The sequence below is a fragment of the Schistocerca serialis genome, chromosome 2 (genome assembly GCF_023864345.2).
Source record: "Schistocerca serialis cubense isolate TAMUIC-IGC-003099 chromosome 2, iqSchSeri2.2, whole genome shotgun sequence".
In the NCBI taxonomy this organism is placed as follows: Eukaryota; Metazoa; Arthropoda; class Insecta; order Orthoptera; family Acrididae; genus Schistocerca; species Schistocerca serialis.
The window spans coordinates 1053174655-1053318833 of NC_064639.1; the positions used below are offsets into that span (position 1 = coordinate 1053174655).

The window sequence follows — 144179 nt, forward strand, 5'->3', positions numbered from 1 at the left end:
AGTTCTAATGGAATGTTGTCCACTCCCGGGGCCTTGTTTCGACTTAGGTCTTTCAATCATCTATACAATAATACATCAGAGTTCTCCTCTTCCTACTAGCTTTCAAAGCTCGCACTCGCCAAGGCTTTACGAACTGCTAGAGCAGTTGCAAGTACAGGTATGTCAGCAAAGTTTATTTAACGGCTCGCACTAAAATGAATTCTTTTAAAACGAGAAAATTCGAGTAGGTTCCTAAGTACAGGAAAGAATCTGTTCGCAACGAATTAGTATACGCCAACAATACAGGAGAAACAGTTTATAATGTTTAAATTGCTTGTAATACTCGACAAGAGTGCGAACTCGAGAAGATTCTTCGCACATCTGCCATCTAACAAGGAGAGGACTTAGAAATGTTCACATGTAACTCCTGGTTTACGAGGCACAGCGCTGAGTAACGCAATGACGGTGTCTTCGTTCCACCACTGCGACTTTCCTCTAGACGGAGAGGGGCGCTGCATACATCTGTACTCCATCGGATGAACTAAATCACTCATTCTGTTCCAGTTAGAGTCTCTGCTATGAGTTGACGATTCTATCGTTCGCGGATCTTTTCCCGAGTGAAATGGAGAGAAAAGTGTCACTCTAGTCTGCAAATCAAAGGCACATGAATTTCTTAAGACTCGACATTGTCGACTGCGGGCTCTGAAACAACTCATAAAATCTCCCTTAGGCTGGAGTATTAACTTTACACCACTCCAAAACCGCATATCTCTACAAAGTTCTATACCGTACAACATATTAAAAGTTGTCTGCTGATGGCTTAAAGCCAAGGGTTGTTAATCTAAACAGGTTTCTGCAATGTTTAGTGAAAATCATTACTCTCAGCATCAATTCTTCAAATTGAAAGATGTTTCTAAATGGCCACGGAACTGCTTGCTTGCTATAATACACATTACCGCTGAACTAAAGCTCTCTAAAGCCATCGAAAAAAGAACCACAATATCTCCAAAAAGAATACGTTTAGTTTTAACGGAACTTTGCGTAACACGCTTTCTAAGCATCCTTTATGCATTGATAACATTATATTCACTGCAAATGCTTTCTATAGCGCCTCTAAAATGACAGCATAACAGGTTGTCATGTCAATGCTAAGTCATTGGTGTGGAAAACGGACAGGACGGTTATCTGTGTATTTGAAACTGTTGGCGGCCGGCAGAAAGCCTTGCTTGCTTTCCCAAGGACTGGAGTTAGCTGCAAAGAAGAAAATTTTAGCACCAGACAATGATTAGAACGTGTAAATCAGATTCTCGACCACTTTGGGTGTGACAGGAAAACATGCACGAAAAGATAAGCACACGCTAGGAAAATGAGGTTGATATCACACAAATTAAAAGAGTGATGACTTAAAAAGAGAGAGGGAAGGAGAGAGAGAAGGACAAATCCACGAGTTCCGAGCAAGATACTTGCTAGAAGGCTAATTTCCACAATGTAACCATCTAGTCAAAGCACGCTTTTATCTGGATGAATACAGATAAAGATTTTTTTAACGCGTAGTCCTTTCCTTTTTGGGCCGTTTTTAAAGGAGTTATACATAAAATTAGTTACTAAGGGCCATGAAATACTCCATCATGCCTTTTTTTGCATATTCTGAAGTCTGAAAGAGTGGATCATGTAATGATCGACAGAATGTTCACTAGGTATGATGCAGCATCAGCAAGTGCACAGAATTTACTAGGTAGTGAAAACGGTGTAGTTGGCCTGCAATGGCACCTGAAATAGACTCCATTGAGAACATATTCATGGAGATGAAGAAGCTCATGAGTTAGGAATGGATATGTGTGTGTGTGTGTGTGTGTGTGTGTGTGTGTGTGTGTGTGTTTTTCTGACACCTGGCGTCTTCGTCAACTGACAACCGTGAATGGGGATTATTAGCGAATAATGGGATCCGCTTCATCAAAGTAGGGCATTAATGCCACACAATTTGAGCACTGCAGCTCAAAGTGGCCGTGCTTAACCAAAATACTACCAATTCCAAGTAGGCATTTTGTCATCTAATAGTACAAACACAAGCAAAATGTACAGCACTAGATTCACTAGCATCTAGTATTAAGATTAAGAAATATGTTAAGTCAAAGTTTGTAGCGAACGAAAAAGTAAACTTCTTCTGGATTCGAAGGTACTACCTCACGATCTCCATCTCATATGGCGTTCTATCCACTCTCTACCTGGGCTAACATGCACTCATGAGTGCTTGTGTGTTGCTGAAATACAGGATGTGCTCATCTCGTACTCATGAAAAATTGTCACATTTCCTCTCACCTTTTGCCGGCCGGAGTGGCCGTGCGGTTCTAGGCGCTACAGTCTGGAGCCCAGCGACCGCTACGGGCGCAGGTTCGAATCCTGCCTCGGGCATGGATGTGTGTGATGTCCTTAGGTTAGTTAGGTTTAATTAGTTCTAAGTTCTAGGCGACTGATGACCTCAGAAGTTAAGTCGCATAGTGCTCAGAGCCATTTGAACCATTTGATTTGAGCCTCTCACCTTTTGCTTTTAACAACATACAGAGGGATGAATAACAGTTTTCTCTAATGTGTAGGGAGGATATGAAGAGTGTAAAACTGTATCTACGAACGTACTCTGGAATCCACAATACGGTGCATGGCGAAGGGTACCTGTACCAATGATAACCATTTCCTTTCCTGATCCATCCATGAATAATGCGAGAGGAAACCTAATTGTCTATTCGCCTTCGTACAAACCCGAATTTCTCTTACCTTGTTCTCGTGGTTCTTACGCGAGGTCTGCTTTGGTGACAGTAGAATCTTTCTTTGGTCAGTCTCAATTCTCGTTTCTATAACCTTTTTCAACTGTGTTTCGCGAAAAGACTGTCGTCTACTCACCATGAATTAACAATTAAGTTCACGAAGCATATCCGTAATATTCACGCGTCTTATGGGAAAAGTTTGATTTGTCGTAATGGTGAAGGTGCCAAACGAGGTTGTTTCGACATCACAGTGCTTTTTTACTAGGAACGGTCCTCTTCGAAGTGATGTGTGCTTGTCTTGCTCCGACCTATGAACCCATGCCGGTTATCAACAGTTTAACACGGACTCCACAACATGGTGCAACGGGACATTTTTCACGTTAACAAAACAGAGACGAAAGAAATGATAATATCAGATAAAAATCCTGCGACTGGCCGTGGAATAAACGCCAGACCTTCGGATCCGCAGTCTGACATTTATCCACCGAGCCACCGAGCGACCTAATTTCAAATTAGGGAACAGTTAGGGCACTTTAGAATAAATCAGAAGATAATGATGAACCCAGTTGAAAACTCAGTTGAAGAATGCAATGAAGGTCAAGAGTTTTTAAGCAATAAAACCCGGTACGTTGTCCTGGAGAGCGATTGTTCATCAGAGACAAGGGTATCGTAAGGAGTGCCCCAGACAAGTGTGATGAGGCGGCTCTTGTTCTGTATGCACACAAACGATCTGGTGGGTAGCGAGCGGCAATTTGAGACTGTTTGCTGATGACAGTGTAGTGTACAGGCAAGTGTCACCGTTGAGCGAATGTAGTATACTGGATGACTAAGAATTTCCATTTGGTGCAACGTACAAAAGTGTAATCTAATGCAGATGAATTTTATTAGAGCACAATACTAGCGATATGCTGCTTGACAGTCACGTCAATTATATAACTGGGCGTAACGAAGCAAAGAGATATGAAACGGAACGAGCACTTGTGGTTGGTTGTTGGGAAGGTGAATGGTCGACTTAGGAATATTGGGAGAAAACTGTGAAAGCGCAGCTGATCCACAAAGGAGACCTCTATAGAACGCTGGTGCGACCCATCCTTGGTTACTGGTCGAGTGTTTTCGATGCTCTTCAGTTCGAGACCCTCCTGGAAGTATATTCGAAATTCACCACCCGACTATACAGAAACTTGAGATATTCGGCTAACGCGACTTCTGAGGAACTACGATCACAACCAAACACAGAAATATAACAGACCGGGCCAGACCAATAATACTCTCTCCTAGGGAAACTGACAAAAACCCAAAATTGCAGACAACATTACATCGGCGAGCTGCCGTATTTCAGTTAAGCTGAGTGGGTCCGTCAGCCACACAGACTGATACAGGGAAAATGGCAACACGTAAAACACCAACTACACAAATTTCAGCACTGAGCGACTGATTTCATTGTCAAAGTAACGTCTCTGATGGTGACCATTGCATGTCACAGGATTGAGACCGTTGCAGTTGGTCCAGGAGACATCGTCGGTGCCCAACACTAACGGCAACTTCCTCATTGCTAACGATCCTAGTACCCTGGCATCAACTGTCGCTGTTGGCAGCATAATTCAATTGCAGCCTTACTATCCTCCTATAGTGTCGCAGAGGTTTCCTTCCGACTACTGGCAGTGTCACGTTTTTCCGTCTCCTCTATACCAGTACCCTTCAAAAGCTTGCGTCTTCTACGTCCCCGATGCGGCCATATTCATGGACACTCATACCGAGACGTATGGTCAACGTCGCTGATCCACACCCTGTGGATCCAAACTAGCAAACTAACCCTTTCACAGAGGTGACAGAACTTTTTGTGATGGTCACCACGCCAGCGCGGACCAGGAAGGTTTCCACTTCTTTCTTTACCCGTATAGGTTTACTCTAACGCCTGTAGATTGTGGCCAAATGGAGGTCCATGAGGAACCCACCGGTTCTCCTGCCTACTCAGCGTTCTCCGTGAGTAGTCCACTGTTTTCATAGCTCTTTCAGTAGATGAAGTGCAATGGCATCGAATTTTTACCGCACTCATCAGTTTACCCTTAAACTGTTGGTTGTAAATCGGGGTCAAACTCTGACCTGTGAGGAACAACCTACACTACTGGCCATTAAAATTGCTGCACCACGAAGATGACGTGCTACAGACGCGAAATTTAACCGACAGGAAGAAGATGCTGTGATATAGAAATGTTTAGCGTTTCAGAACATTCACACAAGGTTGGCGCCGTTGGCGACACCTACAACGTGCTGACAAGAGTTTCCAACCGATTTCTCATACACAAACAGCAGTTGACCGGCGTTGCCTGGTGAAACGTTATTGTGATGCCTCGTGTAAGGAGGAGAAACGCGTACCATCACGTTTCCGACTTTGATAAAGGTCGGATTGTAGCCTATCGCGATTGTGCTTTATTGTATCGCGACATTGCTGCTCGCTTTGGTCGAGATCCAATAACTATTAGCAGAATATGGAATCGGTGGGTTCAGGAGGGTAATACGGAACGCCGTGCTGGATCCCAACGGCCTCGTATCACTAGCAGTCGAGATGACAGGCATCTTATCCGCATGGCTGTAACGGATCGTGCAGCCACGTTTCGATCCCTGAGTCAACACATGGGGACGTTTGCAAGACAACAACCATCTGCACGAACAGTTAGACGCCGTTTGCAGCAGCATGGACTATCAGCTCGGAGACCATGGCTGCGGTTACCCTTGACGCTGCATCACAAACAGGAACGCCTGCTATGATGTAATCAACGACGAACCTAGGTGCACGAATAGCAAAACGTCATTTTTTTCGGATGAATCCAGGTTCTGTTTACAGCACCATGATGGTCGCGACCATGTTTGGCGACATCGCGGTGAACGTACATTGGAAGCGTGTATTCGTCATCGCCATACTGGTGTATCACCCGGCGTGATGGTACAGCGTACCATTGGTTACACGTCTCGGTCACCTCTTGTTCGTATTGACGGCACTTTGAACAGTGGACGTTACATTTCAGATGTGTTACGACCCGTGGGGCTACCCTTCATTCGAACCCTGTGGAACCCTACATTTCAGCAGGATAATGCACGACCACATGTTGCAGGTCCTGTATGGGCCTTTTCGGATACAGAAAATGTTCGATTGCCGCCCTGGACAACACATTCTCCAATTGAAAACGTCTGGTCAATGGTGGCTGAGCAACTGGCTCGTCACAATACGCCAGTCACTACTCTTGATGAACTGTGGTATCGTGTGGAAGCTTCATGGGCAGCTGTACCTTACACGCCATCCAAGCTCTGTTTGACTAAATGCCCAGGCGTATCAAGGCCGTTTTTACGGCCAGAGGTGGTTGTTCTGGGTACTGATTGCTGAGGTCCTATGCACCCAAATTGCGTGAAAATGTAATCACATGTCAGTTCTAGTATAATATATTTGTCCAATGAATACCCGTTTATCATCTGCATTTCTTCTTGGTGTAGCAGGTTTAATGGCCAGTAGTGTATTTCGTCCACCTGATCAGCATACTGAGCTTTTTCCGTGTGTCATCTCGATTGAGCAAGTGAATTTTCATCGAAATATGGAACGTTTGGAAATACATTAAAATATTCTTTGTAATTTTTCATAATTGTGAATATTATGGTGTTTGTGGTAAATCAGGACCAAGAACAGACCCTTGAGGATCCCCCTATATCGCGCGCCTGGTCAGTATTCTGAGCATTCTCCGCGAGTGGTGGATACGGTTCAGCTCTGCAGACGCACTTCCTTTGTCGGCGGGCACACCGTCCAGCGATGCCAACGTCCGCAGGCGGGGGCGCCTCGGTCTCCAGGGCGACAGCGGGCGGCGGACGTGCACACGTCCCGCGCCTCGGCGCGTCCAGTGGCTAGCCGGCTGCTGGCTATCAAGACGCGCGTCCAAAGGGCGCCTCTCCGTATCTGGGCTCGTGGTTCAAAGTGTGCGCCGCGCGCTCCTCTTACAAGGCGAGCGGCGCTCAGCGGACGCAACAGTCACACACCCGCCGTTGGACTCCCATCTCCTGCCAACAGGTAAGCCGGCTGCGAGCTTGTCCCTAGGCGGCGCATACATTCTTGTTGCCAAGAAACACATCATTCGTTTGATACTTAGCGCTAAAATAACGGTCCCTCTCCCACATTGGTTGTAAATCGGGCCCAAGCACAGATCCCTGAGGAAATCCCATTTCGCTCAGCTGTGCGTCAACTGCGAGAAGTATTTTATTTTTTACAGTCGCTAGTTAAGAACTGCACTTGCACATGTTAATCTGCTTATATTTGTGCTCCCTTTCTGTACTGTTTACTGCAAAGATGCATATCCGTTTTTCGGTGACTGTCGCGTTTCTCAAGTACTGAGTCCAGTTGTTATGCTTCAACCTTTTAACGGTGGCAGCATCTATAAGGTCGCCCTCAACCCGTTAGTGTGCGACATGGGGAGATCGTAAGCCTAGGATATTCGTAGTACCGCTAGGAACGCGAGGATTTTATTATTTATTTTATTGACGAAATACTGACAGTGAAGGGTACAGCGATGTAGTGCTTGAATTCGCAGAATTTATGTCAGTCATTGTCCACAAGGAAACGCCGTCGTACGCCCCATCGTATTGGCCACGTGCAGTTGCTTGGGTTTCGGATTTACCATTATATATGTTCCCATAGATCAAGAGCAATATATACATAGTGTGGTCAGAAAATGTCTGAAACGCTTGTAGGGATGTTGCAGGGCAGGTTGTACTGAGATATGAATGTTACAAAAAAAAAAAAAAAAAAAAAAAAAAAAAATCCGATACGTTGCTTCGTTTCCGAGTTATTTAGCATTGAAGTTAGCCAATCAGATCGTCGTCGCGCGCGTAAATTCAAGTTTCTGCTAACCAAACAAAGCGCTCGTTGGGCAACTCCGCCCCTGGCAGGCCGCTTGAGTGTGAGCGCGCGACGACCCGATTGACTAAATTCTATGCTAAATAACTCGGAAACGAAGCAACGTATCGAATTTCTTTTTTAACATTCACGTCTCAGTACAACCTGCCCTGTAACATCCCTACAAGCATTTCACACATTTTCTGACCACCCTATATATATATGGACGCTGTCATTCTTGGCTAATAAGTGTATGTTTTTATAAAATTGTATTAACACAGATAGAGCTGCAGATGATCGTATTTGATCGAGACTAGTAATAAAATAAAAACAAATGCGCGTCCATAAAGGGTGATACAAATAAAATTATTTATGTGGCATGCTTAGAGACAAGAAGCTCCCGTCTAATCAAGTATCTTTCATAAATTGTCTTACCAGCAGATTTGGGCGTACATGTTTTATAAAATCAACTATGAAGTGCTGATCGGTCTAAAACAAAACCGTAAAGTGAGCAGTAATTAATACTGCGAAAAGAAATCAGCGCTTGCTTGCATTCTTCATTTCTCAGCAGATACGCATGCACAACGGTCAGTAACATTTACGAAACGTGACTGTCAGTTTTGTCCAGCTTCGATGCAAAAGGACTGAGTAGATCTAGTAATCACTGATATTTTTCAGAGCAGGAATTGGGAGACAAGGTGACTCTGAACTACTATGAGTCTTTGTAGTAAATGCAATTGTAGACTGCACTCATTATTACATTTTGTGCGTGTAATGCTGCCTGTAGTTGACAAGAGAAAATACAATGTCTTCAAAAGAAGATGGCAATTTCGACTTATGCTGTATTTATTTTATCGGTTAACGATTAGCTTCTAACTTTTAGGCTGGTTTCAGGTGGTTCTCTACATTAGAAAAATGTGCCACATGCATTAAAATCACAGCTGCTTTCAATTTAGATGTTCTATTCCTTTTGGTTCACATTTATGCTGTCTTGTTGCTTTCTGACATTTTGAATAAGGCATAAAATCACTTGAAAATAGCCCAAAAGGCATAAAATAGTCGTGAACCAATGAAATAAGTACAGCAGACTTGAAAAATATCACTTTATCTTAATAAATTTCTTGATGTGATACCCACTACACCCACTATGAAGAAAATCCTTTGTCTTTGGCGTCAAACGGAAAGATCTTTGCGTCTAAAGTGAGAACCATTATGATGACAGCAACAGATCGTGTACGTAGATGTTCAAATCAGCACCCAACATCGAATTTCATTATCTTGAACAATGTTCCCATATATCAAGAGCAAAGGAGATACATGTCAGAATCAATCGTGCCTAGTTTGTTCTCTGAATACGTGCCGAGTTGTAGCATTCACAGCTGTGAAGACGTTCGCTTTCTGTCAAGATAAGCATTTCGATAAGCGGAACTCTGCAAGTGCTTGTCGCAGCTTGCTGATACGGTGCTTTGTGAGAAGGGATACCTGTTCATTGTCAGCGATCCGCAAAGCGACTGGCTAAGGCGACAGGCTCCGGTTTAGTAAGTACATCTCGCTGAACGTGCAGTGATGAACTGTGGTATCGTGTTGAAGCTGCATGGGCAGCTGTACCTGTGCACGCCATCCAAGCTCTGTTTGACTCGATGCCCAGGCGTATCAAGGCCGTTATTACGGCCAGAGGTGGTTGTTCTGGGTACTGATTTCTCTGGATCTATGCACCCAAATTGCGTGAAAATGTAATCACATGTCAGTTTTAGTATAATATATTTGTCCAATGAATATCCGTTTATCATCTGCATTTCTTCTTGGTGGGAGCAATTTTAATGACCAGTAGTATATTTCAATATCTGCAGCAGATTTTTTCATGACTTCTTTTCGTGTGTTATTTTCCTCGTGATTATTGGCATCGCTACTCGTGATTGTCTCTACGAACTCCCACTTTTTCAAAAGATTTTATCCCAACTTAAATCTCCCCCAGTTTTTCTGTTCGTAAGGTCAATAAAACGTACATGAACGTCCCTCTATGCCACGTTTTGGGTCATGCACTTTCTTGCCGAAAACTTTTTTTTATAGCCATTATTAACCTTTTTGATTAAAAAATATCAAATTTACTAACAGTAGTTTCTCCTTTATGCATCGCCCGAGTTTCACATTTTCTCTTTTCTTGCCATGACCTGTCATGTTTAGCAGTAATGATGTGTTTCTCTAGAACCTTAAATCACAGGACCATTTCAATTATATAACTATAAAACTGAAAATTTTCTCATCATTTTTCGATTTTTTTTTCAAGGCGACAACTCAGTTTTATCAATGGATGGTTGACTTATTTCTGTAGAACATAATGAATTATTTCACTCTATAGAACACGGATGACATGTTGGTACTTACTAACCGATAATGCCGGGGTCGTTATTAAAAGAATTTGAACTCAGCGTGACACCAATGGTGGGCAATTGGCTGCAGACCAGTTGCTGGGACGAGCAAGGTATTTGCCTGGAATGATGAAGGCGAAACGCTTTTCGAATACTAGGGCATTGCACAAGAAATATAAGAAAGCGAAAAACTCTGGCTTCAAAAAGACTATTATAACTGCAGTTCCAAAGAAGGCAGGTGCTGACACATGTGAATATTACCGAATTCTCAGTTTACGAAGTCATGCCTGCGAAATAATGACACGAATTTTTTTGCAACAGAAAAGCTTGTAGATGCCGACCTCCGGGGAAGATCAGAATGGATTCTGGAGGAATGTAGGAGTACACAAGGGAATACTAACCCTACGACGTAGCTTAAAAGATAAGTTAGAGACAAAAAACAACGTTTGTAACAAATGTATATTTAAAGAAAGATTCTGACAATGTTGACTGGAACACACAGTAATGTTCTGAAGGTAGCAAGGACAAGATACAGGGATCGACAGGTTATTTGCCCTTTGTACAGAAAACAAACTGGAGTTGAAGGGCATGGATAACGATGGTTGAGAAGGAAATGAACAGGGTATCAGCCTTTACCTAATGTTACAAGTCTTAATATTGAGGAAGCACGAAAGCAAACCAAAGAAAAAATTGGAAAAGGAATTTAAGTTCAAAGAGAAGAAATAAAAACTTTGAAGTTCCAAGATGACACTGTGATTCAGTCAGGGACACCAAAGGAAGTGAAACAGCAGTTGAATGGGAAAGATAGTTTCTAGAGAAGAGTTTAGAAGATGAACAAGAGTAATGAAATGTAGTCAAATTCAGTCAGGGTCTGTTGAGGGAATAAGATTAGAAAATGAGACACCAAAAGTAGTGGATGAGTTACGCTATTCGGACAGCGAAATAACTGGTGCTATTCGAAGTAGAGAAGATATAGAATGCAGACTTGATATAGCGTTTCCGGAAAAGGGGGGTTTGTTAACATCGCATTTAAGAGTTGGAAAGTCTATTCCGGCGGAATCTGTCTGGAGCGTAGCGTTGTACGGAAGTTAAACGTGCACGATAAGCAGTTCAGACAAAAATAGCTTTTGGAATGAGTTGCTACTGAAGAACACTGAAGATTAGATGGGTAGATAGAGAATCTAATGAGGAGGTACTGAATCGAACTGGGGAAAAAAGAGGTATATGGCTTAACTTGATTAAAAGGCGGAATCGGCTGACAGGACACATTTTGAGGCGTGAAAGAGTGGTCAGTCTGCAATTTGGTAATGTAAAGAAGAATGTGTGTTTGAGCGGGGCAACAAAAATCGTAGAGGGAAACCAAGGGATGACGTGGCTTACAAAACAAGGTCAAAAGGATCTAGGCTGCAATAGTTAATCGGAGACGAAGAGGCTTACACAGGATAGAGTAGCGTGGAGAGCTGCGTCATAACCTCAGCAACACACAGGTAAATGTTAATCAAACCGTAGTCGAGATATTTGTCTTGTGTCAAACAAACTATAGAAAATACTGTCTAATACCTCCTACGGTAGAACGTAAAAACGCTATATTTCACTGAGTCACTGATGGAGGGTACTACACATTACGCTTCAAATCGCTGTGCTGATAAAAGACATGACACTGAACTATTAAAGACTGTGTTTTCACTTGCTGATTGGTCAATCTTTTATTTAGAGAATCCTTTTGTTAACATAATTTGAATGCATATAGAATCGCAGTTCTTGAAATCAGATGAATTTCAGTGAGGTTGTATTATGGTTCTGTGTACATGTTTATCAGGATTTCCTTGACATACTTCACTTACCCCAGATATCGTCTATATGTAAAACAGTATTGAAATTAAAGAGCACTATAACAGGAGAATGAAAGTTCATTCATGTGGTACTATTACTTCTGTATGTTCAGTTTTTATTTTACATTAATGTGTTTTATTAATACTCCTGGCGTGTATACATAAAGAAGTAGTACAAATTTGTTTTTTACGTTACTTCGTGTTATCTAATTCCCTTTTGGGTTGCTGTTATACATGAGCTTTTGAATGTTTCAGGCACTGTGTCTCCTGACATAAAACGTATATTCCAGAAAACCGATAATACTCCAGCAAACCGATAATCGTGTTAAAACTTCTCGTTCACACAGACTACGCGAAAATGTGCATTGTTGGGACATAAAGTTTCCGGGGTAACGCAATACAGTGACCTACTAAACTCGCGTTTCTAATACAGCACAGCACGCCATGGGCACTTGCAGCCAAGAAGTAAGTTTCACGAAATGCTATCGAGCTACAATCCATATCGTTACGTCCGAGAATTTGACGAGGTAATCACTTATTCGTGTAAATTTTTAATATATTATCTATCGAACTAGATCTGATGCCTTTCGCTTAAACAACAGGGTTTTGTCTCGTGCAATCCACACGATGTTTCCATAGGAACATAATTTAACTCCAGCATATACCGAATGACTTGAAAGTAACAGAAAGATACAAATTTGAAAAATCTATTCATTATTGTGAAGTTCCTTTGTCATAGGAGCATTCGCAGACAGTCAGAAGGTTTTACTGTGATAGTTGCGATTACATGTTATGTGTGACGGCCATCACTGACGAGAACACACTTCAGACGACGGTAGACACACTGTATAGCATTGTATTGGTCCTTATATGTGTTGAATTTTGCAAAGCTGCGTATTGAGGATAATTTTAAGTGAATGTGACACAGATTTGTATTAAATATTAGTCTTCCTACATTGTCTACGGGCATGAATTTCCCTTTTGTTTAGCACATCGTGGTCGATGCCAGACACAACTTCAATGAATGTTTTACGTCTCCAGCATTTTTGCCCGTGGTCAGAGAGCCTGTTCTATCTGCAATCTTATGTCCACTAACTTTCAGTGACGAACAATACACGGATTACATTGTAGATGGCTCTTGCTTGTTTTGTTTCTAGGTCCTTTTTCTGTCATAATTTGTTTCGATTTCATTTTACACTAAATTTGATTACAGGTTTTCTTGCAGCAGGAAAAAGTATTTGCTCTATTAGTTAGTTTGAAATGAAGCGGCAACTCCAAGTCAGGCCACTGGAAAAATCTGGAAAGAAAACACGAAAAAACATCCGTACCACGGTAATTTCCAAAAATGATTTCCTATCGAAGTTGGAGGGCTCCAAACGATACATACCGAAGTTGCGATGGTTAAATCGATTACGGTAGTCTCGTGGCGCGCGTTATGATAATTTCTTGTGATCGTCATTTGTATCAGTTTTGCGTTATTTTTTCAGTTTGAGTACATTACGTTCCCGCCATAATTGTTTATGACAGTTTCTCTTCATAGCGAGTGTAATGTGTGCTGCTTCTCAGTTTCTTCTGCGGATTGCCTCACAAGGAAAACTCTGATTCCATGCATATACAGTGTAGACAAATGTTTGACTTTTTGCCAGACATACAGACTTCTGCCGGACGACGACAGGAGGGACTGTGTTGACTGTGGTGCTGCGAAATCTGTGAAACTGCGTAAGAGAAGTGCGGACACTGAGATTCCGTTGCAGTTTCATTGCGGACTTTGTGGAAGCGAACCAGCATCAGGAAAAATACGTTGTTCGAGTCCTCTAAATTGTCGATTCAGACAAGCGTAATTCTTGTGTCGTGCTCGATTCGAAATTGTACTCTGCAAGCCACAGCATCAGAAACTGAGCTACCGGCGAATACCGTCTGTGATTACTTCGGGTTTTGCCGAGAAGTGTGCTACGTCATAGTGACAAATGACAGTGTGCCAACTGGTGGACCGAATAAAATAGTGGAAGTAGACGAGTCTCACATTGCTAGGCGAAAGAATCAGAGAGGACGGACGACCTTCTAAAAGTGAAGTAGATCATATTTGGGTTTTTAGTGGGATGGAAAGGGAGTCGCGCAAATGTCTCATTGTCAGGGTATTGTCGCGAGACAAGGTCACTTTAATGGGTCTTATAAAGTATTTCATACTGCCTGGAAGAAAAGTCATCACAGACGGGTTTCAGTCATACCAGAGTCTCAAAGCTGAAAACTTCGAGCACGAATTTGTGAACCACTCTGTCAAGTTAGTCTCTTCAGATGACGCCAGTGTCCATACCCAGAACATAGAACGCCTGTGGAAGTCTGTCAAGTCAACCATAAAAAGAGAAGAACGGCCATGACAGAGGGACGAACTGTATTTGTTCCAGTACCTATACTTTCACAACTTGCGTTTGCAGGAGAAAGTCGACTCATGTGACACTCTGCCGATATCCCTACGCGATATTGGCAGAGTTTACCCTGGGTATGGGAAAAAAGGATTTGTCCCTGTAGCTTATACATCACGCGGACTGTCACAACACGATAACACCGACGACGACTAAGGTAAGTAGTTCCGTTTCCGTTTGCGAGTGCTTCTCTAACGCTTTTCTTTAGTCGTTCTGTAGTGACACCTTTAAACATACTCGTAACACGCGCCACGAGACTTCCATACTCGAGTTACTATCGCAACTTCGATATGTATCGTTTGGAGCCCTCCAACTTCGATAGGCAATCATTCTTGGAAATTACCCGTACCACAATAATACTCCGTCTGTGAAAGAGTCGATTGCCATGAAAGCTTCTAGATATTGCTTTTATTCGTTTATTTATTTATTTATTTATTTTTCTTGGCATGTTGTCTCAGAAAGCAACCTAAACGCATCTTTTGAGACTATCATTTTTTTTACTTTAATTGGATTGTTTGTTGAATATAAGCGACAGTGGTCCAAAACGGATGGCAAAGAAACGTAATTGTGTGAAGTGTAGCAGCGCAACGTTGGAACTACTCGCAGAGACAAGTCACCGAACTGTTAACGCAGAGGGACTAGTTTTAGCTATGCGAGCTTTGCATTGATTGTATCACATTGTGAGAGAAACTGAATTATTCTAGACTACCACTCTCGTAACACAAGTAGATTCTTACTCTTTGTACCAAAGAGATCTGAAATTTACGCCCTCGGTGACCAGCTGGCTGGATACAGCGGCAGTCCGTATCACTTATCTCTTATCGTATTTGATGGTGAGAAAGAATGCCATTCTGCAATACACTTCTCGAAGCTGCATATCAGATCTAAGTGGCCGACAGATGTTATCTGATAAGTTCAAGGACGCGTCAGATATAATTTCTGACGCAGCGCCTCAACAACTGCTATCTCCCTCTGAACAAATAAACTTCACCGTGGGATTTTGCAGACGTGACCCGAGGAGGAATTTCACGGCCCTGTTGACAATGTTCCACAACAACGTCATTAAATAGAGGTTTTTGCTCTCACACCTTATCAACGTATCCGCTTCGAATCCCACCAACGAAAAAAATTATTTGAATTTCGATGGTAAGGGAAAGTGAATTAGTGGCGTAATGTCCCTAACCAACTGGGTAAACTCCAGCGGTCTGAGTTCAGTCCCCATCTTCGACAGTGTGTTAGTGGGTCAAGAAGGCACTTTTGACGATATCAGTCCATCGGAAGCAGAACTAATTACATGGATTTCATCCTCTAGCGTCTTCTATTTATGTGATTAGTATCAGATGCTTAGCTGTATACTCTCCCCACAGTCACAGTCATAGACCGCGAACAGTTACACTTCGCAGGAAATGGAGTCCGTGTAAACGATTTGAGAAAACTTTTCCAACAAATTGGCTGAATTTCCCATCAGTGTCTCCCAGCCAACAACCCCCCATAGCTTCATCAACTGAGCAGCGTGATGCAGTTTTTAAAACAACAGCTCCAGCCCGCATTCGTATGGTACAATATTCAGTCTCCCGTATTGCCATTGTGACATCGGCATTTCCCTAAATCACTTGAGATGAATTCCATGATGGTTCCTTAAAATCTCACAGGTGCTTGCTTTTTCTATTCTCGTTCATGTGAGCTAACGCTCTGTCTTAATGTTGAGCAGATAATTAACTGATTTCGTTTCTCTTTCTCATCCGGTAGACTCTAAAAATAAAAAAAGTATCATGCATTTTAGATTAGCACTGTTCATTACCGTGTATAAAAGTACGTCAATAACTATAGGACAGTAAACAGTCGCTTCGCCGCAGATTGCACGAATACGACCAATGGCAACTGTGAGTATTCTCATGTAGATAATTTAAGTTTATTCACTGTGAAATAAATTTCCTCTCCGATTTTCACTATTAATTTCTCACAAAAGGTTTCCAGTAACGCATTTCGGATTTGGAACTTAGGAGTTTAGCTTGGTATGTGTAAAGAGCAATGGTGTTCATTCATGCTGTGAGCTCAATGTGTGAAAATTTTCCTCTTGTAACTCTGAATTAAGGTTAGAAGGGAACAGCACACTGAGGACGTCTCACTGTCTTCGTGCATCGGATCTTCAAAATCGTAGACCAGGATGAGCAAAGATATTCTGTCTTGCCAGATTTTAGAAAGCTATAGACATCAGTTCGTACTGTCTTCTTAGTCCGAAGATGCAGTTGTTTGGAGAATCGTTCCAGCCACTTGAATAATAAACACTAAGAAGAACGAACAAAAAGTATCAATTTTAGGTTTCCGATTATTGTAAGGATTGTCGAATAATATGCTGTATTGGCAAAGGTTAGTGTACATGAATCAGTGTCTCGCGACCTATTCAAGATTTTTACTTCTAATATTTGGAATTTTCAAGTCACATTGAAGAAAGCGGTCGGTTTAGAGACTTGCTAAAAGAGTTCAGTGTTTGGTAGAGTGATACAAGAGTATTATGGAACTGTTTTATAGAATTGCTGAAGAAACTTACAAAGACATCATGGAGATAATACGAAGAAGACAAATGTTGTTATAACGAAATGATACTAAGTAAGTTTTGGATACCAGTATTCAACGTTAACTGTTAAATGATTGTGTAACCTCACTCCTGTCTTTCTCGTAAGGGTTAAAAAAGAAGACAAACAACCAGTCTGTGGCACGCGGTTAAAGTAAAAAGTAGGGTGATTCCTCAAAGGAGAGAGAGAGAGAGAGAGTTGAGAATCTTTGATCGAACTCATAGAACTTTCTTCGGAATTTTCTTCCCAGATAGATGAAATACTTTCACTTCCTTCATTTTTAGGGGAAATGAGTATAAAATAATGCAGCTCAGTTTACATTTTGTTTCAGCTGCGTTACATGTTATAGGCAATGTATGCAATTGCTGTATGGAGAAATATTATTCGATAAATGTATCTAGTAATTTCCAGTTTGATCATGAGATGGTATCAGCCTGGAGGAAACATATTCACTCTAAGAAGACTTTAGTCGCAGCGGCTGACGCGAGTAGCTGTTTTGACAGAAGTCAGAAGACAGTGTGTGACTTCAGACCGATGTTCACTTACTTCTGGTTGCTACCAAAGTTAGCTTTCAATACGGTGAGCTGGTACAATGACTTCATTGCAGCCATATGGTTTGTGTGTTAATATCGCTTCGTGATCGCAATCCAGGTCCAAATATTTGAAACTATTGATATAAACTGCTCAGCGAGACTCAAGGACGAGGTACATAAAGGAACTTAAAGCATTAATAATTCGGTGGAAATGAATGAAAATGCGGGAGCATGTTGCCAGAGTCTCCCAGTAGTGTACAGAAAGGTGGACTTCACATGGCGCGAGGCAATGCCACGAGAAATATGGGTCCTCACCGAACTCGTCATATCATAGAAGTCGTCTTACATACATACATTAATACTTGTTCCATAGATCATGAATACGACATTTCGTAATGACGTGGAACGTGTCACTGTAACATAACTTTTCTTTTACACAAAATAATTTTTTTACAGTTACTACTTATTAATTATCTAAAAATTCACCCATTGAATAGAAGGAGTTGTCATTCAGAAATTCTTTAATTTTTTTAAAAATATTGGTTGGCTATCTGTCAGACTTTTAAAGCTATTTGGAAAATGACCAAAGATTTTTGTGGCAGCATAATTCACCCCTTTCTGTGCCAAAGTCAGATTTAACCCGGAATAGTAAAGATAACCCTTTCTTATAGTGTTGTAGCTATTCACTTCGCTGTTATTTTTGAACTGGGATGGGTTATTAACAACAAATTTCATAAGGGAATATATGTATTGCGAAAGCACTGTGAATATCCCAAGTTCCTTAAATAAATGTCTGCAAGGTGATCTTGGGTGCGCTCCAGCTATTATTCTCATTACACGCTTTTGTGCAATGAATACTTTTTCTCTTAATGATGTATTACCTCAAAAGATGATGCCATATGAAAGCACTGAATGAAAACAGGCGTAGTAGACTAATTTACTGATATTTTTATCACCAAAATTTGCAATAGCCCTAATAGCATAAGTAGCTGAACCCAACCGTTTCAGCCGATCATCGATGTGTTTTTCCAATCCAATTTCTCATCATTGCACACCCCCAGAAATTTTGAATATTCCGCCTTAGCAACAAACTTCTGTTCATAGTCTATATTTATCAATGGTGTTATTCCATTTATTGTACAGAATTGTATACACCGTGTTTTCTCAATATTTAGTAACGTCCATTTGCAGACAAACACTTAATAATTTTCTGAAAGACATAATTTACAATTTCCTCAGCGGATTCTTGTTTGTTGTGTGGCCGAGAGGTTCTAGGCGCTTCAGTCTGGAGCCGCACGACCGCTACGGTCGCAGGTTCGAATCCTGCCTCGGGCATGGATGTGTGTGATGTCCTTAGGTTATTTAGGTTTAAGTAGTTCTAAGTTCTAGGGGACTGATGACCTCAGATGCTAAGTCCCACAGTGTTCAGAGCCCTTTGAATCATTCTTGTTTGTTGGGTATGATTACTATACTTGTATCATCAGGAAAAAGAACTAGCTTTGCATCTTCATGAGTATAGAGTGGCAAGTCATTAATATATATTAAGAACAGTAAGGAACACAAGACTGAACCCTGTGGGACACCATTCTTGATACCTCCCCAGTTAGAGGATTCTGCTGATTTTTACAGACTATCTGTGCTGTTAATTTCAACATTCTGCATTCTTCCAATTAATATGCCACATATCACGAACGCTCGGCCTCGTGCATTGCCCAGAGGAAATCAAGATGTCAGTGAAAAGGTACCCACTAAAGGTTTTAACCTTATTGTGTGTTATCGAGAGTCTCCATGTATTTAAAAGCGCAGTCAAGAGTTATTAAATTCGTTCTGAAATAGCAAGTCCCCCCCCCCTCCCCCACCTCGTCGGAGACGCCTGCTGGCACTCGGAAGACCTGTAGTGTCTCGTGCTATGACGCATACCATAGGGCCAATGTGTCTCATGTGCCCTGGTGTGAGGTCAGTGCGACTATAGTGTCAAACGGGGCTGTTGAAGGATCAGGAAAAGACAGTGTGTCAATCAGTAAGCAGTTAGAGTGCATTGTGGTGGCATTTTTCACCACAACATGGCCTGGCAGCAACATTTGGAGGAAGAATCATTGTGAAACTGGAGGAAGGGCGAAGTGCGATGAGTGTAGCCCAGAGTTTGGTATTGCGTGCGTCATACTCTGTTCATTTGCCGATGGATTTCCTTTGGTTTAACTTTCTTTGCATTTAGAAAACGAATCACAGATCTGATTTCACACGCGGCGACATTTTCAATTACGGCTGACATTATAAAGAAGCACTACAAAGTCCACGTCGTCAGCAGTGATCTGAAAATGGCGTACATATCTTCTCCTTGAGTCAGAGTAACTGCCGCCCATGTTAGGAATTGCGATCTTAGCGCTGCCGCGGATAGAGATAGAAACGGAACTTACTTTGTGGACGACCCTCGTATTACAATATATTGCGATCAAAACCATTGAAATTTGTGAAAAATAATACACAACGCTATGTGTCCCTCACTTGTCGATGGGAGGTTTTACAAATTAAGGTGACTGTACCTCTCTGTTGGAGCCAACTTCAGTTCTTTCAACAAATTCATGTGTGAAAACGTTTGTTTCTTCGTCAATTTTTTAAAACGAGATTGTACAGAACTATTCAGATTTTTTAGAGAGCTCTAGAACTATAACTAATCTTCAGGAACGTTGAAAAAAGGCACACTGCCGATAAAAAATCACAACACATGGAAGGGGTTGTGCGAAGTAAAGGAAAGGTGGTAAGCGTGTTACTACATCTGAAACATGATGTCTTTTCAAGTTTCGCGCCAGTCGCGTAAGAGAGGCGTCAGTAGCGCCACTATGAAAGTGCAAATCAGGTTTGCTTTAAATACAAGCTCTAACGGTTGTGAGCGTTGGTTCCCCTTGAGACTGGACGTGGTAAATAAATGTCAAGTGGCGAGGGCCTCCCGTCGTATAGATCGGTCGCCTGGTGCAAGTCTTTTAGTTGACGCCACTTCGGTGACTTGTATATCGATGAGGGTGATATGATGATGCAGACAACACGACACCCAGTCCCCGAGCGGAGAAAATCTCCCACCCAGCCGAGTACCGATGCGCTGACCACTTTTTTAAAAATCTCATTTTGTTCGTTGCATTTGTTCGGGGCGGACGTCCGACCGAACACACTGAGCTACCATGCCGGCTTTCTCTGTGTCGTTCCAATTTTAGTATATGTACTGCCGAAGGAAGTACCACCAGTCAGCTATGGAGACGCACACTGGGCGTGGTGAGTTGATGTTAGTCAAGAATGCCTTAACGGGGGCCAAGGGCGCCATTGTCAACACCTCATTGGACGAGGTCGTGTATTGCGGCTATGAGAAGCTGGATGTTGGCAGGAATGTAGCCACTGTAGATGATTGGTGGCAGCGGTGATAACGGGAATGTACTTTTGCAAGAAGACCGGCCTCCAGGCAGCCATACGGCACTACCGAGAGGGAAGACGATCGCATTCGGTGTGTAGCAGATGCAGCAGTAGTTTGTGCAGCAGTTGGACCACAGTGACACAACTAACTGTTATGAATGGGTTACATCAAGGAGACGCTCTGCACAGTGCATTCCATTGACACCATACCACCGCCATTAGGGACTAAAGTGGTGTCTAGCGAGAGCTCATCAAAGGGCAGGGAGGAGGTGTGCCGGCCGGAGTGGCCGAGCGGTTCTAGGCGCTACAGTCTGGAACCGCGCGACCGCTACGGTCGCAGGTTCGAATCCTGTCTCGGGCATGGCTATGTGTGATGTCCTTAGGTTAGGTAGGTTTATGTAGTTCTAAGTTCTAGGGGACTGATGACCTCAGAAGTTAAGTGTTGTGTTTTCTAATGGAAGATGGTTCTGCCACGGTGCCAGCGGTGGCCGTGTGTTGGTTAGAAGGAAGCCAGTTGAGGCACTGCAACGAATCTTCCTGTGTTCAAATGGCTCTAAGCACTATGGGACTTATAAAAAAAAATGGCTCTGAGCACTATGGGACTTAACATCTGTGGTCATCAGTCCCCTAGACTTAAAACTACTTAAACCTAACTAACCTAAGGACATCACACACATCCATGCCCGAGGCAGGATTCGAACCTGAGACCGTAGCGGTCGCGCGGTTCCAGACTGATGCGCCTAGAACCGCACGGCCACACTGGCCGGCGGGACTTATCATCTGAGGTCATCAGTCCCCTAGACTTAAAACTACTTAAACCTAACTAACCTAAGGACATCACACACATCCATGCTCGGGGCAGGATTTGAACCACATCTGAGGTCATCAATCCCCTAGACTTAGAACTACTTAAACTTAACTAACCTAAGGATATCACACGCATCCAGAATTCTGACCTGTCACCATAGCAGCAGCGCGGTTCCGGACTGAAGCGCCTAGAACTGCTCAGCCACAGCGGCCGGCTCTTTCTGTGTGCTGAACACACTGGACCCAAACCTGGAGTTATGGTATGGGGTGCGATTTCGTATGACAACAGGGGTACCTTCGTGGATATGACACGCACCTGGACTGTAAATCTGTACATCAATCTGGTGATTCGATCTGTTGTACTGACATTCATGAGCAGCATTCCAGGGGATGTCTTCCAACAGGATAACGCTTGCCCTCATACCACTGTTGTAATCCAATATGCCCTACAGAGCGTCGGCATGTTACCTTGGCCTGCTCGATCACTAGATCTGTACAAATGGTTCAAATGACTCTGAGCACTATGGGACTTAACATCTGAGGTCATCAGTCCCCTAGAACTTAGAACTACTTAAACCTAACTAACCTAAGGACATCACACATCCATGCCCGAGGCAGGATTCGAACCTGCGACCGTAGCGGTCGCGCGGTTCGAGACTGAAACTTGATCTGTCTCCAATCGCCAGATATGGGACATCATCGTACGACAACTCCAGCGACATCGGCAACCAGTATTAGCAGCCCCAGGCATTGACCGACCAAGTGCAACGGGCATGAAACTCCATCCCAAAAACTGACTTTTGGCACCTGTACAACACAATGAACGCACGTTTGTTTGCTTACATTCAACATTCTGTCGGCTACGCCGGGTTTTCATGCACCAGCACTAGACATTTGCAATGGCTTATCTCTCGCATACATTAACCTGTGATCTTGCAATGCTAATCACTGCGTTACCTGGACAAACGTATTCTCGAAATTTTATTACACTGCATTAACTAGTTTTGGATGCTGCGAGTTTTTTCCGTCAAGTGTATATGTCTCGAGAGTCGGGTCAGAACTTCACATGCTGACCGATGTTTGCAGGCTGTCCGCCAGCGAGCAGATTGAGCAGTCGACATGGCGACGCCGAGGGAGCGCATTGGGATCCAGCTGGCGCCGCTGACCCAGCAGCAGCAGCAGCTGGCGCGCGAGGAGCTGCGGGAGACGCCGGAGAACGTAGCAGAGGCCGTGGTGGCGCTGAGGGAGCTGCTCAGGGGTACGTACTGAGGACCTGTCGTCCGCCACCGCAACTCTTGTATGTGCACTCTGCAGCGTCCATGACCGCTCCCCACAGAACACGTCGTCTGTGAAACGGAAAGTCGTTTTGCTTTTGGGAAGTGTACGCTTGTTGGAGTCCCACAGGGCTCTGTTTTAGGTCCATTACATCTCCTGTTTTAGGTCCATTACATCTACATCTACATTTATACTCCGCAAGCCACCCAACGGTGTGTGGCGGAGGGCACTTTACGTGCCACTGTCATTACCTCTCTTTCCTGTTCCAGTCGCGTATGGTTCGCGGCAAGAACGACTGCCGGAAAGCCTCCGTGCGCGCTCGAATCTCTCTAATTTTACATTCGTGATCTCCTCGGGAGGTATAAGTAGGGGGAAGCAATATATTCGATACCTCATCCAGAAACGCACCCTCTCGAAACGTGAACAGCAAGCTACACCGCGATGCAGAGCGCCTCTCTTGCAGAGTCTGACACTTGCGTTTGCTAAACATCTCCGTAACGCTATCACGCTTACCAAATAACCCTGTGACGAAACGCGCCGCTCTTCTTTGGATCTTCTCTATCTCCTCCGTCAACCCGACCTGGTACGGATCCCACACTGATGAGCAATACCCAAGTATCGGTCGAACGAGTGTTTTGTAAGCCACCTCCTTTGTTAATGGACTACATTTTCTAAGGACTATCCCAATGAATCTCAACCTGGTACCCACCTTACCAACAATTAATTTTATATGATGATTCCACTTCAAATCGTTCCGCACGCATACTCCCAGATATTTTACAGAAGTAACTGCTACCATTGTTTGTTCCGCTATCATATAATCATACAATAAAGGATCCTTCTCTCTATGTATTCGCAATACATTACATTTGTCTATGTTAAGGGGCAGTTGCCGCTCCCTGCACCAAGTGCCTATCCGCTGCAGATCTTCCTGCATTTCGCTGCAGTTTTCTAATGCTACAACTTCTCTGTATACTACAGCATCATCCGCGAAAAGCCTCATGGAACTTCCGACACTATCTACTAGGTCATTTATATATATTGTGAAAAGCAATGGTCCCATAACACTCCCCTGTGACACGCCAGAGGTTACTTTAACGTCTGTAGACGTCTCTCCATTGAGAACAACATGCTGTGTCCTGTTTGCTAAAAACTCTGCAATCCAGGCACACAGCTGGTTTGATATTCCGTAGGCTCTTACTTTGTTTATCAGGCGACAGTGCGGAACTGTATCGAACGCCTTCCGGAAGTCAAGGAAAATGGCATCTACCTGGGAGCCTGTATCTAATATTTTCTGGGTCTCATGAACAGATAAAGCGAGTTGGGTCTCACACGATCGCTGTTTCCGGAATCCATGTTGATTTCTACAGAGTAGATTCTGGGTTTCAAGAAATGACATGATACGCGAGCAAAAAACATGTTCTAAAATTCTACAACAGATCGATGTCAGAGGTATAGGTCTATAGTTTTGTGCATCTGCTCGACGACCCTTCTTGAAGACTGGGACTACCTGTGCTCTTTTCCAATCATTTGGATCCTTCCGTTTCTCTGGAGACTTGCGGTACACGGCTGTTAGAAGGGGGGGGGGGGGGGGGCAAGTTCTTTCGCTTACTCTGTGTATAATCGAACTGGTATCCCGTCAGGTCCAGTGGACTTTACTCTCTTGAGTGATTTCGGTTGCTTTTTTATTCCTTGGACACTTATTTCGATGTCAGTCATTTTTTCGTTTGTGCGAGGATTTAGAGAAGGAACAGCTTTGGAAAAAGGTGTTTAGTATTTCAGCTTTACGCGTGTCATCCTCTGTTTCAACGCCATCATCATCCCAGAGTGTCTGGATATGCTGTTTCGAGCCACTTACTGATTTAACGCAAGACCAGAACTTCCTAGGATTTTCTGTCAAGTCGGTACGTAGAATTTTACTTTCGAATTCACTGAACGCTTCACGCATAGCCCTCCTTGCGCTAACTTTGACATCGTTTACCTTCTGTTTGTCTGAGAGGTTTTGGCTGCGTTTAAACTTGCAGTGAAGATCTCTTTGTTTTCGCAGTAGTTTCCTAACAATGTTGTTGAACCACGGTGGGTTTTTCCCGTCCCTCACAGTTTTACTCAGCACTTTGTCATCAAAAGTCTCCGGCCACCCCCAAAAACATACGTTTTTCATGTTAGGTGTATTGTGCTGCTACCTACTGCCAGATACTCCACGTCAGCAACCTCAGTAGTTATTAGACATCGTGAGAGAGCAGAATGGGGTGCTGCGTGGAACTCACGGACGTCGAACGTGGTCAGGTGATTAGATGTCACTTGTGTCATACGTCTGTACGCGAGATTTCAACATCCTAAACATCTTTAGGTCCAGTGGAAACGTGAAGGGACACGTACAACACAAAAGCGTACAGGCCGACATCGTCTGTTGATTGACAGAGAGCGACGACAGTTGAAGTGGGTCGTAATGTGTAATGGGCAGACATCTATGCAGACCATCACACAGGAATTCCAAACTGCATCAGGATCCCCTGCAATACTATCATAGTTAGGCGGGAGGCGAGAAAACTTGGATACATGTTCGAATGGCTGCTCATAAGCCACACATCACGCCGGTCAGCGCCACACGACGCCTCGCTTGATGTAAGGAGCGCAAACATTGGACGATTCAACAGTGGAAAAACGTTGTGTGGAGTGACGAATCACGGTACACAATGTGGCGATCCGATGGCAGGTTGTGGGTATGATGAATGCCCGGTGAACGTCATCTGCCAGCTTGTGTAGTGCCAACAGTAAAATTCGGAGGCGGTGTGTTATGGTGTGGTCGTGTTTTTTTATGGGGGAGGGGGGGAGGGCTTGCATCCCTTGTTGTTTTGCCTGGCACTATCACAGCACAGGCCTACATTGATGTTTTAAGCATCTTCTTGCTTCCCGCTGTAGAAGAGCAATTCGGGAAGGGCGATTGCAACATGATCGAGTACCTGTTCATAACGCACGCCCTGTGGCGGAGTGGTTTCACGACAATAACATCCCTGTAATGGACTGGCCTACACAGAGTCCTGACCTGAATCCTATAGAACACCTTTGGGATCTTTTGGAACGCCGACTTCGTGCCCGGCCTCACCGACCGACATCGAAACCTCTCCTCAGTGCAGCACTCCGTGAAGAATGGGCTGCCATTCCCCAAGCAACGTTCCAGTACCTGACTAAACGTATGCCTGCGAGAGTGGAAGCTGTCATGAAGGCTAAGGATGGGCCAACGCTATATTGAATTCTAGCGTTACCGAAGGAGGGCGCCACGAACTTGTAAGTCTTTTTTAGGTAGGTTTCTGGATACTTTTGTTCACATAGTGTATATTTCTCTTCCCTTTAGTTCAGGAAGGATGGAAAATTTGGTTTGAAGACGAAGTCATTAGAGATGAAGCATAAGCTCGGATTGGAGAAAAATGGAGCAGGAAAATCGTCAGGGAATAGTTTTGAAGTAATGTGGACTGCTAGCTGTCGCCACTACAGCTGTTTTATGTATATTCTGTTGCGTTTATATCTACCTGTCACAGAACACGTTGGCAATGGAGCGGAAAGTCGTCTCACTTCTTGGTACTATATGCTTGTTAGAGATCCACAGGGCTCAGTTTCAGATCCATTATTTGCCTTTCTTTCTCATCATTTCAACGCAGGAAGGAAGGAAGGAAGTAACTAAACGATTAATGTCTCATTGAAGATGAATTTGTTAGACGGAGTATAATGTCGAAATGCCGAATGACGGCAAAGGAAAACTGGAAGTGCCCTTTAAAAGAAACCATCATGTTATTTGTGCAATGTGATTTGGGTCAATTTAAATCTGGAGGCACAGATGGGAATTGGAAACAGTCCTCCTCCCGAATATGTCTTCAGGGTCTTAACAATGTGCCATCTTGCTCGGTTCATCAGCTTAGTTTTCTTCAAAATACAAACGTTGTTTGAAAAGTTTATGCCGGCCGGTATAGCCGAGCGTTTCTGGGCGCTTCAGCCTGGAACCACGCGACTGCTACGGTCGCAGGTTCGAATCCTGCCTCGGGCATGGGTGTGTGTGATGTCCTTAGGTTAGTTAGGTTTAAATAGTGCTAAGTTCTAGGGGACTGATGGCCTCAGATGTTGTGTCCCATAGTGCTCAGAGCTATTTGAACCATAGTGAAAAGTTTTTCACTGTGAGGCTTTATGTAAACAATTTACAAGTTATTTCTACCTCCGTAACTGATGTTTTTCAACACTGAAAATCGGAGACGGCTAAGCGCACCACAGCATTTTGGATATTTAGGACCACGATAAAATTGTAACGCCATCTGTAGCTCTAGATGTGGATCCTTATCATATGTCTTAAAGAATGCGCATCATTATCAGAGTTGAAGATGAAGTATGTCTTTATGGAAGTCCAGCATCCAACGTCCCTGGTTAGAAGGAGATTCGCTGTGAATGTGTTAGCTATAAAGTTCATGCTGACTTTTGGGGTACTGCTTCCTACGTGAAAGGATGGAAAGCTCCCAGTGACAGCGACACAGGGAACAATCCGACGACCAGTATTCGATGACACATCTTGACCTAGTCCTCAAGTTAGTCTGGAAATGGTTTTTATGGAGCATGACTTGAGAAGTGAATACTAAAATGCATTTTATTCAGGAAGATGACTGGGCCAGAGGTTACACGATGAACAGACAGGTCGCTTCTCTTTCCCTTTTCTATTAAGGTTAACGTGCGTTTTGGCGAAGGGGAGGACATACAACCAGCAGATAAATCAGAGTTATTAACTGAGGGATGATAAAACGCCCACTGCATGCGGACATTGTAAATGCCGATCGAGTACCAAGGGGATGGTAAACGTTAACAGCAGATATTTATGCACGCTAACAAATTCTGGTTTAACTCTAAATCAGTCACCTCCATCTTTCATATTCATTTGTTGATTTCACTTCAAAATTTATATTAAAATGTGCTTTTGTTAACGATTTAGAACTATAAAAATGTAAGTTGAATGTCGATCTATTGTGTCTTGTTGGATGATAATTTAAGTATCACCTACATTTCGGCATCGCTCAATGTAACAACATGTTGTCATCCCCGATGAAAATGATTCCTACTTCTCATGTCAAAAAGTAGCCTTTGAATTCTGAAGAGAATGTAACATCAAATTACTATATCAAAACTAATTAGATCAGAAAAGTTCAGGAATGTTTAAGCATGAAATCATCGACAACATTTCTACCGTGCTTCTGAGTTCTATATCTTATCTCAGGAAAACGTATTCCCTCTCACTTTTGAAGCTGACGACATGTTATCATGGAAAATAATACACTGACGTATCGAGACTTTGTTTCAAGGCCTATTATTTCTTTGTTTCGAATTTAAAGTCACGCTGTAGAGGTCATAACTAATCTGTGTGTCATTGCCTAATCGATAGCTACAAAGTTCACTGACACCTCATGTTGGCAGCCCTGCAGCCAAGCGACTAGCGCGAGGTTTGGTGTTCTCGTAAAGATAAGTTATTTTAGATTATAAAACACATAGATTAGTACTGATTACGTGGTAAATAAGTGTATTAGTGTGCCGTTTAAGTGTACCATTAAAGGTTTCATTTCTCATTACGTAATATAGCAGAAAACGCGAAAAGACCGTACAGTCGTATTTTCTGTTTACGTTCTGCTGCAGCAAATCTATAGAATTTCGTTTAGTTGTTCCTTGCTCTCTCCAGCAATTTAACTTAGCGTACCTCTTCATTATTTAACTAGCATTTCCGGAAAGTAGCGTAAAGTTTAACTTGTTGTTTCAGAAACTTTGCACTTTTGTTTTTGTTTACACACAGTTGCGTATAGGCCAAATTTGTGTAACCATATTTTCGTGTTTATCTGTAATTTAACTGACTTATTCTTAATAAATTATTACGTTTATCATGAGTGAAAAGTGCTTGACTTGCCGTAGAATTGTTAGGTCGGGGCTTTGGTGTGATGGGTGCTGTAGTTTTTTCCATGTGGGTGACTGTAGTGGCGTGGGAATAGGGGAAGTAAATGAGACTCATCAGTGGTTTTGTAGGATTTGTAGTAGAGATAGGAAGATACTGGAACAGGAGGGGAAAATTGCTGCCCTTCAGGCTGAGTTAGACAAGGCCAGGGGAGATCTTGACAGGTTAAGGAGGGAGAAGGGTAAAGAGAGGTGGGAAGTGGCAACAGGCAACAGGAGGAACAGGCCTAGAACTTTGTCTGACAGCTTTATGGTGAATGTGGAAAATAGATTTGACCTGTTGCTTCAGTTAGAAGCTGGTGAGCCTCAAGCAGTTACAGGTGTAGACAGGGCACAACAAACTTTCAGCAGCAAATTGAAAAGCAAGAATGTAGGGAAATCAGTAAAGAGAAAGAAAGTGTTGTTGTTAGGTAGTTCCCATGGAAGAGGTGTTGGCCAACTCTTGCAGGATGAACTAGGATCAGAATACCAGGTTACCAATTTTTTTAAACCTAGTGCTGGTCTGGAGCAGGTGACAGAGGATTTAGGATCACTTTGCAAAGATTTCACTAAGGAAGACACCGTGGTTATAGTGGGTGGGGCAGGTAACAGTATTGACAGAGATCCTGGGTACAGCATAGAGTGTGACCTGGCGAAGATTGCATCAGCATCGAGGCATACCAGTGTTGAGTTTGTATCTGTTCTTGGGCGCCATGACCGACCTCATTTGAACTCTTCTGTCAAGAGAGTTAATTTGGAGCTGGAACGGCTGCTCATGTCGGGTGCGGGGTCACACATTGGTGTGGTTCATGTTGATTCTGTCGGTAGGTGGGATTATACTAGGCATGGCCTTCACCTCAACAGGAAGGGGAAGGGTAAATTGGCTGGGGAAATAGCAGGAAAGTTAAAGGGGGGAGGCACTGTCATGAGTGGTAAAATACCAGTGGTTATAGGATTCAGAAAAGACCCTTTTTTAGGGTAGGGAGGACAGAAAGAAAACAAATTTTAAGAGAGGTTAGAACTGAGACAAACCTTCAGTTTGAGAAAGAAATCAAAAAACATAATTCCAGCTTATTACATCAACACAAACAGCCATTGGTTAAGAATTTTCAACTGTCAGCAGATATTTTAACTCCATCCAATTTTAAGTCAGTCAATGTGAAATGTCAGCTATCTTTATTGCATCAAAATATTCGAGGACTGAGAAATAAAATTAATGAATTAACTATCTGCATAGATGAATTAGAGTCTTCAAACCCAGCTGACATAATCTGCCTCTCTGAACATCATGTGACCACTGGTATAGAACTTTTAAGTGTTACAGGGTTTAGGTTAGCATCTCACTATTGTAGATCAGAAATGGAGAAAGGAGGAGTTGCCACATTCATCAGGAACTGTCATAAATTTAAGAACATAGACATTCATAAATTTTGCCTAGAACAGCATATGGAAGCATGTGCAACAGAATTAGATTTTCACAAAAAATCTTTCATAATATTAAGTGTATATCGAGCACCTGCAGGTAACTTTAATCTGTTTGTAAACCACCTTGAAGCTGTACTGGCCCATTTAACAACCAAAAACAAAGAAATAGTGGTTGCTGGTGATTTCAATGTAGATTTCCTTAAAGACTCTCCCAATAAGAACCTATTTGAGTTAGTAACACTATCATTCAACTTAATTCCCACAGTAAAGTTCCCCACTAGGATAACCACTTGCTCACAAACAGCCATTGATAATATCTTTATAGAAAAGTCAAATGAACAAAATTATATTACAAAACCAATAGTCAATGGCCTCTCAGACCATGACATGCAGTTCCTTCTGTTAAATGTTAATACTGAACAGGATATAAAATCTGTTAAATCTGAGCTCAAGAGGGTAATCAGTAAGCCAAAAATTGATTATTTTAGGACACTCCTCAGAGACATTCACTGGACTGATGTTTACAGTGCTCATGGCATGAATGAAAAATATAACATTTTTGCTAATAAAGTACTTACCTTATTTGAACACTGCTTTCCCCCAAAACTTACCAAGGTTAGAGCAAAGTCTACAAAGAAGCCATGGATTACTCGAGGAATAGGGGTATCTTGTAAAACAAAAAGAAAACTGTATCTGTCAATCCGAAACATTTCCAATGTTGATGCTATAGCACATTATAAGAAATACTGCAAAATATTAAAGACTGTAATACGGATGTCAAAGCAAATATATTACAAGGAAAAGATAGTCATATCAGATAACAAAATAAAGACAATATGGGATATAGTGAAGGAGGAGACCGGTAGAACCAGACATGAAGAGGAACAAATAGCATTAAGAGTAAATGATGCATTGGTGACAGATGTGTATAGTGTTGCAGAACTTTTTAACAAACATTTTATAACTGTTACTGAAAAGATGGGGTTGTCAGGTTCGGTAGATGCTGCTATGGATTACCTTAGACCAGACATTTCAAGTAACTTCCATAATATGAATTTGACCCTCACTACCCCAACAGAAATAATGTCCATCATAAAATCTTTAAAATCAAAAACATCTAGTGGGTATGATGAAATATCAACAAAGTTAATTAAAGAATGTGATTCTGAGCTAAGTAACATATTAAGCTATCTGTGTAACCAGTCGTTTATCAGTGGAATATTTCCCGAATGGCTGAAATATGCTGAAGTTAAGCCACTGTTTAAGAAGGGAGATAAAGAAATAGCATCAAATTTCCGTCCAATTTCACTGTTGCCAGCATTCTCAAAAATTTTCGAAAAAGTAATGTACAGTCGTCTTTATAACCATCTTATCTCAAATAACATACTGTCAAAGTCACAGTTTGGATTTCTAAAAGGTTCTGATATTGAGAAGGCTATCTACACTTACAGTGAAAATGTACTTAATTCATTAGACAAAAAATTGCAGGCAACTGGTATATTTTGTGATCTGTCAAAGGCATTTGACTGTGTAAATCACAATATCCTTTTAAGTAAACTAGAATATTATAGTGTAACAGGAAATGCTGCAAAATGGTTCAAATCTTATATCTCTGGCAGGAAACAAAGGGTGTTATTAGGAAAGAGACATGTATCAAGCTATCAGGCATCATCCAACTGGGAACTAATTACATGTGGGGTCCCACAAGGTTCCATTTTGGGGCCCTTACTTTTTCTTGTGTATATCAATGACCTTTCATCAGTAACATTACCAGATGCCAAGTTTGTTTTGTTTGCTGATGATACAAACATTGCAATAAATAGCAAATCAAGTGTAGTCTTAGAAAGATCAGCCAATAAAATATTTGTAGACATTAATCACTGGTTCCTAGCCAATTCTTTGTCACTAAACTTTGAAAAAACACACTACATGCAGTTCAGAACTTGTAAGGGGTGTCCCAAGAGTATATGTCTAACATATGATGACAAGAAGATAGAAGAAGTGGACAGTGTTAAATTCTTGGGATTACAGCTTGATAATAAATTCAACTGGGAGGAGCACACCACAGAACTGCTGAAGCGTCTTAACAAATCTCTGTTTGCAATGCGAATTTTGTCAGACATAGGGGATATAAAAATGAAAAAGCTGGCATACTATGCTTACTTTCATTCCATAATGTCATATGGGATTATTTTCTGGGGTAATTCATCAAGCCAAGCTAAAGTTTTCCGGGCACAAAAACGTGCAGTAAGAATTATATGTGGTGTGAACTCAAGAACATCCTGCAGAAGCCTGTTTAGGGAACTAGGGATACTAACTACAGCTTCCCAATATATTTATTCCTTAATGAAATTTGTCATTAAAAATATATCACTTTTTCAAACCAACAGCTCAATTCATGGAATCAATACTAGAAATAAGAATAATCTTCACAAGGATTTAAAGTCACTTAGTCTTGTACAAAAAGGTGTGCATTATTCAGGAACACACATTTTCAATAACTTGCCAGCAGCCATAAAAAGCTTAACAACCAATGAAATTCAGTTTAAGAGAAGCCTAAAGGATTTATTGGTGGCCAACTCCTTCTACTCCATTGATGAATTTCTGAGGAAAACCAACTGATTTGTATATAAGTACAACATAACTTCTGCACAATTTCAGTGCAGTAATGTGTTCACTGAAAATTTGTGTGTGTGTGTGTGTGTGTGCGTGTAAGTATAATCTAACTTCTGCACCATTTCAGTGCAGTAATGTGTTCATTGTAAATAAGTATTACAGTAGTTGTATTACACGTTTCTTACCTTATAAATAAATATAAAACTTTTTTATTTTAAATTCAGTGCAATAGTATTTGTAAAATGACTCTTAGTGTTCATTAAAAAATGACGATCATTCCACTTGGGACCTGTGGAATGGTACATTAGCTTATTTGTTTTAGTTTAAATATTTGTCATGTATTGTTGTTTTTCTGACATGTTCCACATCCTGGAGGACCTCCTCACTACGGATCAATTGGAATGAAAGTAAATCTAATCTAATCTAAACCGAAAAACGCAAGTCAATCAGATGAAGGAGCTTTTTGTAGAATATCGAAGGACTTTGGAAAAATTTCAGAATTCCTACAGATGCCTTCAGAAAACCATATAAAACGTACCTTTGGGCGAAAGTACCTCCCAAAACGCGGGAAAATTCATTCGGCCTTCTGCAAGAAGGGTGTCTCTCTCTCTCTCTCTCTCTCTCTCTCTGTGTGTGTGTGTGTGTGTGTGTGTGTGTGTGTGTGTGGGTCTGTCTGTGTGTGTTTGTGTATGTATGTGTAACACAATTTCAAGCGACTGGCAAAGTAAAAACAAGAGCTTTTTAGCTACTCTTGACAGTATACTTCTTCCCATCTAATTTTTTTCCTTTTTTCTGTTCTCTACTTAACCGTTTGTGCCTACACGTGTAACATAAGGTATATCAGATACGCCGCTGTTAAATTAAAAATCGATTTCCTTTGCGTAAGAAATAACTTCAGTAGCCACCAGGAAAGGTATCACAAGGCACAGAAAGCTCGAATGGATACTGGTGGGTGTCATTTGAAGTACCATCTTCCCGACTGTGATCCACGGAACTCAGCTCAAGGCCATCTCGAGGGGTCCCCCCGAGAGGCTAACACAAGGAGATATAGTTATCGTCCGTTAACTTCAGTGACCCGTGTGGTCCACTTATCGCTTCGAGCGACAGGCTCTCCGTTTATTTAACGCAATCTTTTGTACCACAAACGTGACGAAAATAATCGAATGAGTTGCCGGACCGAAACTACGATTCCTGTCCATTCACAAGAGATTCAAATCTCTTTTTCAGATCACACAGACTATAGCCGTCCTTTTAACGTCATATATTGTGTAGCTACCAGTTTCCGCGCTTTAGCGCACCATCTTCAAGCCTTAGTTGATGCTGAAGGAGTTATCGCGATCCGTATATACGATGCATCAGTGGCCAACAACTGGTTTATGCGGACTACCTGTAGCTGTGATGTTGACAGTTGATGGTTGGAGAGATGATATCACAGCTACAGGTAGTATGCAAAAAACAGTTGTTGGTCACTAATGCATCGTATGTATGGATCATGATAGCTCCTTCAGTATCACGTAAGGCCTGAAGATGGAGCATTGAAGCACCGAAACTGGTAGCTACACAATAAATTACATCATAAGGACGGCTGTTGGTGTTTCATTTCCTTACAACAGTTGTCCATGGTACCAGTTGTATTGTTTTTATTGTTGTTGTTATTATTGTTGTCGTGGTCTTCATTCCGTTGTCTGGTTTAACGCAGATATCCATGCTGGTCTATCGTGTGCAAGCCTCTTCAATTCTGCGTAACTATTGCAACATTCATCCATTTCAATCTACTCTCTGTTCTGAAGCTCCATTGCCAAATTGACGATTCAGCGATGCCTCAGGATATTTCCTATATACAGATCTCTTCTTTTAGTAAAATTGTGCCGTGAACTTCTTTTTGCCTCAACCACACTTAACACCTCCTCATTGTCCGCTCCTGGTAGCTGAGTGGTCTGCGCGACGGAATGTCGTACCTAACGGCCGGGGTTCGATTCCCGGCTGGGTCGGAGATCTTTTCCGCTCACGGACTGGGTGTTTTGTTGTCCTTATCATCGCCATTTCATCCCCATCGATACGCAAGTCGCCGAAGTGGCGTCAACTCGAAAGACCTGCACCAGGCGAACGGTATACCCGACGAGAGGCCTGAGGCACACGGCATTTCCATTTTACCTCCTTATTTGCTGTTCTATCTATCTATTCCTCAGCGTTTGTCTATAACACCGTATTTCAAAAGCTTAAACTGTTCACCGTCCACATTCCAACACAACGTTTTAATTTTCTCCATGAACCTAAATTCCCTTTCCGAATATCTCGTTGGTTTCCTTGACAGTATGCTCAAAGTACAGATTGTATAATTTCGGTGATAGGCTACAATCCTGTCTCACACCTTTCGCAACCACTGTTTCCCTTTCATGTCCTCTGACTCATAACTGCAGTATGTTTTCGGTACAAGTTGTAGGTGACTTTTCGCTTCCGGTTTTAAACACTGCAGGTGTTTCGAAGCTTTTCTGTAAACCTTCAAATGCTATAAACGTTGCTTCCTCTTTCTTAACATATGTTGTAAGATAAGTCGTATGATCAGTATTGCCTCCTACTAGGACATATACTCAGCATAAAGGCTATGGGTGGACGTGAGTTGATATTGAACTTTCTCAGCATAAATGGAAAAGTCTCGATTGCTATTGTAATTTTAATTGTTATGTCGAACACATTCTCCTAAATAGCTCAATCAGTCTTTTATGAAGCTCTTAATTGTTAATGGTAGCACTGTCACATACGAACGTTTTCTGCCTGTATATTTTCGCAGAGAGTCTCCTCCATCGTGATGCAAAACGGCACTGGGATTTAAGGCTCTAGTCAATCTGATTTGCCACTGATATGCACTGAATACCTGTTCCCAAGATGCAAGTCCCCCACTACGATCCATATGTACGTAAATGCATTGTGTGCAAGGAACCGGAAGGAAAGGGTTGGACCTAACATGTGGATTGTAGTTGTGTGCCGTGATAAATATTAAAGCACTCAGTCTTCAGGCCACGAGTAGCCTACCGGGACCATCCGACCGCCGTGTCATCCTCAGAAGAGGGTGCGGATACGAGGGGCGTGGGGTCAGCACACCGCTCTCCCAGTCGTTATGATGGTATTCTTGACCGAGGCCGCTACTGTTCGGTCGAGTAGCCCCTCAATTGGCATCATGAGGCTGAGTGCACCCCGAAAAATGGCAACAGCGCATGCTGGCTGGATGGTCACCCATCCAAGTGCCGGCCACGCCCAACAGGGCTTAACTTCGGTAATCTCACGGGAACCGGTGTATCCACTGCGGCAAGGCCGCTGCCCGTGATAAATATTAATAATTATTAATTATTGATGGGGTCTATCAGCTATCGTAATGATACAAGGGTTACAAATCACGTATATTAATTGGTTGCAAATTCAATGATTGTTCAGAACAAATAAGGCTCAAATACTCGTCACGGGAGAGTGAGTGTACGTACACACAAAAACCATGATAATTATGGCCGACCGCGGTGGTCGAGCGGTTCTAGGCGCTTCAGTCCGGAACCGCGCGAACACTACGGTCACAGGTTCGAATCCTGCTTCGGGCATGGATGTGTGTGATGTCCTTAGGTTAGTTAGGTTTAAGTAGTTCTAAGTTCTAGGGGACTGATGACCTCAGATGTTAAGTCCCATAGTGCTCAGAGCCATTTGAACCACGACAATTATGCATCTTCGGTAATGGGAAGAACCGCAAAAGTTCTCATAGAACAAACCCAACGGACAAGACATTGTGTTAGCTGACCACTAATAGCGAAATTAAATTGGTTGTGATGATTGCACTGGAAGATTAATGAGTAAAAGTTAAAGAAAACGTCAAAGAGAAAAATCATGGTCGAGGCAGTGACAGATTAATTAATCTGAAACAACGCACCTGACATCATATACGAATTTCGTACGGTGTTTCACTGCGAAACTTACATCAGTTGCGGTAGGCGAGGCATGGCAAGGTGGCAGGCGCTGATGGAATCTGGCGTGGTGAAGCCCATCTCCTCGCAACTCAGCTGCTCCTCTCCAAGTTGAGACTTCGAATTTTCATCAGCGCCAGGTACGGAGTGTCTCTCTCCAGCTCCTAACACCGTAGTGTGCCTCCCTCTACCAATAACGGAGAAGAAGTCCATCGACACTTTTTTTTCCTACTCCTTTGTGGTGTGAGCCCGCCAAAACTGCCATTTTTGGCGATCGTGTACTTTATTTCTTCAGCCCGAAAACTTCTAACAGTTTTATACCGGAAGCTTCGGCGTCGCTTTTCGGAAAATTGCGAGCGCTGATCAGTCACAGCTCCTCATTTCAATAACTTGCGAGTGCCACCCTATCGTACATTGTCGCTCCCAAAGATTGTGTAAGCGCCAACCTATTAACAGCCGCCCTAGCAAAACTTTCCGTAACTTGGGCTTACTCAGTGTTTCTGCTCTAGACACCGGTGGCACGAAACAAAAGATCGGCAAGTGGAGGTGTCCCGTGGCTACTCCACAACAGTGGGATGTTATCTCACAGGACATGCCGTCCGCGTGGGTGGCCTGTTTCCTTCAGAGAAAACTCCATGTTCATATTCGCCACTGCGGTGAGGGCTGGGGCACTTCACCGAACACAGCATTCAAACGATTTCCTCTGCCAGCAAAAACGGCAAGGGCCATGATTTTACTTCCTGCTAACTACCAGAAGAATCGATTTTAGAATTAAAAGACATTAAAGGAAATCCTATGCAATCATCACGCATTCCCACGGATAATACAGCACCTTTACATATACATCGGAAATTATCGACCAATTAAACCTATCAAATCGATGAATTAAGTATGCTGGCCACAGCGTAATGCGTTTCAGTCTTAATCATATTTGGTTTCTCATCTGACTGAGTTATTAATGCCACATTTTAATGATATGACACGAGTTAATCTGTAGGGTACTTCTACAAGATTTATTTGTGTACACCGATGTGCAACAACCAAGAACATATTAATAAACATCAAAGTGAAACGTACTTAATAACGAAAATGAACATATTAATATCCTATATTACTAACTTACTGGTTTTTATTATAAAATTCCTACGTGGAATAGAATGAGTAATAAAACAAAAATAATTTTGATTTAGTTTTAATATTTATCTTTGTAAGTGATGATCGGTTATTTGTTAAATTACCAAGTACATTCGTTGGCTTATCTTTTTATGACCACAGCAAACTTTCGTTAAATAATAATTGTGAGGTGTCGATTGAGCAGTTTAGGATACCCCTAAGATGCTACTGATCCAATCCGCGGTCACCTACAGAGATGGCAAGCTCCGCATAAAATGATGCAAGTATAAAAGAAACCAAGTCGTGCAGTGCATAACGCCTTATTAAGTGAAAATTACTAGGGGTGGCCCAACCGAGCACGAAAGTATGGTACTACACCTCACATGGACATGTTAGTGAAGGCATACAACATCAAACTATGAAAGGAAACTAGTGGTCACTATAAAAAGGAGGTTTATTGCCACAAGATATCGAAATCATTATTTACCCACTGAATCAAGAATACAAACATTTAATAAGTGGACAAGGGACTGTAAACATTATTGATATCATTGGTGTGGGTGGATGGATACATGAAAGTATTATTTGAAACTTTGCCATAAATATGGCTAATGACTGCAAAACAAAAAAGGTTAGTGATTCAATGAAAAGTTCCCAGAAAAGCATGAAAGACCACCAGTACTTCCGCCAAGGCAAGTGATGAGTGTAACTGGCTGGCTGTGAAAATTAGGTCTTCGAAATGAAACCTTGAAGCAAATTAACCAACTTCACACTCCCCTTGCCTCGGTGGTTGCCACGACAATGCGTGCTTGCCACCCTTAAACTGTGCGAATGTAGACGACGGTTGCAATGGTAGCCAAAACTCTATGTTCAGCTCGGCGTCAGTAATTTGTTGTTCTATGTTAGTGACATCTCTCTCTGCAAGTATCGTCTATGGTTGCGTCAGTGGCGTCCTAAGAGGAAGTGTGATCTGCTGTGGCGTAAGGTGAAGTGTGTTCTCCTTGATCTCTCTGAAGCAAGAGTTCTGTGGCCGCATAAGTTGATGTTTCTTCTGACTTTACTCTATCAAGCTTAGCTGGTTCTGCTAGCATCTAAATCTCACCAGCCAACTGCAGCAGCCCTTGCGAGTTCTGACCAACGGTAGTTTAATCAACAAGTTTAACAGTCTCCTGCTCTTGTAGATTTTATCTTGGTTAACCAACAACGTATGGCCCAGGGAATGAGATAGAAAATATCCTCCACTGCATGATGGATTTTCAGTCATGCCCAACCAAATGCCCTGCATCTCTGCACATGTGGAAACTTGCCAATTTTACCGAAATAAGTACTACTAGCCAATCAATATTAAATACAACAAAAATTCCAGCACGCCGTGCCAACACTCCCATGCTACAAAGTCTTGTATTTTCAAATAGCCTTCAGAATCTTATCGTAGCTAAAAAGAGTTCCTTTCTGCTTCTCGCACAATGCTGTTTTTATGGCACACTGCCCGTCTCCTGGACATTACTGCTGGGCGGACGTGGCTGACTATCTTCCACTGCTCTTTACAAACGAGAAGAACAGCTACCACACCAAACAACTTTAAGACTCTTCTGTTCCCCTAAGTTGACTTCCCTTTTGCGAGTCTGCTAAAATCCCACAAAGTTGCCAAAATAACAAAACTCCTTCACCATATCAAGAAGAAAGGAGAAATAGAAATTAGCAATGCACGCATTGGCAGCAATATATAGTGCATGCAGTTTTCATGCAGTGTTAATGATTTGACGTGTTTAACTATAGAACATGCATATTACATAATAAAATTGGTTATGGGACAGTTTGGGATTAAACTGCCAAAAAACGTAATGATTGTCATATTTTCCTTTAGTCGTATATTTGCGAATGTTACTCTTTATTTGAAACAGTAAGGAATTACTGATGATTATTGCAGTAGACAAAGCATATATTGTGATGTGGTACAAACACTTACAATCTTGAGGAGGTGCTTATTTTACAGCTGTGGGGCTACTTCATACATTACATTCACTGTATATTCATTTAAACTATTACAGCACTTTTAGCTACATCTACATCCATGCTCTGCCAATCAATTTGAAGTGCGTGCCAGAGGGTACTTTCCTGTGTACCCAACTATTAGGATTTCTTCCACTCACATATGGAGCATGGGAAGAACTGCTCTTTAAATGTCTGCATGCATACCGTAATTGGCATAATCCCATTTCCGCACTCTCTATGGGAGAGATACATAGGGGACTGCAGATTATTCCTAGATTCTTCTCTTAATATTCTTGAAACCTTGTGAGTAGATATTCATGAGATAGACAGTAGTAAGATAGTATTAAGTGAGGAATCTAGGAATATACAGCAACTCCCTACATATCACTCCCTTAGGGACTGTGAAAACCAGCTTAGACTGATTACGGAACTTAAAAAGGCGCTTAAGCAGTTATTGTACCGTGCTCCGTACACGATTTGACAGGCTTCTGGCGCTGCAGTCTGGAACCGCGAGACCGCTACGGTCGCAGGTTCGAATCCTGTCTCGGGCATGGATGTGTGTGACGTCCTTAGGTTAGTTAGGTTTAACTAGTTCTAAGTTCTAGGGGACTAATGACCTCAGCAGTTGAGTCCCATAGTGCTCAGAGCCATTTGAACAATTTTTTTGAGTGGGAGGAAAGGATAATACATGGTACGGTGGGCAGTACCCGGTGCCACGCACTTCACAGGGGTTTGCAGAGTGTAGAAGTAGGTGTAGATAGCAGGCATCCATCTTCAAGCTTCTGCCAGTTCAGGTTGTTCATCATTACCATGATGCTCTCCTATTAGTGTAATAATTCGTGCTGCCCTTCTTCGTAAAATCTGAAAAAAAAAACCACGTTGATGCATGTGTCATGGAACGTAATTCCTGTATAAGAAATGGTACAGTATCCAAAACTAAACTGCCAAGTAACGCACACTGCTTCAGAAAAGTTTGTCTGGAGTAAGCCGTCTCCTGAAAAGTGTTGGTGCAATACTGCGGTAAGGCTTTGAGGTTAAAGACTAGTAACAATGAACTGAGCAAAAATGGCTGCAGATATTAATAATATCAAGTAAATAACCGAGGAAAAGTGGCTGCATATATTAACAATGGTATGCATGTGTGTTGTTTGCAGCTGACCCGACGCTGCACTACAGAGATGACGACGACTTCCTCATCCGCTTCCTGCGGCCAACCAAGTACTACCCTAAGAGCGCCCACGAGCTGGTAAGTATTCCTGCTGCCTCAGCACCTGCTTGCATGCGGCAATAAAAACGACAAAATTGTGACGACAGTCAGTGTCCAGTGCAACACGCACTCTCCGCGTTCATTCCCTCCACTGTGTTACCACAGATAGCTTATAACTGTTCCCATTTGCACTGGGAATGCAGGACCTGCTTCTACTCTCCCACGTTGAAGCAGAACACTGAGATTCTGTAATGCTCACCCACTTGATGTCTACTGTAGGTGTCCTGTGCAGACATAGCACTCAGGTTATGCATCCGTTGTTCTTGACGTGAGGCTGTGAAATTTACTATTAAGTTGGCTAAGTCTCAGTACACTACTAAATAAGTACCCAAAGTTAACTGGGATGCCTGTGGCCTTTTGTTTATTTATAATACACAGAGCAGCTAAAACCATAAACTACTAACTAGACATTCCACAAACATATGCCTACAAAGTCACAAGTAATACTGTTCACGTATGTAACATTTAATGATACTGCAACATTAAATACATTGTAGGAATTACAGTCGCAGATCAGTTTACACATTCCGTACTCTGTTTTTCTCTGTGTTGCTCGCAGAGTTGCGATTTCTTAAGGTCATAATGTACGGCGTGCGCCTCATATCTTAAATGTGCGGCCCCTAGACCGGACTGTACTGTACAGCCCCTACTTACCGACTCAGCTGATCAGCGTAAATCACTTTGCTCTGTGCCCAATTCTGGCGGGAGCCGATGACGCATGAAATGCTTCGCCTGCGTATCTTTATTCTAATGTTATTATTGAAATGAAATCTGAAGTGAATAGGTGATAGCTTACTGTTGAGAGGATAGATAGTATGACTCTCCATTAAATGTGCGTCACATTTAAAAAAATTAGTAAATGAAAATTAGCGATTTGGCACGCTGGCCCACGCGATAAGCCCTACATCTCCTGTTACGGCAGTTAGTCAAATTATCCGACTCCTAAAATGCAACAATTTCTCATGGAATCGGTACACAATGTACCACCTCATGCCTACACCTCACTCCACTTCGTACGTCACACTTCAGCTAATGCAACCTCAACTAATTTATGAAATGAAGTTTAGGGCTGAGTATTACGGCAACTAAAGCCATTAATGTTACATGTGGCATTGTGTACCTCGCCGATATAATTAAAGTGCAGCTACTGACGGATATCCACTGTGATCTGTAATTGTCGTATGACAGAGAAACTTGGTAGATATGCTAATGCGTTAATGCCGAAACGATTTACGCTGAAAAAAATATTTTCAGTTTTGGCCACCAGGTGCAAATCTGGCGCTGTGCACTGTCTGAATGACAGTATGAGATCCACGCTTTCATTTGACAAGTCATAACGCGAGTGAACAGTATGGCTATCGAGAAAAGAGACCCTGCGCTGTTAGTGAAAGAGTTTTATGTGAACGGCAGCAGCTACAGCGCTGCATTGAGAGTGTATCGGCTTCTGAAAGGTCTGGTTGTTTAAAAAAGATGGTAATGAACTTCGAAAATATGGATGAGCTTGCTGTGGCACCCGGAAGAGGAAGCCATCCTATCCCGGTGAAAGTTGACGAGGTTGCTGTTTCTGTAACTGGCCGTGCAGCACGTGACCCTCGTAATGCTAGCCCCGGTGCAGTGTCACGAGAATTGTCCATCTCATGGTCAACAGTAATGAAAGTTTTGCGGACTGTTTTACACTCGTACCCGTACAAGATCCAGAAGGTGCAGCAATTGAAACCTCACGATCCACAGTTTCATTCTGAACTTGCTCTTCAGTTTTATGGCACGGATCGAAGTCGATGACATGTGGCCGACCAATATTCTATGAAGTGATGAGACACATTTTACGCTACAGAGTGCAGTGATTACAAAGAATTGCCGGATTTTGGGGTACTGTTAAACGGTGTGTTGTACACGAAGGGCAGTTGCACTCACTGTATGTAACTGTGTGGTGTGGATGCAGTTTTTTTTTTTTTTTTTAGGTTGTACCGTAACGTCTCAACGTCTCCACGTTTTCGAGACCACCTTGTCCAGCACGTGATTCCTGCTTTGAGAGAGCACAGCTGTGTGGAACCGGTATTTCCGCCCCTGTCCTTCCCCAATCTGAGCTTGTGCCCTGTCTGTAACGACCTTCCATTTTTTTTCCTTTAAAAAGTCGTTGACAGAACCATGTTGCAACTACCCTATCACTCGAATGTTCCAAAGTCTGGGCGTCTGTAATTTAAATACAATAATGTTCCTGCAGTCAACACGAGGAAAACAACTGGGAAAATAAAGAATAACATGACATACAAGTTCTAGTTGACTTCCAATTTACAGTTTGTACTCTTTCTCGGTATCATTGAATTTACAATTATACAGCAATACATTAAAATTAATATGTCTATCGGACAATAGATAGTTTGGGCTTCATGTTCCATGGATCATTTTGCACTATAAATAGTAATGATGTGGAAAGAGTCATTTTACATAGACACTGCATATAATGAATAGGAAAATAGGAATGCGGGTAAGCTACTACAAACAGCATAGTGAACGCATTATTGTGGCCAAGATAGATACGAAGCCCACGCCTACTACAGTAGTACAAGTTTATATGCCAACTAGCTCTGCAGATGACGAAGAAATTGAAGAAATGTATGATGAAATAAAAGAAATTATTCAGATTGTGAAGGGAGACGAAAATTTAATAGTCATGGGTGACTGGAATTCGAGTGTAGGAAAAGGGAGAGAAGGAAACATAGTAGGTGAATATGGATTGGGGGACAGAAATGAAAGAGGAAGCCGCCTGGTCGAATTTTGCACAGAGCACAACATAATCATAACTAACACTTGGTTTAAGAATCATGAAAGAAGGTTGTATACATGGAAGAACCCTGGAGATACTAAAAGGTATCAGATAGATTATATAATGGTAAGACAGAGATTTAGGAACCAGATTTTAAATTGTAAGACATATCCAGGGGCAGATGTGGACTCTGACCACAATATATTGGTTATGACCTGTAAATTAAAACTGAAGAAACTGCAAAAAGGTGGGAATTTAAGGAGATGGGACCTCGATAAACTAAAAGAACCAGAGGTTGTACAGAGATTCAGGGAGAGCATAAGGGAGCAATTGACAGGAATGGGGGAAATAAATACAGTAGAAGAAGAATGGGCAGCTTTGAAGGATGAAGTACTGAAGGCAGCAGAGGATCAAGTAGGTAAAAAGACGAGGGCTAGTAGAAATCCTTGGGTAACAGAAGAAATATTGAATTTAATTGATGAAAGGAGAAAATATAAAAATGCAGTAAGCGAAACAGGCAAAAAGGAATACAAACGTCTCAAAAATGAGATCGACAGGAAGTGCAAAATGGCTAAGCAGGGATGGCTAGAGGACAAATGTAAGGATGTAGAGGCCTATCTCACTAGGGGTAAGATAGATACCGCCTACAGGAAAATTAAAGAGACCTTTGGAGATAAGAGAACGACTTGTATGAATATCAAGAGCTCAGATGGAAACCCAGTTCTAAGCAAAGAAGGGAAAGCAGAAAGGTGGAAGGAGTATATAGAGGGTCTATACAAGGGCGATGTACTTGAGGACAATATTATGGAAATGGAAGAGGATGTAGATGAAGATGAAATGGGAGATATGATACTGCGTGAAGAGTTTGACAGAGCACTGAAAGACCTGAGTCGAAACAAGGCCCCCGGAGTAGACAATATTCCATTGGAACTACTGACGGCCGTGGGAGAGCCAGTCCTGACAAAACTCTACCATCTGGTGAGCAAGATGTATGAAACAGGCGAAATACCCTCAGACTTCAAGAAGAATATAATAATTCCAATCCCAAAGAAAGCAGGTGTCGACAGATGTGAAAATTACCGAACTATCAGTTTAATAAGTCACAGCTGCAAAATACTAACACGAATTCTTTACAGACGAATGGAAAAACTAGTAGAAGCCAACCTCGGGGAAGATCAGTTTGGATTCCGTAGAAATACTGGAACACGTGAGGCAAAACTGACCTTACGACTTATCTTAGAAGAAAGATTAAGGAAAGGCAAACCTACGTTTCTAGCATTTGTAGACTTAGAGAAAGCTTTTGACAATGTTGACTGGAATACTCTCTTTCAAATTCTAAAGGTGGCAGGGGTAAAATACAGGGAGCGAAAGGCTATTTACAATTTGTACAGAAACCAGATGGCAGTTATAAGAGTCGAGGGACATGAAAGGGAAGCAGTGGTTGGGAAGGGATTAAGACAGGGTTGTAGCCTCTCTCCGATGTTGTTCAATCTGTATATTGAGCAAGCAGTAAAGGAAACAAAAGAAAAATTCGGAGTAGGTATTAAAATCCATGGAGAAGAAATAAAAACTTTGAGGTTCGCCGATGACATTGTAATTCTGTCAGAGACAGCAAAGGACTTGGAAGAGCAGTTGAATGGAATGGACAGTGTCTTGAAAGGAGGATATAAGATGAACATCAACAAAAGCAAAACAAGGATAATGGAATGTAGTCTAATTAAGTCAGGTGATGCTGAGGGAATTAGATTAGGAAATGAGGCACTTAAAGTAGTAAAGGAGTTTTGCTATTTGGGGAGCAAAATAACTGATGATGGTCGAAGTAGAGAGGATATAAAATGTAGGCTGGCAATGGCAAGGAAAGCGTTTCTGAAGAAGAGAAATTTGTTAACATCCAGTATAGATTTAAGTGACAGGAAGTCATTTCTGAAAGTATTCGTATGGAGTGTAGCCATGTATGGAAGTGAAACATGGACGATAAATAGTTTGGACAAGAAGAGAATAGAAGCTTTCGAAATGTGGTGCTACAGAAGAATGCTGAAGATTAGATGGGTAGATCACATAACTAATGAGGAAGTATTGATTAGGATTGGGGAGAAGAGAAGTTTGTGGCACAACTTGACTAGAAGAAGGGATCGGTTGGTAGGACATGTTCTGAGGCATCAAGGGATCACCAATTTAGTATTGGAGGGCAGCGTGGAGGGTAAAAATCGTAGAGGGAGACCAAGAGATGAATACACTAAGCAGATTCAGAAGGATGTAGGTTGCAGTAGGTATTGGGAGATGAAAAAGCTTGCACAGGATAGAGTAGCATGGAGAGATGCATCAAACCAGTCTCAGGACTGAAGACCACAACAACAACAACTGCATATTAATTTGTACATACGGTTACATGCTGAACATTAGTAAGGCTTTTATTAAATAAAAAGCACATATAAAGTTGTGTTGTTGTTGTTTTTTGGGGAAGGAGACCAGACAGCGAGGTCATCGGTCTCATCGGATTAGGGAAGGACGGGTAAGGAAGTCAGCCGTGCCCTTTGAAAGGAACCATCCCGGCATTTGCCTGGAGCGATTTAGGGAAATCACGGAAAACCTAAATCGCGATGGCCGGATGCGGGATTGAACCGTCGTCCTCCCGAATGCGAGTCCAGTGTCTATAAAGTTGTGATTTAGTAGTTTCTACCCACCACCTGTAACACATTACAGCAATAGACATTCTTCTACGGAATAGAGGAGCTGTCAAGGAGAAACTTTCTAAGTTTGTTTTCAAATTTACTTTGCTTTGTTATATGAAGAGAAAGAGAGTGATTATAGATACAAATTTTCACTGAACTTGTTGCATAATATCGTTTTTAAAATTACAACTTTAGTGCGGTTTTCTCCTACTAGGGAATTTAATAAATTTTGTTGCCATCATGCGCATCAGGTCACTTGTAATTATGGACTGCATAGTGGATAGGTATGACAAAATCATTAATTGGACTATCATTTGTAACTGAAAGTAACGACTAATCATTTAAATTTTAAGACAGGTATTTATTCCGTGGGTGCAAGGATGGGATCATTTCGACATTAATAATGTGGGGATATGGAAGCCGTAATCAACAAATGACTGTGCCCACCACATACAATTGACTGGAATCGTTGTGCTTAGTACTTTTTTAGTTACACGCAGAAGATACTGTTAATCGATGTAGCAGGTTCTTACGAAGCTCTGCAACTACTTTAGGTATTCGATTGGCAAATGGAATGCGTTATTATTGTTCAATGATCTGAGTTGTAAATAGCTCAGGTTGCTAATAACTTAAGTTACAGTAATCTCAGTCATTTGATGTGTGCGTCACACACTTTCCGGCGGAGTTAGGTGAAAATTTTCTACTTCTGCGTAATTACAGTGTCAATACAGCAAATACGAGCAATATTATACCGAAGTATTTTCTTTTAAATAATTCCTTTGAGAAAGAAAGGCACTTTCAATGTCTATGTAGCACGGCTGCTTGAAGAGCATATCGTAAGAGCAATAATTTTGTTTCTCTGGTAACATATAGCATTCACAATACCTCACCACAACATTTAGAGTTTAATACATTGACATCTCTTGATATCGTTTGCTCAGGCACTACATTAAGGCATTTCAAAACACACTAGGATTATTTCGATAAAGAGTGGTTTCTGAGCGTTTGCAATAGGTTCGTTACTACGAATAAAAATCGTTCAGTTAAATCAAGTAGGACACAAAGATAATACGAGTATAAAATAGGTAACAGGACAGCTTGCTGTGGTCTTATTGTACTAATAAAACAAAAAAAGTCCACATATGTCTTTAAGAGAGGAAGAAATTTGTTTGACTGTCGAAATGCAGTGCCGTAATTATGAAATAAGTTCTCGTAGCTGAACGTACATTAAATTTACACACTGAGAGCGACCACATTACGATCCTCACAACCGTTAGTGGGTAGTCTTTATCGTAATGATTTCTTCTCGAATCACTACCTACTTAAAACGAAAATTAGCACCTTTGCTGCACACATGTACTATACTCTTCTGATGAGTACTGCTCGTGAAAGATGAAAGATACATACACTCTCAAGGTTGGTTAACAGCAAAGTGTTCCAATAATATCAAAGATTGCTCTAGTCTTATTAAAAGCAACATCTCTTTGCTGTTTCACTTTTTCAAACTGCATATTTTCTACTCGATCATGGTAGTTGCCATTAAACATAAATTTTTACGTAATAGCTGTTCTTGTTAAGTTATTTATATGTCGTTTTCTACTAATACGACAAAGTATTGATACCGTTAATCAAAGTGTAGAAGCTTTGAAAAAAAATACGAAACTTTCCACTAATGAATATATGTCGTGCAGTAGTTGTAATACTTTGATTACTCTTAAGAGGCAATGCTTGTGTCAAGAACTTCGCGCAATGCGCTTATATTATTTGAACCCGAACTCTACCGACAAAATTTTCAGAGAAAGTTCAGAGATATCTTCTGCGTATTTTGGATAAGGGGCCAGGGGTCTCCGATTACAGAGTAATCGCTTTTATTTCGGTCTCTTACCCCGTTTATCTTTATATCTACATTACTCTGAAAATATCTCCACAGCAGTGCAAGTGTCAGGGGTATGCGCTGTGTATCGTACACTCATGGTCATAAATTAAGGATAACTGCAGAATGTGGTGCCACACAACATGACACTACACAAAACTACCGCTAATAGCATAGGCACATAGGGAAAACACACGACACAGATCTGTAAGTCCACGGTATTGGTGATAAGTTGAGAAAACCGTCCCGAAACTCACGTGCTACAAAACGCCACTGTTTCCTGCGAATGTACCCCGACATCAATATGTGATATGATCACCATGCACACGTACACAGGCCGCACAACGGGTTGGCATACTCTGGATCAGGTGGTCGAGCAGCAGCTGGGTATAGTCTCCCATTCTTGCACCAGTGCCTGTCGGAGTTCCTGAAGTGTCCTAGGGGTTTGAAGACGTGCAGCGATACGTCGACCGAGAGCATCCCAGACGTGCTCGATGGGGTTTAGGTCTGGAGAACAAGCTGGCCACTCCATTCGCCTGATATCTTCTGTTCTGGCAGCTCGGTGGGGCCGTGCGTTATCATCCATAAGGAGTAAGATGGGACCCACTGCACCCCAGAAAAGGCGGACATACTGGTCTTAAATGATGTCCCGATACACCTGACCTGTTACAGTTCCTCTGTCAAAGACGTGCAGGGGTGTACGTGCAGCAATCGTAATCCCACCCCACACCATCAAACCACGACCTCCATACAGGTCCCTTTCAAGGACATTAAGGGGTTGGTATCTGGTTCCTGGTTCACGCCAGATGAAAATCCGGTGAGAATCACTGTTCAGACTATACCTGGACTCGTCCGTGAACATAACCTGGGACCACTGTTCCAGTGATCATGTACTGTGTTCTTGACACCAGGCTTTACGCACCAGGGGTCAGTGGTATGCACCTTGCAGGTCTCCGAGCGAATAAACGATGCCTGTTCAGTCGTCTGTAGACTTTGTGTCTGGAGACAACTGTTCCAGTGACTGCGGTAAGGTCCCGAGCAAGACTACCTGCAGTGCTCCGAGGCCGTCTGCGGGCACTGATGGTGAGATATCGTTCTTCTTGTGGTGTTGTACACTGTGGGCGCCCCGTACCGTAGCACCTGGACACGTTTCCTGCGTGCTGGAATCGTTGCCATAATCTTGAGATCACACTTTGTGGCACACGGACGGTTCGTGCTATGACCGTCATCAATATTTATTCTTTGAGCCATTTTCAACAAACAGTCACCATTAGCTCGTCTGAAAACCTCTGCACACTTACTCACTGCACCGTACTCTGACATACACCAACACACCACTGCTATGTGGGCTGGTGCCAGCGCCACCGTGCGACGACCGCAGGTCAAATGCACTGCATGGTCGTACACCGAGGTGATTTAAACCCGCAAACCGCCCACCAGAGCGTTGTTTCACCATGTATCAGCATTATTTTTAATTTATGAGCATGAGTGTATTTGCGGCACTTGCTGTTGACTACAGCAATAACCAACTTTGATTCTGTCAGGAACTACAGTAATGTTCACGTTTATTCTTTGCCCTCAAGTATTGCTCGGTTCAGTCTCGGCTTTATTTTTCTGGCAATGTTAGTTACACATTATCAGTGATGCACTGTGGTGTGGATAGGTTTGTTGGTGACGAGTTGGCCGATATGCACCTAGTGTATTCATTCACGACTGCAATTGGAAAACGGCACAACGACGCTATGTGGATCGTTTCCGTAGCGATAGCAACAACATCAAAATACTTTTGCACTTGAGGGCTGTTGCTTTACTCGAGTATGTTCGAAAAAATGGCTCTGAGCACTATGGGATTTGACTTCTGAGGTCATCAGTCCCCTAGAACTTAGAACTACTGAAACCTAACTAACCTAAGGACATCACACCCATCCATGCCCGAGGCAGGATTCGAACCTGCGGCCGTAGCGATCGCGCGGTTCCAGACTGAAGCGCCTAGAACAGCCTTTTTTTTTTTTTTTTTTACCTCACTTTGTTCTCTTTCGTTCGTTGTATCTGCTCGGGGCGGACGTCATAAGACATCCGTTTAAGTTCGTTGTTGATCGATTAACTCAGTTTTTTTTATTACAGAGGGCAGCAAACCCTCTGACAGAACACGCTGAGCTACCGTGCTGGCTCGGCCACACTGGCCGGCTCGAGTATGTTCACAGGGGATAATTCTCTCGATGGTTTCGGCAGAGTTCGAGCACGTAGTGTTGGGCCTCTTTAATCTGAATATGTAGAAAAATTTACCTATTCTGGTTTAGTTGTCTTATTGTTTTCCCTTTTGCATTTTTCGTTTCCTATTGCCGGCAGCAGGACCGTCAGCACTTTGGAGACCAACGAACTGATCTTGTTGTCACCGCTCCAGACGCGGACTGCGTCGGAAACCTTGTTTCATTACCCTGTTTTTTGTGTTTTACGCTCTCGTGACGGCTTATTACCGCGTTTTTCATTGTTGTTACTTCTACATCAACACTGCCGGAAAAAAATTAGTACACCCTTGTGGAGGTTTCCAAATCACTCATGTCTTACTGTTGTAACAGTGCATATGGGGTACATGAAACAATTACTGTTACAGATCAGTAGCACAAGCGGTTCTGAGAAACCATGTATCGATCCATGCTGCAACACCCATATTAGTAACTGGTGTACCCTCCACGGGCGGCAATGCAAGCGCTGATTGTGGCATCCAGATGGCGAGCACTGTCCTGGGATACGTGTTGCCACGCCTGCTTGACTTGTTTACGTAGTTCTGTAAGCGTTGTTGGCTGACGAGTTGCACGAGTCACTTCCCGCCCCATCGCATCCCACACGTTGGTTGGTTGGTTGTTTGGGGAAGGAGACCAGACAGCGTGGTCATCGGTCTCATCGGATTAGGGAAGGATGGGGAAGGAAGTCGGCCGTGCCCTTTCAGAGGAACCATCCCGGCATTTTCCTGGAGCGATTTAGGGAAAGCACGGAAAACCTAAATCGGGATGGCCGGACGCGGGATTGAACCGTCGTCCTCCCGAATGCGAGTCCAGTGTCTAACCACTGCGCCACCTCGCTCGGTATATCCCACACGTTCTCGACTGGAGACATGTCTGGAGATCGTGCTGGTCAAGGAAGCTGCTGCACGTCTGCAGAGCACGTTTTGGAGTTTCGCGGACAGTGCGTAGACGAACATTATTCTGTTGGAAACACACATCCCCTTCTTGTTGCAATAACGGCAAAAGAACGGGTCCAACAATATTCTGAGCGTACCAAGCGCTGGTTAACGTCCCCTCCAGATGCACCAAAGATGTACGAGGATTGTAGGCTATCGCACGCCAGACCATAAGGCCTGGGGTGGAGCAAGTGTGACCTCGCAAACGACGGTCAATTGCGTGCGGGCAGAATCTGCTTTAAGACACAGAGAAATTAACGACCTTAGCTGCCAGTGGGATTGAATTAAAGCAATGGGAAAAATTGGAAATTTGTGCAGGACCGAAAATCGAACCTGAGTCCCCTGCTTACAAGGCAAACAGTGCTCACTGCAACTAGCACGCCTCCCGTCAGAACCAAATTCTCAACTTATCCACACACTATTGCTGATGTGCCTGTTGCCATAATACTCACTACTCGTAGCACTTCACTGATTCCCGTAAGATTTCGAGCTTATTGTGCGTCTGTAATCGTTTCGGACGTGTCCGAAAGAACAGACACCACATATAGATTTCTTGATACAATAATTTACCAACAGCCGTATATATTGTAGGAATGTATTTCATGAACTTCTTATATGCAACCAGTTTCGGCATTACATTGATGACATCTTCAGGCCCCTGTACAATGAGTAGAACAAATGTACTATTATAAAAAATATAGAACATACGTTAACAATTGACAGGTATCAATGTTAACTATGTAAGTGGCTCAAAAGAACATATTGTATATCATTAAAATTGTATGTAATACTAGGGCAAATGTGCTTCTGCTTATGTCATGTTGTCGTTAATAGTTTTCACTGTTTTACTCGAATATAGCATAATAGATGAACATATGTATACGCTATTATTCATAAATCCGTACCACGCAGTTGTAGGTCATGCATCACAACAATCAAATGAACTGTATACAGTCATATGCCCAGTGTGAGAAATTTTTTTATAATAATTTAATATAAATGAATAATAAAATAAATTAAAATACCATAAAATGTGACATAACCATGTCATAATACATAAGTTGCGTATGTGTAGCCTAGGTCGTGTTATGTGTGGTACGATAAATAGCTGCCGCATAAAAATGTTTGTCTTAAAACCCAATTGCATTCACGAATTAAACCAGTGCAATCGTACTATAAAAATCATCAAGCCTGGTCACCCTATGTAAGACCACCTCGCATTATGCTGAGTGGATTAATGCAACAACGACAGTAGCTGTCTCATATAGTCAAAGTGAAAAAGAAGATTCTCGATCTCTATATATCAAAGAACGTCTACCCCTTACATATAAGTCCTAAACAATTATGTAGGATTATAACAAGTGGAATCGAACGAATAAAAAGGAACACAAGAAAAAGAAAAATATAGGAGGCCGCCTCTAAGTCCGAACATAAACCTCAAAATGAAAGGTATACCATCCCCATGACTAAGGGTACCACCTATAACCATGTCAAACCATTCTCAAGGTTGCATTGAGGCCAGGTGTAGTAACGTATAATATGACTATCAGGATCTTACTTAATCATCCAATGTCATCATATTCTGTCTAATGACCTTAGTGAGTTGGGGACTGTCTGCATGGGTCTAAATGTCACGGTACCTAAAGCCTTGTCAGAATATTTGACTAGCTAAAATCAAACAATAACGAATTTATACCCATCAGCTAAGTATCAAGGAAATTCAGTGTTACACCAAGTATAAAATTGCTTAGTAGCGTATAAATACGTGCATATATATCAGTGAAAACTATTTACAACAACATGACATAGGCAGAAGCACGTTTGCCCTAGTATTACATATAATTTTAATGATATACAATATGTCCTTGTGAGCCACTTACATAGTTAACATAGATAGCTGTCAATTGTTAACGTATGTTCTACATTTTTATAATAGTACATTTGTTCTGCTCATTGTACAGGGGCCTGAAGATGGCATCAATGTAATGCTGAAACTGATTGCATATAAGAAGTTCATAAAATAAATTTCTACAACATATACGGCTGTTGGTAAATTATTGTATCAAGAAATACATGCAGCCGTTGTCCCACAGCCCATAATGGATCAACAAAGATCACATATAGAATCTGCTTTCATCGGTAGAGACCACTCCAACCGATCCTCTGACGTCAGCAGTCGAGCTGTGCATAACGATGCTGTGGCGATGGTGGAAAACGGGCTAGAAGTGCGCGTGCCCATAGTTACACTGGCAATAACCGGTTCGCAACAATTGATGTTCAAACGCCTGGGCTCACAAGCCCTCTTATGTGTACTGTAGTAGCTGTACGATCTGCCACTCCTGCCCATACAATACGACAATTCTGGCGGGCGTCTGTGCTGCGTGGACGTCCAGAACTTCGTCTACAGGTGTGAGAATGTTCACGTGACCACTGATACCAACATCGTTGCACAACTGACGCGGCACGTCCAACTTGTGCGGCAGTTCTCCAAAAGGACCATCTTCCGCTCGGAAGTCTACAAACTGACCCCTTTCAATGTCGCTCATTTGTCTGTAGGAAGCTCCAGTGCCTCTCTGTGGCACAGTTACCTGCTTGCGCCAGACGTCTGCCACTACACGGAGCCTTCTGGCTAATACAGGATTGGCACAGGTGGCACGCTGATAGATATGCCATTACGCTATCTGTTGGTAGACGATGCTAAAACTATTGTCAGTACATCTATTATCCTGCAGGTGGCATACGCCATCATCGGATCGAAATCGACGTCGTCTTCCCAGGTGTACAAATTTTTTTCCGGCAGTGTATTACATATTTGTGGTTTACGTTTAAGCAATGATCGGCAGATGTTAAATGTGGCTTCTTTAATCTCCTAGCTTAACTGGAATTGTACAGAAACCAGATGGCAGTTATAAGAGTAGAGGGGCATGAAAGGGAAGCAGTGGTTGGGAAGGGACTGAGACAGCGTTGTAGCCTTTCCCCGATGTTATTCAATCTGTATATTGAGCAAGCAGTAAAAGAAACAAAAGAAACATTCGGAGTAGGAATTAAAATCCATGGAGAAGAAATAAAAGCTTTAAGGTTCGCCGATGACATTGTAATTCTGTCAGAGACAGCAAAGGACCTGGAAGAGCAGCTGAACGGAATGGACAGTGTCTTGAAAGGAGGATATAAGATGAACATCAACAAGAGCAAAACGAGGATAATGGAATGTAGTCGAATTAAGTCGGGTGATGCTGAGGGAATTAGATTAGGAAATGAGACACTTAAAGTAGTAAAGGAATTTTGCTATTTGGGGAGCAAAATAACTGATGATGGTCGAAGTAGAGAGGATATAAAATGCAGACTGGCAATGGCAAGGAAAGCGTTTCTGAAGAAGAGAAATTTGTTAACATCGAGTATAGATTTATGTGTCAGGAAGTCGTTTCTGAAAGTATTTATATGGAGTGTAGCCATGTATGGAAGTGAAACATGGACGATAAATAGTTTGGACAAGAAGAGAATAGAAGGTTTCGAAATGTGGTGCTACAGAAGAATGCTGAAGATAAGGTGGGTAGATCACGTAACTAATGATGAAGTATTGAATAGAATTGGGGAGAAGAGGAGTATGTGGCACAACTTGACAAACAGAAGGGACCGGTTCTGAGGCATCAAGGGATCACAAATTTAGCATTGGAGGGCAGCGTGGAGGGTAAAAATCGTAGAGGGAGACCAAGAGATGAATACACTAAGCAGATTCAGAAGGATGTGGGTTGCGGTAAGTACTGGGAGATGAAGAAGCTTGCACAGGATAGGGTAGCATGGAGAGTTGCATCAAACCAGTCTCAGGACTGAAGACCACAACAACAACAACAACAACTGGAATTTAATGTCTTGCTCAGTTAGAAATTTTTAGAAACTAGTAAAGAGATGTATGCATCCCCCATTTATTATTGAATAAGAAAATCTTAGTTCACCGCGTTTAGACAATGCTACGAACTCTACATAGAAGTAACAGCTTCGTGCGTAGACAATGAAAAAATTTTCATTTCAGTGCATAACTCTACTGCAGTGTGATAGTTATTGTAAATGCTCCCTAATGAATTTTGTAACTGAGTCAAAATTGTCAACAGAGATAACTTTTATAGCTCAGATCAAGAATCGATAAATTAAGAAGGTGACATGTTATCTTTTTTTGGTTCTCATATTTGGGATCAATTATGTAGTAGAAAAATGGGGCTATAACCGGAATCCAAGCTTGCACAGTAATAATAAACTTTATAAAAGAAGGAGGAAGAAGTGTAGCCTTCAGTTAATACAGTATATCTTGCAATGTTTCACCAAGAACCCACAGCTGAATCAATTAAAAAAGGAAATAAGTTGATCCATAGACGCCACCATTTGTAATGAGAAAAATTTCGTATTATAACGCGAGATAAAATCGATATCTCTCATACGAACAGGAATTTACAGAAGTGAATCGAGTACCTGACACTGTAGATCACGGACGAATGGGCCGACCGTTGTGGCCGAGCGGTTCTAGGCGCTTCAGTCCGGAACCGCGCTGCTGCTACGGTCGCAGGTTCGAATCCTGCCTCGGGCATGGATGTGTGTGATGTCCTTAGGTTAGTTCGGTTTAAGTAAGTCTAGGGGACTGATGACCTCAGATGTTAAGTCCCATAGTGCTCAGAGCCAGTTTTGAACGGACGAATGACCTTTCAAGGACGTAGTTCGAAATCCGCCCGTTGGTTTTCTTTGTAATAAGCGGTATCTGTGTGAAGAGATTTAGCGATAAACGTGAGAGAGCTATGCTGCTCACTGGGCGATAATAACTGACGGCAGGTAATCTGAGAAGCCGAACATTATAGCTAGTGTTATGTGGCGGCGATAAGGCCATCTGATAGTGTCCACAGCTGGCAGTTCTGGGAGTACGCGTGCCACAAGGAAGGGGGGGGGGGGGGGGGCGTTCCCTCAAGGCCACGGCGGGTGCTGTATCAGCTGCGAAACGACGTGCGCACGTGACATGCGCATACCGGGCGACCATTGCTACACCTCGTGCAACGTGGGCGCTGCAGACACTGAAACAACAACTTGAGCTGGGGTTTCACGATGACTTGACTTTAGAATAGCTCCGATAAAGGGTTCCGGCGACAATTGTGTGAGACAGAGCACGTGTTAATATTTCCTGAAATATTGGCACACTGGCTCTTTGTACGCATTAGTGACATGTAATCGTGGACCTTGCTACGTGACGCCTAACATCCATGCTCCCCATTATGACACTGTCACGTTACATGACATTTCGTTCTGACGTAGAAGATACCAGACAGGAAATTAATTATCCCACACGAGACATATTGCTGATATCGCGGCCTCTAGTCTTTATAATGGGCTCACAAACGAAACATACGAATTTCCCATCAGTGATTTGGTTCATATTTACAACTAGAACCGCAACATACGTAAAAAGGCAGACGCAACTCTCGCCCGTTTTCGAGAAAACCGAGTTCGAAAATTTTAGGCGTGCTTATAAACTTTGTATGCTCGCTTGTAAAAGAGTCCGCAACTGAGCGAGTAAGCGCTTAGTTTCATAATCTCAAGGTCTCTGGATCGAATCTCACTGCCTGTGCTTTTTTTCGTTCCCACGTAGTTCTAACAAAATATTTATTATGACTGTTCAAATTATCAGTATGTAATGATCCATTTATTATTGTCATAATCTTTATCCTGAAAAAGGAGAAAATCAGTATTTTCGTAAGTAGTTTGGAAATAAAAATGAGTACAACAGGACTTCCAATCAAACCAGTACAGTATTTTACTTACATTACTGTATCTACGTTTGTGAAAAGTAAAATTCGTAACCCATTGAGCACTGCATGAATGAGGATGACAATGATCGTGGGAACTTCGAAAACAATAATTGTTGCTACACAGCACATATAACGAACGCCGAATTTTTGCGTGTGCATGTTTTTTTTTTTTTCAATGTGTGTATCGCAAAACAAATTTGGTTTTCAATCTCCGTTATCACACAGTTTCCGTGGTACACCCCGCATATCTGCTGGTATAATTACTTGGGAACGAAAAAAAAAAAAAAATAACGGCAGCGAGATTCGACCGAAACCTCGCAGTGATAAAACTAAGCGTTTCCGCGCTCGGCTGCGGAACCCTCGAATACTAACAACCATAAAAATATATGAGCACGTCTTAAATTTTCGAACTCGACTTTCTCGAAAACGGTGCAGAGGTGCGTCTTCCTGGTTACATTTCGCACTCCGGCAAGAACAGCGGCACAACTCAAAAATGCAATACTTAAAAATCGACTTAATGAATTCTATAAAACTTATATTGAAATAGTATGAGCGTCCTTTAAATGTTAAGTAAGTAATTTTGCCAGTAAATTCCATTATATTCTATACAAGAGTAATATGGACATGACAATCTGTTCGCTTCGAATATGAGCTGTTATTAGGTAATTATTTATTAATTCTTTGAATTGTGTCACTTTTCTTGATCCCCTTAAACCTTTATTTTGTTATGAACTCTCATCTAATACTTTTCCACCCCAAATAGTAAACATTTTTTACTTTCTGTAATATTATACGGCATTCGAATCTTCATCAGGCCAAATAAGTACTGAAATTAATGTAAAAAATTAAAAACAATTTGAAACTGGGTATTAGGAAAACGCAAAGTACAAAATTGTTATTTACAGAAATCAGCATAATTTAATAAGGAGCATCAATTAGTTACACTTTAAGGAACACAATTTCCAAAAACACAGAATAATTTCTTATTCTACGTTTTTGAAAATAGTGTTCCTTAGAGTGTAACTAATTGATGTTCCTTACACAGGGCTTATACAGAGTGTTCAGAAATTCCCATTACAAACTTCTAGGACTTGTAGACAGGCCGGCCGTGTGGCCGGGCGGTTCTAGGTCCTTCAATCTGGAACTACGCGACCGCTACGGTCGCAGGTTCGAATCCTGCCTCGGGCATGGATGTGTGTCATGTCCTTAGGTTGGTTAGGTTTAAGTAATTCTAAGTTCTAGGGGACTGATGACCTCAGATGTTAAGTCCCATAGTGCTCAGAACCATTTGAACCATTATTGTAGATAGGAATGAGTACGCCATTTTTGAATAGGTTCCCATGTTTGGAAATGTACAGTTTTTCCTTTTTCGATGGTTTTAATTCAGATGTTTAACTCACCCACTTGTGCTTGAGGAACTGAATTAGGCATGGCGCAGCACAATTAATAGGTAACAATTCGAAAGGAAACATAAGAAAACATCCATTTATCACTTATGCGCATTTCTTTGTATGAAAACTTATTTACGTGTTTGCATTATTCCAAAACAAAAAAGAGCCGAGCCCACTGTGCATGCAGAGCAGTACTAATGCATCACAACGGCCCTCGATGTGGCGACCATCATTGTTTTTACAGACATTGTACCTACGAAGCATGTTCTGATACACGCTATCGTTGCCATCTGGTGTCTCTTCAGTTTCTAGTGCAGCGGCCAGAACTCGTGCCAGCAGATCCTTTCTCTGCCTCTACAGAAGTCTCGTAAATTAAACTTTGCTTACGACCCCAGAAGAAGTAGTCAACGTCACTGTCTCTACTCTATTACAAACTAAAACAGGCAACTCTGAGATTTTTCTCTTTCCATCATCAAATGTGGACGCGTCACACATCAGAAATGAAGCCGTCGTAGAACGGAAATGGTACGTTTTCGGACGTGGGTTCCTATTCAAAACACATCCCCTGTACAAGTCCTAGAAGTCTGTAACAGGAGTTTCCGAACACACTGTATAATGTGGGAATACTTTTCGCCGAGAAAACGGATTCAAACTTTCTTTATAGCAGACTTTCCATTTTTTCTTGTACGCTGCAACGCGCGAAATTTCATAGTACTCGTATTTACAACAGCTGTAATCGTCAAAACATGGCTGAAGGACATTGTGATGTAAGATACAGACACTGTATAAATACAGACGTTGTAATAATCGATTACACTAAAAATTACGTTCAACTCACCTTATGCATGAAAACTTTCACAACTCAAAATGTAGCACTGTTCTCGATGACTCGTGCACACCCGCCTACAGCAACACTGAAGTGACGTTTGTTTTTCTTGCAGTGGCGAATCACGAAGTAGCCTACAAAAAAAACTGCCGCAACTGCCTTGTACTCGTAGTAGACAAATTGCGAGATAGAGATGTGGCGTTCTACGTGCACGATGGGGCACTTCACAAGAATTTTTCAGTGACAAATACTAAAAAAAAGCGTTTTTTGACTTGTGTCACTTTTGTTGCCCGGGTGCGATGTGTTGAAATCCTAGTCGCGTCCTACACATCTTGTCAGTGTGAATAAAATATTCGAGGGGAAGTTCGTAAGGTCCTCTTGTCAGTTTAAAAGCCATGTCCGGTCATCCATATTTAGATTTTCCATTGTTCACTAAACCGGTTAAGCAAATGCAGCGATGGTTCGTTCGAAAGGGCACGGCCGATATTCTTCCCCATCCATTCCTAATCCGAGCTTGGGCTCCGCCTCTAATGGCGTCGTTGGACCCTGATCTTCCTGCCTTTCTTTTTCAACTCGGCATGGAAGAAAGCCTGTAAATTTCTTCTGATACTCCACGTCCAGTTGAAGGCACTCATTGATGATCCCGTAGAGTAATCGTGTTGAGGGGATATTGACTGCTACGGCTGACCCGCTGTTCCAAATAATCCCAGATATTTTCTGTGGTATTAAGATCACGCGATTTGGTGGGCAAGCCGAATTGCTACAGGGAGCGTGCGTGTTGGGCAAAACAGCAAAGTGTGCGTGCAGCTCTGTAAACGCGGCTGTTATGAGGGCAGCACTTGGTCACCGAGAATATCCAAACAGTTTCCTGGTTCACATTCACGCTATTCGGAATTAGTGGGCCGAAGTCACTGTACGAAGAACAGCACCAAAACATCAAAAAATCGCTTCCGGTCCCAACTAAAGTCTCCACAGACAACGGATTAAACGCCTCCTTTGGTCATCGATGAATCTGCCGCTTCAGATCATTTGGAAAAGGATAAACATGCGACTTATCGGCCTACACCGTTACAGACCAGTTTCCGCGTTGTTTCGCCCACTGAAAACGTGCATATTTACACTAAGGTGACAAAAGTCATGGGATAGCTAAAAATGGTTCAAATGGCTCTGAGCACTATGGGACTTAACATCTGAGGTCCTCAGTCCCCTAGACTCAGAACTACTTAAACCTAACTAACCTAAGACCATTACACACATCCACGCCCCAGGCAGTATTCAAACCTGCGACCGTAGCAGAAGCGCGATTCAGGACTGAAACAAAAAGGAGACTGTATCTACCATTTAGGAACAGTTCTGATGTTAGCATTGTAATGAATTACAAAGGATACAGCAAATTATTGAATCAAGTAATCCAGAAATCTAAGCAACTATGTTATGAGAAAAGAAAAATACCATCAGGCAACAAAATAAAAACTGTATGGCATATAATGAAGACAGAGACAGGTGAGACCAAAAAGGAAGAGGAACAGGTATCTCTAAAAATAAATGAGACATTGGTAACAAGTGCAGGTAGTGTTGCAAACCTCTTAAACAAGTACTTTGTTTCTGTTCTGACAGTTTGGGATTATCAGGTTCAGTAAACAGTGCAATGAAATATTGGAGACCAGTCTTTACAAATAACTTCAGTAAAATGGAAATGACGCTCAAGTCTCCTAAAGAAGTAACATCCATCATGAAATCGTTAAAATCAAAGTACTGTAGTGGTTACCATGATAACGTATCAACGAAGTTAATCAAAGAGTCCCCACGTGAGTTGAGTTCTATCTTAAGTTATTTGTGTAATCAATCTCTTTATCAGTGGAACATTTCCAGACTGGCTTAAATATGCTGGAGTTAAGCTCAAAAAATGGCTCTGAGCACTGTGGGACTTAACTGCTGAGTTCATCAGTCCCCTAGAACTTAGAACTACTTAAACTTAACTAACCTAAGGACATCACACACATCCATGCCCGAGGCAGGATTCGAACCTGCGACCGTAGCGGGCGCGCGGTTCCAGACTGTAGCTCCTAGAACCGCTTGGCCACTTCGGCGGGCTGAAGTTAAGCCTCTTACAAGAAGGGGATAACGAGATACCGTCGAACTATCGACAAATTCCACTTTTGTCTGATTTTCAAAAATATTTGAAAACAATATATTGTCTAAGTCACAGCTTGAGTCCGTTAAGGGTTCCAATACAGAAAAGGGTGTTTGCACATACAGTGAAAATGAACGTAATAAATTAGAGGCTAATGGCATTTTCTGTGACCCGCCATAAACGTTTAACTGTGTAAATCACACATTCTCTTGAGTAAATTAGAATATTGTGGTGTCACCAGCAATGCCGCAAAGTGATTCGTGTCGTATCTAACTAACAGCAAATAAAGGGTGTCCTTGCGAAATATCTGTGGAGTAAGCAATCTGTCTTCATCTGACTGGGAATTAATTACATGTTTTGTTCCTCAAAGTTCCATCTTGGGCCTGTTGCTTTTTCTTGTGTACATTAATGATTTTTCATCTTTTACATTGCCAGATACCAAGTTTGTTTTGTTTGCATATGATACAAACATTGCAATAAATAGCAAGTCAAGTACAGATTTATAAACGGCAGCTAAACAAATTTTCACTGACATTGATAAATGGTTTAAAGCTAATTAACTGTCACTGTCATTAAACGTTGAAAAGACCCAATATATGCAGTTCAGAAACTGTAAGAGATTTGCTTCCAGCATGTGTACAACAAATGAAGATATGCACATCGAAGAGGTTGACAATATTAAATATCTGGGATTTCAACTCGTTAATAAATTCAATTGGGAAAGGCATACCATAGAATTACTGAAGCGCCTAAACAAGTCTGTATTTGCAACGCGAATGATGGCAGGCGCAGGAGATATAAGAAAAACCTTACATACTTTGCTTATTTTCCTTCTGTTACGTCATTGGTATCATATTCTGGGATAACTCGCCAAACCGAACAAAAGTTTTTAGAGTGCAAAAGCGTGTAATAAGTTTCATTTGTCGTGTAAATTCAAGATCATCATGTAGAAACCTGTTCGAGGAATTGGGTATTCTAACCGCTGCTTCTGAATATATTTATTCCTTAAGTAAATTCTTTGCAAATAATGTGTGTCTATTTCCTTTCAATAGCTCGAAACATAATATCAATACTAGGAATAAGAACATTCTACATAAAGACTTAAAATCACTTAACTTGGTCCAAAAAGGGTTGTACTATTCAGAAACACACATGTTCAATAAACTGCTAAGAACTATTAAAAACTTGGTTCCAGATAAAGCACGGTTCAAACAGAGTTTGAAAGACATTTTGGTAGCCAATCCTTCTATCTATAGATGAATATCTTAACGAGGACTGTCTGACCAGCTTAAGTAAAAATGTCAGATTTTAGTTTTGACTGCTCTTGGTCACAGCAGTCAAGATTAGATATTTTCTGTATAATAAATTTATTAAAGCTCCATAACTATGTGTCATTCTGACAGTATATTAATTCCGTAAATATTAGCAGTTCCAGCTTATTGTAATGAATTCACGTATTTGGACAGTCTCCTAACAAATGATCGGGGAAGTGAGTACCACATTCAGATGTTCTATGTTTTCTATGTTACACTTTCTGACATGTTCCACACCCACACTTAATCTAATCTGTGCAACCATATGTAAAAACTATTAAATGGACAGCAGTATTAAAACAGTAATAAAATGTAAATAAAATAACAAGTTAGAGGTAGTAATCTAACTTTAAACAGACGTGAGGGCATTGACGTATTTTGAATTTTATTGTACCATTTTTTATCTTTCATTTTTTTTGCTAGAAATGTGCTAGGACGAGTGATGGGGGTGGTGGCAAAGGGGGGGGGGGGGTGAGGCGGTTGGAGGAGGGTGGAGAGGGATAGGCGGAAGGGTGTGTACTTAGGGGGGGGGAGAGGTGGAGGTGAGGGGGAAGGTGAAAAGGGATGGACGATGGGTAGGTACTAACAAAACATCATAGTTACATCAATGCCAATTGCGAGTAGATGCTCATTCTGAGTGCATTTATGGTACACATTTATTATGATAATGTAGGTACAAAGAGTAGCTAAAGTTTCTGATAAAATCTAATAATCTAAATGTCGAACACTGTACCTCAAGAGAATAGTTTGTTACTTAGTGCATGAAGTGATGCTTACATAGTCAGTCGCAGTTGAAAATTATTCAGTAAATGAGTAAATCTTTTACTCATTTATGCAATAAAGTGAACTAATATTTCGTGTTCTAGTTTGACGAATCTTCTCCTAAAGCAATCCAGGAACCCACAGTTATGGCTAGACGAAAGTAGTTTCGTCTGGTCACAACACGTAATCTCGGAAAACATGGGTTTAAATCAGCTCTGGTTCGTTCTTATTGCTTCTCTTGTTATCTTGACGACACTTTTATTACACTCCTGGAAATGGAAAAAAGAACACATTGACACCGGTGTTTCAGACCCACCATACTTGCTCCGGACACTGCGAGAGGGCTGTACAAGCAATGATCACACGCACGGCACAGCGGACACACCAGGAACCGCGGTGTTGGCCGTCGAATGGCGCTAGCTGCGCAGCGTTTGTGCACCGCCGCCGTCAGTGTCAGCCAGTTTGCCGTGGCATACGGAGCTCCATCGCAGTCTTTAACACTGGTAGCATGCCGCGACAGCGTGGACGTGAACCGTATGTGCAGTTGACGGACTTTGAGCGAGGGCGTATAGTGGGCATGCGGGATGCCGGGTGGACGTACCGCCGAATTGCTCAACACGTGGGGCGTGAGGTCTCCACAGTACATCGATGTTGTCGCCAGTGGTCGGCGGAAGGTGCACGTGCCCGTCGACCTGGGACCGGACCGCAGCGACGCACGGATGCACGCCAAGACCGTAGGATCCTACGCAGTGCCGTAGGGGACCGCACCGCCACTTCCCAGCAAATTAGGGACACTGTTGCTCCTGGGGTATCGGCGAGGACCATTCGCAACCGTCTCCATGAAGCTGGGCTACGGTCCCGCACACCGTTAGGCCGTCTTCCGCTCACGCCCCAACATCGTGCAGCCCGCCTCCAGTGGTGTCGCGACAGGCGTGAATGGAGGGACGAATGGAGACGTGTCGTCTTCAGCGATGAGAGTCGCTTCTGCCTTGGTGCCAATGATGGTCGTATGCGTGTTTGGCGCCGTGCAGGTGAGCGCCACAATCAGGACTGCATACGACCGAGGCACACCGGGCCAACACCCGGCATCATGGTGTGGGGAGCGATCTCCTACACTGGCCGTACACCACTGGTGATCGTCGAGGGGACACTGAATAGTGCACGGTACATCCAAACCGTCATCGAACCCATCGTTCTACCATTCCTAGACCGGCAAGGGAACTTGCTGTTCCAACAGGACAATGCACGTCCGCATGTGTCCCGTGCGACCCAACGTGCTCTAGAAGGTGTAAGTCAACTACCCTGGCCAGCAAGATCTCCGGATCTGTCCCCCATTGAGCATGTTTGGGACTGGATGAAGCGTCGTCTCACGCGGTCTGCACGTCCAGCACGAACGCTGGTCCAACGGAGGCGCCAGGTGGAAATGGCATGGCAAGCCGTTCCACAGGACTACATCCAGCATCTCTACGATCGTCTCCATGGGAGAATAGCAGCCTGCATTGCTGCGAAAGGTGGATATACACTGTACTAGTGCCGACATTGTGCATGCTCTGTTGCCTGTGTCTATGTGCCTGTGGTTCTGTCAGTGTGATCATGTGATGCATCTGACCCCACGAATGTGTCAATAAAGTTTCCCCTTCCTGGGACAATGAATTCACGGTGTTCTTATTTCAATTTCCAGGAGTGTATTTGGCCACATGATATCTACCACTGATGCTTTGCAAAACAAGTTAGGAAGAAGTCTAGTGGAGGGCAGTCACGTGACCTTGTGAGCCAGTGAGTCGGACCATCACGTGGAGTCCACCTATCCTGAAACGTTTCATCCAGAAATTGATGGAAGTTGAGGGTAAAGTGAGGTAGCTCCCTCTTGCTGGAATATGACGCCAGGTTGCGGGTGCTCTAATTGTGACACACAAAACTCTTGTAACATATACAAGGTGTTACAAAAAGGTACGCCCAAACTTTCAGGAAACATTCCTCACACACAAAGAAAGAAAATATGTTATGCGGACATGTGTTCGGAAACGCTTAGTTTCCTTGTTAGAGCTCATTTTATTACTTCTCTTCAAATCACATTGATCATGGAATGGAAACACACAGCAACAGAAACGTACCAGCGTGGCTTCAAACATTTTGTTACAGGAAATGTTCAAAATGTCCTCCGTTAGCGAGGATACATGCATCCACCGTCCGTCGCATGGAATCCCTGATGCATTGATGCAGCCCTGGAGAATGGCATATTGTATCACAGCCGTTCACAATACGAGCACGAAGAGTCTCTACATTTGGTACCAGGATTGCGTAGACAAGAGCTTTCAAATGCCCCCATAAATGAAAGTCACGAGGGTTGAGGTCAGGAGAGCGTGGAGGCCATGGAATTGGTCCGCCTCTACCAATCCATCGGTCACCGAATCTGTTGCTGAGAAGCGTACGAACACTTCGACTGAAATGTGCAGGAGCTCCATCGTGCATGAACCACATGTTGCGTCGTACTTGTAAAAGCACATGTTCTAGCAGCACAGGTAGAGTATCCCGTATGAAATCATGATAACGTTCTCCGTTGAGCGTAGGGTGAAGAACATGGGGCCCAATCAAGACATCATCAACAATGCCTGCCCAAATGTTCACAGAAAGTCTGTGTTGATGACGTGATTGCACAATTGCGTGCGGATTCTCGTCAGCCCACACATGTTGATTGTGAAAATTTACAATTTGATCACGTTGGAATGAAGCCTCATCCGTAAAGAGAACATTTGCACTGAAATGAGGATTGACACATTGTTGGATGAACCATTCGCAGAAGTGTACCCGTGGAGGCCAATCAGCTGCTGATAGTGCCTGCACACGCTGTACATGGTACGGAAACAACTGGTTCTCCCGTAGCACTCTTCATACAGTGACGTGGTCAACGTTACCTTGTACAGCAGCAACTTCTCTGACGCTGACATTAGGGTTATCGTCAACTGCACGAAGAATTGCCTCGTCCATTGCAGGTGTCCTCGTCGTTCTAGGTCTTCCCCAGTCGCGAGTCATAGGCTGGAATGTTCCGTGCTCCCTAAGACGCCGATCAATTGCTTCGAACGTCTTCCTGTCGGGACACTTCGTTCTGGAAATCTGTCTCGATACAAACGTACCGCGCCACGGCTATTACCCCGTGCTAATCCATACATCAAATGGGCATCTAACAACTCCGCATTTGTAAACATTGCACTGGCTGCAAAACCACGTTCGTGATGAACACTAACCTGTTGATGCTACGTACTGATGTGCTTGATGCTAGTACTGTAGAGCAATGAGTCGCATATCAACACAAGCACCGAAGTCAACATTACCTTCCTTGAATTGGGCCAACTGGCGGTGAATAGAGGAAGTACAGTACATACCGACGAAACTAAAATGAGCTCTAACATGGAAATTAAGCGTTTCCGGACACATGTCCACATAACATCTTTTCTTTATTTGTGTGTGGGGAATGTTTCCTGAAAGTTTGGCCGTACCTTTTTGTAAAAACCTGTATAGGTAAACATCGCTGTTGAAGGTAAACTTGCTGAAAAGGACTGAACCAGTGATTGCAATTCTGCATAAGTCCTCATCACACATAGATCCTGAGGCTGTCTTCTTTTCCAGTTTCTCGTGTAACATGATGATACGAATGTTACGACGGTTCAACTAGCCGTGTACATGCAAAGAATAAAGTTTTTCAAACATGACTGTCTGCACCCAATGGGAACAGCTACCACTCAGGTTGTCATCGGCTTTATGCCTGGAGCAGCTGTCCGTCATAGGAATACAAACGTGACTCCTTGTGCAAGACTTTGTGCAGTACTGATCGTGGCTTTTCCAGATCTCTGACCGCCGTGCACGCTGATTTTATCGGAGTCCTTGCAGACGCCTCCCGTACCTTCTCCACATTGGCGTCTGTGCAACAGAGAGGCGACCCGACCATGTTTATTAAGAACGCTGCCTGTTTTCGAGGAGCCCACGAGAAATACGCGTGCCGCAACGAACTTGTGACATCACAGTAGTTGTCTTGCCGACGTACATCGCGAACGCTCGGCTACGACCGGGAAATCAGTTTGTGAATGAAAAGGTGCCCTCAGAACTCCTTAACTTTGTCATGCGTTATCGAGAGTATGACTCTGTGAAATGGTAGCCGTCGGGGCGGTCGCTGCAGCTCGTAAGACCTGTGACGCACACTGCAGGGCCCTTATATCACCTTGGACCCATGCTGTCATAAATGACATATTGCAAGCCCGAATAACTGGTGTAAACGTTGGTTCTCTTCTGTACTTCGTCCGAAAGTTTCGTTCCACTTGGGTATGGGACTTCGTCTCTTTGAACCAGGCTATACACTGAGCTTTTTTCTATGTGATCAAATTTGTCGTGAGGTCTGTAGAACCTGGAAAATACACTACTGGCCATTAAAATTGCTACACCAAGAAGAAATGTAGATGATAAACGGGTGTTCATTGGGCAAATATATTACACTAGAACTGACATGTGATTACATTTTCACGCAATTCGGGTGCATAGATCCTGAGAAATCAGTACCCAGAACAATCATGTCTGGCCGTAATAACGACCTTCATACACCTGGGCATTGAGTCAAACAGAGCTTGGATGGCGTGTACAGGTATAGCTGCCCATGCAGCTTCAACACGATGCCACAGTCCATCAAGAGTAGTGACTGGCGTATTGTGACGAGCCAGTTGCTCGGCAACCATTGACCAGACGTTTTCAATTGGTGAGGGATCTGGAGAATGTGCTGGCCAGGGCAGCAATCTAACATTTTCTGTATCCACAAAGGCCCGTACAGGACCTGCAACATGCGGTCGTGCATTATCCTGCTGAAATGTAGGGTTTCGCAAGGATCAAATGATGGGTAGAGCCACGGGTCGTAACACATCTGAAATGTAACGTCCACTGTTCAAAGTGCCGTCAATGCGAACAAGAGGTGACCGAGACGCGTAACCAGTGGCACCCCATACCATGACGCCGAGTGATACGCCAGTATGACGATGACGAATACACGCTACCAATGTGTATTCACCGCGATGTCGCCAACCACGGATGCGACCATCATGATGCTGTAAACAGAACCTGGATTCATCCAAAAAAAATGATGTTTTGCCATTCGTGCACCCAGGTTCGTCGTTGAGTAGACCATCGCAAACGCTCCTGTCTGTGTTGCAGCATCAAGGGTAACCGCAGCCACGGTCTACGAGCTGATAGCCCATGCTGCTGCAAACTTCGTCGAACTGTTCGTGCAGGTGGTTGTTGTTATGCAAACGTCCCCATCTGTTGAGTCAGGGATCGAGACGTGGCTGCACAATCCGTTACAGCCATGTGGAGAATATGCCTGTCATCTCGACTGCTAGTGATACGAGGCCGTTGGGATCCAGCATGGCGTTCCGTATTACCCTCCTGAACCCACCGATTGCATATTCTGCTAACAGTCATTGGATCTCGCCCAACGCGAGCATCAATGTCGCAATATGATAAACCGCAATCGCGATAGGCTACAATGCGAGCGTTATCAAAGTCGTAAACGTGATGGTGCGCATTTCTCCTCCTTACACGAGGCATCACAACAACGTTTCACCAGGCAACGCCGGTGAACTGCTGTTTGTGTATGAGAAATCGGTTGGAAACTTTCCTCGTGTCAGCACGTTGTAGGTGTCGCCACCGGCGCCAACCTTGTGTGAATGCTCTGAAAAGCTGATAATTTGCATATCATAGCATCTTCTTCCTGTCGGTTAAATTTCGCGTCTGTAGCACGTCATCTTCGTGGTGTAGCAATTTAAATGACCAGTAGTGTAATAATAAAGAAAAAGAAGTTATTGAGTTATCACTTGGTGTAAACCAGTCGTTATTATCTAGTGTAATTTTAAAGTAATTAAAGTCTAAAGTTGTACAGATAGTATTTGGACACACTGTGTTATTTGCGTGCTTTCTGCTACGCAACTGCTACACAACCATTCCATCAAACCGGCGCAAGCTTTGACGGCGTGCCTTGTGCTGTGGACAGATGAAGCGGGCGGCGGTGTTCAAAGACAAGCACAGCGACCTGCTGCGGAACCTGCTGCCCACGGACGAGGAGGACGCCTTCGTCAACCACACCGTGGTCAACGTGCTGGCCGACCGCGACCACAAGGACCGCCGGGTGCTCATCGTCAACTGCGGAGGTCAGTCCGCGCCGCTTCGCTACCTTGCAAGAGATGTGTGTGTGCGTGTGTGTGTGTGTTTGAACTACTCCCACGAGCAGTGACAGTGAAGCCTTGAATTAGTAATCCATGCAGCAAGTATCAACCTTTATAACCACAAACTATTGGAAACACATTTTGCACCAAGCCTCTCGCTATCACCTATGCCACAATATACAGCGTGGTCCATTGATAGTGACCGGGCCAAATATCGCACGAAATAAGCATCAAACGAAAAAACTACATAGAACGAAACTCGTCTAGCTTGAAGGGGGCAACCAGATGGCGCTATGGTTGGCCCGCTAGACAGCGCTGCCATAGGTCAAACGGATATCAACTGCGTTTTTTAAAAAATAGGAACCCCCATTTTTATTACATATTCGTGTAGTACGTAAAGAAATATGAATGTTTTAGCATTAAAATTGCCACACCAAGAAGAAATGCAGATGATAAACGGGTATTTATTGAACAAATATGTTATACTAGAACTGACATGTGATTACATTTTCACGCAATTTGGATGCGTAGATGCTGAGAAATCAGTACCCAGAACAACCACCTCTGGCCGTAAAAACGGCCTTCATACGCCTGGGCATTGAGTCAAACAGAGCTTGGATGGCGTGTACAGGTACAGCTGCCCATGCAGCTGCATCACGATACCACAGTTCATCAAGAGTAGTGACTGGCGTATTGTGACGAGACAGTTGCTGGGCCACCATTGACCAGACGTTTTCAATTGGTGAGAGATCTGGAGAATGTGCTGGCCAGGGCAGCAGTCGAACATTCTCTGTATCCAGAAAGGCCCGTACAGGACCTGCAACATGCGGTCGTGCATTTCCTGCTGAAATGTACGGTTTCGCAGGGATCGAATGAAGGGTAGAGCCACGGGTCGTAACACATCTGAAATGTAACGTCTACTGTTCAAAGTGCCGTCAATGCGAACAAGAGGTGACCGAGACGTGTAACCAATGGCACCCCATACCATCAAGCCGGGTGATACGCCAGTATGGCGATGAGGAATACACGCTACCAATGTGGATTCACCGCGATCTCGCCTACCACGGATGCGACCATCATGATGCTGTAAACAGAACCTGGATGCACCCGAAAAAAGGCGTTTTGCCATTCTTGACCCAGGTTCTTCATTGAGTACACCATCGCAGGCGTTCCTGTCTGTGATGCAGCGTCAAGGGTAACCGCAGCCATGGTCTCCGAGCTGAAAGTCCATGCTGCTGCAAATTTCGTCGAACTGTTCGTGCAGATGATTGTTGTCTTGCAAACGTCCCCATCTGTTGACTCAGGGATCGAGACGTGGCTGCGCGATCCGTTACAACCATGCGGATAAGATGCCTGTCATCTCGACTGCTAGTGATACGAGGCCGTTGGGATCCAGCACTCACCGATTCCATATGCTGCTAACAGTCATTGGATCTCGACCAACGCGAGCAGTAATGTCGCGATACGATAAACCGCAATCGCGATAGGCTACAATCCGATCTTTATCAAACTCGGAAGCGTGATGGTACGCATTTCTACTCCTTACACGAGGCATCACAACAACGTTTCACCAGGCAAGGCCGGTCAACTACTGTTTGTGTATGAGAAATCGGTGGGAAACTTTCCTCATGTCAGCACGTTGTAGGTGTCGCCACCGGCGCCACCCTTGTGTGAATGCTCTGAAAAGCTAATCATTTGCATATCACAGCATCTTCTTCCTGTCGGTTAAATTTCGCATCTGTAGCACTTCTTCCTCGTGGTGTAGCAATTTTAATGGCCAGTAGTGTAGTACGTTTCTGGCCTCGTGACATGGAGAGTTATCCTGCTGGAAGATGGCAAAGCAGTCGGGGAAGGCATCAAGAGTGGATTGGTCGAAGTGATGCGCTATAATGTTCACGTAAACCAGGCCATGGTGTCTTCAATTAGAAGCACAGATACCATGAGCGCCCCCCGGTGAATGTGCCCCGCAACGCAGTTTACCAGATATAGACTGAGACACTCAGATGTTTAGGAGGGGTGGTAGGGACAGAGCATCGAGTGACATTATACTGAGTGCACTATCCGAAAATTACCTCGAGCAATTAAACAGAGAACCGACTTGTGGAGATAACATCTTGGACCTACTGATAACAAACAGACCCGAACTTTTCGACTCTGTATGTGCAGAACAGGGAGTCAGTGATCATAAGGCCGTTGCAGCATCCCTGAATATGGAAGTTAATAGGAATATAAAAAAAGGGAGGAAGGTTTATCTGTTTAGCAAGAGTAATAGAAGGCAGATTTCAGACTACCTAACAGATCAAAACGAAAATTTCTGTTCCGACACTGACAATGTTGAGTGTTTATGGAAAAAGTTCAAGGCAATCGTAAAATGCGTTTTAGACAGGTACGTGCTGAGTAAAACTGTGAGGGACGGGAAAAACCCACCGTAGTGCAACAACAAAGTTAGGAAACTACTGCGAAAGCAAAGAGAGCTCCACTCCAAGTTTAAACGCAGCCAAAATCTCTCAGACAAACAGAAGCTAAACGATGTCAAAGTTAGCGTAAGGAGGGCTATGCGTGAAGCGTTCAGTGAATTCGAAAGTAAAATTCTATGTACCGACTTGACAGAAAATCCCAGGAAGTTCTGGTCTTACGTTAAATCAGTAAGTGGCTCGAAACAGCATATCCAGACACTCCGGGATGATGATGGCATTGAAACAGAGGATGACACGCGTAAAGCTGAAATACTAAACACCTTTTTCCAAAGCTGTTTCACAGAGGAAGACCGCACTGCAGTTCCTTCTCTAAATCCTCGCACAAACGAAAAAATGGCTGACATCGAAATAAGTGTCCAAGGAATAGAAAAGCAACTGGAATCACTCAATAGAGGAAAGTCCACTGGACCTGACGGGATACCAATTCGATTCTACACAGAGTACGCGAAAGAACTTGCCCCCCTTCTAACAGCCGTGTACCGCAAGTCTCTAGAGGAACGGAGAGTTCCAAATGATTGGAAAAGAGCACAGATAGTCCCAGTCTTCAAGAAAGGTCGTCGAGCAGATGCGCAAAACTATAGACCTATATCTCTGACGTCGATCTGTTGTAGAATTTTAGAACATGTTTTTTGCTCGAGTATCATGTCGTTTTTGCAAACCCAGAATCTACTATGTAGGAATCAACATGGATTCCGGAAACTGCGATCGTGTGAGACCCAACTCGCTTTATTTGTTCATGAGACCCAGAAAATATTAGATACAGGCTCCCAGGTAGATGCTATTTTTCTTGACTTCCGGAAGGCGTTCGATACAGTTCCGCACTGTCGCCTGATAAACAAAGTAAGAGCCTACGGAATATCAGACCAGCTGTGTGGCTGGATTGAAGAGTTTTTAGCAAACAGAACACAGCATGTTGTTATCAATGGAGAGACGTCTACAGACGTTAAAGTAACCTCTGGCGTGCCACAGGGGAGTGTTATGGGACCATTGCTTTTCACAATATATATAAATGACCTAGTAGATAGTGTCGGAAGTTCCATGCGGCTTTTCGCGGATGATGCTGTAGTATACAGAGAAGTTGCAGCATTAGAAAATTGTAGCGAAATGCAGGAAGATCTGCAGCGGATAGGCACTTGGTGCAGGGAGTGGCAACTGACCCTTAACATAGACAAATGTAATGTACTGCGAATACATAGAAAGAAGGATCCTTTATTGTATGATTATATGATAGCGGAACAAACACTGGTAGCAGTTACTTCTGTAAAATATCTGGGAGTATGCGTGCGGAACGATTTGAAGTGGAATGATCATATAAAAGTAATTGTTGGTAAGGCGGGTACCAGGTTCAGATTCATTGGGAGAGTGCTTAGAAAATGTAGTCCATCAACAAAGGAGGTGGCTTACAAAACACTCGTTCGACCTATACTTGAGTATTGCTCATCAGTGTGGGATCCGTACCAGATCGGTTTGACGGAGGAGATAGAGAAGATCCAAAGAAGAGCGGCGCGTTTCGTCACAGGGTTATTTGGTAACCGTGATAGCGTTACGGAGATGTTTAATAAACTCAAGTGGCAGACTCTGCAAGAGAGGCGCACTGCATCGCGGTGTAGCTTGCTCGCCAGGTTTCGAGAGGGTGCGTTTCTGGATGAGGTATCGAATATATTGCTTCCCCCTACTTATACCTCCCGAGGAGATCACGAATGTAAAATTAGAGAGATTAGAGCGCGCACGGAGGCTTTCAGACAGTCGTTCTTCCCGCGAACCATACGCGACTGGAACAGGAAAGGGAGGTAATGACAGTGGCACGTAAAGTGCCCTCCGCCACACACCGTTGGGTGGCTTGCGGAGTATAAATGTAGATGTAGATGTACTCTCTCTGTCAGCTTGCATCCGTGACATAGTGCATATTTCAGGCAGCCTTTCGTCTGGATGACGGCATATCCGGATACGATCATCGATCTGGTGAAACAAGAAACGTAATTCATGCACCCAGGTCACACTTTTCCATTTGTACAAGGCCCAATCTCCCGGACTCTGTGCCTACTGCAATCGTAACTGAGGATGACTTTCCGTTATCATGAGATCACGAGAGTGTTGTAGCTACGGAGCCCCGTGTTCAACTATGCGCATTGACCAGTGTGGTCCGAAACACTTGTGTCTGCGCCAGCATTGTACCTCGTCGTCAGATCTGCCACAGGCAGCCACATATCTTGCTTAACAGAACGGAGAAGTCTTAAATCAATTTTCACGACAGTAGCAAGCGAAGAGCGGACTAGTTTCGCTGTTTCCCATATGGTCGTTCCCAGGAGCTGCACTGAATCAAATGGTTCAAATGGCTCTAAGCACAATGAGACTTAACATCTGAGGTCATCAGTCCCCTGGAACTTAGAACTACTTAAACCTAACTAACCCAAGGACATCACACACATCCATGCCCGAGGCAGGATTCGAACCTGCGACCGTAGCGGTCGCGCGGTTCCAGACTGCAGCGCCTAGAACCGCTCGGCCACAGTGGCCGACTAGATTGACTCAATCTGTCCTCTGTCGTGGACTCTTATGTCATTGAATTTCTATGTCTGCTGCAAGTATCGTCGCTAGAATGATTCCTCATTCTCCTCCATTCCGCTTACATGCTTTCTTTACCGACTCAATGGCCGCAACGTCGCTAGGGGGCAGTCAGTATCGCTGTGGGCAGTGGACATAAAGTTTTGGTTCATCACTGTACACTCACGTGACAAAAGTTGTGGGATAACTTCTAATATCACGTCCTTGTTCCCTGAGTAGTGGTGCAACTCGACATGGCAACGACTCAAGAAGTTGTTAGAAGTCCCTTACAGAAATATTGCGCCACGCTGCTTCTATAGCCGCCCATAACTGCAAAGTGTTTCCGGTGCGAGATCTTGTGCACAAAGACCTCTCCTTTGCGTTCCACAAATATTCGGTGAGATTCATGTCGGGCGATCTGCGTGGCCAAACCATTGGCTGGCATGTCCAGAATACTCTTCAAACCCATTACGAACAGTTGTGGCCTGGTGACATGGCACACTGTTATCCACAAAAATTTCATCGTTGTTTGGGAACATGAAGTTCCTGAGTGGGTGCAAATGGTATCCAAGTAGCTGAACATTACCATTCCCAGTCAAAGGTCACTTCAGTTGGCCCAGAGGACCCAATCCATATAGTGACTCTGGACAAGGCGATAATCGTGGTATATGAGCAGTATTTCTATTTACTTTGCCGCTGTATCCGTCTTTTATTCCTTCTCACATTAAAGATACCTACAATGCTGTAATCGATCTGCAATACTAGCAATTGTCAGAGTACCGTGCAAAGCTCGCATGCAGATACGCGGTTAACAGCACACAGACAAGAGAGCAGTGGCGAAGTACAGTTGATTGATTGTCCAACGGTCAATGTCTTCTGGAGGCAAAAATCTGAACGAGTCATAGCTGTAGGAAACTATGCTGAGTGGCATCCAGCATATACAGCGTGTCCCAGGAGGAATAGCCAATATTCAGTCATACGACAGGAACGATGAGTCGAAGCCAAAAAGTCTAATAAATGTTGGCTCTAAAATACATACTTTAGTAGCTATGAGAACTTCTTCGTCTTCGGTACTTTGAAACAAATCTCTTCTACTGTAACCTCTTTGCTTTCCACATTCTGAGAGGCGGTAGGATGGACTAAAACAAGAAAAAAGGTAAATATGGGCTCTAATGTGCATACCTTAAGAACTATGAAAACTGTTCGTCTTTGCTACTCTGAAACACCTCTGTTCTGCTGGATGACTTTCGCCCCCACAATGCCAATCGTACGAAGACTACTCTTCAGAGATTTTGTTGATAAACGCTGCAACACCCTCTCTACAGCTCAGATCTCTTACCTTGTGATTTTCATATGTTTGGCGACCTGGAGAAAGTCGTGTGGTCTACGAAGTGTAAAGATGTGTTTACATCTGTGCGCCTTGCTCTTAGTCACCGTGCGACTGCCCTTGCCTCACACGTAAGCAGAAGCTTGTGTGTAGGTCGGTCAGATGCAGAATTTTGGAACACGTATTATGTTCGAGTATAACGACTTTTCTGGAGACTAGAAATCTACTCTGTAGGAATCAGCATGGGTTTCGAAAAAGACGATCGTGTGAGACCCAGCTCGCGCTATTCGTCCACGAGATTCAGTGGGCCATAGACTCGGGTTCCCAGGTAGACGTCGTGTTTCTTGACTTACATAAGGCGTTTGATACAGTTCCCTACAGTCATTTAATGAACAAAGTAAGAGCATATGGACTTTCAGACCAATTGTGTGATTGGATTGAAGAGTTCCAGATAACAGAACGCAGCATGTCATTCTCAATGGAGAGAAGTCTTCCGAAGTAAGAGTGGTTTCAGGTGTGCTGCAGGGGGGTGTCGGTGTCGTAGCACCGTTGCTATTCACAATATATACAGGGCTATTACAAATGATTGAAGCGATTTCACAAATTCACTGTAGCTCCATTCATTGACATATGGTCACGACACACTACAGATACGTAGAAAAACTCATAAAGTTTTGTTCGGCTGAAGCCGCACTTCAGGTTTCTGCCGCCAGAGCGCTCGAGATCGCAGTGAGACAAAATGGCGACAGGAGCCGAGAAAGCGTATGTCGTGCTTGAAATGCACTCACATCAGTCAGTCATAACAGTGCAACGACACTTCAGGACGAAGTTCAACAAAGATCCACCAACTGCTAACTCCATTCGGCGATGGTATGCGCAGTTTAAAGCTTCTGGATGCCTCTGCAATCTCACGGTTTAAAGTTTACGGCCCCTTTTTCTTCTGCGAAAAAAACGTTACAGGACACGTGTATCTGGACATGCTGGAAAATTGGCTCATGCCACAACTGGAGACCGACAGCGCCGACTTCATCTTTCAACAGGATGGTACTCCACCGCACTTCCATCATGATGTTCGGCATTTCTTAAACAGGAGATTGGAAAACCGATGGATCGGTCGTGGTGGAGATCATGATCAGCAATTCATGTCATGGCCTCCACGCTCTCCCGACTTAACCCCATGCGATTTCTTTCTGTGGGGTTATGTGAAAGATTCAGTGTTTAAACCTCCTCTACCAAGAAACGTGCCAGAACTGCGAGCTCGCATCAACGATGCTTTCGAACTCATTGATGGGGACATGCTGCGCCGAGTGTGGGAGGAACTTATTATCGGCTTGATGTCTGCCGAATCACTAAAGGGGCACATATCGAACATTTGTGAATGCCTAAAAAAACTTTTTGAGTTTTTGTATGTGTGTGCAAAGCATTGTGAAAATATCTCAAATAATAAAGTTATTGTAGAGCTGTGAAATCGCTTCAATCATTTGTAATAACCCCGTATAAATGACCTTGTAGATAACATCGGAAGTTCCCTGAGGCTTTTTGCAGATGATGCTGTAGTATATCGAGAGTCTGTAACAATGGAAAATTGTACTAAATGTAGGAGGATCTGCAGCGAATTGGCGCATGGTGCAGGGAATGGCAATTGAATCTCAATGTACAAAAGTGTAATGTGCTGCGAATACATAGAAAGAAAGATTCTTTATAATTTAGCTACAAAGTAGCAGGTCAGCAACTGGAAGCAGTTAATTCCATAAATTATCTGGGAGTAGGCATTAGGAGTGATTTAAAATGGAATGACCATATAAAATAAATCGTCGTAAAGCAGATGCCAGACTGAGATTCATTGGAAGAATCCTAAGGAAATGCAGTCCGAAAACAAAGGAAGTAGGTTACAGTACACTTGTTCGCCCACTGCTTGAATACTGCTCACCGGTGTGGGATCCGTACCAGATAGGGTTGATAGAAGAGATAGAGAAGGTCCAACGGAGAGCAGCGCGCTTCGTTACAGGATCATTTAGTAATCGCGAAAGAGTTACTGAGATGATAGGTAAATCCCAGTGGAAGACTCTGGAGGACAGACGCTCAGTAGCTCGGTACGGGCTTTTGTTGAAGTTTCGAGAACATACCTTCACCAAGGAGTCAAGCAGTATATTGCTCCCTCCTACGTATATCTTGCGAAGAGACCATGAGGATAAAATCAGAGAGATTACAGCCCACACAGAGGCATACCGACAATCTTTCTTTCCACGAACAATACGAGACTGGAATAGAAGGGAGAACCGATAGAGGTACCCAAGGTACCCTCCGCCACACACCGTCAGCGGGCTCGCGGTGTATGGATGTAGATGTAGATATAGGTGCATGTCGCTTCCTTACATTCACACCTATGTTCACGTCGTGCGCCTTCATTTCCGTGTGGGGTAAGCTACAGGTTACAGGCATCTTTTAGAGTGGGCGCGGTTGTGAATTCGTCAGCCGCCGACTGCGTTTTACGAAACAGGAACTGATCGTCTAGTCTCCCAGTGGGATAAAAGTCTTAGCGCGTGTGGTGGTTGCTTTTGAATGAAACCATTCCACATGTTGTTGCGACAGGTGTTCTGTTTTCATTTGATTGCGCTTAATATTTCGAGCATTCTTGACCTCAGTCACGAGGCGCGCACAAGCACAGGAAGTTATACGTTAGGCCTATATCTGTTAACCTTACATACATTTTCATACTGTGACCTACTGCAATTCTGTACGAAAGGTATCATGGGTGGAGGAACTGCTAGTCGCTCTACTACTGTTGATGAATCGAGTATCTCAATACCAGTCACATTGAAAAACGCGTTCTTGACGAATTAATACAGTTTGTAGTTCAGCATTTCATTTTTAACTTCTATTTAAACTTATTCCAGTGAACATTAATTGGAATTGTGAGATATTTCGTTCTGAAACAAAATTTTAGGGTGCGATCAAGCCGTTCTCCGCAGCTTATCAAACAAATCAGCGAACGCTGCTGCTTGTACAATTCTGAAGCCCCAAAAAATAACAAATGTTTATTATGCTTGAGACAACGAAGACGTTTGACTTAAAATGTTGACTTTGCGCAATAGTATTTAAGCTGAGTTTCCGGAGACTGTGCCTTCGCTAAACAGTGTCGTTTTCCGCTTCATGGAACTGTTAGGTGGTGCGTGTCAACTGAGAAACGAAGGCTGACAAACATCCTTCAGATGTTACAGGAACACCCACTGCTTGCAGCAGCGCAGTATTCTGAGAATCGGTTGACACTATTCTCCTAGGGCCAGGCGTTCCCGCACAAAGTGACTTACTCGTGAAACACATTTTTTTCCAGATCATATACAATCTTACATGCCGATTATCTATCTTGGAGTGGATGACGGTGTTACAGCGCCAGAAATGTCCTACTGCACTTGTCACAGAAGAAACTACAACTTACCCAGCCTCTTAAGGCTACAAGCTTGAAAACAGCTTCTGTATATGTGCGAACACACATCCCTTCGAGTGATCAGATTAGATCATTCGTCATGCATCCTTTAATACAGGCTGTCCGAGGAGAAATGGTCAGTATTCAGCAGTATGACAGGAACGATCAGTCGAAACAAAAAAGTCCAGTAGTCATGGTGGACGTCGGTTTCAGTCGGACGAGGAAGTACCTGAGCCGATGCGATTGTGGATACTTCAGCGAACGACAGCGTTCTACGAAACAGGAACTGATCGTCTAATCTCCCAGTGGGATAAATGTCTTAACGCGTGTGGTGATTACTTTTGAATGGAACCATTCCATTGTTCCGTTGTGTTAGGTGTCCGGTTTTTATTTCATTGACCCTTATAAGTCTGTAGTGAAACAAAACTTCATCTCTTGGAATTCTGATGGCAGAGTATGAGGCTAGACAGTACGCCAATGTCCTGGGCTAAATTACAGATCTCTCTGCAGTGTGTCTTGGAGTGAAAACTTGTGATGCTCCTGATGGCATTCTGTCCGAGGAACTTGGTAAACTCAGCAAGCCACGTTGTTCTATTTAAGAGGTTAAATGTCAGTACCATATTTCACTTCATCCCGTCGCCATTAACAGTACGAGGGGATGTTCCGTAAAGATTGGCACTCACTTTCTAAAAACGTTATGTCAGAAATTTAGAATTCAAACTTTTGTTGCTTTCAGGATATTCCATACCCAATGCGATGCATTTGTCCCGTCTCAGTTGCCGCTCATGAAATACGTGATGGCCGGCGGTTGTGGCCGAGCGGTTCTAGGCGCTTCAGTCCGGAACCACGCTGCTTCTACGGTCGCAGGTTTGAATCCTGCCTCGGGCATGGTTGTGTGTGATGTCCTTAGGTTAGTTAGGTTTAAGTAGTTCTAAGTCTAGGGAACTGATGACCTCAGATGTTAAGTCCCATAGTGCTCAGAGCCATTTGAACCATTATTTGAAACACGTGATGCAGGCCGTTGTTTCTCACGAACTTAAAAATCGCTTCTAAGGCTTCCTCTCCGTGAGTGTCATTATCAAACCGTTCGCAGATCCTGATCTACAACGGCACAGTAACTCAGCATGTTCTGTCAGGGGACTTACCCGGCATCCATAATAGAAAAGTGAGTGATGGACTTTGAGTGATGCCCTGAGACATCCGCACAGAACCACTGACGAAGAACGACGAAGAAACAGATCGAAAAGAAAGAAAAAAATAGTGGTTAGCATCGCTGCTTCTATATCGCTGGGCCTCAAGTTGGATTCTCGCCTAGGTTGTAATCTGGGTCTTTCTTTGGTCGTAATGATTTCAACTCACCTTCATCACATACACGCGCGAGTTGTCGAAATGGCTTCGAATAGAAGGACTTGCATCAATTGGCCGTTCAACCTCCGGCCAATAATTCTATACGATCACTTCATTGTTATCAAAATAATATCCTAGGTTCTTTTTGGCAGGGGGCAGAAAAGAAAGTCGCACGCTGCCAGGTCCGAAAGGTGGATGGTCAAAAACTACATCAGAGTTTTGGTAACGTGAGACGTCGTATTATCCTGATGAAGGCTGCACCTTCCATCATGGTCATTCTTCTCCTCTGGAACGCGATGCTTAATCAGCCGCTCAGGACCTTTCGGCAGTGTGCTGCAGTGACTTATAGCACCTCTTGGAATGGTACGAATGTACACCATGACTTGTAATCGAATAAGCTGATCACTAGGGCGTTATTCGCAGACTTCTGTACATGCGGGGAGTTGATCAATTTTGCGCCCATTTGTGCTACTCCTTTTCATCTTTTGGTCATAGCGATACACCTAATTTTCATCTGCAGTGATGGTCTTTTGCCGCCATGCATCATCCTCAGCTTCACTGTTTCCAGTAGTGGCACACGTGAACACGATTCTGCTTTTTCTGTGAAGTAATCAATCGCGGTATCCAGTTTGAGCACCCACTTGATATGTGCAAATGTTCCTTTAAAGGGCGTGAATACTTGCAATTGATATCTCAAGAATCTGTGAAAGATGTCTGATACAGACACGTGGCTCACTGCGAATAACGGCGGCTGGAGTAAAGTTATCTCTGTCAAGGCTGTAACAGGCCCGCCGTCTCCTCGTTGAAGTTCGCACCTTTCGTGGCCATCTTGATAAAACTCGTGTGACGTCGTCCAAAGAATGAGGCCTCCGTACCTTACGAAGGAACCACAAGTAACGACGGTCGTTGCCACACGCGGTAACCAATGACAGACGTCAGCCTTCATACGTCCTCAAGAGCTTTCCAACACCGCCGCTGCTGAGTGATTACTTCCGTTAGAGTGCAGCGCCGCTCAGTCTCACTCTGCAATCATCTCTGACGACGACAGTATCGTCTTACTTCAGATCCAGCTCCGCGAGTTGTACTAAAAGTCAGAACTCGATATCGACGTTTATAGTCAAATGAACATTGAGATGTGACTAACATTCTGTATTATATCAAGTGACAAGGTATAGTGGTCAGCTACAGTAACAAGTAGATAGACATTCCTGTGGACATGGATTGTTTCCGAGTTGAGTATTTTTTAATTTCCAAACTTTAATAAAATGATCTAATACATTGCCGGAAAAAAATTAATGCACCATTCTAGAGGCTTCCAATTCACTCGAGATTTATTGTTGCAACAGTGCAAATGGAGTACATGAAGTCAATACAGTTACAGATCAATATCACAAGTGGTTCTGAGATACCACGTATCACCCGTGCTGGAAAACCCATATTAGTACGTGGTGTAGCCTCCACGGGCGGCAGTACAGGTGCTGACTCTGGCTTCCAGTCAATCGTATAGATGGCGAATACTCTCCTGTTGCTAGAACAGCCAAACAACAGGTATAACAAACCATAAGGCCCGGGGTGAGGTCAGTGTGTCTTGGACAAATGCACTCTACGAGACAGCGCTCACCAGATCTATGTCGTACGCGCAAACAACTATCACTTGCGTGGAGGCAGAATCTGCGTTGATCACTGAAGACCACGGCGCGGCGTTCTATCTTCCAATTGATCCTCTGACAGCAACAGTCGAGCCGGGCACTTCGATGCTGTGGCGTGAGTGGAAGACGGGTTATGGGTGTCCATACTCTTAGTCCCAACGTTAATAATCAGTTCGCAACAGTTCCGTTGACAAGTATGGGTTCACAATCCCTGTAATCTGTAAACAATCCTGTTGGCAGAACATTTGCAACTGAGCATTATAGCAGAGGTTGAAAATACCGCTTCAGTTGTAAATTACTTTATTTTCACAGGACCGGTTCAATTGGTTGAAATGGCTCTGAGCACTACGGGAGTTAACTTCTGAGGTCATCAGTCCCCTAGAACTTAGAACTGCTTAAACCTAACTAACCTAAGCCCATCACACACGTCCATGCCCGAGGCTGGATTCGAACCTGCGACCGTAGCGGTCGCGCGGTTCTAGACTGTAGCGCCTAGAACAGCTCGGCCACTCTGGCCGGCGCTCAACCGGTTTCGGACTGTTGTAAGCCCATCCTCAGGTGTCGTAGCTGTGCTGTGGTCACCGAGCGCTGCGCGTACCAGGCGCGGTGTGCTGCCTATGACCGTGTGTACCAAGTGCAGTGTGCTCCCTATGAGCGCATGTACCCAGTGTGGTGTGCTGCCTATGAGCGCGTGTACCAGGCACAGTGTGCTGCATACGCGCGCGTGTACCAGGTGCGGTGTGCTGCCTATGAGCGCGTGTACCAAGCACGGTGTGCTGCCTATGAGCGCGTGTACCAAGCGCGGTGTGCTGCCTATGAGCGTGTGTACCAGGCGCAATGTGCTGCCTATGCGTGCATGTACCAGGTGTGGTGTGCTGCCTATGAGCGCGTGTACCAGGCGCAGTGTGCTGCCTATGCGTGCATGTACCAGGCACGGTGTGCTGCCTATGAGCGCGTGTACCAGGCTCAGTGTGCTGCCTATGCGCGCATGTACCAGGTGCGGTGTGCTGCCTATGAGCGCGTGTACCAGGCTCAGTGTGCTGCCTATGCGCGCATGTACCAGGTGTGGTGTGCTGCCTATGAGCGTGTGTACCAGGCGCAGTGTGCTGCCTATGCGTGCATGTACCAGGTGTGGTGTGCTGCCTATGAGCGCGTGTACCAGGCGCAGTGTGCTGCCTATGCGCGCATGTACCAGGTGTGGTGTGCTGCCTATGGCCGTGTGTACCAGGCACAGTGTGCTGCCTATGCGTGCATGTACCAGGTGCGGTGTGCTGCCTATGAGCATGTGTACCAGGTGCGGTGTGCTGCCAATGAGCGCGTGTACCAAGCGTGGTGTGCTGCCTATGAGCGGGTGTACCAAGCGCGGTGTGCTGCCTATGAGCATGTGTACCAAGCGTGGTGTGCTGCCTATGAGCGCGTGTACCAAGTGCGGTGTGCTGCCTATAAGCGCGTGTACCAGGCGCAGTGTGCTGCCTATGCACGCATGTACCCAGTGTGGTGTGCTGCCTATGACCGCGTGTACCAGGCGCAGTGTGCTGCCTACGCGCGCATGTACCAGGTGCGGTGTGCTGCCTATGAGCGCGTGTGCCAGGCGCAGTGTGCTGCCTATGCGCGCATGTACCAGGTGCGGTGTGCTGCCTATGAGCGCGTGTACCAGGCGCAGTGTGCTGCCTATGTGCGCATGTACCAGGCGCGGTGTGCTGCCTATGACCGCGTGTACCAAGCGTGGTGTGCTCCCTATGAGCGCATGTGCCAAGTGCATTGTGCTGCCTATGGCCGTGTGTACCAGGCACAGTGTGCTGCCTATGCGTGCATGTACCAGGCGCGGTGTGCTGCCTATGAGCATGTGTACCAGGTGCGGTGTGCTGCCAATGAGCGCGTGTACCAAGCGCGGTGTGCTGCCTATGAGCGGGTGTACCAAGCGTGGTGTGCTGCCTATGAGCACGTGTACCAAGCGTGGTGTGCTGCCTATGAGCGCGTGTACCAAGTGCGGTGTGCTGCCTATGAGCGCGTGTACCAGGCGCAGTGTGCTGCCTATGCACGCATGTACCCAGTGTGGTGTGCTGCCTATGAGCGCGTGTACCAGGCGCAGTGTGCTGCCTACGCGCGCATGTACCAGGTGCGGTGTGCTGCCTATGAGCGCGTGTACCAAGCACGGTGTGCTGCCTATGAGCGCGTGTACCAAGCGCGGTGTGCTGCCTATGAGCGTGTGTACCAGGTGCAGTGTGCTGCCTATGCGTGCATGTACCAGGTGTGGTGTGCTGCCTATGAGCGCGTGTACCAGGCGCAGTGTGCTGCCTATGCGTGCATGTACCAGGCGCGGTGTGCTGCCTATGAGCGCGTGTACCAGGCTCAGTGTGCTGCCTATGCGCGCATGTACCAGGTGCGGTGTGCTGCCTATGAGCGCGTGTGCCAGGCGCAGTGTGCTGCCTATGCGCGCATGTACCAGGTGCGGTGTGCTGCCTATGAGCGCGTGTGCCAGGCGCAGTGTGCTGCCTATGCGTGCATGTACCAGGTGTGGTGTGCTGCCTATGAGCGCGTGTACCAGGCGCAGTGTGCTGCCTATGCGCGCATGTACCAGGTGCGGTGTGCTGCCTATGAGCGCGTGTACCAAGCGCGGTGTGTTGCCTATGAGTGCAATGCGCCTGGTACACGCGGCGCTCGGGGACCACAGCACAGCTATGACACCTGAGGATGGGCTTATAACAGTCCGAAACCCGTCGTGTGAAAATAAAGTAATTTACAACTGAAGCGGTATTTTCAGCCTCTCCTGTTATCTGTGCTGTAGTGGCTTTACGATCTGACACTGCTGCCCTTACAATACAACGATCCTGGGGGCGTCTGTGCCGCGTGGAGGTCCAGAACCTAATCTACGAATGGAAGATTGGGTTTCACATCGAAATCATTAGAGATGGAACACAAGCTCGAACTGTGTCAAGTAAAGGGAGAGAAATCGGCCATGCCCTTTTAAAGGAACCGTCCTGGCATTTGTCTGGAGCGATTTAGGGGAATCACGGTAAAAGTAAATCTGTATGGCTGGATGTGGGTTTGAACCGTCGTCGTCTCGAATTTGAGTCCAGTGTGATAACCACCTCGCCGCCCCGCTCGGGTCTAATCTACGCGTGCGAGAATGTTCACGTGACCACTGACACCAGCATCGTTACACAACTGAAGCAGCTCGTTCAACTCGTGTGGCAGTTCCCCGACAAGACGATCCCGCCACTCGGAAGACCACAATTTGACCACTCCCAGACTCATTCAGTTGGCTGTAGTAAGTATTGGTGCGTCTCCGTGGCATGGTTGTTTTCTCGTTTCACACGTTTGCACCACACTGAGATTTCTGGTTGTGGGCATTTCCTGTTAAAGGGTAGACACAGATGGTGCTCTGGTAGCTATGCCGCTACGCCATCTGTTGCTGGACGATGTTGAAACCGTCACGTGGCATATGCCGTCATCGGATCAAAATGGACATCGTCTTTCAAGGTGTACTAATGTTTCTTTCCGGCAGTGTATTTTGTGTTTGTGTGTAGTATATGCTCGACCTCCTCAATAAGTAAATCTAGACTTGCTAGGACTCACTACAGTTTCGACGCAAATGTCTCTATTGTCTTCTCGTCCAACACTACACCTCGTGCCACCGAAAACAAGCTGGAGGGCAAACAGCAGACTCACTAAATGCTGACCTCAGTTTCTCATAGGTCACAGCATCATTTTTGTTCAGACGAACACGAAACTCCGACATGTTGAAGTTGTAGAGGCGCCTACAATGCACATCCCGTACCATTAACTACTGTATCTCAACTGAGACTACCCAGAGCGTGGGAAGAACGAGAGTGCGTATATACGGTGTCTAGCATGTAGTTTTCTCAGACAGGGAGAGAGGGCTCCCCTACTCACTGTATGCGATTCAGGTAGTGCCAGTTTTTAATTAACAGGCCTCATCTAAACGACGCATTACGCTCTACACCGACTCATCACAACCATCCACACCAACATAATACACGTAAGAACCAAGCTTCACACATCAAGGAGGGAGACACCAAGGCACACGAAGGTAGAAGTCCGTTTGTATTGGGCGGAGCCGGCCGAAGTGGCCGTGCGGTTAAAGGCGCTGCAGTCTGGAACCGCAAGACCGCTACGGTCGCAGGTTCGAATCCTGCCTCGGGCATGGGTGTTTGTGATGTCCTTAGGTTAGTTAGGTTTAACTAGTTCTAAGTTCTAGGGGACTAATGACCTCAGCAGTTGAGTCCCATAGTGCTCAGAGCCATTTGAACCATTTTTTTGTATTGGGCGGCTCAAAAGCCCTTGTGGGTCTCCCGCCCAGAATCTGCACGATTCTCTTTTTCTTTCCTTTGCTTACACCACCGTATTGTTTGAACCATGCATGTGAGCGCCAGCTTGAAGTTTCTGTTTCTGAGCGACTGCTTCTTACAGGTTCGTGGGACCCAAGTAAAGTGACGGCGTACCAGATGTTCAAACTGTTCTACCTCATCCACGAGGGCGCTATGCTGGAGCCGCAGACGCAAGTGGCCGGCGTCGTCGTGATAATGGACTTCAAGAACATGTCACTCAAACAGGTCCGCGGTCTCTCGCCGTCCTTCTCCATGCTCCTGCTCTCGTTTATACAGGTAAGTCAGCACATGGACAGCTCAGTTTCCTTTATAACGGATGTACCAAAGCCACCATGACGTATAAATAAAATACATGGTAGAGTCACATTAATGTATTGCCTATGTTGGACATCAAGGTGTAATAACCACTGACAAACAGCAGGTGGCAACACTAACAGTGGAGGATATACACTACTGGCCATTAAAATTGCTACATCAAGAAGAAATGCAGATGATAAACGGGTACTCATTGGACAAATATATTATATTAGAACTGACTTGTGATTACATTTTCACGCAATTTGGGTGCATAGATCCTGAGAAATCAGTACCCAGAACAGCCACCTCTGGCCGTAATAACGTCCTTGATACGCCTAGGCATTGAGTCAAACAGAGTTTGGATGGCGTGTACAGGTATTGCTGCCCATGCAGCTTCAACACGATACCACAGTTCATCAAGAGTAGTGACTGGCGTATTGCCACGAGCCAGTTGCTCGGCCACCATTGACCAGACGTTTTCAATTGGTGAGAGATCTGGAGAATGTGCTGGCCAGGGCAGCAATCGAACGTTTTCTGTATCCAGGAAGGCCCGAACAGGACCTGCTACATGCGGTCGTGCATTATCCTGCTGAAATGTAGGGTTTCGCAGGGATCGAATGAAGTGTAGAGCCACGGGTGGTAACACATCTGAAATGTAACGTCCACTGTTCAGAGTGCCGTCAATGCGAACAAGAGGTGACCTAGACGTGTAACCAATGGCACTTCATACCATCACGCCGGGTGATGCGCCAGTATGGCGATGACGAATACACGCTTCACTGCGATGTCGCCAAACACAGATGCGACCATCATGATGCTGTAAACAGAACCTGGATTCATGCGAAGAAACGACGTTTCGCTATTCGTGCACCCAGGTTCGTCGTTGAGTACACCATCGCAGACGCTCCTGTCTGTGATGCAGCGTCAAGGATATCCGTAGCCATGGTCTCCGAGCTGATAGTCCATGCTGCTGGAAACGTCGTCGAACTGTTCGTGCAGATGGTTGTTGTTTTGCAAACGTCCCTATCTGTTGACTCAGGGATCGAGACGTGGCTGTACGATCCGTTACAACCATGCGGATAAGATGTCCGTCATCTCGACTGCTAGTCATACGAGGCCGTTGGGATCCAGCACGGCGTTCCGTATTATCCTCCTGAACCCACCGATTCCATATTCTGCTAACAGTCATCGGATCTCGACCAACGCGAGCAGCAATATCGCGATACGATAAACCGCAATCGCGATAGGCTACAACCCGACCTTTATCAACGTCGGAAACGTAGTGGTACGCATTTCTGCTTCTTACACGAGACATCACAAGAACGTTTCACCAGGCAACGCCGGTCAACTGCTGTTTGTGTATGAGAAATCGGTTGGAAACTTTCCTCATGTCAGCATGTTGTAGGTGTCGCCACCGGCGCCAACCTTGTGTGAATGCTCTGAAAAGCTAATCATCTGCATATTACAGCATCTTCTTCCTGTCGATTAAATTTCGCGCCTGTAGCACGTATTCTTCGTGGTGTAGCAATTTTAATGGCCAGTAGCGTATAAATATATGTAACATAAGAGCGCGATAAGTTTCTGTATCGTTTGCTTATGCGATCGGCTATGAGTCAGTGTAATCAACCAATAGCATTGAGGTATGCAGGAGTTTCTGCCTGAAATGATTTATGGTGGGAAGATCACATAAACCTAGCCCTGGGGAAGACTCTGGGACTCAGGTGTGTTGGAAGAAGCCTGAGAAAGCAAAATTCGCACATGAAAGATATCGCTGTCAAAACGCCCGGTCTACTATTTATTGTATGTTGTTCGTCGATTTGTGGTCCTTACGAAGTCAGTTTATTGGATTAGATAGAAAATATTCAAAGAAGAGCAGCGCGAGCCGCTACTCGTTTGTTTATGCGCCGCGAGAGTGTCGCAGATTGTAAAATGCAAACCTTATGTTAAAAATCTTTTAATATCATTGCCACAATTATAAATGCAGTAACATATGTATCATTAACTTTCTATTCTGTCCCGTGTTCCTTTACCTGTGGTTGTGATAGTCTGCCTTAAGATGACGAAAACCGGTAAATGAATGGGTATAAGTTGTTACAAAACATCAAGGAAATGTTTCCTCTCATCTTATTGTCGCATTTTACCAAGAAGCGAAAGATAATTCAGTTAATGATATAAAAATCGTATCAATAATTACGAAAGAAATGTCAGTGAGTTTACCTTGTTTGTAAAGTTGCATCCGGATGGCAGGACTCTGTTACTTCCAGCTGACTGTTACACCCATTACGTCGAACGAGAACAAGTATTTTTGGAGGATTTTTTGAACGTCGGCACATGAGTATTACCTGAAGTTCTGAGCCCTATTTTTCTGCAGACTTGGTTCTGTCAGTGGAAAAAATTATGGCAGAACCGAACAGAAAACATACTTCAACATGATCACACTCGGGGACTTGTTCGTACGGTAATATCAAAGAAGGAACGTTATGTTTCGACTCACCGTATAGCGGAGATGCTGTGTCGCAGATAGGCTCAACGAAACGACTGTCAGAAAATGAACTTTCGCCCAACATGGCCTTCGTCGGTGATAGAACATTCTCTCTCTCTCTCTCTCTCTCTCTCTCTCTCTCTCTCTCCCACACACACATACACACATTCACATTCACGCATCCCCAACTCACACACACACGACCGCAGTATCTGGCTGCTGAGGCCTCACTTTATAGACCGGAAAAGGAGGAGGTGGGGATGGGGAAAGTTTGGTAGGATGACACACAAGTTCGTGTGGCACAGGAAGGTACAGGAAATAACACACGAAAAATATGCAAGAGTGACGCAGGAGTTTAAAGGTGTGTGAGTTGCGTTTGCTTGATTGTGTATGTGCATGTTCTATCTCCTATGAAGGCATTATTAGCCGAAAGCTCTGACAGTCTTTTTGTTGTGCCTATCTGCGAATCTGCATCTCCGCTGTATGGTGAGTAGTAACTATCCCTTTTTTTTTAATCCTGTTACATTCCATCCTAAATTTTCCATTTTTGAATGTCATGGTTCATTTTTCTTGTTGACATCGATGCCATTAGAAACATAGCAAGAGCTTAACTGGAGAAAGATGAGGTGAGATGCAGTCATGGCACTGAAACCATCCCACATTTCTTTGAAATAATCTGGGGGAACTACGAGAAATCTATGTAAGAACATCCTGATGGGGACTGGAACCCGATTCCTCTCGAAACGAGTCGAGTGTGTCAACCAGTGCTCCACCTTTCGCGGTATGTAATAATAACACTTACGAGACAAGAAATTTGATAATTTCGTTCTTATCGGGGAGGGAGAAATCTTCATGCCTCTATTACACTTTGTAGCGAGTACGTCCGTGATGACATGACAGCACGTTGACTCTACTCCCGTTCAGTCATGGGGCGATACTTAAGACCAGTAAATAGATGCCATTTTATCAGAGGTCTAATTCGGCCGCTGACGCTGCAGATTCCTGATGCAGACAGCAATAGACGTTGCTGCGAATTTAATTCCAGTTTATTATCGGAATAAAAATACTCGTGCCGGTGGGCGCAGCTATAAATAACAGGCTGCAGAGCGGAATTTGCTCGAAAACTGAACTAAGCGGTTGAGGTTGCAAGTTGTCCTTCACAGCTTGCAAAGTCCCGCAGGGTAGCAAGTCAATGTTGCAGCCGCACAACCTTGAGGCGAGGTTGTTCGGTAGTAGCGGAAGAGATTTTCCGCAGAGTTCTTTCGAACCGGCTCCACTTCCTCTCATTGTATCTAAACACCGCCTAGCCTTGATAACTGAAGATGTTTCTTGCACTAGCAGATGGATGGAAACTGATTCTCTATCAGCGTTCTGCGGTTTACGTGGGTAGATGAAATTCAATGTTGTCATGTAAGAACGACAAAATAAACATGATGATAATCCGAAATAAATGGCAATATGTCACATTACAAATGGTCAGAAATGATTTTCGCACTTTTGAGGACTAAACAGTATTTTCTATTGTTATTAAACTGTGTCAGCAATATAGTGTTATAGATCAACCTGTAAGGTTCTTCGTAGGGTTTAATAGGTACCAATGGCGATTTGGAGTCACAAAGACAGTCACAAAGGCAGGATTAGAAGTTCAGTCACCTTTTTTTAAAAGATACAAGAACCAATAGTTTTAGAAGTAACGAGGACTCGAAGTGGATTGTCGTATTTCATATTTTAAGACTTTCGTAAGGGCTAAACAGTGTATTTTTTATTATAAACTGTATCAGCAGGAAGCCACGGATTAACTCAAAAAATGGTTCAAATAGCTCTGAGCACTATGGGACTTAACATCTATGGTCATCAGTCCCCTAGAACTTAGAACTACTTAAACCTAACTAACCTAATGACATCACACAGCACCCAGTCATCACGGATTAACTACAAGATTCTTCACTGCACTGCGAGACGCCTACTTGAATAGAGGACTATTGAGAACGTGAAAGTAAAATTGTTTATGGAAACGAGACTCCTATTATTTGTTTACTAGTCCATTTACGAGGGGCGTTTGAAAAGTCCGTGCAAAACAAAAAATTACTTGCTTTTATAGCCGTTTATTTTTCCATGGTGACATTTCAAGGTACCTGGCATCACATCTTCAGATGTTTACATTTATTTACTTGTTGCGAACATTGTTTATTTACTAACGGCGTTGAAGAATATTGCAACAGACGTTTTTAAGACAGCTACTGTAAAACATTGTACGTAAGGAAACAATGTTCAAGACGCCTGAGTAAATGTTGACGTCTGAGGATGGGGTGAACATAACATGAATGTATTCTCAAAAATGTGGTTGTTGAGGCATGATCTGTTGGAGTTGTGCGTCGGAAAACGGGTACCATTCATATAGGTGCGTTACGCCCTGTACATTAACTTCACGGACGGTGTAGTTTTGACTTTATGATCTAGAAGCGCTGCTGTCACGTAACGTGGCGAGGGAGTCCGCGACTTAAGTAGACATATGAACCAGGTCCGGGGATCGCCAAATGCTGCCCATGCTTGAGTTAGTGTATCTATTAAGACTGTGTTTCAGAAGCGATGGTCAGTGTTCAGAGACACGACAGGAATGAACATTCGAAACAAAAAAGTCAAGCAAACATGGGCTGTAAAACGCATGAGAAGTACTTGATCTTCGATATTGTGAAACAAATCTCTTCTACTGCAAGCTCTTTGCTTTCCATATTTTGGGAAGTGGCAGTATGGACCAAAACAAGAAAAAAAATGTCCAGTAAACGTGTGCCCTAAAATGCTTACCTTAAAAGAGCTATGAGCACCTGCTTTACCTTCGCTACTTTGCAACACAACTCTTCTAATGAACATGCGCTCATGACTTTCAAGGTACGCATTTTAGGGCACATGTTTACTGGAATTGTTCTCTTGCCCCTGGTCCATTCTATCACTTCTCAAAATATGGAGAGCAAAGTGCTTGCAGTAGAAGAGATTTGTTTCACAGTATCGAAGATCAAGAACTGCTCATAGCTGTTAAGGTATGCGTCTTAGAGCCCATGTTTGATTGACTTTTTTGTTTCAAATGACCATTCCTGTCATGTTGTTGTTGTGGTCTTCAGTCCTGCGACTGGTTTGATGCAGCTCTCCATGCTACTCTATCCTGTGCAAGCTTCTTCATCTCCCCGTACCTACTGCAACATACATCCTTCTGAATCTGTTTAGTGTATTCATCTCTTGGTCTCCCTCTACGATTTTTAACCTCCACGCTGCCCTCCAGTACTAAATTTGTAATCCCTCGATGCCTCAGAATATGCCCTACCAACCGATTCCTTCTTCTAGTCAAGTTGTGGCACAAATTTCTCTTCTCTCCAATTCTATTCAATGCCTCCTCATTAGTTATGTAATCTACCCATCTAATCTTCAGCATTCTTCTGTAGCACCATATTTCGAAAGCTTCTATTCTCTCCTTGTCTAAACTATTTATCGCCCACGTTTCACTTCCATACATGGCTACACTCCATATAAATACTTTCAGAAACAACTTCTTGACACTTAAATCTATACTCGATATTAACAAATTTCTCTTTTTGAGAAACGGTAGCCTTGCCATTGCCAGTCTACATTTTATATCCTCTCTACTTCGACCATCATCAGTTATTTTGCTCCCCAAATAGCAAAACTCATTTACTACTTTAAGCGTCTCATTTCCTAATATAATTCCCGCGGCACCACCCGATTTAATTCGGCTGCATTCCATTATCTTCGTTTTGCCTTTGTTGATGTTCATCTTATATTCTCCTTTCAAGTCATTGTCCATTCCGTTCAACTGCTCTTCCAAGTCCTTTGCTGTCTCTGACAGAATTACAATGTCATCGGCGAACCTCAAAGTTTTTATTTCTTCTCCATGGATTTTGATACCTACTACGATATTTTATTTTGTTTCCTTTACTGCTTGATCAATATACATATTGAATAACATCGGGGATAGGCTACAACCCTGTCTCACTCCCTTCCCAACTACTGCTACCCTTTCATGCCCCTCGACTCTTATAACTGCCATCTGGTTTCTGAACTGCCATCTGGTTTCTTACACGTAACCTCTTAAATAGAACAATGTGGCTTGCTGAGTTTACCAAGCCATCAGCGGCGTCACAAGTTTTCACTCCAAGAGACACTGCAGAGAGACCTGTTATTTAACCTACGACATTGGCGTACTGTCTAGCATCATAATCTGCCATCAGAATTCCCAGAGATGAAGTTTGGTTTCAATACAGACTTATAGGGGTCAATGAAATGAAAACCGGACACCTGACACAGATTGAATAACATCGGGGATAGGCTACAACCCTGTCACACTCCCTTCCCAACCACTGCTTCCCTTTCATGCCCCTCGACTCTTATAACTGCCATCTGGCTTCTGTACAAATTATAAATAGCCTTTCGCTCCCTGTATTTTACTCCTACCACCTTCAGAATTTGAAAAAGAGTATTCGCGTCGACATTGTCAAAACCTTTCTCTAAGTCTGAAAATGCTAGAAACGTAGGTTTGCCTTTCCTTAATCTATTTTCTAAGATAAGTCGTAGGGTCAGTATTGCCTCACATCTTCCAACATTTCTACGGAATCCAAACTGTCATATCCCTGAATATTGACCATTACTTCTGAAACACTCTGTTCCGGTTTACGCTACCGCTTTTAGCGTGCCCATTTTTACATTTGATAACGACCAATGGTTGTCCAAACGGTGATTGCATTTTGCGACTGTTGTAAGAAAATGGTTCAAATGGCTCTGAGCACTATGGGACTTAACATGTGTGGTCATCAGTCCCCTAGAACTTAGAACCGCTTAAACCTAACTAACCTAAGGACATCACACAGATCCATGCCCGAGGCAGGATTCGAACCTGCGACCTTAGCGGTCACGCGGTTCCTGACTGAAGCGCCTAGAACCCCACGGCCACACCGGCCGGCGTAAGAAAATGAAAGAATGACATTACAGTATGGAGAGCTCTTCACGAATTGTATCTACTCGTATAGTTGCCAGAGAGATATTATATGGTCTCTCACTAGTTGGCGGATCGAAGGGATCGTGTTCTTAATAGCTGGAGCTGAACAGCTAATTTTGTTCCCCAGCTTGACGCAGAGCGAGTGGAGCGTAGCGGTGGCGACAGCGTGGGTGCCGACCGCGCTTATCTTCGTGCCAGGGGTCGGAGGTGAGGCCGGCAGAGGCGACTTGACGTAACCGCTCGCTGCTCCAGCCGGTGAACTTTGCCTGAAATACTGGCGACGCAGGGCGCGACCCGGCGTTAGAACGACCGACTCAGCCAGTCGCGTGTACCGTCTGTTGCGCGCAGATAGATAACGTTAGCCCGTAGGGGCATCGCGTGGCGTAACACCCAAGTCCACGAGGGTGTCAACACACAAGCCGAGTGCGGTCTGCTGGTGTGTGCTTGTCAGAGCTAAAAACTCCTGCAGGGGTCTGTTCAGTATCTCTTACACGTAACACGCCTTGGTAACTCAGTTACGTCTGGACTACCACATACGTACGAACGCAAATAATGAGATAAATCATGGCAGAACAGATAAACAGCTACAGTCGCTTAGTGGTGGAAAGGCATCTGGATCAGATGAGATACCTGTACGATTCTACCGGTTGGCTATACTGAAAGTGCTGCTCCTTGAGGAGGTTCTATGTGGGCTGTAGATATGCCAATGCGTTAATGCAGAACCGGTTTACACTGGAAAAAGAATTCGTTCCAACTGTGGACCGATGATGCAAACCTGGTGTTGTACATTGTTTGTATGACGGCACGACATTCAGCCGGCCGATGTGGCCGAGCGATTCTAGGCGATTCAGTCCGAAACCGCGCTGGTGCTACGGTCGCTGGTTCGAATTCCGCCTCGGGCATGGATGTGTGTGATGTCCTTAGGTTAGTTGGGTTTAAGTAGTTCTAAGTCTACATCTATATCTACATCTGCGTGATTACTCTGCTATTCACAATAAAGTGCCTGGCAGAGGGTTTAATGAACCACCTTCATGCTGTCTCTCTACCATTCCACTCTCGAACGGCACGCGGGAAAAAACGAGCACTTAAATTTTTCCGTGCGAGCCCTGATTTTTCTTATTTTATCGTGATGATCATTTCTCCCTATGTAGGTGGGCGGCAACAGATTTTCGCAATCGCAGGAGAAAACTGGTGATTGAAATTTCATGTGAAGATCCCGTCGCAGCGGAAAACGCCTTTGTTTTGATGATTGCCACTCCAATTCACATATCATGTCTGTGACACTGTCTCCTCTACTTCGCGATAATACAAAATGAGCTGCCCTTCTTTGTACTTTTTCGATGTCATCCGTCAGTCCCACCTGATGCGGATCCCATACCGCACAGCAGTACTCCAGAATAGGGCTGACAAGCGTAGTGTAAGCAGTCTCTTTGGTAGACCTGTTGCACCTTCTAAGTGTTCTGCCAATGAATCGCAGGCTTTGGTTTGCTCTGCACACAATATTATCGATGTGATCGTTCCAATTTAGGTTATTTATGTTATTTGTAATTGTAATCCCTAAGTATTTAGTTGAAATTACAGTCCTCAGATTTGTGTGACTTATCGCGTAATCGAAATTTAGCTGATTTCTTTTAGTACTCATGTGAATAACTTCGCACTTTTCTTTATTCAGGTTCAATTGCTACTTTTCGCACCATACAGATATCTTATCTAAATCATTTTGCAAATCGTTCTGATCATCTGATGACTTTACAAGACGGTAAAGGACAGCATCATCTGCAAACAATCTAAGACGGCTACTCAGATTGTCTCCTACGTCGTTAATATAGATCAGGAACAATAGAGGGCCTATATCACTTCCTTGGGGAACGCCGGATATTAGTTCTGTTTTACTCGATGACTTTTCGTCTATTACTACGAACTGTGATCTTTCTGACAGGAAATCACGAATCCAGTGGCACAACTGAGGCGATACTCCGTAGGTACGAAGTTTGATTGGAAGACACTTGTGAGGAACGGTGTCGAAAGCCTTCTGGAAATCAAAAAATATGGAATCAATTTGACATCCCCTGTCGATGGTATTTATTACTTCATGAGTACAAAGAGCTAGTTGTGTTTCAATAGCACGATATTTTCTGAATCAGTTCTGACTGTATGTCAATAAATCGTTTTCTTCGAGGTACTTCATAGTGTTCGAATACAGAATACGTTATAAAACCATACTGCAAATCGGCGTTAGTGATATTGGCCTGTAATTCAGCGGATTACTCCTACTTCCCTTTTTGGGTATTGGTCTGACTTGAGCAATTTTCCAGTCTTTAGGTACGTATCTTTCTGTGAGCGAGTGGTTGTATATAATTGCTAAATATGGAGCTATTTTATCAGTATACTCTGAGAGGAACCTGACTGGTATACAATCTGGACCGGAGGCATTGCCTTTATTAAGTGATTTAAGCTGCTTTGCTACACCCAGGATATCTACTTCTATGTTTCTCATCTTGGCTGTTGTTCTTGATTGGAATTCAGGAATATTTACGTCGCCTTCTTTGGTGAAGAAGTTTCGGAAAACCGTGTTTAATAACTCTGCTTTAGTGGCACTGTCATCAGTGACTTCACCGTTGTTATTACGCAGTGAAGGTATTGATTGCGTCTTGCCACTGGTGTGCTTTATGTATCACCAGAATCTCTCTGGGGTTTCTGCCAGATTTCGAGACAGAATTTCGTTGTGGAAATTATTAAAAGCATCTTGCTTTGAAGTACGCGGCATATTTAGAACTTCTGTAAAACTTAGCCAATCTTGGGGATTTTGCGTTCTTTTAAATTTGGCATGCCTTTTCCGTTGCTTCTGCAACAACGTTCTGACCCGTTTTGTGTACCATGGGGGATCAGTACCATCACTTATTAATTTATGTGGTATATATCTCTCAACTGCTGTTGATACTATCTCTTTGAAAACATTCTACAACTTTTCTACACTTACATGATCAGATCGGAAGGAGTGAAGATTGTCTCTTAAAAAGGCGTTGAGAGCGTTTTATCAGATTTTTAAAAATAGATATACTTTGCGTTTCTTTTTGATGGTTGTAGGTGTTCTGCCTAGCAGCAACTCCCTATATTCGTCACAACACTCGCTATTTGTCTAGGATTATTTGTTGCTAAAAGGTCAAGTATGCTTTCGCAACCATTTACGCTTCGAGTGGGCTCATGAACTAGTTGTTCAAAATAATTTTCTGAGAAAGCATTCAGTACAATTTTGGATGATGTTTTATGCCTGCCGGCGGCTTTAAACGTATAATTTTTCCAGCCTATCGAGGGTAGGTTGAAGTCACCACCGACTATAATTGTATGAGCGGTGTACTTATCTCGAATGAGACTCAAGTTTTCTTTGAACTGTTCAGCAACTATGTCTTCTGAGTCGGGGAGTCGATAAAACGATCCAATTAATAGTTTAGTCCGATTGTCAGGTATTATAACCTCTACCGATTGATGTGTAGGCAGAAGAGCCAACACCGTGTTGCTAGAGGAGGCCGAAATACACGCGCTTAATCTCACGCAGACTGGCGTGAGGTCTGGAACAGTTAAGGGAATTTACAGTAGCAAATAAAGTACGTAGTTGATGTAATACTTAACTTTAATCCATAATTGGAGAACATCGGTCTGACGGTACAGGAATCACAAGTTAAATATCTATTGATAATGGCGCCTTGCTAGGTCGTAGCAAATGACGTAGTTGAAGGCTATGCTAACTATCGTCTCGGCAAATGAGAGCGTATTTGTCAGTGTAGCATCGCTAGCAAAGTCGGCTGTACAACTGGGGCGAGTGCTAGGAAGTCTTTCTAGACCTGCCGTGTGGCGGCGCTCGGTCTGCAATCACTGACAGTGGCGACACGCGGGTCCGACGTATACTACCGGACCGCGGCCGATTTAAAGGCTACCACCTAGCAAGTGTGGTGTCTGGCGGTGACACCACACCGATACTATTTCACATGACCTATTTACTTCAATTTCGCTACAAGGCAAACTACCTCTGACAGCAATAAATACGCCACCACCAACTGTATTTAATCTATCCTTTCTGAGCACTGTTAGATCGTTTGAAGGGGACTGATGACCTCTGATGTTAAGTCGCATAGTGGTTAGAGCCATCTGAACCATTTGAAGCACGACATTCACACTCTCTTTTGACAGGTCAAAACGTGTGTGAACAGTTGGCTATCGAGAAGAGAGAAGGCGCACTGTTAGCGAAATTGGTTTGTGTGAACGGCAGCAGTTACAGTGCTGCATTGAGAGAGTATCGCAGACTGAAATGTCTAAGGAGAGGTCAGATTCCATTAAATGATTTAAACGAGATGGTAATGAAATTCGAAAACACGGGTGAGCCTGGTGTGGCACCTGGAAGAGGAAGGAGTCTTAGCCCGGTGGAAGTCGCCTGATAAACAAAGTAAGAGCCTACGGAATATCAGACCAGCTGTGTGGCTGGATTGAAGAGTTTTTAGCAAACAGAACACAGCATGTTGTTATCAATGGAGAGACGCCTACAGACGTTAAAGTAACCTCTGGCGTGCCACAGGGGAGTGTCATGGGACCATTGCTTTTCACAATATATATAAATGACCTAGTAAATAGTGTCGGAAGTTCCATGCGGCTTTTCGCGGATGATGCTGTAGTATACAGAGAAGTTGCAGCACTAGAAAATTGCAGCGAAATGCAGGAAGATCTGCAGCGGATAGGCACTTGGTGCAGGGAGTGGCAACTGACCCTTAACATAGACAAATGTAATGTATTGCGAATACATAGAAAGAAAGATCCTTTATTGTATGATTATATGATAGCGGAACAAACACTGGTAGCAGTTACTTCTGTAAACTATCTGGGAGTATGCGTACGGAACGATTTGAAGTGGAATGATAATATAAAATTAATTGTTGGTAAGGCGGGTGCCAGGTTGAGATTCATTGGGAGAGTCCTTAGAAAATGTAGTCCGTCAACAAAGCAGGTGGCTTACAGAACACTCGTTCGACCTATACTTGAGTATTGCTCATCAGTGTGGGATCCGTAGCAGGTCGGGTTGACAGAGGAGATAGAGAAGATCCAAAGAAGTGCGGCGCGTTTCGTCACACCGTTATTTGGTAAGCGTGATAGCTTTACGAAGATGTTTAGCAAGCTCAAGTGGCAGACTCTGCAAGAGAGGCGCTCTGCATCGCGGTGTAGCTTGCTGTCCAGATTTCGAGAGGGTGCGTTTCTGGATGAGGTATCGAATATATTGCTTCCCCCTACTCATACCTCCCGAGGAGATCACCAATGTAAAATCAGAGAGATTCGAGCTCGCACGGAGGCTTTCCGGCAGTCGTTCTTCCCGCGAACCATACTCAACTGGAACAGGGAAGGGAGGTAATGACAGTGGTACGTAAAGTGCCTTCCGCCACACACCGTTGGGTGGCTTGCGGAGTATAAATGTAGATGTAGATGTAGATGTAGAAGTTTTTGACGATGTTGCTGTTGCTGTAAGTGACCTCGCACCACGTGCCACGGGCAGTGCTAATGCTCGCGAAATGTCACGAGAATTGTTCAACCCATGGTCAACAGCGCGGAAAGTTGTTCGGTCTATTTTACACTGGTACCCGTACAAAGGAAGTCTAATGATTCGCAGAAACATTCTGAATTTGCTCTTCGGGTTCTGGCACGGATTAGAGTTGTTGCCATGTGGTCGGTCAATATTCTATGCATTTGCGAGGCACATTTTACAGTCCACTGTGCAGCGAAGAGACAGAGCCCCCGACTTTTGGGTACTGTCAAACCGTGTGTTGTACACAAAGAGCCCTCGCCGTGAGAGACGGTGTGGTTTAGATTTACAAGTACCTTTATTCTCAGTCCGTTTTCCTATAAAGAGACTACACCCAGAAAACCTGTCACGTGTAGCGTGAGGTCTGTACGTTATCGCGACCTCCTTCTAGAGCAAGTGATTTCCGCTTTGGAACAGCGCAACTGTGTGAAAACCCCTACTTTCATGCAAGATGGGACAGCGCCTCATGTCGCTCTCACAGTGGAAGATCTCCCTCACGTAACCTTCCACGAACGTGTCCCCGTTAGAGGTTTTTCAGATGCGCGGCCTCTGAGATCATCTGTTCTGAATCCATGTGACTTTGGCTCTGGGAATACACAAGAAACACGTTTGTCAGGGACACGTTCCATCTCTGCCTGCTCTGAAGGTCAGTACACAGCAACGTGTTGCTCAGATTCCGCCGGAAATGCTACGACCAACTGTTGACGACGTCGCCTTACGGATGCAGTTTCTCGTCAAAGCCTCCAATGCTGATATTGAATAAATTGTGTAAGCAGTGGTTAACAATAACTTTAACATTATGCCTTTCCCGACCTTTTTTTGTTCTACCTTTTCTGTGCACGTCCCTTTCCTAACCCGTTACACATGGAAACTTTTCCGTACGCCTTTCTTGCATTTACAGCGCCAGATCTGCACCTGATGACAAAAATTTGAACTATTTTTTTTCCAGCTTAATTCGGTTCCTCATTAACGCATTAGGATATGTACCAAATTTTGCTGCCTTACTATAGTTAAAGCTCACACTGGACCTCTGTAAGTGGCTCCTCTTTAATTGTAACTACCCGGTACAATCAGTTTTGGGAAAAAACGTACTCCCTTTTTAATAGCACTTTACCATAGGTCGCTGGAGCAACAAAGGGTTCCTAGAGACATTCCCGTTTTCAAGGAGGATCGTATAGCAAATGTACACTGTTATAGGCCTCTATCGCTGACGTCAGTCTATTGTAGAATTATGGAACCTGTTTTATGGCGATGTTTATGATGTTTTCGGAGAACCAAAATCTCCCCTATAAAAATCAGCATGGGTTTCGCTGAGATCTTACGGAACTCAGCTCGCTCTGCCTTCCCATGAAATCTACAGAGCTCCGGATGACCCTGTGTTCCAGTACTTCAACAAGGCTTTTGACGCAGAGTACCACTGAAGTTCAATCAAAGAAATACGAGTTTACCGAGTATCGGACAAATTTTACGACTGGATTCAAGAGGTCGTTACAGACAGAACTCAACACTTCGTTCTCAACGGTACAGTATTCGACCGTTGTAGAGGTAATTTCAGGAGCAGCCCAAGGAAGTGTGATAAGGCTATTGCTGTCTACAGTACTTGTAAATAATCTAGTAGTATAACGTCGAATGGTCCTTAACGCTGTTCGCAGATGACGCGGTTAGTGCCTGGCAAGTGATTCCGGACGTAAATAACTGTTCCACACTCCGCATATACAGGGTTTTCCATTGATGGTGACCGGGCCAAATATCTCACGAAATAAGCGTCAAACGAAAAAACTACAAAGAACGAAACTCGTCTAGCTTGAAGGGGGAAACCAGATGGCGCTATTGTTGGCCCGCTAGATGGCTCTGCCATAGGTCAAACGGATATCAACTGCGTTTTCTTAAAAATTTGAACCCCGGTGTTTATTACATCTACGTGTAGTAAGTAAAGAAATTTGAATGTTTTATTTGGACCACTTTTTTCGCTTTGTGATAGATGGCGCTGTAATAGTCACAAACGTATAAGTACGTGGTTTCACGTAACATTTCGCCAGTGCGGACGGTATTTGCGTCGTGATACATTACCCGTGTTAAAATGGACCGTTTATTAATTTCAGAAAAGGTCGGTATCGTGTTGATGTATGGCTATTGTGATCAAAATGCCCAACGGGCGTGTGCTATGTGTGCTACTAAGTATCCTGGACGACATCATCCAAGTGTCCGGACAGTTCGCCGGATAGTTACGTTATTTAAGGAAACAGGAAGTGTTCAGCCACATGTGAAACGTCAGCCACGACCTGCAGCAAATGATGATGCCCAAGTAGGTGTTTTAGCTGCTGTCGCGGCTAACCCGCACATCAGTAGCAGACAAATTGCGCGAGAATAGGGAATCTCAAAAACGTCGGTGCTGAGAATGCTACATCAACATCTATTGCACCAGGAATCGCATGGCCACGACTTTGAACGTCGTGTACAGTTCTGCCACTGGGAACAAGAGAAATTACGGAACGATGACAGATTTTTTGCACGCGTTCTATTTAGCGACGAAGCGTCATTCACCAACAGCGGTAACGTAAACCGGCATAATATGCACTATTGGGCAACGGAAAATCCACGATGGTTGCGACAAGTGGAACATCAGCGACTTTGGCGGGTTAATGTATGGTGCGGCATTATGGGAGGAAGGATAATTTGCCCCCATTCTATCGATGGCAATCTAAATAGTGCAATGAATGCTGATTTCCTACATAATGTTCTACCGATGTTACTACAAGATGTTTCACTGCATGGTAGAATGGCGATGTACTTCCAACATGATGGATGTCCGGCACATAGCTCGCGTGCGGTTGAAGCGGTACTGAATAGCATATTTCATGACAGGTGGATTGGTCGTCGAAGCACCATACCATGGCCTGCACGTTCACCGGATCTGACGTCTCCGGATTTTTTTCCGTGGGGAAAGTTAAAGGATGTTTGCCACCGTGTTCCACCGAAAACACCTGACAACATGCGTCAGCGCATTGTCAATGCATGTGCGAACATTACGGAAGGCGAACTACTCGCTGTTGAGAGGAATGTCGTTATACGTATTGCCAAATGCATTGAGATTGACGGACATCAAATGGTTCAAATGGCTCTGAGCACTATGCGACTTAATCTCTGAGGTCATCAGTCGCCTAGAACTTAGAACTAATTAAACCTAACTAACCTAAGGGCATCACACACATCCATGACCGAGGCAGGATTCGAACCTGCGACCGTAGCGGTCGCTCAGCTCCAGACTGTAGCGCCTAGAACCGCACGGCCACTCCGGCCGGCTGACGGACATCATTTTGAGCATTTATTGCATTAATGTGGTATTTACAGGCAATCACGCTGTAACAGCATGCGTTCTCAGACCTGAAAAGTTCACAAAGGTACATGTATCAAAAGGGAACAACCGAAATAAGATGTTCAAACGTACCTACGTTCTGTATTTTAATTTAAAAAACCTACTTGTGACCAACCGTTCGTCTAAAATTGTGAGCCATATGTTCGTGACTATTACAGTGCCATTTATCACAAAGCGAAAAAAGTGGTCCAACTAAAACATTCATATTTCTTTACGTACTACAGGAATATGTAATAAAAAATGGAAGTTCCTATTTAAAAAAAACGCAGTTGATATCCGTTTGACCTATGGCAGCGCCACCTAGCGGGCCAACCATGGCGCCATCTGGTTTGCCCCTTCAATCTAGACAAGTTTAGTCCTTTGTAATTTTTTCGTTTGACGCTTATTTCGTGAGATATTTGACCCGGTCACGATCAATGGACCACCCTGTATAGGAGAAGAAATTCACTACCGTGCAGTATCACTATTAATGAAAATCGCTAGAAACAATAACTAGGGTAACATATCTAGGACTACATAAAACAAATAGTTGGAAATGTATTTCAATCACGAAAGAAATGGCTTACACAACATTTGTTCGACCAATTCTTGAGTATTCTTCGTCAGTTTTGGATCCTTAGAAGGTTCAGTTAACACGATAGATAGACATCCAACGAAGATTGGTGTGTTTCGACAGTTGATCGTTCAGTCGGTGCGCGGGGCCTTACGGAGATGCTCTACAAACTATGTTAGCAGAGGCTAGGAGAGAGGCTTTATGCATCACGGATAAGTTAACTACTGAAATTACGAGGGCGTACCTGCCTTCTGAATATGTCACGTGAAATGACCACCACGAGGAAATTCGAGAAATCAGAGCTAATACAGAGATTTAACGACAAGCGCCTGTCGCGGTCGGAACAGGGAAGAGGGAGAGGAAAGGGTTTATAAGAAGTACCCTCCGCCGCACACCTCAGCTTGCTTGCGGAGTATAAATGCAGATATAGATAACATGTCCAGAGCGGGGTTCTCGTACTTGCACGTGGCTTTGTTGGCTCATTTCTTAACTGCAGTATTTGGACAAGAACATTATCGTACAATTTGTGCATAATATAAGCGAACATCTGTCTCAAACTTGAACTTACAAAGTTAAATTATAGAACATTCAATACGTTTCGAGCTATCTCTCCATAATTACGCTTGCATAGGACGGATAAACGAACATCAGATCCAGAAATAACCGTTCAGTCTGCAATGGAGTGTGCTCTATTTTTTAAGTTACTGGCAGGTAAAAACAGCGGGCCAGATGGAGAACAGAACCTGGAACCTTGACTTTCGCGGATAGTGATAACCAACTGAGCTACACAGGCACGACCCAGCAGCCGCCGTCTTTATAGTTCGGCATGCGCTATTGCCTCTTTCTTCCCTTCGACACATCACTGAAATTGTGTTGTCTGCTTTAGTGGACTAGGACTGCTGGAACAAAGAATATTGCGGAGATGAGGCTTAGTCACAGCACAGCCGAGGGGTTGGTTTCTAGAAACAGTCTGGCTTTATTCCTCCGTTATTTCTCGTTTCCAGAGGCAGTGAAGCGGATTAGTTGCTCTCTTGTCCGTCCTACATCCGCCTTTTGTTGCTGTATTTTCCTGTGAAGTAGACATGACACATGGCACTGTTTTTCTTTTGTCTGATCTGTCTGTAACATGTCATCGTCGGAAAAACATATTTCTGGTGTTATAGGCCAGTTGTCTTACAGGATATAACTCTGATTCTCCACGAAGGTTCAAATGGCTCTAAGCACTATGGGACTTAACATTTGAGGTCATCAGTCCCCTAGAACTTAGAACTGCTTAAACCTAACTAACCTAAGGAGATCACACACATCCATACCCGAGGCAGGATTCGAACCTGCGACCGTAGCGGTCGCGCGGTTCCGGACTGTAGCGCCTAGAACCGCTCGGCCACTCCGGCCGGCTGTAGGCAAATGGCGGCCTGTTTTTCATCTGCTCCCTGCAGACACTAAAAAGAATAGCTGGAATATCAATGCATACCGAACTGACTGACCTCATTCCACAGACAAATTACAGACGTCGTTTTTCTCTTTTAGGGTACACGGCGATTGTAGCGATATGAATTCTTTATTCTAATCTGTCCTCGCATGTTAATTTGACGAGTTAGTGTGTAAATCATCTGATGATGACTTGATAAGACGCCGAAACCTGTCATCATACTATTTCCGTGTTCCAAGGCCGCCTAGTTTGGGATAAAAAAAGACGACTCGCCACGGAAGGAAAAAACAAAATAATTATCAAATAGTATATGGCTTATTGCCCTTAATTATCAGTGTCTACCAAATAGATGGACAAGCGGCGGAGAAAAAGGAAATCTCTAGCTGCTGGATTTGTCAGTACGACTTGTGCAAGAAAAGCTACAAAAGACGCCGCACACTGAACAATATCACGCGCAGTTCTGACCTTCAATTATGAGTAGTAGAGGCTCAAGGAATCCACACGAGACTCCTTCGTGTATATATATATATATATATATATATATATATATATATATATATATATATATATATATATATATATATATATGTGTGTGTGTGTGTGTGTGTGTCGGTGGGTGTGTGTTCCACATCTCCGCCTAAACCACTGGACCGATTTCAATCAAATTTATTACACGTATCACTTACTGTGTGGAGAGAATCGCTGGGGAGCTAAGAACTACCTACCTATCAAAGGAGCGGGGGTGGGGATGAAAAAGTAGTGTATCTCACGACTCGCGAATTCGCAGTGTTTATTCATCCAGTATTTGAGAATGAGAGCACTTAGTGACTTGGAACCAACATAATTTAAAACCTTAGCAAACTTCTTCTCGTTGACTAAACCCACAAAATAATGAAAAGAAAAAAATTCATCGCTACAACGTCATCCCTGTTCCTACAGTAAAACTGCCGCATCAGGGCTGACGTTGCAATTGATTGCTTCATTACTGCTAAATTTATTCAGGACACATTTTGCAGGTAGTATTCACGTATGCCACTGAATGAGCCTACAAAATTATGTCATTGTACGACACATAGTTCACGAGCTATGGCGTCACAAACCCTGAAATGTGAGAAAACTGCCGCATCATGCACGCTGTTTTAATTTATTACGTCTTTACTCCCAACTTACCACCGAATGTAGTTGCAAAATGATATCATTGTACGACAGTTGTTCAGGAGACATGACGCGTCATAGAGATTGGGCTGCGGGAAATGAGAATTGCAGGACGAAATTCGCTACAGATACGGGTAAAGTACATGTACCAATATGCGTGAAGTATGTTAAATATCAGTGAAACGTATTCTCCCAAAGCCACGGATGAAATGCTATACCCCTGGATCTATTTCAACCAAATGCAATATACACTCCTGGAAATTGAAATAAGAACACCGTGAATTCATTGTCCCAGGAAGGGGAAACTTTATTGACACATTCCTGGGGTCAGATACATCACATGATCACACTGACAGAACCACAGGCACATAGACACAGGCAACACAGCATGCACAATGTCGGCACTAGTACAGTGTATATCCACCTTTCGCAGCAATGCAGGCTGCTATTCTCCCATGGAGACGATCGTAGAGATGCTGGATGTAGTCCTGTGGAACGGCTTGCCATGCCATTTCCACCTGGCGCCTCAGTTGGACCAGCGTTCGTGCTGGACGTGCAGACCGCGTGAGACGACGCTTCATCCAGTCCCAAACATGCTCAATGGGGGACAGATCCGGAGATCTTGCTGGCCAGGGTAGTTGACTTACACCTTCTAGAGCACGTTGGGTGGCACGGGATACATGCGGACGTGCATTGTCCTGTTGGAACAGCAAGTTCCCTTGCCGGTCTAGGAATGGTAGAACGATGGGTTCGATGACGGTTTGGATGTACCGTGCACTATTCAGTGTCCCCTCGACGATCACCAGTGGTGTACGGCCAGTGTAGGAGATCGCTCCCGACACCATGATGCCGGGTGTTGGCCCTGTGTGCCTCGGTCGTATGCAGTCCTGATTATGGCGCTCACCTGCACGGCGCCAAACACGCATACGACCATCATTGGCACCAAGGCAGAAGCGACTCTCATCGCTGAAGACGACACGTCTCCATTCGTCCCTCCATTCACGCCTGTCGCGACACCACTGGAGGCGGGCTGCACGATGTTGGGGCGTGAGTGGAAGACGGCCTAACGGTGTGCGGGACCGTGGCCCAGCTTCATGGAGACGGTTGCGAATGGTCCTCGCCGATACCCCAGGAGCAACAGTGTCCCTAATTTGCTGGGAAGTGGCGGTGCGGTCCCCTACGGCACTGCGTAGGATCCTACGGTCTTGGCGTGCATCCGTGCGTCGCTGCGGTCCGGTCCCAGGTCGACGGGCACGTGCACCTTCCGCCGACCACTGGCGACAACATCGATGTACTGTGGAGACCTCACGCCCCACGTGTTGAGCAATTCGGCGGTACGTCCACCCGGCCTCCCGCATGCCCACTATACGCCCTCGCTCAAAGTCCGTCAGCTGCACATACGGTTCACGTCCACGCTGTCGCGGCATGCTACCAGTGCTAAAGACTGCGATGGAGCTCCGTATGCCACGGCAAACTGGCTGACACTGACGGCGGCGGTGCACAAATGCTGCGCCGCTAGCGCCATTCGACGGCCATCTCCGCGGTTCCTGGTGTGTCCGCTGTGCCGTGCGTGTGATCATTGCTTGTACAGCCCTCTCGCAGTGTCCGGAGCAAGTATGGTGGGTCTGACACACCGGTGTCAATGCGTTCTTTTTTCCATTTCCAGGAGTGTACGTATTACTCTATGGAAAGAAATACAGTGGGGATAAGGACCAGCAGCCTCCAGTTGGGGTAAGGATGATAATGTGGACAGAGAAGTGGGAAGGAAGAGATGGACAGAGAGGGGAAGGAGGACATGCACACAGATATAAGGGGGGAGGAGATCGACACAGCGAGGAGGAAGGGGAAATGGACAGAGAAAGGGCAGAGGAGATGACACAAAGGAAGGGTAGAGGAGTAGATGGGGAGAGAGAGAGGGGAGAGGAACAGATGGACTGACAGAGGGTGGGAGAGGAGATGGGCACAGAGACAAGAAGGAGGAAATAAGCAGAGAAAGGGAAGAGGAGATGGACAGAGAGAGAGAGAGAGAGAGAGAGGGAGAGGATGAGATGGACAGAGAGAGGGACAGGCAGTGATAGGCATTCGGTGGTGGATAGTGGTCAGAGAGAGGGGCAGGAGATGGAAAGAGAGAAGTCTGAAGAAGATAGACAAAGACAGGGGGGAGGTAGGCTAACAGAATACGTCCTGGAGCAACGCTGGATACTCAACTAGTAGGAGCCGGCCGCTGTGGTCTAGCAGTTCTAGGCGCTCAGTCCGGAACCGCGCGACCGCTACGGTCGCAGGTTCGAATCCTGCCTCGGGCATGGATGTGTGTGAAGTCCTTAGGTTAGTTAGGTTTAAGTAGTTCTAAGTTCTAGGGGACTGATGACCACAGATGTTAAGTCCCATAGTGCTCAGAGCCATTTGAACCATTTGAACCATCAACTAGTAGGATAATAATCCTGTTGGAGGCACGTCTGCAACTGAGCATTATACCAGAGGTTGAAAATACCGCTTCAGTTGTAAAGTTCTTGTATTATCACACGACAGGTTTCGGGCTCTTATATGCCCATCCTCAGGTGTCGTAACTGGGTGCTGTGAGCCCTGACCGCCCTGGTAGACGTGTACGAGGCGCGGTGTGCTACCTACGAGTGTAGAGTATGGAGTAACATGGAGTAGTCACTCCATGCACGGTTTGCGCTTATAGGCAGCACACCGCGCATTGTACACGTCTACCAGGGCGCTCGGGGCTCACAGCACCCAGTTACGACACCTGGAGATGAGCATATAAGAATCCGAAACCTGTCGTGTGATAATACAAGAACGTTACAACTAAAGTGGAATTTTCAACCTCTGGTAGTATGATAATATTTAATTTCAAGCTTACTTCAGTATTTCAGTGTTAACTTTATACCACTCGCTTCTTAACAGCCGTTTCATATCATAATATGATAAAAATAAAACAGTGTGTTTCTGTTGCCCATGGTCTTTCGTATTTATTCAGTATCTTTTCAACATCTTACTTCTTTTTCGGCCTTAAAATATCAGTTCACAACGCGACCACACAGATTGGGAGAAACCATTTTGTTTGAGCTAGGAAGGATGGAAGTTTTCGCTGTCTCTTTGCTTTGTTATTGCTTGCGTAACAACTAATATATGAGATAAAATATGTTGCTACGGAAAGAGCCCTGAACTACTTTTTAGGGATGCTGTGCTGTGAATTTTCTTGGATCATTAATTTTCAACAAAACAAAATATATTATGTTCTTATTATTCTGGCTCTGGTTTTCTATTAAAGAAACATTGTTTCGTTACTGTAACTCGCTGTAAAGTTCAACATATCTTCCTTACTTTACAGTTATTGAAAAGGTTACTGAAAATTGTTTCGTTATCAATACTGATGTTACAGTACGCAATGTTTGTTCAACATCAAAATTTTTCAGTGGATTTTTGTTAACAGTAAAACGCCAATAAGTACCACGACTAACACGAAAACATGAGACTATCATCAGAGGAAAAGATGTTTTTACTGTAATGTTTGCCAGACCACAGCACAGCAAGATTTCTTTTATGTTATGAAGGGAAATTACCTTTTTGCACTGTTAATAATACATCATCTGCAGCCCGCGTCCACCTGTAAAACACATCATAAAGTCTGCTGCTCTGCCCTGCAATTCCGAAAGCTGAAAGAAATAATTTTAGTTCACTATTACCTGTCCGCTTCTTTGCGGTGTGATTGGTTTCATTTAATGCAGTTTGAATGCGCCGCGGCAGCGGCTCGTTCGTTCGTAGCGCACCTCTGCACCACGAATAATATGTAAATAGCTGAAAATGTCTTAAAAGGATGGGATAAAATACCAGGCAAGCTTATTACAAATCATAATGCAAGTTTTCGCTAAGTAACTCTATTCAAAACATTTAGACAGATTAAATTATTACACATCTTTACAAATCAGTACCTAATGGCGTCCTTCTCTCAATCTTGAGAAAAGAATGCTACACAAGCGTACAATACAGCGTCACAGGCTCTTCCTACCCACGTAACTCCAAGAAGACGACAGAGAAATTAATGCTCGGTCACTACTATTTATACTCGTTGTGACATATTCTCATCTTTGTTTGATATTTAATAAGTATCGTCTGTGGCGGTTTCAGTACTGGCCGACACAGATATTATCTTTAAAAAAAATCGGTACATGATTCTATGCAAGTATAAAACATGGCACATAATGGTTTGTCTTTATTACATAAAATTCACACAGTCGTTGTCCACGCAATTACTATCATCCAGTTCAATTATTCTTATCTCCTTTTTTACCACTTATAATACGTGTTTTGCTAAGAGACATTACAAAGTTTGCGAGGAAGAAAGAAAGGAATGAATTTTGTACTCGTCTTACTTGTAGTTCTTGCAGAGGAAAATTGGAGAGAATTTTCGCCTTATGAAATACACAATTGGTTAATTTTTGTTTTAGCCTTATATGTATCGGCAGTTCTTGTGCTATCTTAAGTTGGATTTTGTGTATTATTCTGTCTGAAAACTACTGCAACATGGTAACATCTTGCTGAGGTTTGTATGACATTCCCCTTCACAGTTATTCTTATGTACAATATCACTCCTTTTGATACAGAAATATTGTGATCGTATTTCTTCAGAAATCGATCTGCTTCCAGCCCTATTTTCCTCCATTACCTTCTCCAGTTTTCGATTCACCATTCTTAACATAACTTTGGCTGCATGTGGAGTGAGGTTATTGTCCTGTGTTTACTGCATACCTTGGTACCCTGCTATTACAGCGCGACGGCATGTAATGACGTGGGTGTACTACATTTTAAAGAAAGTGGAAGGTGTATTGTGCACAACTGCAGACAGGACTGTAATTGTACTTTCAGCAAAATCTGACCTGTGTCATCGCAAGCGTTTGAACCTTTGACAAAACTGTTCACAGGATGCCATGCCGCTGAGACTGAAGGAGGTGCACATCGTAAAACAGCCGTACATTTTCAACATGGTGTTCGCCATGTTTAAGCCGTTCATCAGGGAGAAACTGAGGAACAGGGTAAGGAGGCTGTTGATTAATAAATATTGAAAACTATAACGTAAACTGAAACACATCCTTCCTCCTGTATTGTATAAATGGAAAGTAAAATATTTGGTCCGAGAGGAATGTATTCTTTGCAACTATTAAATAAATTAAAATGGTATTGGTTCCTAGAAATAACTGATTCTGTAAGACTCATTTGAAGGACACTGGTTTTAGCTGTAGAGGTGTTTTTGATTGTATGTTTCAATAGTCTTATGCATTTCATACAGCCCTCGTTACATAAACTCACCATGATAATAAAATGGTAAATAAAGTAATTTCCAAAACCTTCTTTATTAAAACTTCAAAAGGTTCAGTTCAGTCTGCCAAAATGCAACGTCATGTCAATTGGTAAATTGAAATCAAAGGATGCTTTATGTACTCGACCCTTTTGCTATCCATGACTTTGGTTTCGCTGGAGGAGAAGTTTTTCACATCTTCTTCTGCACTTTTATTTTAATAAGGAATGAGAAGAAAAAATTGAAACTCTTTTTTTAGCTATGAAAAGCACTTCCAATGTTACGTACATCAGTTTTACACAGTATATGTGTTACAGATGTTCTTCCACGGTGACAAAATGGAATCACTGCACAAGCACCTCGACCCCAGCCACCTTCCTGAGGACTATGGCGGCAAGCTGCCGAAAATTGACTACACAAGCAAAGACTGGTACCCAGTAATTTGTGATATTACGGATGAAATTAAAGGTACATTTGCTACTTTACATCAGGTGAAGCTAAATTAACTTTTAATAAGTGTGTGTGTGTGTGTGTGTGTGTGTGTGTGTGTGTGTGTGTGTGTGTGTGTGTACTGGAGATGTGTCAAAACTGAAATCAATTATAATCCATACAAATTACAAAACTGAATGTACCTATGTATGTATGTATGTTCCCTATCTCATTTTAAAACATAGGACCGATTTCAACCAAACTTGGTACACGTTTCACTTACTGAAAAACTGCCGCTTAAGGAATTACGTTTTAGTTTTTTACTTCTTTACTACGAACATTCTTGACACATTTTACAGACAGTATTCGAATATACCACTGAATGTACCTGAAAAATTACATGATTTTTCAGCAAATAGTTCAAGAGATACGACTTCATAAACATTGAGCTGTATGAAAATGAAACTGCATGGCGAAATTTATTTGACTTACAGGTCAACTATGCCTACAAATACGTGTGAAATATGTTAAATATGTGTGAAATATATTTGACATGTGCATTTGGGGACAAAGTCACAGGTAAAAAGTTCATCCTAAATCTCTGGAACGATTTCAATCAAATGTGGTACACGTATTAATTAGAATCTGGAAAGAAACACTGTAGGGGTAAGAACTACAGGCCTGCTATTGAGGTGAGCGTGATAGCGTGGAGAGAGAAGGGGGGGGGGAGGAGGAAGGACATAGACAGCGAGAGGGGGGGGGCACGAAGAGATAGGCACAGACAGGAGGTGGAGGAGATGGTCAGGGATAGGGGAGGGGTAAATACACAGAGAGAGGGGAGAGGTGGAGAAAGGCAGAGAAAGGAAAGAGGAGGAGATGGACAAAGACAGGGGGGCGAAGAAATAGGCAGAGAGAGGGGGAGAAGGAGATGAAGAGACAGATGAAGGTGGAAGAAACGGACAGAGAAAGGGAAGAAGAAGAGGTGGATAGAAAGAGGAGAGAAAAGGAGGTGGACACAGAAAAGAAGAGGGAGGAGATGCATGGGGAGAAGGGGAAGGAGGAGACTGAGAAAGAGAGAGGAGGAGGAGATGGAATTAGAGGAGGGAGAAGGAGATGGACTGAGAGGGGAGGTGCAGATTGACAGAGAGAGAGAGAGAGAGAGAGAGAGAGAGAGAGAGAGAGCAGAAGGAGGACATGGAGATAGAGAGGGGCAAGAGGAGATGGACAGAGAGTCTGGGTGGAGGAGGTGAACGGAGAGAGGGGGTGAAGGAGATGGACAGAGAGGAGGTTAGGAATCTTATGGACGGAAAGAGGGAGGAGGAAGAGATGAACTACTTGAAGTTTGAAGTAAATACATAACTGGACCAGCCCAGCTGCTGAGCTAGTATTTACACGCACAGCAGGGACAATATGTGGCAGTACTGAAGCGTAGCGAAGTGTCAATATGCAAACGGAAAACTTTGTATTAAAGTCCATCTACAGTCTTTATAGCCTTTTTTTATGAAAATGTACATTTCGAACTCACAGGTTTATCATCGAGATTTTTTGTTATGTTAGGCGTGTCGAAATCTCAATGAATGTTCTTACATAACAAATGAAGATGTGAGTTCGGAATATGCTTAGGCATATTAAAAATTCTTTAAAGTCAGTAGACAGATTTTGTTATTAAGTTTTCCATTCATTTGATTGTCTCAGTTTGACAAGAATAGTCATTATGTCTCACATGACACCAGGATACAAACTTAAAAAGAAGTCTGTGAACTATATCATTTTCACTTCCGAGTTTTAGCTCTCTGGAGCGTGCAAGTCTGTACGATAAGACAATGAACTTGATTGTGATTGTAATGCATTAATATTCGACAAAAATGGTGTCTGCTAAAACGAATTCATAGGTTCGGTTATTGGTAAAACAAATGACAGACTCTGGTGTATTGGTTAACTGCAGTTTGTGTACGAACGTGAGGCCTTACAAAAAACTTGTACGGTATATATGGGAATATCGACGGTTTGTTTACGTATACTACGCAACCAGTCGCTTTTCGGCCAGAATTATGGACGTTAGCAGAAGTGAAAATAAATAAACTGAGACCATTTCAATGAAACATCCTGCGTAAAATCGGCGACCCTGTGAGAAGTGCATTAACGATGCCAAATAAGATATAACGAACAATTACTGAATTTTATGCAAGTCAAGTTATTTTTAAATTCATAATATCACAGGAAATGCATTTTATTCCACATTTGGCGAGGTTGGCAGTTGATAGCATGCCCAAGAGAATAATGAAAGCAAAATTCTCTTCCACTAGAAAAAAAGGACATCCAGAGACAAAATGGCTGAAAATACGTTCAATCAACCTGACAAAATGGAGATATTCGGATAGTGGAGATAACCATAAAATAGAGGGCGTGGCTCATCAAGAGCTGCAGTGCTAAAGAGGAAGAGACCCGTGATTCGATGTCCTCATGTTTACCAAATATTACCTTTGACTGTCCCTTTTCACTGACATTTTAGTTGCCAGCAGGCAAAAATCAGCTGTTTAGTGATACAGATGAGCTATTATTTGAGAATGTGTATCGCAAAAGCAGAAAGACCACATGTGACACACTTCGTTAGCAACTATCTGCTTCATCATCGTTAGAGTTATTCATCGGCGTCAGAAATGAAGTCACAAGGCGACAGAAAAAGTATGGAACGTAAAATATTCCATTTGCGGTTTATGTAATTTGTGCTGAGTAATGTTACCAAGCAGTGTTGTTTCGCGTAGAGGTCATGCTATTAATCTCTGAACGTTTCCTGTAAGCACTGAACATATAAGAAGAAACAAAATTGCAATGCGACTTTAATTGATGTTTACTCTGAGAAACTTGCAAGTCATCACAGCCGTTTAGTAACAGTCTCTCACAGGTGTTCACATCTTCCTTGTGCTGAATTGGCAGTCTCCGAGATTTATGTGCACAAAGTGTTTAACAAGAATTATTATGTCAGTAAGTTTACAGACATCATTCGTTTTATAGACTTTACCCCATTGTCGGCTTCCTATGTAGTGTTAGGATAATGGTATACAGAGTGAAATGGACATAACGGGCCAAATATGTCAAGGATTACGAGTATTAAGAGACTAAAATATTTCACGAAAGGTTGATGCGTTCTACGTATCATCTGTCAGTACTTCTCAGACAGTTAGGGTGCAAGGAGGTCACATGAAACACAGATGAATTTCCAGTTATTAAAACACTACTAACCATGTATACAAAGTCAACTTCGTAACACAAAACTTAGAAGTATCTCCTTTTTTTATATATTACCGAAGATTTCCATATACATTTTTTGAGAAGTACCTAATTGCAGTCTGTGGCACTAAACAACTAAAAGAGAAACCCAATTTCAGTAGCGGGTTGCCTATCTAAGGCTTAAAGGGGCAACAAAACTCTGAATTTCAGAATTTCATACAATTATTGACCGAATTTAAAAATTTAAAATGCCGTCATAATCTGCTCATTAAGTGGTATAATGTTGCGTTTAAGGCTTAACATAGCAGGTCAAGTAATAAAGTTAGAAACTGTGTAGGCCCTGAATGTACTGAGGCAGCATAGCTCATGGCGTGCAAATTATCCAGTGTGTATTCATCCAGTAACCAGACGTCTGAAGCTGTTATGTACAGGTTGTTTAAGAAAAGTGTTACATATTCCTACAGGACGTAGTTTGGTCAAAACTAGAACGCAAGTTGCTTTAGTACGTATTATGTCTAGAAACCAATACCTGTTGAGAAATGGCACAATCTGTTCTGACATTCCCCACTGTCACGCCACGTAATAATAGACGACATAGACAGGGTTGCATGTGGTTACCACGCATCCTGTCACATTCTTCATCCCTTCTCTGCACTGAATCACACACTCCTTCAAATACACCATGGCTCCATTTGCATCGCATCACATTCATTGGTCACATTCTCCTGTAACGTCTGGACATTGTCGATGGATTGGGGGTACACCAATCCCTCAAAAATGTCGCCACAGCCAGAAATACAACGGCTTCAGGCTCGATGAACGGGGAGGACATGCTAACGGACAACCTCGACGAATCCGTCGCCCATGAAAAGTTGTGGTGAGCTACTGTTACACAATTCGTAGAAAATAGGGTGGTGGATCCTCGTGCACAAACCACAGTTATTGTATTTCTGCAAGGGTAACGTTCTCCAACAGTGCCGGAAATTCATCACCCAGAAAGCGGTCATAAGCAGCACCGTTTAATCTCCTTGGTAAAGTGTACGGCCGCTACGAGTGTTTCACCGACAATTTCTGCCCATACGTCGACACTCAAGCGACCCCCCCCCCCTCTCTCTCTCTCTCTCTGTGAAATTATAGTGCATGAAAAGATTCTGGGAGATAACTATTAAGCAACGCTTTCCCAGTATTTAGAATATTAAGCATGGCTGCAGTAGCAAGTGTGCAGATGTACTACACTCCTGGAAATTGAAATAAGAACACCGTGAATTCATTGTCCCAGGAAGGGGAAACTTTATTGACACATTCCTGGGGTCAGATACATCACATGATCACACTGACAGAACCACAGGCACATAGACACAGGCAACACAGCATGCACAATGTCGGCACTAGTACAGTGTATATCCACCTTTCGCAGCAATGCAGGCTGCTATTCTCCCATGGAGACGATCGTAGAGATGCTGGATGTAGTCCTGTGGAACGGCTTGCCATGCCATTTCCACCTGGCGCCTCAGTTGGACCAGCATTCGTGCTGGACGTGCAGACCGCGTGAGACGACGCTTCATCCAGTCCCAAACATGCTCAATGGGGGACAGATCCGGAGATCTTGCTGGCCAGGGTAGTTGACTTACACCTTCTAGAGCACGTTGGGTGGCACGGGATACATGCGGACGTGCATTGTCCTGTTGGACCAGCAAGTTCCCTTGCCGGTCTAGGAATGGTAGAACGATGGGTTCGATGACGGTTTGGATGTACCGTGCACTATTCAGTGTCCCCTCGGCGATCACCAGTGGTGTACGGCCAGTGTAGGAGATCGCTCCCCACACCATGATGCCGGGTGTTGGCCCTGTGTGCCTCGGTCGTATGCAGTCCTGATTGTGGCGCTCACCTGCACGGCACCAAACACGCATACGACCATCATTGGCACCAAGGCAGAAGCGACTCTCATCGCTGAAGACGACACGTCTCCATTCGTCCCTCCATTCACGCCTGTCGCGACACCACTGGAGGCGGGCTGCACGATGTTGGGGCGTGAGCGGAAGACGGCCTAACGGTGTGCGGGACCGTAGCCCAGCTTCATGGAGATGGTTGCGAATGGTCCTCGCCGATACCCCAGGAGCAACAGTGTCCCTAATTTGCTGGGAAGTGGCGGTGCGGTCCCCTACGGCACTGCGTAGGATCCTACGGTCTTGGCGTGCATCCGTGCGTCGCTGCGGTCCGGTCCCAGGTCGACGGGCGCGTGCACCTTCCGCCGACCACTGGCGACAACATCGATGTACTGTGGAGACCTCACGCCCCACGTGTTGAGCAATTCGGCGGTACGTCCACCCGGCCTCCCGCATGCCCACTATACGCTCTCGCTCAAAGTCCGTCAACTGCACATACGGTTCACGTCCACGCTGTCGCGGCATGCTACCAGTGTTAAAGACTGCGATGGAGCTCCGTATGCCACGGCAAACTGGCTGACACTGACGGCGGCGGTGCACAAATGCTGCGCAGCTAGCGCCATTCGACGGCCAACACCGCGGTTCCTGGTGTGTCCGCTGTGCCGTGCGTGTGATCATTGCTTATACAGCCCTCTCGCAGTGTTCGGAGCAAGTATGGTGGGTCTGACACACCGGTGTCAATGTGTTCTTTTTTCCATTTCCAGGAGTGTATATGGAATGAAAACAGCCACCAGTTAGTGAAGGTAGCAGTCGAAAGCAGCTGGCCTGACGGCCGACAAAACTTCTGAGGATTCGTGCTAAGCATACTTAAAAAGTAATGTGGCACTAATCATTATGATTAATTTAGAAAATAGCTGAAACTGATTTAAGCTGAAAAGCCCTGCTAGTTTAAATCTGTGTGCTAGACCAGGATTCGGATCAAGAAGCCTGCCTTTCGCAGGCGGAACCCTTACCGACTGAACCAACCCCGTCGCAACACATGACGCGCCCTCACAACTTCATTCTGCCAGCGTTTCCCTCCTACTTTCCAGGATTTAAGGCACTTTGAAAAGCAACTGATAAGAAATGTGATAAAAAAGGCACACAGATAAATCACGATGTCGAAGAAAAACTGCGTATAATTCAGCTAAACTCAGAATTGCAAATATGTATTGCATAAGATTTCCTTGTTTTACCAATGCGTAGATACGTATGTGGTTATATTCCGTACTATTGTACCTCCCATATATCAAGGAATTTAGAAAGAAGTTCCAAGTACAGGTGACACTTGATCACTAATAGTTAAATGTGATATCCGAGAAAAGGAATTCCAGTTTGTTCTGTGTTCATATTACAGACAAAATAATATAATAGTGAATTAAAAATTACAGATTTATGTGTATACATATTAATGAAGAAATTAGCGCCTCTAATATGTTTAAATGTAACACTCATGTTTGTGTTTGTGTTATTTGTAATGTCTTGTTCTAATTAGTATGTTACATGGTCTTAAAATTGTCATTGCAAAATATCTGGTAAAACTGAGATACACGCTAAGAGTGTGCCAGATATCTGTGAAATATACCGTTCTGTTCTAAGTCTACTATAAGCCGACTCGTATGAGTGCAATGGGCCACAGTTAATGCCGACTGCACTCCTTGTTTGATAGAAATAAAAATATTAATTTGTTAATTATACAATATTGTTAATAATTTTGGTCGGGGACCTAAAAGGATTGCATTTCTCGCATTTATTCCCTAAGATATTCACCTGTTCATGTTTCACAGTTTCTAAGATTGCTTTTTCCAAAATGCCTTTCGTTAAAAAGTTTGCTATCGACAGAAAAGGAAACTGTTCGTTCTCTGTTTCACAGAATCGATGTAACAGGATCACATTAGACTGTTCAAAAAGTAGAAGTGATATCACTATATATTCAGTTCTAATAACTTTGTAATCTGCCTCGGTGCTACTCTTCACGTGCCAAAATGTTATGGGACTTTATTTCGTCGTTCCCCGAACCTAGCCAACCTTTGTGGTGTCAGCTAGTGTGTGTGTGTGTAGAGGTAATTTTCTGAAAGCGTCCCTGTTCTCTGTTGCAGAGTGGAACTCGTACGGCCTGGTGCAGCACAGCAAGTGACGAGTGACTTGCGACATCCGCCGCAGTATCGGGCCCTGCGCAGGAATTTCTCATTTTGTGTTCAAACAAATTTATACATTCCTTTTAATGTGATGTTCCTTATATTACTACATTAAATATATAAGTACTTTTGTACATATGACTATTCACCTCACAAATGTCCTTTACGTTCTCCTTTTCATCAGTCATAGGATAAAATCACGTCGAAAAAACTCAGGCTACGACAAAGAAACTGAGTGATAGTGTTAAACTTTCTCTACATACTCATGATCAATACGACACATTTTTCCCAGTGACGGATCAGTTGATGAAGACCACAGTTGTAGAAATCTGCTTGTTGGTTGTTCAGGAGGTATTTCGAATTTAATGTAAACAAATGTGAGATCCTAGTTACAACTGGAAAGTGTCAAGTACTTGGGAAATATGATAGAGCAAAATGGAAGAAATGAGAAAGAAATGAGAACACAAGGCTCAGTTACTACCAAGGAAACAGAAACCCTAAAATATATATGGAGGTTCTCCTTTTATCACTCAGGTTCTATAATTAGTTCAGTGCCTGTTGCACCATTTAAAGTTTCCTTTACTTATTCGTGATTACTACCTAAGAATTATATGTTAATATTGATTCTTCCTCTTTAATGTATTTCTTTTTCGTCCACCGTGAAACAAATTTTCACTCTTGGAGTTCATGGCAGTTTGATGAATATACGGTCAGTAGTTGGCTTGATGAATACTGGGCTGAGTGATGCTTCTCTTTGCTGTTTCTCTTGTGGCGAATGTAGTGCCACAGTTGCTATGCTCTTGGGTAGTTCACGAACTTCACAGTTATGTAGCCATTGACTGCCAATAGCACAAAACAGGACAACAACTGTTACAAGAATACAATTACAATATTAACCCATTAGTGCCCAGAATTATTAAGGTAGATTTTCTAGTTAAAAGTAGTTGTAGTTAAAAGTAGTTGTAGGTAACTGTTTTATGACAGGTTTACAGGAGGAACCTTATTTAAATGTAACTGTAAAAGTCCTGAAAATTGATGGCAATTTAAGTTGCCATTGGGCACTTAGATAACAAATGAAAAGCATTTCCAGATTTATTAAAATGATCATTTTTAACTCTACTACTATTACACATTGTTACTTACTTTACAAATTGTGGTGTGCGTACTGTAAGACCTTCGGTACACACACCATCAGATTATTTGACTTGTCGCTCCAACGAAGTAGGCAAGTGTCAGCAATATGTCTCGTGGTCTTATCGTGGCGTGTTTATCTTCTGCCGTTAGGTCAGACGATAGAAATGTCACTTGCACGCTTAGAGTAGCAGATTGACGGTGACCAACTTTAAACAGAACTTGATTAATTTTCACACACATTTATTAAAATGATAAAAAGGATAGACATTACGTAATTTGATTCTGGATGCTGTTTACAATTGACAATCTGAAGTTCCCTTGGTCTTGTTACATTAATCTTATTCTCACATATCTCTGATACTTGACAAAGTTTCTATTCATATATCTTCATGGCTATGTACAGGAATATGATAATCTTCTTAGGCGCAGACTGAAACTTGACTATAGACTGGTACAGACAAATGCAGACTGGTACAGACTGGTGCAGACTGACTAATCGGAGGTCTGTACACTCGTTATAATACCTCGAGCGTTCAGGTATCACTGCGCGAGTGTGATCTGCGAGGAGAAAAGGTTCTACGTTAGCAGCAATCTCATTGGCTGCGTTACATATTAATACGCGGATCGACGGAAGTAGAATTTGGTCCGCCTCTAAGTCAGCGCCATCTCGTATGTACACAACAAAAATACATGTAATGTAATAGCTCAAAAAAAGCAAAACAGGGATAATGGAATGTAGCCGAATTAAATCGGGTGATGCTGCGGGTATTAGATTATAAAATGAGAGACTTAAAGTAGTAAAGGACTTTTGCTATTTGGGGAGCAAAATAACTGATGATGGTAGAAGTAGGGAGGATATAAAATGTAGACTGGCAATGGCAAGGAAAGCGTTTCTGAAGAAGAGAATTTTGTTAACATCGAGTATAGATTTAAGAGTCAGGAAGTCGTTTCTGAAAGTATTTGTATGGAATGCAGTCATGTATGGAAGTTAAACATGGACGATAAATAGTTTGGGCAAGAAGAGAATAGAAGCTTTCGAAATGTGGTGCTACGGAAGAATTCTGAAGATTAGCTGGGTAGAACACATAACTAATGAGGAAGTATTGAATAGGATTGGAGATAAGAGGAGTTTGTGGCACAACTTGACTAGAAGATGGGATCGGTTGGTAGGACATGTTCTGAGGCATCAAGGGATCACCAATTTGGTATTGGAGGGCAGCGTGGAGGGTAAAAATCGTTGGGGGAGACCAAGAGATGAATACACTAAACATATTCAGAAGGATGTGGGTTGCAGTAGGTACTGGGAGATGCAGAAACTTGCACAGGACAGATTAGCATGGAGAGCTGCATCAAACCAGTCTCTGGACTGAAGACCACAACAACAACAATGTAATACATTAATTTCTAAGCAGTGAAATCAGTTTTAACTCATTTTAAGAAAGTCTCGTCTCTGTAACATTTTCCCTTATTCTTCTTAGCTTAGCGGTACTTCAAAATTTATTAAACGCCTCACAACAACCTAGTTGAACTGGTACTTAGTCTCGCACACATATATACGTTCGATTTTGACATATCTTGCAGCTACGATGATGAAATGATCTTTTCTATCTTGATTTATATCGTCTAATGAAAGAAATCGTGATGATGGATCAAGATTTGCTCTTGGGGCGCCATGCGTTTTCAGAATTCGAAGAACAACAATGTTTCGAAACTGAAGATATGGCAGGTCTTTTCCCAACATCTGATGGAACAACTGAACCTGTACACAACATATTTCGATACCCCATGGCAAACAGGGACCACCACCACTTTTTAATCCTCATTTTTTGTTCTGTATAGAGCTGTGAATTGATTATCCAAATCAGCCCCTCCTGTATGCAGATTATACATTATATATTGTTTCATAGCATGGGCCAAATTTACTGTTACTCTCCTTCTCTCTGTTCTGCTGAATTTTTCCACACTTGGCAAAGGTTCTATACTATCGCAATTGGAAAGACCTGTCACTACTTCACTTTCATTCCATGTCATGGCTGTCTACTCGCACTAGATATTGGATCACATATTCCTCTTTTTTATTTCTTCGATGGCAGATTCAATTCCTTTCCAACTATGCTCTCTCAGTTGTCCCTGTGCTTCCCTGGTTTCTTTTGCACAGAATTTTGTGCTACGTGGAATATTTCCATGCTGAATTAAATCAGTTACTGCATCCCCACCCAGGCCAAGACAGTTATAGGTATTTTCACGAGTGTGGCAAAGTAAAGTTCTGCATGCACAATGTTGTCATTAGGATTTTCCAAAACCGCAACTCGAAACCAAACATAATTGACTTGCCTTTTATAAACTGTTAGCAGCAAGTATCTCGTAATATGGTACAATACTCTCATCAACCGACACTGCATCGTCACAGGGAATTTGTTTGACAGCATCATTGAGAAAATTAAACGGTGGCCTCACATTATAAAACTCTTCTTCATTTCTCTTTGATTTGCCATCCAAGTGTACATATCGCAAGGTTTCTTCAAATCTGTTTCACCTCATAGAGTCTGGAAGTAAAGCTACTTTGCAATCAGGTTCCTCCTGCCAATACATTCTTTTATTTGGCAATCTATGGTAAGATGAGAGAATTCCCAGGACAGTGCATAACTCATCATAAGAAATATGCAAATTATGCTTAACTATCTGTGCAACATATAAATTTGTTTAAGAGACAACAAAATTTATTAACTCCTCAGAGAATTTTTTTTGAAAGCATCCAGTGGGGATTTAATTCTATTTTAAAGAAAATCTAACAGATGTGGACCATAAGACTAATTTTCTTCTTTTAGTTATAGCTTGACTTTTTCATGTGGTCCCATGTTGAGGTGGTGGGTTTTATACTTGATTTGCTCCTCGAGAACTCGAATGGGGCTAGAATCTCTGCTGAGTCGTCAGTTTCTTCTGCTGCTTCTTGTTCCTGAGTTATATGGGAATAACTGCAAAATTTTGACTTTGCCCTTCTCCGTTCCCTTCGTGATGTCACTGCGGAGTTCTCCATTTTATCTTCTCCTTGACCTCTTTCACTCAACACAAAACTTGTCTTTGACGTGCCCTTATTCTTTCCCCTTGTGTTTACAACAACATGTTCATTTTCCTCGAAATGAACTTGTGCCTGTGCCATTAGCACACGTGCGGGGAGACGACAAGTTTTTCCTTGAACTTCATCACCTGATAAATCAGAATCTTCTTCAGTATATCCGCCTTATGTTTCACAACGAGGAATAATACCAACCGATCATATTATTCTGTTTCCATCTTCCTCAAAAATAATTGTTATTTTATATACAGCGCATAAATTATTATCACTCCTGAAAGAAAACACAAGTGCTCAATGTCAACTGAAGATGCCAGCCATATTTTCCCCAAGATAAATCATACTAAAAACGAAATATTTATAAATTCTAATGAACTCTACATATAATTTAGGCTGTTTATCACAAGCTAGGAAAGAAAATTTACTTCCAATACTCCTGTAGCATCCTGTTACTACATGCTGAATGGGAGACACAAACATATTTAATAACATTGGTATGCAACAACAATGAAATGAAAACTAATACTTTAGAATTTTAACGACAGAGTAACGTATCTATAACAGCTTTCAACAGTTGTGTACATCATAAGCATTGTTGCCAAATTTGACTTTTAATTTCCTTGGTAATTTTAGTTGGCATTGCACATTGATGAATTAAGTATTTTGATTACAGTTAACTAGCTGTTGAAGCATGTTACGCCACAATAGTATATCATCTGCAAGAATACAGGAGGTAAACAATAATCTGGGTGACTAATAATTTTAATTTAGAGTAAAATCACGACACAGATAGAATGTAATACTTATAATTTTGTATTAGTTGTTAACTTTCTCAACATTACTGTACGAGAAAGAAGTAGATTAACAGACGACAGTTTTATACAGAGGTTATTACCTGTCGAATTACCACTCACCCAGTTGTAAAAGGACTCTTTAAAAGATGATGTTTAATAGCCAGAGACGGAAATATATTTTTGTGATGACGCATTATTATAATACAGACCAGTAGACCTGCTCCGACAGACGAAAAGGTACTGAAAATGGGAGTGAAGTGATTACCTGTATAGTTAATACCATTATGTACAAGAAAGAATCCAATTTTTATAGCGCTGTAGCAAGGAAGAAGAGCAGTATGTAAAACGCAAGGTTCACAGTGTCAGATTGTTCACATTGATTATAAGTGAACCGCCCGGATAGTGCACGCGTTAGCACGAAGCTTCTGGGATTCGAGAAAATGCGCCAGCTCCTGACAGAACCCGTCTGGTGGATCAGCGACTAGGGCTAGTATGCCTGTCTGCCTGGATGTGGCTTTTAGGCGGTCTTTCACACCTGCACACGTGAACACTGGGCTGGTATCCACGCCCTGGCTCAGTTAAATTATTCGCAAACGTTTACAAAATGCTCTCACAGTTCCACATGGATAAAACTAATCTCGGACAGTTGGGGTGCACAAGGGGTTGCAGATGAAAGGAGCAGAATTAGGCCACTCCCCGCCACTAACAGCGCCAAATCCATGAATTAACATGTCGACCCCTTGTAGATACAAGTCGAATAGCTAGGAGTGTTCGAGTTCAATCTGTACTGTGGCCAATTTCCCCGTTCACCTCCTCATATGACGTCATGAATTGTTGCCAGAATTCTTCCCAAACGACACAGGACAATTTCCCTGTGTATAAAATGGTGATAAATACAAAAAAGTAGGAATTAAAAAATAGCCCAACTGTGCTACGGGTCCCACCAATTACTATGACGTCACTGTGGAAGCAGAGCGCTTATTGTAACTGTAAAATGGCGGAAATTCAAAGAAGTCCAACATAGGGAATTATCCTGTTGATGTGAAATAAAAAGAAAAAAAATCAAGGTGGTGGACCTCTGCTGTCTGTCACAATCCAGTATGGTGGCCCTCAGGGATGTGAGTGCAGCCTGCATGGTTGCCAGATTTCCCCATCCCTATATCTCTCTATGACGTCACAGTTCAGTGTGGTGGACCTCAGGGTTACAACCACAGCCTGTATAGTTGTCAGTTTTTCCGATCTCCACAATGTCAAAAATCAAGATGGTTGTCCCTGGGACATGGCTGCAGCCAGAACACTTGTGCTAAGCACAGAATCGCATCCTAAGCATAAAACTGTGAAAAATACAAAAATTCCTGGCTTTTCCTATAATGTTAATGTTCACTTGTCTTAAGTTTAAGTCAATATGCGCTACGCGTAAACAACGCCACCGCTGCTGGGATAGAATAAGAACAATTATGTGTTTATTATTGAAACAAAAATCACATGGGAGACAGCCCCCTACACCCCCCTCCCCTTACACGGTGTCCGGACACGCCGATCACGAGAATCTTGCTACCGTGGCCACAGTCTCCGGCCTACAATTGGGTAGGGATTCCAACGCTGTGCCGTGCTGGGCTGGATCGGGCCGTCATCTGACCACCTTCCAGCTCGCCTGCCTTAGGTCCAGTATAAATACATCCTTTCTCACACAAGAGTTGCGGGCAATGCAGATCTGCCTGCCTGCTGTAAAAATGAGCACCTTCAATGCATCACATCTTATAGGTAAAGGTGTGTGAAATGTACGTGTAATTCTTCTTCTTCTTCAGTAGCGCTACAGCCCTTGGTGAGCCTTGGCTTCTTCAACAATCTTCCTCCACACTTCTCGGTTATTTGCTGCTCTTTTCCAGCCCCGGACTCCCATACTGGTGATATCCATTATTACCTTGTCGATCCACCTTCTTCTAGGTCTCCTTTTTCGCCTAACTGAATGAATCATACCTTTCATCATTTTCTTTGGTATTCTATCCTCTGCCTTTCTCTCCAAGTGACCTAGTCATCGTATTCTCTGTGATTTCACAAATTTTACTACGTCCCTGCCTTGTATTAACCCTTGTAATTCGGCATTGTAGCGTATTCTCCAGCCTCCTTCCTCCCTTATTGGCCCATAGATTTTGCGTAGTATTTTTTGCTCAATGGTTCTTAGTGCATTTTTATCGTGCTCTGTCAACGTCCATACCTCTGAGCCGTATGTGGTAACTGGGCGGACTAGGGAATTATATATTAGTAGTTTAGTTTTTCATGTAACAAGCCCATTTTTGAAAAGTTGCATATTTGCAAAGTAAGCTCTGTTTCCTGCTTGTATTCTTTCCCTTATAGCCTTTCCAATACTGTTATCACTTGTTATTAGGGCTCCCAAGTAGTTCAAAGGGGACTCTCCATTGAAGCATTTCCCATTGATGTTTAGGTTTTTAGCGGTTCTTCTGGCCTCAGATTGTGACATTACCATATATTTTGCTTTGTTTCCATTTACTATGAGGCCAATTTTTAAGGCTTCTGTTTCCATTGCACCTTCAATGCATCACATCTTATAGCAAAAGGTGTGTGAAATGTACGTGTAATTGCACATTGTTAAATGCACAGGAGAGAGTTGATAGGTGGAGAGACCACATTGAGGGCCTCTGTGGGGGGAAGACTTGTCTGATGCGGTAGAGGAAGAAACAGAAGTCCATATAGAAGAGATAGGGGATCCAGTGTTAGAATCAGTCTTTGGAAGACTTAAGATCAAATACGACAGAAGGGATGGGTAACATTCCATCGGAATATGTAAAATCATTGGGGGAAGAGGCAACAAAACGACTACCCACGTTGGTGTGTAGAATGTGTGACTCTCGCAATATACCATCTGATTTTCAGAAAAATATCATCCACACAATTCCGAAGACTGCAAGAGCTGACAAGTGCTAGAATTATCGCACAATGAGATTAACGGCGCAAGCATCTAAGTTTCTAAGAAGAATAAAATACAGAAAAATGGAAAAGGAAGTTGAAGTTGGTTTGGATGGCGAACAGTTTGGCTTTAGGGAAGATAAAGGCACCAGGGAGGCAGTTCTGACAACACCGTTGATAATGGAAGCAAGACTAAAGAAAAAACATGCCACGTACGTGGGATTTGTCGACGTGGAAAAATGTTACAAGATGTTCGAAATTCTGAGGGAAATAGAGGTAAGCTATAAGGAGAGACGAGTAATGTAGAGCATGTACAAGAACCAAGAGGGGATAATAAGAGTGCAAAACGAAGAACGAAGTGCTCAGATTAAAAAGGGTGTAAGACAGGGACGCAGTCTTTTGTCGCTATTGTTCAACCTATATATGGAAAAAGCAATGATGGAAGTAAAAAAAAAGTTCAAGAATGGAATTAAAATTCAAGGTGAAAAGATATCACTGGTAATATCTCTGATGACATTACTATCCTCAGTGGAAGTGAAGAACAGTTACACTGTCTGCTGGATGGATTGAACAGTCTAATGAGTACAAAATTTCGATTGAAAATAAGTCGAAGAAAGACGAAAGTAATGATAAGTAGCAGAAATGAGAACAGCGAGAAACTTGACATCAGAATTGATGGTCACGAAGTAGATGAAGTTAGGCACTTCTGCTACCTAGGCAGTAAAGTAACCTACGACAGACGGAGCAAGGAGGAAATCAAAAGCAGACTAGCACTGGCAAAAAGAGCATTCCTGCCCGAGAGAAATCCACTAGTATCAAGCATATGGCTTAAATGAGGAAGAAATTTCTGAGAATGTACGTTTAGAGTACACCATTGTATGGTAGTGGGGAAATAGGAACAGAAAAGATTCGAAGCGTCTGAGATTTGCTACAGACGAATGTTGAAAATTAGGTAGGCTGATAAGGTAAGGAATGAGGAGGTTTCAATCTGCCTGTGTGTGTTTGTTGTGGAAATGTGTTATTCCAAATCCTCCAAACGTTTCAAAAATTCTCCTTTAAGGGTGACAAGCAGGCGTAAGGCCCTGAACACGTTGAAGATGAAAATGGAAATGTCGTGTGGCTAGGGCCTCCCGTCGCGTAGACCTGTCGCCTTGTGCAAGTCGTTTGAGTCGACGTCACTTCGGCGACTTGCGTGTCGATGGGAATGAGATGGTGATGATGGAGACAACACAACACCCAGTCCCTGAGCGGAGAAAACCTCCGACCCAGCCGGGAATCGAACCCGGGCCCCTTGGCATGACAGTAAGTCGCGCTGACCACTCAGCTGTCGGGGCGGACAAAATTGAAGATGATATGAATGCATGAGTTGTCCTTTAAGTAACCTCCATAACGAACTTGGAGACGTACCACATGCCGGGGCAACATGTCTCATGCTGATGCCTGACTCTTTTTTGACAACTTGTAGGACGTACGGAGCCCGCGCGACTGCTACGGTCGCAGGTTCGAATCTTGCCTCGGGCATGGATGAGTATGATGTCCTTAGGTTAGTTAGGTTTAAGTAATTCTAAGTTCTAGGGGACTGATGACCATAGATGTTAAGTCCCATAGTATCAATGATTTCTGGAGTAGTAACCTCGATAGGGCGTCCAGAACGTCCAGCATCACTTGTGCTCGTATGGCCACTCCGAAAAGTTTGAAACCACATATAACCTGTTCTAATCGTAGGTGCAGAGTCACCGTCATGTTTATCAAGCTTCTCTTTAGTCTCCTGAGGCCTTTTGCCTTTCATAAGTAATGTTTAATCACCACACGAAATTCTTTTTCGTTCATTTTTTAACAAGCACTCGATTTCCTTGATTCACACGAATGCTAAACACAAGGAAATGGCTGAAACTTGGTGTGCGTTCTTTCCAAAGATGCTACTAACTAAACACGACCCCGATATGCACCAGTGGTGCCATCTCTCGGACTTTGCACGGACTTTTCAAACGCCCCTCGTAAGTACAGATATTTTTATTGGTGACTGAGGACGGTATACTGAACAAATTACGTAAGTATTTACTTCATTCTCAGACTAATAGCTCCTATAGCTAAATTATATAACAGACTGACGTCAGGGATATAAGAATATCGCTCGTGAGAAACTCAGCTTTCCCTTTTCTCACAGGGTATACTGCGAACTATGGATGAAGCGCAACAGGCAAATTCCATGTTTCTAGATTTCCAGAAAGCATTTGACACGATGTCCCACTGCAAACGGTTAACGAAGGTACGAGCTATGGAATAAGTTCACAGATATGTGAGTGGCTCGAAGACTTCTCCAGTAACAGAACCCAGTATGTTTTCCTTGACGGCGAGTGTTCATCAGAGACAAGGATGTCGTCAGGAGCACCACAGGGAAGTGTAATAGGACCACTGTTGTTCTCTGTATACATAAATGATTTGGCGGACGGAGTTGGCAGAAGTTTATGGTTGTTTTGCTGATGATGCCGTGGTGTACAGTAAAGTGTCGAAGTTTAGTGACTGTAACAAGATACAAGATGACGTAGACAGTATTTCTAATTGGTATGATAAATGGCAGCTAGCTCTAATTATTGAGAAAATGTAAGTTAATGCGGATGAGTAGGAAAACAAAGCTGTAATTTTCGGATGCAGCATTAGTAGTGAACTGCTTGAGACAGTCAGGTTGTTTATATGCCTGGGTGTAACGTCGCAAAGCGACATGAAATGAAACGAGCATGTGAGATCTGTGGTAGGGAAGGCGAATGATCGACATTGGTTTATTGGGAGAATTTTGGGAAAGTGTGGTTCATCTGTAAAGCAGACCGCATACATGATGCTGGTACGACCTATTCTTGAATACTGCTCGAGTGTTTCGAATCCGTACCCTTGTGACGTCGTGAGTTAATGCGCGGTAACAATTATTGCAGTAAGCTACATATCAATACTGCCCGCAGTACTGGAGCCGGAGGCTGTGACGGAGACAGCATGTTGTGTACTAGCATGAGTCATGTGCACTTGTTGCTACTGCAGCGTGTGAATGCGCCAGCATGTCGCTTAACAGGAGCTTATATTCATGCCACCTGTGAATCTAAATAAACTATATTAAATATTATTCAATCATTTTCAAAATCGGTACAAATGGTTCAAAGGGCTCTGAGCACTATGGGACTTAACGTCTATGGTCATCAGTCCCCTAGAACTAAGAACTACTTAAACCTAACTAACCTAAGGACATCACACAACACCCAGTCATCAAAAATCGGTACACTAGTTTTTGTTATTTAGGACAAGATTGTACAAAAATTTCAACGTTGAAACTATATAGTTTCGGAGACAGAGAAAATTACTTAAAAAGTCAAAAAACCGACACTTAGAGAATTAAATTCAGTTAGGAACTATAACAGTTTACCTTTTGTTATTATCTGAAAACATAACCAGAACTGTCAATGGGCAGAATTAATTAATTAAGATTTTTTTAAAACTTTAACTACTTTACATTTTCGTAACATAAAAATCAGACAAAATTATTATTTGTGTCTAATGTTGTTGTGGGAATAAATGAGAGTGAGTGAGAGTGTGTATGTGGGACATATTTTAAATTTCAAGATTAAATTTATGTAATAGATACGCAATCATAGCGTGGGAAAGATATTTGTGCCCACTTTGCTGCTGACGCATGTCTAAGTGTATTTGCTTTTGTAAGGAGGCAGCCAGAATAACAGTTGAAAGTAAAATCATATTCTAAATTTATTGCAACATTAATTTTCTTTTCGTTTGATTTTATTAAATCTTATATTATTATTTGCATGTTGTAATGACGTAAATGCATATGTGAATAATGATTGGCGCAGGCCAGTTTTGGGGCGAGAATGATCTCGAATAATTCTTCTGATTGGCCAGCCAAAATTATTGGCCAATCGGAGTTAAGCAGTTCCAGCACACTGCTAGATAGATATGCTGTGGTAGAAATGGCATCCTAGGCAGTCGCTAGTCAGCTAATGGACGTACAGGTCATGTTCAACGTTTCAGTCTTCATTATGTGTAAAATGAAGAAGTAATTGGTTTCTCGCGTCCAGATTGTGTTGCTGTGAAAGCAGTTGCATTTACGGACAGTTTGGTGAGAGTTGGAAGTTTTGGAATTGTTTCGTTGGAAAGATAACCGCGTGTGAACTTTCCGTCTGTGTGTAAATTCCGAGTGGCATGTTCTGTTTTAGTATGTGGAATATTTGGCGAGCAGTTTCTTTTAAAGAAATCCACTGAAAAGGACCGAATGTGAAAGTCACTATCAGTAGCGGAACTTTGACTGTAAGATCGTGTAATTATTCTGGGACAGACTTAGGTAAAATTCTGGCTGCTTTGCGTGTGATTTGGATTGCATGAACTGTGAACTGAGAACAGTAGTTTTGTTAGTTAAGTACATGCGGGCTTGATGGCAGATTTTTTTTTCATTTGAGGTAAAGGAAATAAAAAGACTTGTATTAGAGTTCTGACATTTTACTGAAGGAATTAAGCAACCATCTTCCACCCGAAAATTATTATAAGATATTTACAGGATAGCTGGCTACTAGAGTTACGTGGACTTTGCAACGTAAGTATAGGCGTCGTTTTATCAACGCAACTTTTTCGTCTTACTAATAGCACCTACGTTTGCAGAGAAACGGGCTGGTGAGCTGACGCCGTACTGAGGTAGGTGGAACTTTTGCACTGAATCGTACGACGAACGAATAAAACTTTTTAATAACCCCGCCCCGCCGCACCCTGTCGGACTGAAGGTGGACATAAAAGGAACTCAGAAGTGGCCTGCTAGATTTGTTACCGGTAGGTTCGAACAACTCGTAAGTGTTACGGAGGTGCTTCGAGAGCTCAAATGGGAATCCCTAGAGGGATGGCAACGTTCTTTTCGGAGAACACTCTTAAGAAAATTGAGAGAACCGGCATTAGAAGCTGATTGCCGAATGATTCTATTGTCGCCTACATATATTGCGCGTATGGACGACGAAGATAAGATACGAGAAATTAGGGCTCTTACGGAGGCAGTCGTTTCTCCCTCGCTGTATTTGCGAGTGGAACAGGGAAGGAAATGACTAGTAGTTGTACAGGGTACCTTCCGCCACGCATCGTGCGTTGGCTTGCGAAGTATCGATATAGATGTAGATGTAGATGCAGGATATAGTTCTGTGCGCCTGTTCGACGAATCCTCCTTGAAAAGAATATCCTGTGCTTTTGTCAAATTCTTGGAACGCTGGAGACCTACGATATACTGTTGCTAGAAGAGGGGCTTGTATTTTCGCATACTCGTTGTAGAATCGAATGGGTATACCGTCAAGTCCAGTGGCCTTTCCTCTGTTTGCTTTTCTATTCCTTGGTCACTTATTTCGATGTCTGTCGTTTTGTCTTTCGTGTGACTATTTGAAGGAGGAACTACAGTCCGATTTCTTCTTCTGTGAAACAGTTTTAGAAAAAGACGTTTAGTATTTCGGCGTTTTCCGTATCATCCTCTGTTTCAGTGCCATTATGGTCATAGAGTGTCTGGACAGATGGCTTCGATCCGGTTTAATGTAACACCAAGAATTTTTAGGGTTCTCTGTCAAGCCGATAGAGAGAATTAGGCTTTCGAATCCGTTGAACTCTTCATGCGCTCCTTGCGCTAATTTTCGCTTCGTTGTAAGCTGCTCTTTTACTTTTCTATTTTTACTCAGCATTATCAGTGATGGAGACTACATGTTCGTGCTGACTTGTCAGGTAATCTAAATTTTGTCACTTGTCGCTCTCCCTAAACAGAAAGATCTTTCTATCTTTCTTTACATCGCTATTTACAGCCGTATTCCCAGTGGTGAAGTATCGACATTATGATCAGCGATTCCCTCTTCTACGCTGAATCGAAAATTTTGGGTCTGTTTGCGACCAGCAGGTCTAAGATGTTATCTTTACGAGTCGGTTCTCTGATTAACTGGTCAAGGTAATTTTCAGATAAGGCACTTGGAATGATTTCACACGATTCCATGTCCCTACTGCCTGTTCAAATCACTTAAGTTTTCCAGTCTATAACTGGTAAGTTAAAGTCTGCGCCTAAAACTATAACATGATAAGGAAATTTACACGAATTACTCTCCAAGTTTCCCCTCAAATATTCCGCAACTACTGCTGCCGAGGCGTGGTGTATAAAAGCATCTGATAACCACAATATACTTCTCGGGTCTGCAGTCGGATCAAGTAAGCGTACATCTGTGTCCATATCAAGACTTCCACATTCCCCCAAATTAGAGATGTTGATCTCCCGCCAAACACTCACCTTGTGCCCACACTCCACATCCGATATGGCACTGCCTGAAAGCTCGCTGAGAATGCGGTTATGTTGGGCAGTATGGTTTTCTTTAGTTTCTCGCTCGAATCGAGATACTCGTTTGAGAAAACCTATTCATCGTTGTGAGATAAAACTTAGCATCATTGGGAAATGCAACTTCAATGAGATGTAAATCCTGCTGACGGATGGTTTCAGCACGTTTCTGCAGTGGTGCCTCCATGAATCTCAGTGAATGCAGAAAGCGCAGCGTAATTTTCTTGCTGATTCTCTCTGAAAACGAAATGTATTTCTTTGCGCTGTGAGACAGAGCACTAACCTGATCTTTGCTCAGGTTGAAATCAGCCAGGAACTTAACTAGGAAGTGCACATCATACCCTCTTAAGCTGTAGATGTAAACTGGTATGAGTCGACGGACTGGTAATTCAAGTTGCGTGAGTTGTGTGGAGCATTGTTATATTTATGGGCAGCCGTTAGATTAAAAAAAACTGAAAAACCGTGTATAGATCATTACCATCTAATCAGCAAATTCCGTGGTGCTGCACACATTCATGAAGTTTAAATTGCCATTTCCCATAATACATACCCATTTTCATCCACAATTTAAGGCGGCATTATGCTCACTTCCTAATTGCGCTCTTGGCTGATTTCCGGTCTGAGCAGAGATCAATTAAGTATTCTGCCCTGTCCGCAGCTCGTGGTCGTGCGGTAGCGTTCTCGCTTCCCACGCCCGGGTTCGATTCCCGGCGGGGTCAGGGATTTTCTCTGCCTCGTGATGACTGGGAGTTGTGTGCTGTCCTTAGGTTAGTTAGGTTTAAGTAGTTCTAAGTTCTAGGGGACTGATGACCATAGATGTTAAGTCCCATAGTGCTCAGAGCCATTTGAACCATTTATTCTGCCCGACAGCACGGAGAAATACACTTCGTTTTCAAAGAGAAGCAACAAAAAATTCACGCTGCCCTTCCTGGACTCGTTGAGATTCATGCAGGCAGGACTACAGTAATTTGGTTGAAACCATGCATGAGGAGGATTTACAGCACACTCGTGTTGCATTTCCCGATGATGCTAAGTTTCAGCTCGTAACCTGAAAGAAGTTTTCTCATATGAATATCTGGATTCTAGGGACAAACTGAACAAAACCATACTGCCTAACGTAACTACACTGTCCAACAAATTTAGAGGCACTGTCATACGGATGTTTAGTATGGCCATGTAGTAAGTGTTTGGCAGGTGTTCAGTGTCTCTAATTTAGGGGGAAGGATATGTAAGTCTTTGTATGCACACGGATGTATGCTTCAAATGGTTCAAATGGCTCTGAGCACTATGGGACTTAACATCTGAGGACATCAGTCCCCTAGACTTAGAACTACTTAAACCTAACTAACCTAAGGACATCACACACATCCATGCCCGAAGCAGGATTCGAACCCGCGACTGTAGCAGCAGCGAGGTTCCGGACTGAAGCGCCTAGAACCGCTCTGCCACAGTGTCCGGCGGATGAATGCTTACTTCCAGAAATTTTGTAAAGAGTGTATGCCTGGAAACATATTCTCTGGATCCTGCCTTCAACTACACCGTGCCAGGACTTTCACAGGACGCTGTACTGGAAAATACATGAGTCAACGTTGAACTCTTGATTGATGTTGACATGCTGTCGTTTTTCGAGCGAGGAATTTCCGGAAGGCTTTGCCAGGGTGTCCATAGGGATAACCAGGCAAGTAACCCACAAATTCGTGAATAGTTCAATGCATCCGGTGATTTAAGATACTTAGATTTAAATAGTACATACGAGTATACCATGCTACAATTTACCTATTGGAGGGTTTCGATGCCTCTCTGATGTAGAGGTCACCAGATTCAGTAAATCCTCAGGTGCTAATTGAAATTCTGAAATAGGATACGTTTTAAATGTAGATTTAATGTATCCTAATAGTTTACAAGACATGTACAGCAGTTTATCGTGATGTCCAGAGTATCAAGTTCTGCACAACGGTTCCCATCCAAAAGCTGCTCACAACGCTGGAGAGAAAAACAATGTGCATACTACATCATCATAATCTCTAGCAATGTCTCGAGTTAGGAAATGACACTAGATTGAGCAACCTACACTATTTCCATCAAGCAGCAGTCCTGACTGAAGGAATAAATTGATGTGAGTATCGAAGAGAGGTCTTCCGTGACGTGTATATTTTAGAATGACTCTCAAAAACTTATGACTGTTGCAGTCTTTGGCGAAACTATTGAGAATGTTAGACACCTTCGCAAAACGCAGCTAGTTTCTCGCTGGTAGGGATGTTATGGTGCGGGAGACCATATTGCCATGTCAAACTTTAAACAGGGCACACTCTTCAACGGCGAATTCGTCACTCTATGGTTTCGGTAGAGTTCACGAAACCTGTTTATGTGGGTTTGTTTATATGAGACATATCGTAACTTCACATGTGCGAGTTTCATCATGAGTTTGCAAAACTCTTTTCACAGACTCAGAGTTATATTATATATGTATGGATAGCTTTATCTATGGGTGAATGGTTGTGATCCACACGCAGGAATAAAGTGCCACACCGATGCATTCAACACATCTGGATTTGCAGCCAATAGTCGTCATGGCATGATGCTGACTAACAATAAGGTATCAGCTTGATAAAAGATGAGGAAAATGGTCACACAGCAACCATAAATAAATTTTCAATAAATAAAGTGTTCTCCCAAACACTTACATAAATTTATTGTAAAAACTTTGACCAAGTTTAAATACCACTAAGGGTAACTTCTTCAGAAAGGAAGTAATCTATAATGTTTTAAACGTATTATAAAATAAACGTCTAAAACACTTAATACTGAAATGGAGTACATGGAATAAAACTAGCACTTACAAAAATTGCGTGACATTAAAATTGTATACATACATGGTAAGCTAAGAAGTACAAGGAGAAAATATGGAATAAAGTTCTCCATGGAAACAGTAAAAGTTCAAAGACAAAATATGGAATAAAGTTCTCCATGGAAACAGTAAAAGTTCTTACACAGGTACAGCTTGTTAAAAGGGCGGACGTTGGACTGAACATGTGGCAACCAGATGTGATGACAGGTAAACATGGTGTAGAGTGTGATACTTACTGAGCGCCAGTAGCTAGTAACTTACCCGACTGTTAGAGTAAAACGTTAGTATGATAGATATTTTAAACATATATATGCAAAAAGAGTAAAATATTTTTTTATCAAAATGACTACTACAGTGTGTAACATAAAATGAATGAAGTAGTTAATTGCAAATACGTGCTGAGAATAAAGAATGTACCGTAGCAGGATTTTGCCAAGGTGTTACAGTATGCAAAACATACATATACTTTATACAAAATCAACAAAACAACAGTGCCATCTGGCGTGGCGTGCTATCAGTAAGAGTGTGCAGCGTCCATAAAGGAAGGGGAAGAACAACGTGCCCGAAAAGGAAGTGGACGGAAACACGAATCAAAGATTCATACAGTAGCGAGCAGTGGCCTCAGGCCGTTAAAGAAGCTTTTGTTTCTTAACTGTAATTGTTCATTTAAGATGAGGACATCATTACTGAGCATATGTCTAAAGATCTCAAGTTCTTCCAAGGCATCAAGTTCCCGCTCTTTATTTTCTCTATCTAGAACCGTCGCCGCGCGGGATTAGCCGAGCGGTCTAAGGCGCTGCAGTCATGGACTGTGCGGCTGGTCCCGGCGGAGGTTCGAGTCCTCCCTCGGGCATTTGAACATCTAGAACCGTCATTTCGTCTACTCGTTTGGGGCTGTGTCTCCATATTAATAATAGCTCCGCGAAAGTAGAATTCTAAACATTTGTACCTTTCTTCCCTAGCAAGTGTTCCTTATATCTTATGTTAAAAGTCCTGCCACTTTATCTGATATAAAACACGGGACTCAAGCCGCAAGTAATTTTGTGAAATCGTGAGGTAGGTGAAGTTTCATTTGAAGTTTTTAAATTGTTGATGAATTTTTTGTTAGCTTACTTGTGGAGAAAACAACATTGTATCCAAATTTCTTAATCAATCGTCGCTGAAACCTCCACGATACATTACCTGCATAGGGTACTGAAATACATTTTGCTTTTTCGTTACCCATTCAGAACGTTACCTACAATAGTGATTCTTTTACTGTTTTTCGCTTCCGAAATTTTTTTACTGATGAGGCTTCATAACCAATATTTTAATTAAATTAATTTATTTCTTTACTTTAACTGGTGGTAGAGGTATGACTATAGCGCGATGAATAGCTGAATGAAAGAAAGTTGTCTTATGAGACTGAGGATGCTTTAAATCCGAAGGCACAATTTAATCGGTATTCTTTGCCTTATGAAAGATATCTAAAGTTATTGTACCATCTAAAATGGCCAAATTTAGATCCAAAAAAATTATTTCTTGCGTTTCATTTTGTAACCAGTCAATGAAACTAATTTTCAAATGAAGATCATTAAATATTCCAACAAGTTGGGGAACACCCCCCCCCACCCCTTAGTTCCACTGTTGTGATCTAAATATCATCCACGTACCTAGAGTAGGACTGAATGCCTAATTCTGTAGAAGCACAACTTATGAAAAACTTCCCTTCAACTGAATTTATAAAAATGTCTGCTGGAAGACCTGCTAACGGATTGCCCATTGCAAGTCCACCCGGTTGTTGAAACAGTTTTCCATTAAATTCGAAACAGTTATATTTAACTACCATATTGGTAAATGTATAAGACCTGTAGCTGAATGATTTGAGAAAATCAGCCAACCAGTTGCGGGTACAAAGGTTTATTACCAACCATTGACCTACAATTGTAAAACTGTTTTCTTCAGAAATACACAGCAAAGAAGGTTATGTCAAGTAATATGGTATGTGTGACGATCAGGAAAATCGAATAAAATCCATTAAAAACATTCCCACAGGAGTTGGACTAAGCGTAAAATTCTTCACTATAAAGTGTACATGGAATTAAAAGGTAGTGAAGCGGCCTGTATGTGGCTGCTTTCATACGGAAACTAGCAACGTTGTCGCAGTACACGTATGCCCACAGCAAAGAGATAAAGTGTAAACTATCGACGCCACGTTATATCGAAAAGGGACTGAGATAATTTTTAGGTATAAAGTGGGGGGAGATGGGAGGGAGGGAGGAGGAGGGGAAAATTTTAAAAATGAGTTATAACAGTAAAAAAGGAGGACAAATAGAAAGAGAAAATATTTTATAAGAAAAATAGAAGTTCGATGAAAACGGATGACAAGTGAAGAGTACCGACGAACGGGCTTAAAACCTTCAAGAAACTGTCGACTCACTAGGTGCGGCTGATATTTTTAACATGCTACTCTCCCTGCTGAATGCGAGTTTAAAAAATTCCAGTTCTTCACATAACTCTGATTTCCGCCCTTTAACCTCCCTCCACAGAATTACTGTTTCATTCAGCAATGAGTGAATGTTCAGCAAATGTGGAGTGGTGCAATTTACCACCTGTCTTTTCTAGTAAGTATTCTTTACATTTTCCTTTGGTCATCCTACCAGTTTGACCCATATAACAACAGAGGCAATTATTACAGATCATTTCATAAACATCTGAATTAGAAAATGGATTTCTGAAATTGTTAATTGTATGTACAAGAGTTTTTTAAGTTGTTTTCATTGGGAAAGGTTGCATAATATTTGTATTTATTGGCTAATAAGCGTTTTATCCTATAGGATACACGTCCTAGGAAAGCAATAGGAATTCGATTACTATTTGCCGCTTTGTTGGCTCTGGGTGTATTTCCCTGTGACGTGGAGCATTTTTAGAGATTTTCTTGTTGGTGATGCAATCAGCTAAGATTTGGACATATCCGCTGTTAATGGCAATAGGTTTTATTACACCAATCTCGTTCTGTAAATTAATCGGAGAAAGAGGCGTTCATAAGGCACGGTCAATAGCGGAATGAAAGAACAGAATCAGCAGAAACAATATTATCCGAATAGATAGCCTTGCGGAAAATATTGAAGTTGTTATCCATACTGAAATTGTGAAATCAAAAAAATTAAACTCGTCATTTTCGTTTTGAACTTATTTTATAAAGGAAATTTTTAACATGAAATGTGTTGAAAGTCCTAAACAGCAAATTTAGTCCATGGTCATTACCATTGAACATTCGGCGGGAGGGGCTGCGCAATCCATGATACGGCGCCTCAAACGGCTCGGCCACTCCACGCAGCTTTGTTTAAGATGAGATCATCGTTATTGGCCATATGTCTAAAGTTGTCAAGTTCTTCCAAGACATCAAGTTGTCAGCCTTTCTTTTATCTATGTAGAATCGTTATTTTGTCTACTCCTTTTGCATTGTGTCTTGATGTTAACAAACGCCCCGTGAAAGTAGAATGATGAACATTGGTACCTTTCTTCTTTAACACATATTTCTTATTCTTATGTTAAAAAACCTACTGGTTTATCCGATATAAAATCCTGGGCACATACTGGAAGTAATTTTGTAAAATTCTGAGTTATGTAAAGCTTCATTTGATTCTGGGGTTTGTAGGCCCCTGTTCAAAAACATATGTCTTCCTTACAGACACATGATAAGGGTGTCTGGTGTGTGCCTCAATAGCTCTCTCTGTTGAAGACTATTTGAAGTGCCTGTGCTGCTATGTTGGCAGTCCTGCACTTCCCTTTCTGCATATGGTGCACTAAGTCAGCATTCAATCCTAAAGATGTGAGGTACATACTGTGTTGTAACTGAGAATGGATCTGCCATGACATGATGATAAGTGGGGTATTTATGCTGATGGGATAGAAGCCCTACAACATACTCACTATTGACTCTACTGCTCGAGCGTATGTATGTGTGTATGTGTTCTACATATGATGAAAAGGTGCATGTGTATGTGAAACCGTATGACCCATTTATCATTGTGCATGTAGAGATGTATCTATGTCTGTGGGTGTATGTGGGACTGCATATGTGTGTGATTGCATACTGGGTGTTCGAGTTAGTTTGATTTGTACACTACATGTGTTAGTTATATTGCTTCTGTACACCATGTGTGCTGGGTAGTGTGCACACTATGTGTACTGTATGTGCTGCCTCCACACTAGGTTAAGTTTCACTGCTGTTGGACACACACAAAAAAAGAGATCGTATTTAGTTCACTGTCATGCCTCACAGAACTGTAGACATTCCATATCAACTGTGCTTAAAGTTCATCTACCATAAACTGTATTCCAAAGAAACATATATGTCTATGCTTTTAGAAGAAAATGTATAAGTGCTTCAACAGTATATATACATTGTTGAAGCACTTGATATCAATAATCCTGTGAGACACACACACACACACACACACACACACACACACATATATATATATATATATATATATATATATATATATATATATATATATCAGAGTAAATTGTTTTTGTAAATATAATACATACAGTTTTTGTATCTTGTTTTATTTTGTGTATCAACCGGTGCATTTTGTGCTGAAACACGTATTATCTCAAATATGGAGTAGTCCAACACGCAGGACACAAAGTGTATTATCTGAAACGTTAAATTTATTTTGAAGAAAAGAAAAACAACAATGTTAAACTCTAGTAATTTGTTACCTCCCACTCTGCCCTGTATTTTATATATCAAAAAAGTTTTGCATCATCTCAGTTCCGTTACAGAAATTTGGAATAGAGATCAACATAAACATCATTTCCGCCCTTTTTATTGCTCAGGAAAACCACACATTGCGTGTTGCACAACCATTCAGCGAGACCTTCAAAGGTAGTGGTCCAGATTCCTGTACACACTGGTACCTCTAATACCCAGTAGCAAGTCCTCTTGCATCCATATATGCCTGTATTCGTCGTGGCATACTATCCACAAGTTCATCAAGCCACTGTTGGTCCAGATTGTCCCACTCCTCAACAGCGATACGGCGTAGATCCCTCAGAGTGGCTGGTGGGTCATGTCGTCCATAAACAGCCCTTTTCAATCTACACTCCTGGAAATTGAAATAAGAACACCGTGAATTCATTGTCCCAGGAAGGGGAAACTTTATTGACACATTCCTGGGGTCAGATACATCACATGATCACACTGACAGAACCACAGGCACATAGACACAGGCAACAGAGCATGCACAATGTCGGCACTAGTACAGTGTATATCCACCTTTCGCAGCAATGCAGGCTGCTATTCTCCCATGGAGACGATCGTAGAGATGCTGGATGTAGTCCTGTGGAACGGCTTGCCATGCCATTTCCACCTGGCGCCTCAGTTGGACCAGCGTTCGTGCTGGACGTGCAGACCGCGTGAGACGACGCTTCATCCAGTCCCAAACATGCTCAATGGGGGACAGATCCGGAGATCTTGCTGGCCAGGGTAGTTGACTTACACCTTCTAGAGCACGTTGGGTGGCACGGGATACATGCGGACGTTCATTGTCCTGTTGGAACAGCAAGTTCCCTTGCCGGTCTAGGAATGGTAGAACGATGGGTTCGATGACGGTTTGGATGTACCGTGCACTATTCAGTGTCCCCTCGACGATCACCAGTGGTGTACGGCCAGTGTAGGAGATCGCTCCCCACACCATGATGCCGGGTGTTGGCCCTGTGTGCCTCGGTCGTATGCAGTCCTGATCGTGGCGCTCACCTGCACGGCGCCAAACACGCATACGACCATCATTGGCACCAAGGCAGAAGCGACTTCCATCGCTGAAGACGACACGTCTCCATTCGTCCCTCCATTCACGCCTGTCGCGACACCACTGGAGGCGGGCTGCACGATGTTGGGGCGTGAGCGGAAGACGGCCTAACGGTGTGCGGGACCGTAGCCCAGCTTCATGGAGACGGTTGCGAATGGTCCTCGCCGATACCCCAGGAGTAACAGTGTCCCTAATTTGCTGGGAAGTGGCGGTGCGGTCCCCTACGGCACTGCGTAGGATCCTACGGTCTTGGCGTGCATCCGTGCGTCGCTGCGGTCCGGTCCCAGGTCGACGGGCACGTGCACCTTCCGCCGACCACTGGCGACAACATCGATGTACTGTGGAGACCTCACGCCCCACGTGTTGAGCAATTCGGCGGTACGTCCACCCGGCCTCCCGCATGCCCACTATACGCCCTCGCTCAAAGTCCGTCAACTGCACATACGGTTCACGTCCACGCTGTCGCGGCATGCTACCAGTGTTAAAGACTGCGATGGAGCTCCGTATGCCACGGCAAACTGGCTGACACTGACGGCGGCGGTGCACAAATGCTGCGCAGCTAGCGCCATTCGACGGCCAACACCGCGGTTCCTGGTGTGTCCGCTGTGCCGTGCGTGTGATCATTGCTTGTACAGCCCTCTCGCAGTGTCCGGAGCAAGTATGGTGGGTCTGACACACCGGTGTCAATGTGTTCTTTTTTCCATTTCCAGGAGTGTATATGAGGTATGTTTGATAGGGTTCATGTCTGGAGAACATGTTGGCCACTGTAGTCTAGCGATGTCGTAGTACTGAAGGAAGTGATTTACACGATGTGGACGATGAGGGGCGAATTGTCGTCTATGAAGACGAATGCCCCGCCATTATGCTGCCGATATGGTTGCACTGTTGGTCAGAGGATGGCATTCACGTATCGTACAGCCGTTGCGGCGCCTTTCATGATCACCAGCGGCGTATGTCGGCCCCACTTAATGCCACCCCAAAACAGCAGGGAACCTCCCCTTGCTGCACTCACTGGACAGTGTGTCTAAGGCGTTCAGCCTGACTGGGTTGCCGCCCAACACGATTGTATGGTTGAAGGAATATGCGACACTGATTGGTGAAGATGACGTAATGCCAGTCCTCATCGGTCCATTTGGCATGTTGTTGTGCCCAAATGTACCACGCTACATGGTGTCATGGTTGCAAAGGTGGACCTC

General features: G+C 43.3%; 1 protein-coding gene across 1 annotated transcript; it reads left to right on the forward strand.

Annotated features, from left to right (window-relative positions):
* Positions 1–6638: 6638 nt before the first annotated feature.
* LOC126458503 (retinaldehyde-binding protein 1) lies at positions 6639–120199 on the forward strand. Its single transcript, XM_050095598.1, has 8 exons — positions 6639–6795; positions 22646–22817; positions 41037–41128; positions 69883–70039; positions 87260–87453; positions 111969–112079; positions 112660–112810; positions 120027–120199. The coding sequence occupies exons 2-8, from the start codon at positions 22679–22681 to the stop codon at positions 120062–120064; spliced, it is 882 nt and encodes a 293-aa protein (XP_049951555.1). The 5' UTR covers positions 6639–6795; positions 22646–22678; the 3' UTR covers positions 120065–120199.
* The last annotated feature ends 23980 nt before the right edge of the window (positions 120200–144179 follow it).

What these genes read in the sequence shown, in the direction of transcription:
- LOC126458503 (XM_050095598.1), top strand. Translation starts at nt 22,679, where the DNA reads ATGGCGACGCCGAGGGAGCGCATTGGGATCCAGCTGGCGCCGCTGACC. An exon ending in TCCTGCTCTCGTTTATACAG is followed by an intron (nt 87,454 to 111,968) that starts GTAAGTCAGCAC and finishes AACTGTTCACAG; the next exon opens with GATGCCATGCCGCTGAGACT. An exon ending in GGGAGAAACTGAGGAACAGG is followed by an intron (nt 112,080 to 112,659) that starts GTAAGGAGGCTG and finishes TATGTGTTACAG; the next exon opens with ATGTTCTTCCACGGTGACAA.